The sequence below is a fragment of the Phyllobates terribilis genome, unplaced genomic scaffold (genome assembly GCF_046119375.1).
Source record: "Phyllobates terribilis strain yellow unplaced genomic scaffold, ASM4611937v1 Scaffold_7__3_contigs__length_470593459, whole genome shotgun sequence".
Taxonomy (NCBI): Eukaryota; Metazoa; Chordata; class Amphibia; order Anura; family Dendrobatidae; genus Phyllobates; species Phyllobates terribilis.
The window spans coordinates 443857600-444001778 of NW_027362767.1; positions in this window are offsets into that span (position 1 = coordinate 443857600).

A 144179-nucleotide genomic window follows, 5' to 3' on the forward strand; every position below is an offset into this window, starting at 1 on the left:
CCATTCCACCCCTTCAATTACCATCCTCTGTACTTACTCGTATGGTGATTGACAGCGCTCTCTTAGGAACACTGCCTGATCTAAATCCACAGCCTTTTACAGACTGACACTGCAATGGCCGAGAGCACACACACTGTCAGTCTGTACAGATGCGTTCCTATCCTTCTCCTGCATAGCAGAAACTCACTGCACACTGATTGATACACAGCTACACTGCTGAGTGCTACTGTATAATGGCTTTCATGTTGTTATTGCTTTCTAATAAGCATCTTGTCAGTGCTGGATTCACAGCTACACTCTTCAGTACTGCTATATAATGTCCTCCTTGCTGCTACATCTGTTGAATAGGAATACTTATAAATGCACTTTTCCTGATATATAAGCAATGGTTCATTAATGGTAAAATGATCTTGGATGACCCTTTGCTGACATTGAGACAAAAGAGCAGGGATTGCTCAAGTCTGTATGTGCTGTGTATGGGAGACATCATAATAGAGAGTCTCTACCCACTAGCTCAGAGACAACTGAAAAGCAGAGATGCAGCCCGCAAAGTGAAAAACTCAAGAAAAATGCAGGATGCAAGTAATACAATGGTCAGAAATAGTGATACTCCTTATGTACACACACATGACATCCTATTCTAAACAGTCACCTGAAACTCCAGGCATTTTAATATTTGTCCAAAATATACAAGTTTGCAGCATGCATCAAACGTACTTATCGTCTTGTGAGTCTCTACACTGACCTTGCAAACCAATCACAGAAAATAAGATCAGATACTTCATGTTTCTCAATACAGATGTGCTAAAAATAAATGTGTCACCTAATACAATTCCTATGTAACAAATCATGATATCCCCATGAATAACGCACACTCAGCTCTGCTACATCTATACATGACTCCATAAATCTTTTTGCACTTTGTGTCCTTGAAATAAAACATGGATCATGGATTTATTGCAAAATGAATACCCAGTGAAAGGCAATCTGAAAGTCATTAGTCATTCATAATCAATAATTGAATGTATCAATGCTGGACAATAAGTGTCAGTCCACACAGATGGATACAATATGGCTGACCTTCAATACAATCACCACCAGCAAATGTACAGAGCTAAAGGGGAAATTCACTGTAACTTGTATGGGCGCCAAGTGATCACATTTGCTCTAGTGATGAGCGAGCACTAAAATGCTCAGGTGCTCGAAGCTCGGGTCGAGCACATTGGAATACTCGGGTGCTTGACCCGAGCAATGAGCCCAATGTAAGTCTATGGGAAACTCGACCATTTTTCTGGCGGTCCCCCCCAGGCGGTCTGCAGAAGGTCAAAAATTGCTCAAATCGATGGGAACAGTGCTCAATTAAATGTCAGGCAGGCAGAATATATAGGCAGACAGGCAGGCAGGGTATATAGGAGGGTGCATGAAAAACATAGCAGGGCACTTGGAACACACTAGTGCCCTCCGATTTTCATGCACCCTTCTCTTTAAAAAAGCCGGCAATTCAGCAGCGGCATACACCGGTACCCGACAATTTAGAACAGAAAGAATAGAGCATCACACATAGATTAGATAGATAGAAACATGTCAGTCACATATATAATAAGTACAGTGATAGTGTTGGTTACAGTACTTGTCATTTAGTGTTAAAATAAAGGATTTATTAAAAAAAAAAATAGTGTTTTCATGCACCGTCTCTTTAAAAGAGCCGGCCGGCAATTCATCATCGGTCCCCGACAATTTAGAACAGAAAGAATAGAGCATCACACATAGATTAGATAGATAGAAACATGTCAGTCACATATATGATAAGTACAGTGACAGTGTTGGTTACTGTACTTGTCATTTATTATTAAAATAAAGGATTTATTAAAAAAAAAATTGGCGTGGGGTTCCCCGTAATTTTAGTTTCTAGCGGAGGTTAAGCAGACGGCTGGGGCATATGTTTGAAGCCTGGGAAGGGGGTAATACGCACGGAGCTTCCCAGGCTACTAATATCAGCCCCCAGCTGAATACCTAGCCTTTACTAGTTATTAAAATGGGGGACTGAAAAAAAATGACGTGGGGTCCCCCCTATTTTAATAGCTAGCAAAGGCTAGGCAGACAGCTGGGGGCTGATATTAATAGCACAGGAAGGGTGCCATGAATATTGGCCCCCTCCCAGGCTAGAAACACCAGCCGTCAACCGCCCCAGAAATGGCGCATCCATAGGATGCGCCAATTCTGGCACATAGCCTCGCTCTTCCCACTGCCCTGTAGCGGTGGCAGTGGGGTAATAGGGTTGGGGTTGATGTCAGCTTATAATGCCAGCTGACATCAAGCCCAGATTAGTAATGGAGAGGCGTCTATAAGACACCCCCATTATTATACCCATAGTCAAAGTTAAAAAATACACAAACACCCAGAATAAAGTCCTTTAATTGAAATAAAGAGACATTCCTTTAATGTTCTAAATTAAACCATACTTACAATCACGCCCATTCCAGCTGAAGCCAGCGATCTCCTGCAATAAAAATAAAATAATAAACCAACCTCATCCTTACCTTTCCATGGTTCTCAGGATGGCTCCAGCTCTGCTACATTGACATGACAAGCTGGATCGCAGCAGAACGCTGCCATCCAGCTTGCCATGCCGCAGACACTGAGAAGCTCCTCAGTGAATCTCCTCAGTGTCTGGCTGTGACGGCATCCAGATGAGCGAGTTCATGTCCAATGAACTCAGCTCACCTCATGCACATCACTGACAGCGTGGGAGAATTCTCCTGCGCTCACCGCTTGAGCAGGAGAATTCTCCCATGCTGGGATGGCATTGAGATGACAGGCTGGATCGCAGCAGAGTGCTGCCATCCAGCTTGTCATCCTTCAGAGACACTGCAGAGTGCAGGCATTCTTGCGCTCTGCAGTGTCTCTGAAGCGCTACCTGCAGTGTCTCTGAAGCGTTGGATCGCAGCAGAGCGCTGCCATCCAGCTTGTCATCCTTCAGAGACACTGCAGAGCGCAAGCATGCCAGCACTCTGCAGTGTATCTGAAAGATGACAAGCTGGATGGCAGCGCTCTGCTGCGATCCAGCCTGTCATCTCAATGCCATCCCAGCATGGGAGAATTCTCCTGCTCAAGCGGTGAGCGCAGGAGAATTCTCCCATGCTGTCAGTGACGTGCATGAGGTGAGCTGAGTTCATTGGACATGAACTCGCTCATCTGGATGCCGTCACAGCCAGACACTGAGGAGATTCACTGAGGAGCTTCTCAGTGTCTGCGGCATGGCAAGCTGGATGTCAGCGTTCTTCTGCGCTCCAGCCTGTCATGTCAATGTAGCAGAACTGAAGCCATCCTGGGAACCATGGAAAGGTAAGGATGAGGTTGGTTTATTATTTTATTTTTATTGCAGGAGATCGTTGGCTTCAGCTGAAATGGGCGTGATGGTAAGTATGGTTTAATTTAGAACATTAAAGGAATGTGTCCTTATTTCAATTAAAGGACTTTATTCTGGGTGTTTGTGTTTTTTTTTAACTTTGACGCCTCTCCATTACTAACCTGGGCTTGATGTCAGCTGGCATTATAAGCTGACATCAACCCCAACCCTATTACCCCCTGCCACCGCACCAGGGCAGCGTGGAAGAGCGAGGCTAAGTGCCAGAATTGGCGCATCCTATGAATGCGCCATTTCTGGGGCGGCTGACGGCTGGTGTTTCTAGCCTGGGAGAGGGCCAATATTCATGGCTCCCTTCCTGGGCTATTAATATCAGCCCCCAGCTGTCTGCCTAGCCTTTGCTAGCTATTAAAATAAGGGGGACCCCACGTCATTTTTTTGGGGGTCCCTCATTTTAATAGCTAGTAAAGGCTAGGTATTCAGCTGGGGGCTCATATTAGTAGCCTGGGAAGCTCTGTGGGTATTAGCCCCTTCCCAGGCTTCAAACATCTGCCCCAGCCGTCTGCTTAACCTCCTCTAGAGACTAAAATTACGGGGAACCCCACGCCAATTTTTTTTTTAATAAATCCTTTATTTTAACACTAAATGACAAGTACAGTAATCAACACTATCACTGTACTTATTATATATGTGACTGACATGTTTCTATCGATCTAATCTATGTGTGATGCTCTATTCTTTCTGTTCTAAATTGTCGGGTACCGATGATGAATTGCCGGCCGGCATTTTTAAAGAGACGGTGCATGAAAACACTAATATTATTTTTAAATAAATCCTTTATTTTAACACTAAATGACAAGTACAGTAACCAACACTGTCACTGTACTTATTATATATGTGACTGACATGTTTCTGTCTATCTAATCTATGTGTGATGCTCCATTCTTTCTGTTCTAAGTTGTCGGGTACCGGTGTATGCCGCTGATTAATTGCCGGCTTTTCATGCTTCACTGTTGGCACTGTTCCCATCGATTTGGGCAACCACTGTAATGCCACAACCACCATGGCTGCGGCATTACAGTGAGTGGCAGACAATCCCTGCATGATTGGTGCTCTAAATAGCGCCAGACATGCAGGACGGGGACCCGAGCTCCCGCCCGAGCATCTCAAAAGTACTCGGCGAGCTCCGAGCATCTCGAGTACTGAGATGCTCGGGCGAGTACAGAGCAGTGGCGAGCATGCTCGCTCATCACTAATTTGCACCAATATTTTTCCAGTACGTGTACTTTTATAACATCAGCTTATATTTCTTCATGAATGAAAGAATTCAGCAATTATGTAATTTTTTTTTTATCAATTATTTGATATATTTGATTTTTACAAGCTCTTAGAACAACTGTGTTTCCATGGTCACAGACTACAAACTGTCTGTGTAGTCAGATCCTGCAGTCATATCTGATTCTGCTCCCTATAATAACCTGCAGACATCAAACGTGAGGGAAAATGCAAGTGAATATTTACAGTTCCTCTACAGACCTATGTGTCACCATTACTTATTGCAGATTCGTGTAGTCGATGGAAATACTCATTGTAAAAGTCTGCACACCCTTTGTCTACACTCCACCGCACATTGCATATCATGCTTACTTAGATTTCTATCAATGCTGGCAAAACCAAAAAATAAGCATTGATTTTTTTTGCACTTCTCGTGCTGAATTTTCTCTGTAATGTGATTTATTTTCCAGTCTCCAGACCCTGAACTTATTCCAGGCTTTACCGCCACTACGACAGCTCCGGTTAATAAGAACCATTTCGTTAGCATGCAGTTTTATTTTTTTCTTTCCATCCAATGAAGGGAAAAGACATAGCAAAAAAAATAAAATAAAATGAAAAAATGAAGGTTGATCGGGAAGACGTGAGCTTATAAGTGCAGGTTATCCCCATTTTCTTCTTTGACAGCAAATGACAACTGGGGGGAAAAGATCAAAGGCTTTAGGAAGTTTTACAAGAAGTGCAGTGAGTCTGCAATCACCGAACCTTTCTGATATTTAATTGAAAAAAAAAAGAACAAAGTATTTTCCATTTCATAAGTTGATGTGACCTTAACTGTCTTAAATGTGCCTGCAGCACGCCGGAAGGAAACATCACTAACAAGCTCGAGAGCAGCTCAACCTCTCGCTCATCCCCAGTCCTCGTCTAGCGCTACTTTTAAGACAGCACTTAAAGCGGCAGCTGATGCGTCTCCGCACATTCTTTCTTCTCCTAGTGAGTCTGAGGAGGTGAAGATTTCTTATATAAGGCAAGAGCAGGAGCAGATCCTACACATTGCTGATTTATTTATTATTTGTGAGCAAAATATTCTTTATTTGTTTATGGACAAATGTAGCACAAATCATAAAATAAATTACAGCTTGCACTTATAAAGGAGCGACGTCCAGTAGGTTCCTTATGGTACTCATATAGGACTCCGCTAATGGCAAGATAATTTGTCAAAACTCAAAACTGACAGATTGGCTTGAATTCGGATGGGAAATTCGATTCACACAAATTGAGTTTGGTTCAAATTGATTCACATCTATATATATAATTGTCTTATCCCGTCTGTCTGTCTGTCTGTCTGTGTGTCTGTCTGTCCAGGAAATCCCGCGTCGCTCATTGGTCCGGCAGCGGCCAATCAGCGCCGCGGGATTTCAGAAAAAAGATGGCGGACGTTAGCGGCTCATCTGCGGGACGGAGCTCAGCGGCGTTGCAGCCAGGAGATGAGCGCCGCGAGGCGCTCATCTCCCGGCCAGTACCAGCAGAAGGACCCCGACCGCCGGACCCATCTGCGGGACGGAGATGCAACCGGGAGAAGAGCGGCGCGAGGCGCTCATGTCCCGGTCGGTAGCAGCGGAAGGACCGCCGGCGCCGCTGACCTTCATGCGGAAGGGAGGACCGGGGAGCGGCGCTGCGGGTCGGGATACTTCTGCTGCGAGCGCCCGCTCATGTCCCGGGTTCTCGCAGCGGAAGTAGCCGCACAGGCAGCGCCGCTCCCCGGTCCTCACCAAGACGATTCGATGATTGGTCGCGGTCTTCGGACCCGACCAATCACTGATCTTAGAGCAAAAGTTAAATACCGCTGTGTTGATTGGTTGCGGACGCTGCCCGCGACCAATCACCGATTTGGGCGCCAAATTTAAATATCGGCCGCGACCAATCAGCACAGTAGTGGTTAACTTTAGCCGCAAGATCAGTGATTGGTCGCCAATCAACGATTTGTGCGGCACATTTAAATATCGGCTGCGACCAATTGGATGTCAGCGCCGCTCCCCGGTCCTCCCTTCACACCCTAGCCGCATGGATGTCAGCGGCGCTGCCTGTGCGGATACTTCCGCTGCGAGAACCCGGGACAGGAGCGGGCGCTCGCAGCAGAAGTATCCCGACCCGCAGCGCCGCTCCCCGGTCCTCCCTTCACACCCTAGCCACTGATGTCCCCACAGTATCCGCATGGTGTTACAAAGATCCGGACATTTGTGTTAAAAATCGCTGATTGGTCGCTGGCGATGCCCGCAACCAATCACCGATTTGGGCGCCAAATTTAAATATCGGCCGCGACCAATCACCGATCTTGGCTCTACATTTAAACACCGCTGTGCTGATTTGTCGCGGCCGTTATTTAAATGTTGCGCCCAAATCGGTGATTGGTCGCGGGCAGCGGCCACGACCAATCAGCAGAGCGGTGTTTAACTTTAGCGCCAAGATCACTGATTGGTCGCGTGCGGAGAGTGCGACCAATCAGCGAATCGTATTGGTGAGGACCGGGGAGCGCAATCGTATTGTTGAGGACCGGGAAGCGCCGCTGCCTGTGCGGATACTTCCACTGCGAGAAGCCTGGAGATGAGCGACTGCTCGCAGCAGAAGTATCCCGACCCGCAGCGCCGCTCCCCGGTCCTCCCTTGACACGCTAGCCGCTGATCTCCCCACAGTATCCGCATGGTGTTACAAAGGTCCGGACATTTGTGTTAAAAATCGCTGATTGGTCGCTGGCTCTGCCCTCGACCAATCACCGATTTGGGCGCCAAATTTAAATATCGGCCGCGACCAATCAGCACAGCGGTGTTTAAATCTGGAGCCAAGATCGGTGATTGGTGGCGTCCGATATTTAAATTTGGCGCCCAAATTGGTGATTGGTCGCGGGCAGCGCCAGCGACCAATCAGCGATTTTTAACACAAATGTCCGGACCTTTGTAACACCATGCGGGTAGTGTGGGGACATCAGCGGCTAGGGTGTGAAGGGAAGAACGGAGAGCGGTGCTGCGGGTCGGGATACTTCTGCTGCGAGCGCCCGCTCATGTCCTGGGTTCTCGCAGCGGAAGTATCCGCACAGGCAGCGGCGCTCCCCGGTCCTCACTAATACGATTCCGCTCCCCGCTCCTCACCAATACGATTCGCTGATTGGTCGCGCTCTCAGCACGCGACCAATCAGTGATCTTGGCGCTAAAGTTAAACACCGCTCTGCTGATTGGTCGCGGCCGCTGCCCGCGACCAATCACCAATTTGGGCGCCACATTTAAATAGCGGCCGCGACCAATCACCGATCTTGCCGCCACATTTAAACACTGCTGTGCTAATTGGTCGCGGACGCCAGCCGCGACCAATCAGCGAGCTTGGCGCCAAATTTAAACAACGCTCTGCTGATTGGTCGCGGACGCCAGACGCGTCCAATCAGCGAGATTGGCGCCAAATTTAAACAACGCTCTGCTGATTGATCGCGGTCGCTGGCCGAGATCAATCAGCAGTATTGGCGCAACATTTAAACAACGCTCTGCTGATTGGTCACGGCCGGCGACCAATCAGCGATTTTGGCGCCAAATTTAAACCCCGCTCTGTATCGCTCTGCTGATTGGTCGCGGTCGGCGGCCGCAACCAATCAGCAGTATTGGTGCCAAATTTAAACACGCTCTCCAGTCCTCACTAACACGGTACGCAGATTGGTCGCGGCCGCCGCCCGCGACCAATCACCAATATTGCCGCCAAATTTAAACACCGCTTTGCTGATTGGTCGCGGTTGCCTAACGTGACCAATCAGTGATTTGGGCGCCAAATTTAAACGCCGCTCTGCTAATTGCGCCCCGTCGGCCGCATACCTATTCTAGAATACCCGATGAGTTAGAATCGGGCCACCATCTAGTAATCAAATACTTGACTGTATATTTTTATAATTCCCACTTAGGGATAGTCTTGTATTCTCGTAGTGCTTTCTTCATCCAGAGAGCTGAAAACAAACTCAGAAGTAACGCTCTTCACCACAAAGCCGACTAGCACTCGTTACTTACTGAAAGTATCCACTAGAGATGAGAGAATCTTTTGAAATTTGAATTTTCAAGTGTTGTTACTGTTTTTCCCCAAAACATTATTCACCACAAAATGTAAGTACTGCAAACGTCCCGGAGAAGACTCTGGGGTCACCAAGGATTGCATCCAATACTTTCCAAGCTTTTTAACGCAAACATAGCCTTAGAAATGTCAGAGTAATTGCACCATATATGGCTCAACTGCAATTATTGGGGCTTTTCCTCCCTATCTCTGTTGATGAGTTGTGACGTCCTCTCATTATCCAGATTCACCACAAAATGTTTGCTGCATTCCCTGCCTCGGCTTTTATACAGTTTCTGATAGTCCATCTTAATCGGCTTTACTATACTGTGTCTGAGGTCATGTGATCTTTCACTTGCTCATGCAGTTTTCAGCTTTGTGTAAAAAGGTGGCATATTTTTGATGACTTACACAAATCTAATCTAATTGTTCAAATTCATTGGTCCAGCGAATTTCCTAAAACTTGCCATGAATTGAATTAGCATCGTATCAAGTCATTCATCTGTAGTATTTACACAGCTGATAGCAGCTGTTGAAACAAGTAATGGCACAAACTAGTGCATCCAAAATCTGTCACTGGGCATCTATAGCAATAAAAAAGTATGGAAATATATATTCAGGACAGAGAAGAAAAAGAAAGAAAGGAAGGAGGGAGGGAAGGAAGACAGGAAAGAAAGAAAAGGGGGGAAGGAAGGAAAGGAAGAAAAGAAAGGAAAGAATGAAGAAAATAAAGAAAGGGAGGGAAGGAAGGGAAGGAAGGAAGACAAGAAATAAAGAAATGGAGGGAAGGAAGGAAAGGAAGAAAAGAAAGGAAGGAATGCAGAAAAGAAAGAAAAGGAACCAAAAAAAACATTGATGGAAATAGAACTGGTAAATTTATAAAAATCAAGACAAAAACAATTCTATCAGATTGTTTTAAAAATATCAAAGATAGTGAAAAATCTGATAAAAACAATACAATAAAAATATTTAATTTATCTAGACATACTCTCACTACAATGGAACAAAAAATCCTATCCAAGGGTTTAAATTATTGCCCCATACAAAAAGTTAAGGAGTTCGATTTGTTTCTGGATCTAAATGAATTTGTACGAAAACTCACCCTAAAACGCCATTTCGAAATTCAGGAGCGAACAGCAGAAATAAAACAACCTCCAGATAAAGAATTCACAGTTCCAAACAATAATTGCATTCATAAAGAAGTCCAACCGAAATCCAATTTTAACCCTGTACACCACAGGGGGAGCAATTTGAACACATTCTACACATTAGTAGCTGATGAATTTCGCAATTTAAATTCATTGAAAAATTTAAAAAAAAACAGAGATTCTAAACAAAAATCTAAAGCCAACAAAGAGGAAAAAAACGTTCTAAATAAATACAAAAATACTGAAAAAATATCATTCAATACCAAAGACAATATTTCAAAATCAGAGAAGTTAGCTCTCAAACAATTGAAAAATAATAAAAAAATAGTCATCAGACTAGCTGATAAAGGAGGTGGAGTGGTCATTCAAGACAGGGAAACATATCTGCAGGAAGCTCACAATATCCTAGCAGATAAAAAATACTATAAAAAATTAGATACAGATCCTGCAAAAACATTTAAATCAGAATACCACATGTTCATAGATGTAGCATATTCACAAAATATTATCAATAAAAAAGAAAAACGTTTCCTGACAAACAAAAACCCAAACACAGCAATTTTTTATCATTTACCAAAGGTCCACAAAAACCCTGTAGTACCACCAGGTAGACCGATTATTTCCGGTATTGGATCTCTAACTAGTCAGTTATCTCACTATATAGACTTACATCTTCAGGACCTTGTAAAAAAGCTACCGTCTTTCCTCCATGATTCTAAGCAACTTATAAAGGAATGTAGTTCTTTAAACTGGGAAAATGATTATCTTTTCATTACACTGGACGTGAATGCTCTGTACTCCAATATAGAACATAATATGGGAGTTGAAGCAGTATCACACTATTTATCTGAGATTCCAAATATGCCGTCGGCCCAGAGAGATTTCCTTCTAACAGGCTTAAAGTTTATATTGGAGCATAATGTTTTTGAATTCCAGGGTGAATTGTTCCTGCAGCAGTTTGGCACCGCGATGGGGACTCGGGTCGAGCCAAGTTTCGCTAATCTTTTTATGGGGCGATTCGAGTCCTCATCGCCCATCAGCCAAACACCATATAAGGAACACATATTACTATACAGGCGCTATATAGATGATTTAATCATCTTCTGGAAGGGCACAGAAAAACAAGCTATTTCTCTTATAGAGGAACTTAACAAAAATAGTTGGGGTATTTCATTCACATATAACATGGATAAAGAAAAAATCCATTATCTGGACCTGGAAATCAGTCACTCTAATAATAAAATTATAAGTAAAACCTTTTTTAAAAAAAACGGATTCTAATGGATTTTTGGACTTTCGGAGCGCACATTATCCTAAATGGAAGCAGAACATACCGTTCAGCCAATATCTGCGCATCCGAAAGAACAATACGAAAGACCAAGATTATGTGGAACAATCCAAAATTCTGACTAAAAAATTCTTGGATAAAAAATACCCCAAAAAATTGATAGCAGAAGCCTATGAAACCAACCTGAAAAAAACTCAAAATGAATGTCTGTATGAAAAACTCACAGAAAAACAACAGTGCTCTGTTATAGACAATGAACAAACAAATACATACAAAAAGAGAGATAAAGAAAATAATACAAGATGGCAATATAATTTTATTACTGCTTTTAATCAGGGAAGTGTGAAAGTAAGACAGATTTTAAAAAAGTATTGGTACATTCTAAGAAGGGATTCCTTTCTCAAAAAGTGGCTACCGGAGAATCCTGGTATCACATTCCGGAGGGGGGTTACTATTGGGAACATTATTGCGCCTAGTGTCTTAGGGAAACCCCTCTCTCCTTCAAGACCAAAAAAGACTCCTATACAAAATCCCCTTGGAGTTTTTAGATGTGGATCAAAAAAATGTCATTGCTGCAATATCATTAGTCACAAACAAAAATGTATCACATCAAGAAGCACAGGAGAGACAATAAATATAAACCAGCACCTTACTTGTGAGAGTGATCACGTTATCTACGTGATCAATTGTGCCTGTGGTCTTCAATACGTGGGCCGCACTACACAGACACTGCGGTCGCGTATGAATGGCCACAGACACAACACCAAAAAAGGTTTTTTAAAACACAGTTTGTCCAGACACCTTTTAGTTAAACACCACAAACAATTTGACATAATGGTAACTCCTGTTGAACAAATACCACAGAATGACATAAATAGGATCCAGAAACTAAACAGAAAAGAGTCTTATTGGATCTTTAGATTGAAAACCCTATATCCAGATGGTCTTAATGATATAGTGGAAAATGTGTGAGGGGGAAAAAGAAGAGGGAAAAAAAAAAAAAAGTGTATATTTAATAATGCACAGCCCTATTTACCAATACTGAAAAAAAAAAAAAAAAAATAAATATTTGTTTTATTGTAAGATCTCATTTCTGTAAAAATAACTTATATTTTATGAATTTTTTTATATACTAGACTAACAATTATGTATTTTTATGATCAGTACTATGTAATTTATTTATTTATTTATTTATTTTATATATATATATATATATATATATATATATATATATATATATATATATATATATATATATATATAGCCATCACCAGGTATATTTTAATCACAACTATGTATTCTAAAATTACTATTATATATCACTTCCTCTTTCTATATATATAAGGAGGGGAAAGTGAAGGAAACGATAAGAGAAAGGAATTTTATTATATATATGTTCATTCTAATATCAAAAAATATACCATTCTAGTACACAGAATGGTGATAGAATGTAATGCTGAACAACTACCTACTCTCCTAACTTAATTGGGGTGTGGTGTCAATCCTAATCAATTCAACCAAGTCAAGGAAAGGAGAAAAAAAAAAAAAAAAACGCTACATCTTAAGAGTAACCAGTCTATAAAGATTGTCTTCCCTTAAAGTCCTACAAGTGCATATTATACCTGATGAAGGCCGTTGCTGGCAGAAACGCGTTGTTTGTTCTTAATATAGTGTCCGAATAAATCTGATTTTGAGAAAAAGAATTCATCTGTAACGATCCTTATCCTCTGGAAGCGCCGAAAAAGGGAAATATTCTCTCTACTACAAGAAAAGAAAGAAAGGGAGGGAAGGAAGGAAGGGAAGGAAGGAAGAAAGACAACAGAAAGAAAGGAAGGAAGAAAGAAAAGAATTGCTACTCGCAAGCTACAATCTATAAGGAAATATGGGGGACACAATAGGTAGAACGTGCTGTTATATACGGTCCAGGCATCATTATAATAACTAAGGGTTTTCCTATAAAGCTACATGATCCGGTCATCTGCCAGTATATGTCTAACTACAGCTACCAAGTGGTATTGGGTGCATGGAGGATGTGGAGACAGATGAAGAGAGTTGCAGTACATTAGACAAGAATTATTATTATTTATTATTATAGCGCCATTTATTCTATTGAGCTTTACATGTGAAAAAGGGATATACATAGCGAACAACAAGTACAATAATTTGAACAAAAACGAGTCACCAACTGGTACAGGCGGAGAGAGGACCCTGCCTGCGAGGGCTCACAATCTACAAGGGATAGGTGAGGATACAGTAGGTGAGGGTAGAACTGGTCAGGGAGCGGTATGGTGGAGCAAGAGTTACTGCAGGTTGTAGGCTTGTTGAAAGAGGTTGGTCTTCAGGTTACTTTTGAAGGTTTCCACGGTAGGTAAGAGTCTAATATGTTGGGGTAGAGAGTTCCAGAGTAGGGGGGATGCACAGGAGAAATATTGTACGTGAATGTGGGACGAGGAGATAAGAGGGGAGTAGAGAAGGAGATCTTGTGAGGATCGGTGGTTGCGTGTAGGTAAGTACCGGTAGACTAGGTCACAGATGTATGGAGGAGACAGGTTGTGGATGGCTTTGTATGCCATGGTTAGGGTCTTGAACTTGAGTTTCTGGGCAATGGGGAGCCAGTACAGGGATTGACAGAGCGGAGAGGCCGGGGAATAATGGGGTGACAGGTGGATTAGTCAGGCAGCAGAGTTTAGGATAGATTGGAAGGGTGCGAGAGTGTTAGAAAGGAGGCCACAGAGCAAGCGGTTGCAGTAGTTGAGGCGAGAGATGGTGAGGGCATGCACTAGTGTTTTTGCAGATTCGTGGATGAGGAATGTGTGGATGCGGGAAATATTTTTGAGTTGGAGTCGGCAGGAAGTGGAAAGGGTTTGGATATGTGGTTTGAAGGAGAGATCGGAGTCAAGGGTTACCCCGAGGCAGCGAGCTTGCGGGACTGGGGAGAGTGGGCAGCCATTCACTTTGAAGGTTAGGTCAGTTGGGGGGGTTGAATGAGATGGTCCAAAGATGATGAATTCTGTTCTACCCATGTTAAGTTTTAGAAATCTAGCATAGAAGAATAATGAAATAGCGGACAGACATTGTGGAATTCTGGTTAGTAAGGAGGTGATATCAGGTTCATAGACGTAGATATGTGTGTCATCAGCATAGAGTCTCTATGAGCAAGGGGCCTAGAACTGAGTAATGGGGGACACCGACAGATAGGGGGCGAGATGCGGAAGTGGTGTGTGAGTGGGAGATGCTGAAAGTCCGGTCTGTTAGGTATGAGGAGATCCAAGATAGGGCTAAGTCTGTGATGCCAAGAGATGAGAGAGTCTGCAGTAAGAAGGAATGGTCCACTGTGTCGTAGGCAGATGGCAGGTTCAAGAGAGGAGGAGGACAGAGTAGTTTCGCTTGGATTTGATGGTTAGTAGGTCGTTGGTGACTTTAGTCAGTGCAGTTTCAGTGGAATTGTGCGGTCGGAAGCCAGATTGTAAGCGGTCAAAGAGGGAGCAGGAGGAGAGGTGGGAGGACAGTTTAAAATGGATGTGTCATTCCAGTAGTTTTGAGGCATAGGGGAGAAGTGATATGGGGCAAAAGCTAGACAGAGAGGATGGGTCAAGGGAGGGCTTTTTGAGGATAGGTGTGATCGAAGTATGTTTGAAAGATGACGGAAAGACACCAGTTTTTATTGACAGGTTGAAGAGGTGGGTTAGGGTTGGGATGAAGACTGCGGTAAAGTTTGGGATGACGGTGGGATGGGATTGGGTCAAGTTCACAGGTGGTGAGATGTGACTTGGAAAGTAAGAGGAAAGTTGATCTTCTGTGATGGCGGAGATGCTGGTTTTGAAGGAGGAGAGTTGAGTAGCTATGAGAAGTGGCTGTGGGGACTTTAGGCAAAAGCTTTGCCTCATGCTGTCAATTTTCTGCTTGAAGAATGAAGCAAAGTCTTCAGCTGAGATGAGAGGAGAGGGAGGGGGAGCTGGGGGATGGAGGAGAGAACTGAAAGTACTGAATAGCTGTTTAAGGTTTTGAGACAGGGGGGATATGAGGGATAAGAAGTAGGTTTGTTTTGCTGCAGTGAGTGTGGACTTGAAAGTAGTGAGGGACTGTTTGAACGCGATGAAGTGTTCATTGGAGTGGGATCTTTTCCATCTCCATTTAGGAACTCTGGAAGCCAGTCTCAGTTCTTTAGTCAGGCTGGTGTGCCAGAGTTGCCTGTTGATTGTGCAAGCTTTGGTATGTGTAATGGGGTGACCGATTCAAGAGCTGCAGCTGTTGTGGTGTTATATAAAGTGGCACCAGCATCTGCATCGTGTAAGGAATTTATGTCTGTAAGAGGGAGAAGGGATTCAGAGTGTGAGTGTAGATCGAGGTGTTTGAGATTTCTGCGAGGGTGTGCAAGTTTGTGGAAAAGGGATTGTAGACCTGGAGAGGAGAGGGAAGAGGATGTAAGTTGTGGTCAGAAAGAGGGAGAGGTTACTTAGAGAGGTTGGATGGGGAAGAGAGGCGGGTGAAGATGAGGTCCAGTGTGTGTCTGTCTTTGTGAGTGGCTGCGGAAGACCATTGAGCGAGGCTGAAGGAGGAAGTGAGGGATAGAAGTTTAGAGACAGATGAGAGGTAAGTGCCAATGGGGATGTTGAAATTGCCCATGATGGTAGTGGGGATGTCAGTGGAAAGGAATCCAGGTGGTGAAATGGTCTAAGAAGGTGGTGGCTGGCCCTGGGGGAATAAATGACAGCCAGTTGGAGGTTTGGGGGGGGGTTGCGCACACAGTGCACCTTTAAAGAGGGAAGAGTAATGGAGGGTGGCAGTGGAATAAGGGAGAAGGAGCAGTTATCTGAGAGGAGAAAACCAACTCCCCTGCCATGATTGCCACTGGGGTGTGAGGGGGGGGTGGGAAAGGTTGAATCCACCATACGAAAGTGTAGCTGGAGAGGCTGTATCAGAAGGGGTGAGCCAGGTTTCGGTGATGGCGAGGAAGGAAAGTTTGTAAGGAATGAAAAGATCATGGATGTAGGAAAGTTTGTTGCAGACAGAGTGGGACTAGGAAAGTGGGGGCTGGGTAGATGGGTATAATGTTAGAAAGGTTGCGAAAATTTGTGATAGATCGAGGATGCGAGGTAGAAGTGACTCTGGGGATGTGATGAGGAGGGCCGGGATATTGAGAGATTGAGAGATATCGCCGGAAGTGAGGAAGAGCAAAGAATGTTAATAGGTGGGAACAGGAGAGGGCATGAGGTGGCTGTCTGTGTTTGGAGACAAAGGACTGAATGTTGAGGAACAGTTCTGAGGAAGAGCTGAGGTGGATGGGGAGGATGGAGGGAGAGACAACCAGTTCCTTGCTAGGTGTAGGGATTGGGGGGTTAGTAGGAAGTGAAGAACTATAGGGGTGAGAGTGAAAACAAACAGAAACATTGTTTACCGTGACTAAGTATCCAGTTACCTTCAGTTCCCTTCTGGTTCAATTCTGGTATAATTCATAGCTGTATACTTCTTCAGAGCTGTACACGTCTATGTTACACTTCTATGATACACTGGGCAGGCTGATGTCTTGCAGATGTAGAGCTCACTCTATATTTGCAACAAAATTCATGCAGCTGTGAAACAGAGGGGAGTGGCCTCTGTTTATCCATATTAGATAATTAAGACTGAGCCAGATGCAGGATATTCAAGCCAGAGTAAACAAGGAGGTCATGAATAAGGATGGGGGTAGAGCAGTGATTAAGTGAAAGACATACCAAGAAAATACAGCCAGAATACAGCCAGCAGAGGTAGGGGATATCACAACATAAGGAAAGCCGAAGAATGACATGAGACAGGTGACATGAGCGAGTGATCGGATATTTGTGTCAAATATGACCCCAAGACAGCAGGCGTGCCTCTTGGGTGCTATAGTTAAACCACTCAATGCAATTGCAGTGTCGGCTATAAGTAAGTTAGTAGAGGGAGTAAACACGAGAAGTTAAGTTTTGGAGAGATTCAGTTTCAGATAGAGGGATAACATGATGTTAGAGACAATGGACAGACAATCCCTAGTATTTTGTATTAAGGTGGGGGTGATGTCAGAAGATGTTCATAATTGGTGTCATCAGCAGAGAGATGGTATTGGAAACTGAATCTGCAGATTGTTTGTCCAATAGGGGCGGTGTTTAGAGAGAAAAGGACGGGGCCTAGGACTGAGCCCTGAGGAACCCCAATAGCAAGAGGAAGAGGAGAGTAGTAGAACTTGCAAAAAATACAGTGAAGGAGCGGCCAGAAAGGTAGGAGAAGGACCTTGATGCGGATAGAGCAGAGAATAGTGATTAGGAGCTGGTGATCCACAGTGTCCAATGCTGCAGAGATTCAGGAGAATCAGCAGGGAGCAGGGACCATTAGATTTAGCTGTTAATAGGTCATTAGAAACTTTAATAAGGGCAGTGTCAGTTGAGTGTAAAGAGGGGAGACCAGATTTTAAAGGGGCAAGAAAAGAGTGATCTGAGAGATGGCGAATTAGATGAGAGTGGACCAAGCGCTCCGGGAATTTAGGGATTGAGGGAAGATTAGAGACTTGTCTGTAGTTAGCAGCGCAGTTCTGGTCGAGGGTTGTTTCATTTCAGTACAGGGGTTTTAACGGCATGTTTGAATGAAGAGGGAAAGATACTGGAAGATAGAAAGAGGTTAAATAAAGAGGGACTGTAGGAGATGTGAGGGAATAGGGTCACTGGTGCAGGTTAAAGGGCGAGAAGAAGCGAGGAGTCTGGTCACGTCTTCTGTGACAGGCTCGAAGATGGAAAGTGAACTTGATTTGCGGGACGGATGGGGATCCAGGCTCTGAGTGGCAGATTATCAATGCTGAGGTTGGTCACTAGGACCTGTATTTTAGGGCTCAGTAGGGAATGAAAGGTTTTAAAGAGTCACTATGCATTGCTGGCTAGTGATGTGATGAGGGTGGTAAAGTAGACTTATTTGGCCAGATGCAAAGCATCATGCCTTATTCTCCCTCCCCTTTCCCCTCCTCTTTCTTCCCTTCATTTGTCCAATTGTCCCTGCTCTAGAATGGGATATGTCAATTGGGTTCAATTTCCCTTTGACCATATTATATTTTGTAACTATCCCCTTTATTTGTTGCAATTATTACTTTGTGTGCTTATTACATTGAGTGTTTGGCGATTTTTAATGTATATTAAATAAAATATTGTTTTTTAAAATGGTACTTTTCTGTTAAATTAACTACATTTTTGACCCTTTCTATCTACTTAAACTGTTAGCCATGTACTTAGTTCACCATTATATTTTTTTATTGAAATATCTAAGAATTGGATACTTATGGTTGAGCAGACCAGAGTAAATTTTATTGTTGGATCAATGTGGTTAGAAAAAGAATCGAAATCCTTCAATTCATTCAATCTACCAGTCCACAGGAGGAAAACATCATCTATGTACAACCAACACCTCAAAACATGCTGGAATTGGTGGGTCATATAGGCAAAGTCCTCCTCCAATGCACTTAATATGATGTCGGTGTATGCGGGCGCCAAATTGGCCCCCATAGCGGTTCCCCGACATTGTGAAAAAAGTCATCAGCTAATAGAAAGTAATATTTTCTATACAATGTCTAATAAATCAATGATCAACTGTTTGCCCTTTTGTGAAAGTTCTGTCAGAAGTTTTTGTTTAATGGGCGAAATGCCTCTTTCATGATTTATAAATGTGTATAATGAGGTTACATCGACTGAGCCCAAAATTACCTCTTGTAACTTTGTTAAGAAATCTGTAGTGTCTGCTAATTTTACTAAATACTTAATCTACCCCAGATACAATAGATTATGCGGGTGGGTTATTGAGTGAATTATGTGTCTTTGGAAAGATATATAGTACCAGTGTGGTTGGTTATTTTACAAGTAATCATATAAATCCTGATTCCTGATCTATAATTCCACCGCCCATGGCCTTACTTTAAAATGGATTTGATGTTTTTTATAATATCAAATTTTGGGTCACAACTTAATTTTTAGTACACATCCGTATCATTTAGTTGTCATCTGATCTCTTGAATATATGTATCTTTGACCATGACAACGATAGCACCCCCGTTATCAGCAATTTTGATAATAATATCGTCATCGTGGGCAAGTTCAGATAGTGCTCTATTTTCACTTTTAGTCAGATTAGGATGTTTAAATTGTATATTAGAATCACTTTTCAACTTTTCCAAATCTATATTCACGGCTTGTAATAAAGGCATCTATTACTGATACATTTGTTGCTGGAACAAAACTGCTTCTGTTCCATAAACAAACTTGCTACAAGTTAAACTCACCAGTGCGGATTTTAGAAACAGATATCTTACAACCAGTCTTTCAATTTAATGGATCTGAAAAACCTCTGTAGGTGGAACCAGTTAGTGTCAGAACCTAGTCCCAATGTTAAACCCTTATTTAGAACTTAATACCTTTTTCGAAATATTCAGCACTAATTCTATTCCCTCTTTCTCATTGTCATTTGCCTCTGAATTTGTGATTTGTTTTTCTCTCATCTCCGTCTTTTGTCGTTGATGATGGCGTCTGAGCCCTCTCCTTTTCCATTGTCATATTCCTGTAATGGTGTATCCATATCTAGATAGATAAATATATAATAGTTCGATTGTTAAATAGACAGACAGACAGACAGACAGACTGGTGAGTTTTTTTTTTTCTTGCTTCTAGCCCTGCTGTCTATCTCAGGATCTCAGTTTGCGCTGTGGGTTCGCTCGCTGTTGGCAGCCAATGTCCATCTGTGCAGAAACATATTTAACCACTGACCACATTAATCATGTAACTTTGCTTTTTATTTATATTTAACTTCCAGGCAATTTGCTCATCAGATCACTAAGCACAATCAAAAGTCTTTAAGCATTCATGAGCAGGAGGCAATGTCTTCTTATAAGATGTATGTCCGGAATCTTGCTCACATAATGCTACATTATTCTTCCTCTAGATATTCTGAGGATAAGAGGCAACAGATCCACAATTAATGATAAATCAGTTGGTTTTTCCTGAAGTTTTGTGTCCTTTTTTAAATCTACAATTTAGCAAAATGGATTAAAAAAACCCGTCTAATAAATTGAGAAATAAAAGATAAAAACAGTAAAAAGAATATTAACCCCGTTACCGTCGAAGGTGGTTTGCACGTTAACGACCAGGCCAATTTTTACAATTCTGACCACTGTCTCTTTATGAGGTAATAACTCTGGAGCTTCAAAGGATCCCACTGATTCTGAGAATGTTTTTTCGTGACATATTGTACTTCATGATAGTGGTAAAATGTATTCGGTTTGACATGCTCTTAAATCAGGGAGATGTCACACAAAATAGTTAATAAATAACATTTCCCACATGACTACTTTACATCAGCACAATTTTGGAACTAATTTTTTTTTTTTGTTAGGAAGTTATTAGGGTTAAAAGTTTCCCAGCGATTTCTCATTTTTCCAACAACATTTACAAAACCGTTTTTTTTTTAGGGACAACATCACATTTGAATTGACTTTGAGGGGTCTAAATGACAGAAAATACCCAAAAGTGACCCCATTCTAAAAACTGCACCCCTCAAGGTGCTGAAAACCACATTCAAGAAGTTTATTAACCCTTCAGGTGCTTCACATGAATTTTTGGAACGTGGAAGAAAAAAATGAACATTTAACTTTTTTTCACAAAAATGTTACTTTAGACCCAATTTTTTTTTATTTTCGCAAGGGTTTCAGGAAAAAATGTACTCCAAAATTTGTTGTGCAATTTCTCTTAAGCACACCAATACCGCATAGAAAATACCCCTGCCGTGTGCCCATAGAAAACCACTGTTTGGGTGCACGGCAGGGCTCGGAAGGGAAGTAGCGCCATTTGACTTTTTGAATGTAAAATTTGCTTGATTAATTAACAGATGCCAAGTCACCCTTGGGGAGCCCCTGATGTGCCTAAACAGTGGAAATTCTAGGTGTGTTGTGAGCACCTTGAACCCCCAGGTGCTTCACAGAAGTTTATAACATTGAGCCATAAAAATAAAATTTTCACATTTTTCCCACAAAAATGTTTTTCAGCCCCAATTTTGCATTTTCATAAGGGTAACAGGAGAAATTGCACGTTGCAATTTGTTGTGCATTTTTTCCTGAATAAGCCGATACCCCATATGTGGGTTTGGAAGGGAAGGAGCACCATTTGACTTTTTGAATGTAAAATTTGCTTGACAGTGTAAACCGCCCACAACTGACCCCATTTTGGAAACTAGACCCCTCAAGGAACTTATATAGATGTGTGGAGAGCACCCTGAATCCCAAGGTGCTTCACAGAAGTTTAGAACGTAGAGCCGTGAAAATAAAAAAATCAAACTTTTTCCACAAAAATGATCTTTTAGCACCAAATTATTTTATTTTCACAAAGGTAAAAGGAGAAAATGGACCCCAAAAATTGTTGCACAATTTCTCCTGAGTACGTAGAAACCCCATATGTTGGGAAAAAACACTGTTTGGGCACACGTCAGTGTTCAGAAGGGAAGGAGCACTGTGTGACTTTTTGAACGCAAAATTGGCTGGAATCAAGAGCAGATGCTATGTCGTATTTGGAGAGCCCCTGATGCGCCTAAACAGTGGAAACCCCCCACAGGTGACCCCATTTTGGAAACTAGACACCTCAAGGATTTTATCAAGGGGTATAGTGAACATTTTGAACCCAGAGATACAACACAGAATTTGATAACATTAGGTCATCATATTGAATAAGTTGTCATTAGTCTTGAGTGCAAGTGCTCGCTACTTGAGTTTGCATCAAGTACTTGGATATGCACCAAGTATCACGGGTGCTCAAGTGACATGCTCGAATCCCCGCCCCACATGTTTAACAGTTGTTATACACCCCAAAAAAACATGCTGGGATTGCCCGTGCATGGTGGCAATTCCCGCATGTTTTTTTTTGGCTGTATAACAGCCGTAAAACATATGGGGCGGAGACTCAAGCATGTCACTCGAGAACCCGCGATACTCAATGCATACCCGAGCACCCGATGCAAACTCAAGTAGCGAGCATTAACACTCAACACTAGTCACCATATCGTCATCATTTTTTTTTATTTACATTCGAAAAAATTCCAACCCCAACACAACCCTAACCCCAACCCTAATACAACCCTAACCCTAACACAACCCTAACACTAGCCCTAACACTAAACCAAACCGTAACACTAATCCTAACCCTAACTGTAACCCTAATCCTAACCCTAACACAACTCTAACCCTAACACAACCCCAACACCAAACACTAATCCCATCTGTAACACTAACCCTAACGATAACCCTCATCCTAACCCTAACACAACCCTAACCAAAACACAAACCTAACCCAACCCTAACACAACCCTAATAAAACTCTAACCTAACCCTAACCCTAACACAACCCTAACACAAACGTAACCCAACCCGAACCCTAGCACAACCCTAACCCTAACCCAACCCTAACCCTAACACAACCCTAACACAAACCTAACCCAACCCGAACCCTAGCACAACCCTAACCCTAACCCAACCCTAACCCTAACACAACCCTAACCCTAGCACAACCCTAACCCTAGAGTTTATTTTTTACACCGTTCTCATATGGTATGAGTGGTAAGTGATTAGATGGCTTCATTCTTTGGGTTGGTGCGATTACAGTGATACCAGATTCATATCAGGTTTTTATGTTTGGCAGCTGTCACACACTAAAAGACGCATTTTTTTGCAAAGACTAGTTTTTGCAATCATTTTTCCATATTTTGGGTGAAAGAGTCATATAAGGGCTTGTTTTTTGCGGGACAAGTTGACGTTTTTATGGGTACAATTTTCGGGCAAATTACATTTTTTGATCGCTTTCTATTCTGATTTTTGGGAGGCAGAATAAACAAAAAACAACAATTCAGAATTTTTTTTATGCCGTTCCGCGTGTGGTAAAATTGATAAGGCAGCTTTATTCTTTGGGTCAGTACGTTTACAGCGGTACCACATTTATATTGTTTTGTTTATGTTTTGACGCTTTTACACAATAAAATCTATTTTATACAAAAAATAATTTTTCTTGTATCCCTTTATTCTGAGAGCTATAACTTTTTATTTTTCAGCTGATCGAGATGTATGGCAGCTTGTTTTTTTCAGGACAAGATGACATTTTCAGCTGTACCATTTTTATTTACATTTGTCTTTTTGATCGCATTTTATTCCCTTTTTTGTTTGGCACTATGATAATAAAGCATCGTTTTCTGCTTATTTTTTTTTTTTACTGTGTTCACTAAAGGGGTTAACTAGTGGGACAGTTTTATAGGTCAGGTTGTTCCGGATGCGGCGATACCAAATATGTGTACTTTTATTGTTTGTTTTTTTTCATAATAATATTTATTTATGGGTACAGTATACTGTATTTATATTTTTTTTGGATTCTTTTTTCATTTTTTTTTAATATTTTTACAATTTGTTTTCACTTTATGACACTTTCTTTCACTTTTACACTTTGTCCCATTATGGGACTTTCATTTTTTGCAGGCTAATTGCTTGCATAGCGTTAGGATGCAGCAGCATCCCTGTGCTATTCACTCTGTTTCAGCTCTGCACTGGAACAAATTAGATAGATCGTGCACTGTGCATGATCTATCTAACTTCCTGATGCCTGGTGACCTGGATGTCATCATGACGACATTGGGTCACCATGGCAACGAACGGGACCCGATGCTGACAGCGCAGGGTCTCCGATCCAAGGTAAGAGGAGTACTCTTACCTCTGCTTCCCCCAGAAATGTGACTTCGATCGCAGCATTTAGGGGGTTAATGTGGCGGGAGCGGTGCGGGACTGCTCCTGGCACAGAGTACTGGGTGTCAGCTGACACCAGGAGGCCATCGCGCCCGCATAGCTTCTGTGCGGGCGCGAGTTGTGAGGCGTAATAATACATACCTGGTCATTAAGGCCCAGGTCACAGAGACGAATTATTACGCCTCACGTCAAAAAGGGTTTAATGATGACAAAACTGATAAACAATTATGCAAAGTGTTGCACTTTTACTTTTATGAATCCCATTGAAATGAACAAAAGGTGGCAATATTTATCATGACCCAATTTTAAGAAAAAAAATGAATGATTATTCTCAAGATATTTTATTATTCCCTATCTAGCAGTTAGACTCCAACTGATCCCAAGAATGGGGCTCTGGAATAATAGAACCAAACTTTGCCGCCACGTTCTAAAGTAGCTGCGGGTGGAAGACTAACAGCCCTTAATAAGGCTTCCACAGATTACTCCACTTGTCAGGTCCCAGGGGAACTCTGACCTTCACATCTTAACCCCTATATAGGTTGTGATGACACAGAATTTGTTTTTGATTAGGCCAGACGTGTTTCTTCGGTGGGTCAACAGACATAGGCCATTGTTATATGAGCCTTAACGCTGACTCTTGAATTGACATTTGTTGCAGTATATTGTGTTGCTATCCTTGGATGACAGGGACACAGGGTCATTGAACAATTGATGTTTGGTAATATGTTGATTATCATTGTATAAGTCCATGCAACTTGTTGACCTGCAAGCAGGGAAGGACAAACTATGCAGTTTGATTAAATACTCGAACAATGAGAGTTGACCTCATCTCACCTTCCTCCTGATCTATGGATGATGGCCTGATGGATAGTTGTGCACTATAAAAGGGGGATCTGCTTCTGCTCCCCAGACAGAGACTCTACAGGATGCCAGCCTTAAGGACAACGGCCCTAGCTGGAAGAATACAGATCTGCTCCATTGACTATCATTAAACCCTCAAAAACGTTTTGAAGAATCCAGGTTGGGACAATCAGGTGACCAGGCCACATACCTCACTGCTCTCGGTTAGCTCCCTAAGCTTATCGTTACCTCCTCTCTGTGGATGTCCACCAAAAGTGGGGTGCCACTTGTAGGGGTGGTTGGCCCTGGAAGCCCCAAAGTGGCAGCTGCTCTAATTCTGGCTAGTCAGTGGAAGGGTGAGACTCTGTCTTTAGCAACATCTTGTGTATTTTCTGGGACTGTTTTATATGTTATTGTCTGTAGGTTCAATAAATTATTGCCACACTGTTTCACCCTCACCCTCTGCTGTCTGAATAGTATTCTGCCCATGGGAAAGGAGTACAGGCGTTCAGTGGAATGAGCCCTGGTCCATGCGGTCTTTCTAAAAACAGTCAGGCCAGCGGATGTGAGAGCACCCACTGACCCTCATGTCTTCACACAGGTATTGTAAAGGAAATATTGATATTCATGCTATAACTACTCCATCTTTGCAGCTTGCTCTTAAAATCATGTTATTATTACTATATACATTCTTTCATTCTGTTATCCTGCTTCACACGCAATTTTCTCACAAGAACTTTTTCTCTCAAGAACATTCTATGAGACCCCCTGCTCCTGTTATCTAAGTAGTCTGAGCCGGGATGTGTAACCTTGTAACTTTCCATCATGCACCAAACTAACGATAATATAATAATAATAATAATAATAATAATAATAATAGTTTATTTTTATAGCGCCAACATATTCCGCAGCACTTTACAAATTTTAGGGGGGACATATACAGACAATACAGAATAAGCATATCTCATATCGAAAGGAGTGAGGGCCCTGCTCGCAGGCTTACAGTCTATGAGGAAGTGGGGGAGACACAAAAGGTAAAGTGTACATATATTGTATAATGCAGCCTTGATATACTGAATAGGATAAATAATAATACATGGACTGGTCGCCAGCCAGTATGTGTGCAGTCCTGACAGAGGCTATTATGTGCATGGCTGGTTTGAACCCGAAGTTGAAGAAGATTTTAATATGGGGGAAAGCTGGGATGGACAGAGTGTGTTTAGGTGATACGCCAGTCTAAAGAAATGTGTTTTTAGGGTTCGCTTGAAACTGTGGGTATTGGGAATTAATTGAACTGTCCTGGGTAGTGCATTCCAGAGAATTGGCGCAGCACGCGAGAAATCTTGGAGACGGGAGTGGGAAGTTCGGATTATGGAGGATTTTAGTTTCAAGTCATTTGCAGAACGGAGGGCACGTGTAGGGTGGTAGACTGAGACAAGGGAGGAGATGTAGTTGGGTACTGAAGCATGGAGCGCTTTGTGGGTAAGCGTGATAAGTTTAAAATGAACTCTATATTGGATGGGCAACCAGTGCAATGACTGGCACAGGGAAGAGGCATCGGAGTAGCGGTTGGCGAGGAATATGATCCTGGCTGCTGCATTCAGGACGGATTGGAGAGGGGAGAGTTTAGTAAGAGGGAGCCCGATAAGTAGAGAGTTGCAATAGTCCAGACGAGAATGAATAAGAGCGACAGTAAGAGTTTTTGCTGAGTCAAAGGTGAGAAAAGTCCTGATTCTTGAGATGTTTTTGAGGTGTAGATGACATGAACGAGCGAGTGATTTGATGTGAGGAGTGAAAGAAAGATCTGAATCAAAAATGACCCCAAGACAGCGGGCTTGTTGCTGGGGAGTAATGGTTGAGCCACAAACGGAAATGGCAATATCGGGCACAGGTAGGTTAGTGGAGGGAGGAAAGACGAGGAGTTCAGTTTTTGACAGAGTCAGTTTTAGGTAGAGGGAGGACATAATGTTAGACACAGCAGAAAGACAATCACTGGTCTTTTGTAGTAATGCAGGGGTGATGTCCGGAGCAGAGGTGTATAATTGGGTGCCATCAGCATAGAGATGGTACTGAAAACCGAATCTACTGATTGTTTGTCCAATAGGAGCGGTGTATAAGGAGAAAAGAAGGGGGCCTAGGACTGATCCTTGAGGAACCCCGACAGTGAGGGGAAGGAGAGTGGAGGAGGAGCCGGCGAAAGACACAGAGAAGGAGCGGTCAGAGAGATAGGAGGAGAACCAGGAGAGAACAGTGTCCTTGAGGCCTATAGAGCGGAGGATAGTGAGGAGGAGCTGGTGATCCACAGTGTCAAATGCTGCAGAGAGATCCAGGAGAATCAGCAGGGAGCAGGGACCATTAGATTTAGCTGTTAGTAGATCATTAGAGACTTTATGGAGGGCAGTTTCAGTAGAATGTAAAGAGCGGAAACCAGATTGTAAAGGGTCAAGAAGAGAGTTGTCTGAGAGATAGCGAATTAGACGGGAATGGACCAGGCGTTCCAGGAGTTTAGAGATAAAGGGAAGATTGGAAACAGGTCTGTAGTTGGCCGTGCAGTTCTGGTCGAGGGATGTTTTTTTAAGTAATGGTTGTATGCTGGCGTGTTTAAAAGAAGAGGGAAAGATACCAGATGAGAGGGAAAGGTTGAAAATTTTAGTTAGGTGAGTGGTGACAGCTGGATGACCATATGTGTGTTTCCATAATAATTGTACTAACATTGGTTCAAGTCTGTAGTATGGCTGTAGGTGGTTGGCTATTGGCATACTCAAAACAATATATAATGCTAAGTAGAAATAAACGGGGTTAGAGATTCTCAAATCCTCCCATACAGAGCTTTGCCTCCATCTGGTTTTCTGTTGGATCAGCCTTGTAACATAATAATTTGACACTCACTTGGTCAACCATGAAGGGTCATTGCTGCTCTCCCTCAGCAGTATCTGTAGGTTTTGAAAGTCTTCCTAGATAACATCCATGAAGTGGCTGATGGCTGGTGGAGTGAGCTGGCAGAGGAGGATTGTCTAGTCGTGTTATAATCATAGAGGGCAAAAACAAAAAGACAAAATGAGAATGCATGAACAAGGTAAGGATTTAGCAAAATGTGCATTTTAGTGGACAGGAGGACAGAGTTACTGTCAGAAAAGTAAGGCAATCAGAGGGTCATACGATCAAAGTTCAGTAGATTGTAGCAGCAGCAAACTCAAGGGTATTACAAGAAGAAATACAATAAAATACACTAAAACTATAACTGCCATCTCGCATCAGGCACTGGGGGCTTAAATAGTGTGTGGCTTTTTCCTTGGCTCCCGGCAGAGAGCTCAATATATCGGATATACTCTCTGCAGCAAAACACGGGTTCACTGTCTGGAGGTACCACAAGTTTCAGCTGTACTCAAGTTTAATGTTTGCATTGAACAGTCACCTCCACAGTGTAAGAGTGACACCACCTAGCAACAGAGCTATAGGAAATAGGGGCACGTTCAGAAGTAAGACCCGTTTTGAATGGAAAGAAAGTATGCATGCCTCACCTCTGTTGTATTCAATATTTATGGGACTGCTGGAGGAAGCAGAGTACTGTGCCCCCGCTATTTCTAGCAGTACCATTGACAATGAATGCATTGGAGGTTGAGCGTGAGCCCAAAAATTAGCCAACTATACATTATCAGACACGCTAATCAGCACCAGAATTGTGGCACCCCGTGTTTCTTTTTTGAGGCACGCACTCTCAGTAAGCCAGACATCTTTTAGATTTTTAGCAGCATCAATTTCAAAAATGAGTTGAAACTTTTTTTGAGGCCCTTGGTCTCCTCTATGATGACTGTGGAGACACGGGGGTCAGTGGGTGCTCACATCTGTTCACCTGGTGTCTATAGAAAGACCATATGGACCAAGGCTCATCCCACTGAACACCCACACTCCTTTCCCGTGGATATAATACCACTCCGGCAATACAGGATGAGAGTAAAACAGCGTGGCAATACTTTATTGACCACCAACAGACAACAAACATATAGAACAGTCCCAGAAGATACACAAGATGGTGCAAAAGACAGAGTCTCACCTTTCCGCTGACTCACAGGGATTAAAGAAGCTGCGACTTCGGGGCCTCCATGGCCAACTACCCCCACGAGTGACACCCCGCTTTTGAGAGGAGGTAACAACAAGCTTAGTAAACTGATAATACATTGAGAAACATGATCAAGTGACCGGATGTTCCCAACCTGGCTTCTCCGAACGTATCCATGGGGCCAGGTGACCCGAGTGTCCCAACCTGGCTTCCCCAAACATCTCCATGGGTTCAATAATGGTCAATAGAGCAGATTAGTATTCTTCTAGCTAGGGCTCTGGTCCCTTATGCTGGCATCCTATAGAAAGTCAAATCTGTGTCCCTCTTGATGGAGCCATGATATCCTGGCTGCTGTTTTGAGTCTCCAGAAGGATAGAGATCCCTTTTTATACCAACATCTGTGGTTCAGGCCATCATCCACAGGTCAGAGGGGAGGTGGGATAAGGTTAACTTTTATTGTTTGAGTATTTAATCAATCTGTATAGTTTGTTCTTCACTGTTTGCAAGTCAACAAGCTACATTGACTTATATAATGGGTAATCAAGATATTAGCAAACATCGATTGTTCAATGACCCTGCGTCCATGTCCTCCAAAAATAGCAGTACAATAAACTGTAGGAGCTCATATAAGAGGTAAACAGCAGCCATTCAGCAATTTCCAAACATCAATTCAAGAGTCAACATTTAGACTCATATGAACAATAGTCTATGTCTCCTGATCTACTGAAAAATATATGTCTGGCATAATTAAGATTAAATGCTGTGTCGTCACAATGACCCTGATTGGGTAGCTGCCACAAAATTGTGCTTTGGCCATACATGAAACACGGCAAGCACTGCTCTGTGCTTACAAATTAGACTATGTGCCTCGGCTCATGCAGATGTCTGTGCAACACGGTCCAACCATGCACCTCACTGCACGGACTGGCCAGGGGACTCCCGACCTGAGCATGACAGCTTCATATAATCCTATTAGGCTGTCAGTGGGTAAGGCAGCCAGTCTGTGCATTGCAGTCCGTGCTTGGAAAGTGTTGGACAGCTGTCTGCATGAACCCTAAGTGTCAACCTCTTTAGGAAATGCAGGGACTTTGGGGAGTTTTTGGAGGAGGCCTTTTGAAGGTTTGCACTCAGTTTCTGCTCTAAAAACTCCTACAAAATCTCTGCGTGAAGTTGAACATATTCTTAAGGTAAAGCCACACATGGCTGATGTGCTACCGAGATTGAATGAAGCTGTTTCCTCTGTCTGTGCATGGATTCCTGCAAAACTCTTTTAGATGAACAAAATATCTGGTGCATGTGACTATAGTCTAAAGCTCAGAAAAAAAGTAAAAATAAATACACGACTTGTTTGCATGTATTACTGGCATCCACCATGGTGAAACTACATAACTGGTTGAGGTCATTGGCTGATACAAAGTTTGTCATCAGTTTTCGAATTGTTTTCTGAAAGCAGATCCTGTACTGACGTGAGCATGATTGGCCTAGAAGGTCCTCTTCTCCGATACCTCTATAAGGTACGTGCTTAGGGTAGAGGACGCTGGTGATGTGGTGATACACCTACCTGGTGGGGACTATGTTGCGATTTAGGAAAACTGATGTTAGAATATTTCTAACTAGATGGTGGCCCGATTCTAACACATCGGGTATTCTAGAATAGGTATGCGGCCGACCGGGCGCAATCAGCAGAGTGGTGTTTACATTTGGCGCCAAAATCGCTGATTGGTCAAGGCCGGCAACCGTATTGGTGAGGACCAGGGAGCGGAATCGTATTGGTGAGGACCGGGGAGCACCGCTGCCTGTGTGGAAACTTCCGCTGCGAGTAGCCGGGACATGAGCGACTGCTCGCAGCAGAAGTATCCCAACCCGCAGCGCCGCTCCCCGGTCCTCCCTTCACACCCTAGCCGCTGATGTCCCCACAGTATCTGCATGGTGTTACAAAGGTCTGGACATTTGTGTTCAAAATCGCTGATTGGTCGCTGGCGCTGCCCGCGACCAATCACCGATTTGGGCGCCAATTTAAATATCGGCCGCGACCAATCACCGATCTTGGCTCCACATTTAAACACCGCTGTACTGATTGGTCGCGGACGCTATTTAAATGTGGCGCCAAAATCGGTGATTGGTCGCGCCCGGCGTCGGCGACCAATCAGCACAGCGGTGTTTAAATGTGGAGCCAAGATCGGTGATTGGTCGCTGCCGATATTTAAATGTGGCGCCTAAATCGGTGATTGGTCGCGGGCAGCGTCCGCGACCAATCAGCACAGCGGTGTTTAACTCTTGCGGTAAGATCAGTGATTGGTCAGGTCCTAAGACCCCGACCAATCATCGAATCGTCTTGGTGAGGACCGGGGAGCGGTGCGGGTACTTCCGCTGCAAGAACCCGGGACATGAGCGGGCGCTCACAGCAGAAGTATCCCGACCCGCAGCGCCGCTCCCCGGTCCTCCCTTCCGCATGGAGGTCAGCGACGCCGGCGGTCCTTCCACTGCTACCGGCCGGGAGATGAGCGCCTCGCGCCGCTCATCTCCCGGCTGCATCTCCGTCCCGCAGATGGGTCCAGCGGTCGAGGTCCTTCTGCTGGTACCGGCCGGGAGATGAGCGCCTCGCGCCGTTCATCTCCCGGCTGCATCGCCGCTGAGCTCCGTCCCGCAGATGAGCCACAAACGGCCGCCATCTTTTTTCAGAAATCCCGCGGCGCTGATTGGCCGCTGCCGGACCAATGAGCGACGCGGGATTTCCAGGACAGACAGACAGACAGAAAGACAGACAGACAGACAGACGGGATAAGACGATTATATATATAGATAACTTAGATACTTTTTCTAAAAAGTTTATTTTATCTAATATTATCACTCCCGTGTAATAAATATTGCCATTCTTTACCTACCGATAGATCATCAGGAAAAATAATGCAATAAATTAATAATTTGCAGACTCACTCCAAGGAGCTGAGATAAATCCACTTGTTAAAATCACATTGCAGTTAGGAACCGGTCAGAATTGAAACTTTGTGAGTCAGCAGCGAGATGTAATGTATTATCATAATGTATTTATGATGGTCCTGATATATTATTCTGCTCCGCCGCAGACTGAGGCTTCCCACCACTCTCAAGACAGATGATGGGAGGACAAAGGAATAACATACTGTATATCGGAGGTTTTATAGGGTCACAATTCCCAATGAGGGGCACAGAGAGTTTACTGTAACAAGGACCATGACATTGTTCACTATTCAGCCCCTTCCATATAAATGGAAATTTGGACTTGCATAAATAGCTCACATTATTTGTCCACCATGTAATCAGTAGTGTTGAGCCACCCCCGTAGTGTTCGAGTTCGGTTCGGTTCGTCGAACACCCGTGTGTTCGCCGAACTGTTCGTCGAACTGTTCGTCGAACACCTTCGAACACCGTTAAAACCAATGGCAGGCAAACAAAAACACATAGAAACACATAGAAAACACCTTCAAAGGTGTCCAAAAGCTGACAAACTGCTCAGAAGACACAACTAACACATGGAAAAGTGACAAGTACATATAGTCATGCGAAAAGAAAAGAGGTGGAGGAGTAAAAGGAGGGGGAGACACAGATATAGGCATGTCATGCCCTTCTAAAATCCAAAAAGTGAGAAGCCGAGACGGCCAGTCCACTCCTGCCCGTGCCACCTCCGTGTCGCCGGGTTTGTGCCAGAGCCGCGGTGAACCCTGACGGCCAGCCCCCCTCTCCCAATACTGGTGCCTGTCCGCTGGTGGGTCGAGAGAGCCCCCCTGTGGTGGAGGCAGCTCTAAGCTTTTTAATTTAAATTGTCCCTCTAATTTGAATGAATACACTTTAAATCCATTTACAAGGATCTATTGGAGGGCAAGTCTCATGCCAGCAGCCGCGTAATTCCAGCTCCAGTAGCGTCCACTAAAGCTGCTGCAGTTAAAAAGCTTTTATAAGGATCGAGCTCGGCTGTCCACCGCAAGGCATCCTAGTGCCAGTCCCAGCCCCTATGCCTTGGGGTGCCTCCTGATGCTCTTCACTGAGTATCCCGTGGTCCCGAAGCATTTCCTTTGAAAAAATTAAGTGTCCAAGCTACAGGTGGTGTAGCTTGCTTAACAGCCGGGATAATCCGCTGACTAGCAGACACTGCTACTAGGCACAAAGTATTTCCTGGGCTAGATGCAGTTAAAAATTTGTAAGTAGATACTCTCGTTGGATGCTGAGAAAGCATTCCATAGAGTCTCCTGGCACGCCATATATGATTCTCTTAAAAAGCTTGGGGTAGGGGTCTAGGGGACCCTTTTATAGCCAAAATCACGGCCCTGTATCACAATACGTCACCTAGGCTGAAGATAAATGGAACTGTAGCACCGAGGGCTCGGTTGCTACAGACGTATTGCACCTCACCCAGAGGTGTGATATCTCACTCTCAGATAAGGATGGAGTGTGGATCAGGACCCGACACCTGCATGCATTACACCACATTGCCGTGGGGCAGGGCGACCAATATGCCCCTGAGATGGGCACGACAGTCCCTGTCCCTGGCTGGAGTGGGGGGAGGGAACACTGAGGAAGGGGAACCCTGCAGTGCAGGAGCAGGGAGGAAGCAGTTCCTGGGTGCATTGAGAAGGGAGTATAAAAGGTGGGCACCATCTTAGTTCAGTGCAGAGAAGTCTGAGCAGAAGTGGCAGGGAGCAGGGGCTCTGCATGAGCTCTGCTCCGGAGGCGGGCCTAGTAACAGAGGCCCAGGCCTGCAAGAGGGAGAAGGAAGGAAGAGGAGCGGAGAAGGCTCCAGGAACGAGGAATGAAGGGATCCCAGGGGTGCGGACGGGCGAGTCGCCACCGCACGCCCGAATCCACCTGCGTGGAGGGGTCAGGCCAAAGGGGGAGACCGGTCCCCGAACTAGTGGAGGCAGGAAACGACCCTCAGCTAGAAACCGGAGGTTCTGACATTTTATGTGGCGCAGCCCCTTGCTCCACCCGCTAGGAAGGCACCACATAGGGTCAGGGAAACTGGCGCCAAGTTTACCAAGAGGAGGCCCGAGGCAGCCGGACAGAAGTGTTGGTAAGAAAGGCCAGACAAAGGACACACAAAGGGGGTCCTGTGAAGCGCTCCAAAGTTATCTGGGAGTTGTCTGAGCCCCTCACCTGGTGAGCACAGTACGACGTGGGCAGCCGTTACCTGCAGACGTGGTCTGGATAATAAGAACTGTGAGTAAAGGCCCTGAACTGCATCACTGACTCCGTGTCGTTACTGCTGCTGCCCTGCACCATCACCCCCATCCTCCGCATACACTGCCCTGAGGCTCTACTCCTCCCGTGGGGAGTTATGCTACGCTCTGCTGCACCCACAACACCAGCCTTAGCGGTCTGCCCTGTAGCGGCGGTTCACTCTGACCGCAATCCACGGGTGGCGTAGTCGGACATTTAAACATCAAAACCACATAAATAGTTCCGCCACTGGTTTGACCGCCCTGAGCCACGGAACCGGATCGCCGCCACGAAGACTACAACCAGCAGCATCCACCAAAAAGGGTCCAGCTCCGGGTGTCCCAAGGCCCAGGGGGTGCGTCAGAACATTTTCATCACCTTTCACAATCACCAATGGGACAAGGCAGGGATGTCCTCTGTCCCCTCTCTTATACATCCTAGTGACGGAGCACCTGCTCTCATCAATTCGCCATAACCCCAATATTAGGTGGATTGAGGTGGGAGGCACCGAGTACAAGTGCTCTCTATTTGCTGATGATGTCCTAGTATATATCACTCAATCACATATATCCATCCATGCTGTTATGGCTGAAATAGATCACTTTGTTACATGGTAAAATTTTAAAATCAATGCAGCGAAGTCTGAGGCCCTCGATGTCTCCCTCCCTAAATCCATATAGGATTCCATCCAGTCCAACTTTCCCTTTGCCTGGCCCTCACAGGGTATCAAATACTTAGGAATTCCTATTCATAGAGACCTCTCCCATCTATGTTATCTTAATTTTGGGCCCTTTATTGAACAATTCCATACAGACCACGGTTGGCAAGTTAGAACTGTAAGATTCACTACGTGAACCACTGGTGTTTTGTGGAAAAGCACATGTACACCGCGTTCCAAATTATTATGCAAAAAGTGTTTAGGAGTGATAAGGGAAGAATTTGTTTGTCAGTTAAACTCATTGATGGTGATGTGTGTCAGGGCTCTTTATATCACTGTAAGCAATTGCAGACACCTGTGCTAATTAGTTTGGCAGGTGTGTCCAATGAAAGGCAAGACTACTTAAGAAGGCTCTCTCACATTATTCAGCAGCCTACATTTTCTGCCAAAATGGGAAAGAAAAAGGATGTGTCGGCTGCTGAGAAGCAACAAATTGTGGAGTGTTTAGGTCAAGGCATGACTACAATCAACATTGTGCGATGATCAGGATGAAGTGTCTTGGCAATCAAGAAGTATGTAGCTGATTCACAGTACACACGTGTGCGTGCTGATAAGGGCAAATTGAGGACTCTTTCCTACAGGCAATTACGTCAGGTTGAAAGAGCAGCGGCAAAAAAGCCTTGTCATAGCAGCAGACAAGTTTTTGAAGCTGCTTGTGCCTCCAACGTCCCCCGAACAACAAGATGCAGGGTCCTTCAGAGGTTTGCAGCTGTGCATACGCCATCCTGTCGACCTCCTCTATCCACTTCACACAAGCAGAAACGGCTCCAGTGGGCCAAACATTACATGAAGACTGATTTCAAAACTGTTTTGTTCACGGATGAGTGCCGTGCAGCGCTCGATGGTCCAGATGGATGGAGTGGAGGATGGCTGGTTGATGGACACCCCACGCAAACACGGCTACAGCGCCAACAAGGAGGAGGTGGAGTAATGTTTTGGGCTGGAATCATGGGGAGAGAGATTGTCGGCCCCTTTAGGATCCCTGAAGGCGCTAAAGATGAACTCCATAATGTATGTGGATTTTCTCAAACAGCACTTCCTGCCATGGTTCAAGAAGAAGAACCGTGTATTTCACAGCAAGATCATTTTTCTGCATGATAATGCACCATCTCATGCTGCACATAAAACATCTGCATCTCTGGCTGATATGGGCATAAAAGGGGACAAACTTATGGTGTGACCCCCATGCTCCCCTGACCTGTACCCCATTCAGAACCTTTGGAGCATCATTAAAAGGAGTGTCTATGATGGCGGGAGGCAGTTCACATCTAAGCAACAGCTCTGGGAGGGTATTCTGTCCTCATGCAAAACAATTGAAGCAGAAACCATCCAAAACCTGACAAATTCAATGGACGAGAGAGTTCAGAAGCTCCTTTCAAACAAGGGGTCCTATGTGAAAATGTAACATCACCTAGAATAAAGTTTTGAGTTGAAAACTGTTTGATTTCAGTTTCTAACAACCTGCTAATGCTTATAATTTCAAAAATGACCATTTTTTTGGTCTTTATTAAAATGAAAAGGTTGATCGAAAAGTTTGGGGGATCTAAGAGTGTGGCAACCCAGTAGTCATGATTACTTCGAATTCTGACAATATGAGGGTCATGCTGCAGGTAGTGCAGCAAGAAGGCACTTATGTGTCTTGCGCATCTCGGAGCCCCAAAATTATTTTCCGGGCTAGATGCAGCTAAAAATTATTTTTAATTTTAAATCTGGTGAAGCTTATTATAGATGGCCTAATAGGATCAGTGCTGCACACTGCTACAAAGCCCAAATAATTTTCCAGTCAAGATACAGATAAACATGATTAGTAATTTGAAAGCTTAAAACGGTTGGTAGGGTGATTTTAACCAATCATCAAGCTTTTACTCTCCCCAGGATGACACAGGGGTAGAAAAGTCGTTTCGGATCCATGATTTGTTCATCTTTATGAACGTGAGTCTGTCTACATTATCAGTGGAGAGCCGCGTGCGCTTATCTGTCAGCACACCACCAGCAGCGCTGAACACACGTTCAGACAGAACGCTGGCTGCGGGGCATGACAAGATCTCCAAGGCGTAAGTGGCTAGCTCCGGCCATTTATCCAGATTGGAAGCCCAAAAAGAGCAAGGGTCCAGTGACACAGTCGTGGCTTCAATGTTTACTTGGAGATACTCCTGTACCATCGTCTCTAGGCGTTGACTATGTGTCAGACTTCTTGTCTCCTGTGGCCTTGCAAAGGATGGGCTAAAAAAGTGGTGAAATGATTCCGCAAAATTGATGTTACCAGCAGATACTGTGGTTCTGTTACGGTTTGAGTGCTGAACACTTGACGGTCCCACGGTTGGCAAGTTGGAACTGTGAGATTCACTACGTGCACCACTGGTATTTTGTGGAAAAGCACATGTAAGATTCTGCAACAGTCTCTGCTGATACTCCTGCATGCGTGCATCCCTTTCTATGGCAGGAATAATTTCTGCAAATTTACTTTTGTACCGGGGATCTAACAGTGTGGCAACCCAGTAGTCAGGATTATTTCTAATTCTCACAATTCGAGGGTCATGTTGCAGGTAGTGCAGCAAGAAGGCACTCATGTGTGTTGCGCATCCAGGAGCACAAAGTCCCTGTTGTGTTGGTGGCGAGGTAACAATCATGCTTCCTTCCTCTGTCCTCTCCCCCCAACCTCGCACAACAGAAATGTGATCAAGGTCTCCCTCATCTGATGAGTCTTCCATCAGTTCATCCTCCACTTCTTCCTGGGCTCCTGCACCTTCCTCACTAGTTTGGCTGCTACCATGCGCCCTGGTAAAATCATCTCCCCCACCCTCACATGCCTGCCGCCTTGGTGCTGCCGACCGTCTGGACCTTGCAGATGTTAGCCCTTCCGCATACAACTCCTCCTCCTCTACTTCCTCCACCTCCTCTTGTGCCACCACCTGACTCCGAATTCTGTTTAACATGTGCTCCAGCATGTAAATCACCGGAATAGTCATGCTGATAATGGCATCATCAGCACTAAACATCTTCGTCGCCATTTCAAAACTGTGCAGAAGGGTGCATAGGTCCCTGATCTGAGACCACTCCTCCAGCGTGATTTGCCCCACCTCTGAATCTCGTTGGCCCAGGCTATACGTCAGAACGTATTGCACCAGGGCTTGTCGGTGCTGCCACAGTCGCTGCAAGATGTGCAGAGTTGAATTCCACCGGGTAGGCACATCGCATTTTAGCCGGTGAAGTGGCAGGCCCAACGACTTCTGTAGAGATGTAAGTCGCTGAGCTGCGGGATGTGAACGGCGGAAGTGAGCACACAGCGACCGTGCCCTCTGCAGAAGGCCATCTAGTCTGGGATAGTGGGCTAAAAATTGCTGGACAACCAGGTTCAACACGTGAGCCATACAAGGCACGTGTGTGACATTGCCCCGGCGAAGGGCCGCACCCAGGTTTGCAGCATTGTCGCACACGGCCTTCCCTGGTTTCAGGTCCAGTGGAGACAACCATTCATGAAATTGGTTCTCCAGAGCTGACCACAACTCCTCAGGTGTGTGACTCACATTTCCCAGACATTTCAATGTAAAAACCGCCTGATGACGTTGAGCCCTACTGCCAGCATAGTAAGGAGGTGTGCAGGATCCCTTCTGCGCAGTTAGAAAGCTTGTGGCATGACCAGACAGGCTTTGGGTGCAGGTGGAAGACCGAGAGGAGGTTGAGGAGGCAGAAGCAGTGGAGGAACTTTGACATAAAGAGGATTGACGCACAACTCGTGGGGACGGCAAGACTTGGACAGCAGCCCCTTGTCCTGCTGTCACCATAGTTACCCAGTGCCCAGTCAGCGACATGTAACGCCCCTGTCCATGCCTACTCGTCCAAGTGTCTGTGGTGAAATGCACCCTGTCACACACAGAGTTTCTCAAAGAAGCGGTGATGTTGTGTGCGACATGCTGGTGGAGCGCAGGCACACCTTTCTTTGAGAAGTAGTGCCGACTGGGCATCTGGTACTGGGGCACTGCGACGGACATAAGGTCTCGAAAATCCTCTGTGTCCACCAGGCGGAAAGGCAGCATTTCCATAGCCAAGAGCTTGCAGATGGTGAAATTCAACCTCTTAGCTTTCTCATGGCTAGGAGCAAATGGTCTTTTACTTGTCCACATCTGAGGGACCGAGGGCTGGCTATTGTGCTTAGACGGGGTTGATAAGGGTGTCCCCGGCAAACTGCCGGTCTGTGAGGAAGATGCAGGCGGACATGTTAGGTTGCCTTGATCCAAAGGTGGTGCTATCGATGTCGGACAGCGCTCAAGACCAGCTGGTGTTACCACCTCCAAAGAAAATGATGACCTGCCAATCACGCTGGCTGTTGCGGGTAAAGAGGTGGCAGGTCTGCGCCCCAAAACAGGTGTGACTGCTGTCCCCCCAGTCACAGAGGATGAAGAGGCCACGGATGCACAAGATATGGCAGACGGTGGTTGGCCCGGCCGGCTAGGCCGCATTGTAGCACACTGAGCTTCCCACTGCAACTTATGCTTCATGTCCATGTGCCGGTTCATGCATGAAGTACTCAAACTATTTTTTTTTTTGGCCTCTACTTAGCTTTTGCTGACAAATGTTACAGATAACACGAGTTGGGTCATCTTTATCGATCTGAAAAAATGCCCAGGCTATGCAAGGCTTAGCACCCATGCGACCTGAAGAGCCACCACGACTTGTGGTGAGAGGCAGAGTTGTGTTTGAGGATGCAGTTGTTGACGTGCTTCCAGTACTACGTCTCTGTCCAGGAAGACGCAACCTGACCTTGTCGTCACTAGCATCTTCCTCCACCTCCTCTGCTGACCTCATCTCTTGGCTGACTGTGGGTTGACAGTAAGTGGGATCTCCGACCTCATCATCATCACCCTGTGCGTTATCACACCCGTCGTCTTCAGAGCCAACCTGTTCCTGCCCTGACAAAAAACTAAAGTTGTCGCTCCAATCAGGTATTTGAGTCTTATCATCGTCTTCCTCATTGTCTCCACCAACAGGAGTTACAGTTTGGGAATGAGGGTCTACATTATGGTCAGAACCTTCTGCGTCTGGTCCTGGATCCGACTCATAAAGATTCTGGGCATCAGTGCAGATCATTTCCTCGTCTGGATTCACAGAAGCGCTGGAGTCGACCTCTGATTCCCAGGCTATAGTATGAGTAAACAGCTCTGCAGACTCAACCATCTGTTCTACCTCATACTCAGACGGGCAGCTGGAGATTTGGGAGCTGTGAGGAAGCAAGTGCGATTTGGGTGACACCTTTGAGGACTGGAGTATTTGTGATGTTGAAGTTGATGTGGAGGAGAGCCCACTTAAAGGAGCACTTGATATCCGTTGAAGCACCTGCTGTTTTTGTGCCTCATCTGGAATTTGTAGTGATTGGCGTGGCCGTAAGAAAGGGATCTTATCACATTGTCCGCTAAAAGAAGTACACATTTTAGTTTGGCTGGAAGATGGTCTTTCTTCTGCACCTACCCCACGGACACAACCTTTTTTCCCCTTCCCAACACGCCTATTCCCCTTTCCACCAGCAGCAGGCCTTTTTCCACTCATTTTGGTGGTTAACTAATTCACAACTCTGGAGTTGTTTGCACAAAAAAACAATGGATGGTAACCGAGCAGAGCTGAGTGGCCAAACTGTGGTATTAGGCCAAAACTATTGGCTGGGTTAGATGCAGAAAAAAATTATTTTTAATTTGCAACCTGATGGAGGTCAGTATAGATGGACTAATAGACCAAGTCCCACACACTGCTAGAAGCCCAAATATTTTTTCAGAGCTAGATGCAGAAATTTTTTTTATTCAATTTGCAACCTGATGGAGGTCAGTATAGATGGACTAATAGACCAAGTCCCACACACTGCTAGAAGCCCAAATATTTTTTCAGAGCTAGATGCAGAAAAAAATTCTTTTTAATTTGCAACCTGATGGAGGTCAGTATAGATGGACTAATAGACCAAGTCCCACACACCGCTAGAAGCCCAAATATTTTTTCAGAGCTAGATGCAGAAAAAAATTATATTCAATTTGCAACCTGCTGGAGGTCAGTATAGATGGACTAATAGAACAAGTCCCACACACTGCTAGAAGCCCAAATATTTTTTCAGAGCTAAATGAAGAAAAAAATTATTTTTAATTTGCAACCTGATGGAGGTCAGTATAGATGGACTAATAGACCAAGTCTCACACACTGCTAGAAGCCCAAATATTTTTTCAGAGCTAGATGCAGAAAAAAATTATTTTTAATTTGCAACCTGATGGAGGTCAGTATAGATGGACTAATAGAACAAGTCCCGCACACTGCTAGAAGCCCAAATATTTTTTCAGAGCTAGATGCAGAAAAAAATTATTTTTAATTTGCAACCTGATGGAGGTCAGTATAGATGGACTAATAGAACAAGTCCCACACGCTGCTAGAAGCCCAAATATTTTTTCAGAGCTAGATGCAGAAAAAAATTATTTTTAATTTGCAACCTGATGGAGGTCAGTATAGATGGACTAATAGACCAAGTCCCACACACTGCTAGAAGCCCAAATATTTTTTCAGAGCTAGATGCAGAAAAAAAATATTTTTAATTTGCAACCTGATGGAGGTCAGTATAGATGGACTAATAGACCAAGTCCCACACACCGCTAGAAGCCCAAATATTTTTTCAGAGCTAGATGCAGAAAAAAATTATATTCAATTTGCAACCTGCTGGAGGTCAGTATAGAAGGACTAATAGAACAAGTCCCACACACTGCTAGAAGCCCAAATATTTTTTCAGAGCTAAATGAAGAAAAAAAATATTTTTAATTTGCAACCTGATGGAGGTCAGTATAGATGGACTAATAGACCAAGTCCCACACACTGCTAGAAGCCCAAATATTTTTTCAGAGCTAGATGCAGAAAAAAATTATTTTTAATTTGCAACCTGATGGAGGTCAGTATAGATGGACTAATAGACCAAGTCCCACACACTGCTAGAAGCCCAAATATTTTTTCAGAGCTAGATGCAGAAAAAAAATATTTTTAATTTGCAACCTGATGGAGGTCAGTATAGATGGAATAATAGACCAAGTCCCACACACCGCTAGAAGCCCAAATATTTTTTCAGAGCTAGATGCAGAAAAAAATTATATTCAATTTGCAACCTGCTGGAGGTCAGTATAGAAGGACTAATAGAACAAGTCCCACACACTGCTAGAAGCCCAAATATTTTTTCAGAGCTAAATGAAGAAAAAAATTATTTTTAATTTGCAACCTGCTGGAGGTCAGTATAGATGGACTAATAGACCAAGTCCCACACACTGCTAGAAGCCCAAATATTTTTTCAGAGCTAGATGCAGAAAAAAATTATTTTTAATTTGCAACCTGATGGAGGTCAGTATAGATGGACTAATAGACCAAGTCCCACACATCGCTAGAAGCCCAAATATTTTTTCAGAGCTAGATGCAGAAAATTTTTTTATTCAATTTGCAACCTGATGGAGGTCAGTATAGATGGACTAATAGACCAAGTCCCACACACTGCTAGAAGCCCAAATATTTTTTCAGAGCTAGATGCAGAAAAAAAATATTTTTAATTTGCAACCTGATGGAGGTCAGTATAGATGGACTAATAGAACAAGTCCCACACGCTGCTAGAAGCCCAAATATTTTTTCAGAGATAAATGAAGAAAAAAATTATTTTTAATTTGCAACCTGATAGAGGTCAGTATAGATGGACTAATAGACCAAGTCCCACACACTGCTAGAAGCCCAAATATTTTTTCAGAGCTAGATGCAGAAAAAAATTATATTCAGTTTGCAACCTGATGGAGGTCAGTATAGATGGACTAATAGAACAAGTCCCACACACAGCTAGAAGCCCAAATATTTTTTCAGAGGTAGATGCAGATAAAAATTAGTTTTAATTTGCAACCTGATGGAGGTCAGTATAGATGGACTAATAGAATGATGCTATGCCCAAAAGATTTTACTTCACTAGGTGCAGTAAAAAAATTGGTATTCTGTACACAGGTGGTATATCTTGCAACACAGATAGGCTACTCCACTGACTAACACACTCTGCAATAGGCCAAAAAGGATTAGCTTTGCTAGATTCAGCCAAATGCTGTGAAAAAACTTGCACAGCACTGGCACAGACCTGCCTGGCAAAAACTGATAGGAACTGATGTAACCTAGTCCTGAAAAGGACTCCAATTACAATTAGTCTTTACTCCCACAATCTATCTATTTAAGAGCACAGACCTCCCTGATAAAAGTCGTAGGAAATGCTGTAACCTAGTCCTTAAAAGGACTGCAATCACAACTATTCCCTACTCCCAAGCTATCTGTATATTTTTGCGAAAATTGGCTTGAAATTAACAAGGTATAGCGCACACAGCAACAGCGGTGCCGTCTAACACGCAGCTGCAGCAGTGAGAAAATGGTGGCGACGGGGAAAATGGCTTGGTCTTATAGGGCAAGGACATGTGACATACACTGCCAATCACACATGCCCTTGCTTGTGTGAAAAAAAGCACTTCGCTCCGTGTGTGCGCTGCTGATAGGCTGACAGATTGCACCTCCCCACTGCAAATGCGGGAAAGAGAAAAAAAAATGGAGATCTTCATTGTTCCTGCAGAGATCCATCCCCTGCCCCTCCCCCCGCCCCGCTGTACACTCAAACTGCGTATTAACATTAATTTTCATCATTACTGAGAAAAAATCCAGTTATAATTTTGGTGCACGAACAGTTATCGAACATAACCTCGAACAGCCGAATTTTTCTCAAATTGTTCGTGTTCGCCGACCGGCTCGAACACCACCCAAAACAGCTCGAATTTGAGATTGGCGAACAGTTCGAGTAGAACAACGCTCATCTCTAGTAATCAGACGATTAATGGACGCCATCTTTTGGGAATGGGTCGGTCCCATGCAATTAAATAGTTTACAGCTCGTTCGGTGAACAGGAGGATGACGAGCAGCATCCTGCCCTCAGCTGCCATCTCCAAATGTCAATAAGCTGTAAGTGGAACATGCGAAGCCTGAAGTGTCAGTCATCCTTAGATGCCCGTCTACTGTTCAGAGACATGCTGCTGCTGTCTCGCTGGTGTCTCTGCTCTCCCTCGACCACCACCTCTCCCAACAGACGACATAAGCCGTGATCCCGCACTCTCCTAATTGAAAGACTGAAAGCTCTTAATGTGTAATCAGGAGCATGAATGTGACAAGTAATTACAAGACTACAGTAACAACATAACACTGTTTACTTTGTATAACCCAATATACAGGCATTCTCTTTCCTATAGTGAGTTGAGCATTTAGAAATTTTTGTGGCAAAATAGCCTATATTGTATATACTGTAAGTACCAATGGTGTCTTCTCCACATCAAATAGTTTGTCAACTGTCCTTACAATTGAATGAGGCTGGTATGAGACCCTCATACTTAAAGAGGACTTGTCGTTTGCTCAAAAAATTGAGTTCAATACCTTGTAATAAATAAATCCCTGAGTTCCTCTGATTCTTCCGCTTCATTCCATTTTGCACCGTGGCGCTCTATCGCAGAGATATTCACATTTGTTGCATTTGGAGCACAATATATAAAATCTCTGCTTGCCGTCCTCCAGGGCATCTCTTCAGAGTCTTTCCTGGGGGTGTTGGCTTTCACTCCTACCTCCCAGACATTGCCAATCATAGGTGACAAGTCTATAAGTCTCAGAAGCTGCTGAGCTGTGATTTGCAACATCTGAGAGGGAGGGATGAAAGCCGCCACCCTCGGGGAAGACTCTGAAGAGACGCCCAATAGGACGACAAGCAGAGATTTCATATATTGTGCTCCAAAAGCAATGGATTAACTCAGCGCAGGAGACAGTTCATCTTTAGGTGTTACCCATTAGATTTACCTACAAGTTTTCATCTTACTACTTTTTTTTATGAACTCTCCCTTTTTTCCTTCCTTTCTTTTTTCCTCCAGAGATTTTTAAACTCTACTTTCCTTCCTTTCTCCATCTCCAGTTCATTAATTTGTCCATTACTTCCTCATTCTTTTCTTCCCTTCCTAACTTCTGTCCATATTTTCAGCCATCTTCTCAGCCCAACATTCCTTCTCTAATTCCTTCCTTTCTTCTTCCCTACCTCCTTTTCTTCCTTCATTCCTTCCTTCCTTCCTTTCTTCTTTCCTTCATCTCTCCTATCTTCCTTCCTTCTTATCTTGCTTCCTTTCATCTAATTCCTTCCTTCTCTCCTTCCTTCTTTTATCCCTTCATCCTTTTTTTCTTTTATTCCTTCCTTCCTTTTTTCCTTTCTTCTTCCCTTCATCTCTCCTATCTTCCTTCCTTCTTATCTTGCTTCCTTTCATCTAATTCCTTCCTTCTCTCCTTCCTTCTTTTATCCCTTCATCCTTTTTTTCTTTTATACCTTCCTTCCTTTTTTCCTTTCTTCTTTCCTTCATCTCTCCTATCTTCCTTCCTTCTTATCTTGCTTCCTTTCATCTAATTCCTTCCTTCTCTCCTTCCTTCTTTTATCCCTTCATCCTTTTTTTCTTTTATTCCTTCCTTCCTTTTTTCCTTTCTTCTTTCCTTCATCTCTCCTATCTTCCTTCCTTCTTATCTTGCTTCCTTTCATCTACTTCTTTCCTTCTCTCCTTCCTTACTTTATTCATTCCTCCCTTCTTCCTTTTATTCCTACCTTTATTCCTTCCTTCCTCCTTTCCTTCTTTTATTCCTTCCTTTCATTTTCTTTGATTTTTTTTTTCTTGCTTCTATACCAAGGATCATGCTGGACGTCCATTTCCCCATTACAATCCTTAGTGACAGGATTTGTTTTTTGTTCTCCTTCCACATCTGTGCTGTGACCATTTGGCCATTTCTCCACTCAAAAGTTATGGTTTTCTGCATCACGTTAGTTAACATGTTCAGGACAAGGACAGCGCAGTCTATACATGTTATAACCTACTGGTAATATTCTAATCGACTGGTTATGTGATAATTGTTAGATCACTTTGTTTCCCACCCGAGTAACCCCCAGCATTTGTCAGAATGGTGCTGTTGTGTCCCCTATTCTCCACTTATTGGGATTTTGCAACAGGAATACCCATTTAAAAAAGCAAGTTAACATTTGCTACATTTGTCTATATTCCATTAGATTGACCTAGACCTCAGGTTCTTTTCTTGTTCATCAGTGCTACACTTGGAACCCATGAGACGGATGTCCCCAGCTCAGATCATCCCTTCCCTAGAAATGTTATGAACCTACAAGACGTTCTTTCTTTATCCACCATATTTCAGGTGAAATAATTGGCCAACTAGTGATGCTGCCACAAAATGGAAAGGAGGAGGCACAATTCGTTTTTTCCCAACCATCCTGCCTTTTTCTCAGTGCATGGGCTGGTTTGCTGACATCCATATTACGGGCGATTCTTCATGTTACCAGCATTTTCTTCTTATTACTGACACCCGTCCTGCCAGCTCCGCTCAGTCTGAACACATTTCCCCGAGATTTCAGCATCACGAATGTGTAAATGTTTATCCTGTACGCCAGGCGCCCACATTTCCTTCTGCCTTCTGCCTCGAAATGTCTCCGCTACAGAGTTAATGGTTTCTGTTCAGTTTATGGCATGATAAAATTTTATATGGCTGCTGCAAGATACATGCGATGTTCTAACAGTAAATACAGTCAGATGGAGAAGTGTCAGCTCCCAGAGAGAAGTTATGGGATTTTTAATACACAAGTAAAATCAGACATACAGAAGACTGGAGAAAAGCGAGAAAATGAGGCAGAAAATGTCTTTATGAAGACGTGAGGCTGTGTCGTTCCGGGGTTAAGTTGTTGTATTTTACTATTGCTAATAATACCATAAAATGATAAGATGATGAAAGATAAGTCTATAATATTTACTGTACGTACATAAAACAATGGAGCAGCGCCGGCGGGCTCGTATATAGCAGGTAATAGGAATATATTCAACGCGACTCCCGACTATGTCGTCAAATTTGAATAATAGCTCAGAGACGGGCGAAAAAAAAAGGAATTTATTATCCCATTGAATTGCCGGTTTTGTAATAAGATATCGTAGGGTTTATTGCAGCATTATGATGGTCACATTGATATGACTTTACTAAGATGTCTGTAGGGATTCTTCTTCAAGGAGTAATCAGAAATGACATATTTGGAAGTAGTGGCCGTAAGTGGTCATCTCAAAAAAATTGTTCCCTTGAGTTGTACATAAGTCTGGGTTTCGGGTCTGATGTGTGCACACTCGATAATTGGGGCTTGGTTGTCAGGCTGAGGTCCAAGATGGCTGACGGGATTGGGCCCAAATTCATGTACCAATATGGGACTAATCGAGATGACTACCTTGGACAGCAAACCCCATATAAACATGGATTCAATGAGTAAGACAAGTCCCTTCTTTGTGGATGTCATGGTGCCTCAAGTGTTTACAACCTCAAGGCCACTTCCCATGTTCAGGATTTCCATGACAAAATGTCCACAGTTCACAATGGGGATTTGGCCTCCTACACTCCTTGACGATGTTTTGTACCTGGAGGAGGAGGATACTTACAGACGCTTATCCTGTATCAGTCCATCTCGGGTATGGTCATATTCTCCCTGTAATAGCCTCTGACCAAGCCTTGGTCATCTTGTCCTATTACAAAGCTTCTTAGTGCTTATATGTTGCTCTTGACAATACACAGCTTATTGCACCCTACAAACATCCTCTCAGATGCTCCAATTTCTGCATTTCTTTCTGGGTAATCCCGCTGAGGTCTTCTCACTCTAGGACCTGTCTCTTTTTGTAGCTTTCGCTGACTCACCCAGCAGCCGGATGAATTCAATAGATGATATTTACTCCTCCTTAGGCTCCAGTTAGTCCTCTTCCTCACTCTGAAAGCCAATCAGTAGTGTTGAGCCACCCCCATAGTGTTCGAGTTCGGTTCGGTTCGTCGAACACCCGTGTGTTCGCCGAACTGTTCGTCGAACTGTTCGTCGAACACCTTCGAACACCGTTAAAACCAATGGCAGGCAAACAAAAACACATAGAAACACATAGAAAACACCTTCAAAGGTGTCCAAAAGCTGACAAACTGCTCAGAAGACATAACTAACACATGGAAAAGTGACAAGTACATATAGTCATGCGAAAATAAAAGAGGTGGAGGAGTAAAAGGAGGGGGAGACACAGACATAGGCATGTCATGCCCTTCTAAAATCCAAAAAGTGAGAAGCCGACACGGCCAGTCCGCTCCTGCCCGTGCCACCTCCGTGTCGCTGGGTTTGTGCCAGAGCCGCGGTGAACCCTGATGGCCAGCCCCCCTCTCCCAATACTGGTGCCTGTCCGCTGGTGGGTCGAGCGAGCCCCCCTGTGGTGGAGGCAGCTCTAAGCTTTTTAATTTAAATTGTCTCTCTAATTTGAATGAATACACTTTAAATCCATTTACAAGGATCTATTGGAGGGCAAGTCTCATGCCAGCAGCCGCGTAATTCCAGCTCCAGTAGCGTCCACTAAAGCTGCTGCAGTTAAAAAGCTTTTATAAGGATCGAGCTCGGCTGTCCACCGCAAGGCATCGTACTGCCAGTCCCAGCCCCTATGCCTTGGGGTGCCTCCTGATGCTCTTCACTGAGTATCCCGTGGTCCCGAAGCATTTCCTTTGAAAAAATGAAGTGTCCAAACTACAGGTGGTGTAGCTTGCTTAACAGCCGGGATAATCCGCTGACTAGCAGACCCTGCTACTAGGCACAAAGTATTTCCTGGGCTAGATGCAGTTAAAAATTTGTAATTAGATACTCTCGTTGGATGCTGAGAAAGCATTCCATAGAGTCTCCTGGCACGCCATATATGATTCTCTTAAAAAGCTTGGGGTAGGGGTCTAGGGGACCCTTTTATAGCCAAAATCACGGCCCTGTATCGCAATACGTCACCTAGGCTGAAGATAAATGGAACTGTAGCACCCTGAGGGCTCGGTTGCTACAGAGGTATTGCACCTCACCCAGAGGTGTGATATCTCACTCTCAGGTAAGGATGTAGTGTGGATCAGGACCCGACACCTGCATGCATTACACCACATTGCCGTGGGGCAGGGTGACCAATATGCCCCTGAGATGGGCACGACAGTCCCTGTCCCTGGCTGGAGTGGGGGGAGGGAACACTGAGGAAGGGGAACCCTGTAGTGCAGGAGCAGGGAGGAAGCAGTTCCTGGGTGCATTGAGAAGGGAGTATAAAAGGTGGGCACCATCTTAGTTCAGTGCAGAGAAGTCTGAGCAGAAGTGGCAGGGAGCAGGGGCTCTGCATGAGCTCTGCTCCGGAGGCGGGCCTAGTAACAGAGGCCCAGGCCTGGAAGAGGGAGAAGGAAGGAAGAGGAGCGGAGAAGGCTCCAGGAACGAGGAACGAAGGGATCTCAGGGGTGCGGACGGGCGAGTCGCCACCGCACGCCTGCGTGGAGGGGTCAGGCCAAAGGGGGAGACCGGTCCCCGAAACTAGTGGAGGCAGGAAACGACCCTCAGCTAGAAACAGGAGGCTGTGACATTTTATGTGGCGCAGCCCCTCGCTACACCCGCTAGGAAGGCACCACATAGGGTCAGGGAAACTGGCGCCAAGTTTACCAAGAGGAGGCCCGAGGCAGCCGGACAGAAGGGTTGGTAAGAAAGGCCAGACAAAGGACACACAAAGGGGGTCCTGTGAAGTGCTCCAAAGTTATCTGGGAGTTGTCTGAGCCCCTCACCTGGTGAGCACAGTACGACGTGGGCAGCCGTTACCTGCAGACGTGGTCTGGATAATAAGAACTGTGAGTAAAGGCCCTGGACTGCATCACTGACTCCGTGTCATTACTGCTGCTGCCCTGCACCATCACCCCCATCCTCCGCATACACTGCCCTGAGGCTATACTCCTCCCGTGGGGAGTTATGCTACGCTCTGCTGCACCCACAACACCAGCCTCAGCGGTCTGCATTGGAGCGGCGGTTCACTCTGACCGCAATGCATGGATGGCGTAGTCGGACATTTAAACATCAAAACCACATAAATAGTTCCGCCACTGGTTTGACCGCCCTGAGCCACGGAACCGGGTTGCCGCCACGGAGACTACAACCACCAGCATCCACCAAAAAGGGTCCGGCTCCGGGTGTCCCAAGTCCCAGGGGGCGCGTCAGAACATTTTCATCACCTTTCACAATCACCAATGGGACAAGGCAGGGATGTCCTCTGTCCCCTCTCTTATACATCCTAGTGACGGAGCACCTGCTCTCATCAATTCGCCATAACCCCAATATTAGGTGGATTGAGGTGGGAGGCACCGAGTACAAGTGCTCTCTATTTGCTGATGATGTCCTAGTATATATCACTCAATCACATATATCCATCCCTGCTGTTATGGCTGAAATAGATCACTTTGTTACATGGTCAAATTTTAAAATCAATGCAGCGAAGTCTGAGGCCTTCGATGTCTCCCTCCCCAAATCCATATAGGATTCCATCCAGTCCAACTTTCCCTTTGCCTGGCCCTCACAGGGTATCAAATACTTAGGAATTCCTATTCATAGAAACCTCTCCCATCTATGTTATCTTAATTTTGGGCCCTTTATTGAACAACTCCATACAGACCACGGTTGGCAAGTTAGAACTGTAAGATTCACTACGTGAACCACTGGTGTTTTGTGGAAAAGCACATGTACACCGCGTTCCAAATTATTATGCAAAAAGTGTTTAGGAGTGATAAGGGAAGAATTTGTTTGTTTGTCAGTTAAACTCATTGATGGTGATGTGTGTCAGGGCTCTTTATATCACTGTAAGCAATTGCAGACACCAGTGCTAATTAGTTTGGCAGGTGTGTCCAATGAAAGGCAAGACTACTTAAGAAGGCTCTCTCACATTATTCAGCAGCCTACATTTTCTGCCAAAATGGGAAAGAAAAAGGATGTGTCGGCTGCTGAGAAGCAACAAATTGTGGAGTGTTTAGGTCAATGCATGACTACAATCAACATTGTGCGATGATCAGGATGAAGTGTCTTGGCAATCAAGAAGTATGTAGCTGATTCACAGTACACACGTGTGCGTGCTGATAAGGGCAAATTGAGGACTCTTTCCTACAGGCAATTACGTCAGGTTGAAAGAGCAGCAGCAAAAAAGCCTTGTCATAGCAGCAGACAAGTTTTTGAAGCTGCTTGTGCCTCCAACGTCCCCCGAACAACAAGATGCAGGGTCCTTCAGAGGTTTGCAGCTGTGCATACGCCATCCTGTCGACCTCCTCTATCCACTTCACACAAGCAGAAACGGCTCCAGTGGGCCAAACATTACATGAAGACTGATTTCAAAACTGTTTTGTTCATGGATGAGTGCCGTGCAGCGCTCGATGGTCCAGATGGATGGAGTGGAGGATGGCTGGTTGATGGACACCCCACGCAAACACGGCTACAGCGCCAACAAGGAGGAGGTGGAGTAATGTTTTGGGCTGGAATCATGGGGAGAGAGATTGTCGGCCCCTTTAGGATCCCTGAAGGCGCTAAAGATGAACTCCATAATGTATGTGGATTTTCTCAAACAGCACTTCCTGCCATGGTTCAAGAAGAAGAACCGTGTATTTCACAGCAAGATCATTTTTCTGCATGATAATGCACCATCTCATGCTGCACATAAAACATCTGCATCTCTGGCTGATATGGGCATTAAAGGGGACAAACTTATGGTGTGACCCCCATGCTCCCCTGACCTGTACCCCATTCAGAACCTTTGGAGCATCATTAAAAGGAGTGTCTATGATGGCGGGAGGCAGTTCACATCTAAGCAACAGCTCTGGGAGGGTATTCTGTCCTCATGCAAAACAATTGAAGCAGAAACCATCCAAAACCTGACAAATTCAATGGACGAGAGAGTTCAGAAGCTCCTTTCGAACAAGGGGTCCTATGTGAAAATGTAACATCACCTAGAATAAAGTTTTGAGTTGAAAACTGTTTGATTTCAGTTTCTAACAACCTGCTAATGCTTATAATTTCAAAAATGACCATTTTTTTGGTCTTTATTAAAATGAAAAGGTTGATCGAAAAGTTTGGGGGATCTAAGAGTGTGGCAACCCAGTAGTCATGATTACTTCGAATTCTGACAATATGAGGGTCATGCTGCAGGTAGTGCAGCAAGAAGGCACTTATGTGTCTTGCGCATCTCGGAGCCCCAAAATTATTTTCCGGGCTAGATGCAGCTAAAAATTATTTTTAATTTTAAATCTGGTGGAGCTTATTATAGATGGCCTAATAGGATCAGTGCTGCACACTGCTACAAAGCCCAAATTATTTTCCAGTCAAGATACAGATAAACATGATTAGTAATTTGAAAGCTTAAAACGGTTGGTAGGGTGATTTTAAACAATCATCAAGCTTTTACTCTCCCCAGGATGACACAGGGGTAGAAAAGTCGTTTCGGATCCATGATTTGTTCATCTTTATGAACGTGAGTCTGTCTACATTATCAGTGGAGAGCCGCGTGCGCTTATCTGTCAGCACACCACCAGCAGCGCTGAACACACGTTCAGACAGAACGCTGGCTGCGGGGCATGACAAGATCTCCAAGGCGTAAGTGGCTAGCTCCGGCCATTTATCCAGATTGGAAGCCCAAAAAGAGCAAGGGTCCAGTGACACAGTCGTGGCTTCAATGTTTACTTGGAGATACTCCTGTACCATCGTCTCTAGGCGTTGACTATGTGTCAGAATTCTTGTCTCCTGTGGCCTTGCAAAGGATGGGCTAAAAAAGTGGTGAAATGATTCCGCAAAATTGATGTTACCACCAGATACTGTGGTTCTGTTACGGTTTGAGTGCTGAACACTTGACGGTCCCACGGTTGGCAAGTTGGAACTGTGAGATTCACTACGTGCACCACTGGTATTTTGTGGAAAAGCACATGTAAGATTCTGCAACAGTCTCTGCTGATACTCCTGCATGCAAAAAAGAAGCAAGACAAAAATATATCTCATACCCTACCATAATTATATATAAATGTAAAGCAAAATTGCATAATAAATATAGGGTACTTAGTGAACTATTTTTGATCAAAAAAAGTATACAAGCCGTCCCACCAGCGGCAAGGTGACCCTAAATTGGGACGGTACCTATACTGCCTATATTATAAACCTTACTGTATATCAAAGTTGAAGTAATGCATATAAAAGGGTAGACAAATAGGACCGGGTCCCAACTCCAGACCACCTAGGCCCGTGGTAAGCTACATATATACCAATCAGCTCAACAAAGGGCATGCCACACCCTTAAATTGCACAGAATGCAAACAAGTCAAAAAACCAGACAATGTGAACTGAGGTCTAAGATGGCAGACATACAAGAAACAGAGGCATGTTCATGTGACACCCCAGGGGTCTGGTTGCCACAGTGATAGAGATGTTATGTCTGAGAGCAGGTGGGAGGTCCTTTGGTCAGGGATCCTGTGCATGCCACACCTCCTGCCCAGTCTTGGGAGGGGAAGAACTTCCCCTATATAAACCCGGGGCTGAAGCAGGGTTAGGAGTCAAGGAGAGTAGAGACAGAGAAGCAGCATAGGAAGAAACAGCAGAAGCTCAGTGGGAGCAATACTACTACAAGTCAGGGGCTGGCAGCTGCAGAGCTCGCCCTGACTGAGAAGATTTCTTACCGGACCCGGCGTCCGAGGCTGTGGGGACTAACTCTTACCCAGCAGCAGAAGCCGACCGGCAGGGGATTTCAGGTCCTCAGGCCCAGAAACCCGAAGGCACGGTCACACGCGTGGGACCAGCACCGCCATCGTGGAGCGGAAGCCATTAGAAGGCCCCGAGTCACCGGCCATACGGGTGAGCACCACACGGTACACTCAGGGACGTGGGCTACTTATATCCGCTTCTAGCAAGGTAGCCAGAAGAGTACAGTCAGTTTGGGAGGCCTACAACTCCGCCTGGCCAGGGGAGATCCCATCTGCTCAAGGACTGACCAGGCCCCGTTCACTAGCAAGTACTCCGGGAGGGTCTATCGTTGTTACCAGTAAAGACCCTGAATTACACCGCACCGTCTCTGAGTGGTTCCTGCTACCCCCATCATCCACATCTGCTGCCCTGAGGCCATACCCCTCCCGTTGGGGGTTATACCATCTACGCTGCACCATCCATCCACCGGCCTCAGCGGACTGTCCTGCAGCGGCAGCTCCATAGCTGCATTCAACGGGTGGCGTAGTCGTCCTGCATCTACCGCTGTTACATCGCCGCTCAGTTTGACTCCCTGGGCACGGACCGGGTCACCGCCACGAGACTACAACCCTCAAGAGATCCGGCTCCGGGTAAGCTCCCGCGTGCGCAACGCAGCGCGACACAGGCCCAGGGGCGCGTCAACTTTGGCGTAGTCGGCAGGATTTCGTGCCCGCAACCACCGGGTACTGCGTGCCTGAAAAAGAGACTTTTCAAACTTACCTGTGGTGAAGATTCCCGCCATCCGGCGCCATCTTCAGCCTTCTTCCTGCCATCGGTGAAGTTTCCCGCCATCCGGCGCCATCTTCTGCCTTCTTCCCGCCATCCGTGGAGTTTTCCCGCCATTGGACGCCATCTTGAGGACGCCGCGCGGGAAGAAGAGGGGCGTGGACTCCGAAAGCGCGCGAGAACTGAAGCCCCGCCTCACGTCCGGACGTTGCGTAAGGTCCTGGAAGGAGCCCAGCAGACGCCGACGTCACAGGAACGTGACGGAAGGTCCTCAACCCTGACGATCCACTGCGGAGCCGCGGCCTACGGAAGAGGATCATCGCAAGGTAGGCCACGGTCCACTAGGGGGGAGGAAGATGTCGGATACGGAGGAGAGCTTCACTGCCTCAACCCCCGCCAGCGCCACCGCTGCTGCGGTCATGCCTTTCACCATGCCCTATATCCCGGGAGCAGCTTGGCTACCCCAGTACTCAGGGGAGTCACATACCCTGCATGACTTTAGAGAAAAGCTGGATAGCCTCTTCCAGGTGTACCCCCTCACAGAAGAGCAAAAAGTGAGCATCCTGGTGGCCCAACTAACCGGGGCAGCCAAAAGGGAAGTAAAATCCTGGCCACCTGGGAGGAAGACTGTCGCAGGGATACTAACCCGGCTGAAGGACACCTTTGATACCCGCACCTCAGCCGAGATTAAGCTTAGATTCTACGGGTGCAAGCAGCGAGCGCATGAGAGTATAAGGGACTATGCACTAAACCTGCAAGAGGCCCTGAGGGCCATTAAGCAGACCGACCCTGATGGAGTGGGAAACGAGGACAGGCTGTTGACCGAACAGTTTATAGAGGGACTGTATTGTAATACCCACCGAACCCAGTTGCGGGCAATGGCCTTACAGGATCCCCATCTGGGCTTTGCACAGTTCAAGGACAGAGCCATCCGGGTGCTCCGAGAACTGGCACCGGGTGGCGTTGTGACCCACAGGCGCCCTGCTATCACTTACCACCAGGAGGCGGCGCCCTTGTCGGCAGGGCCTGTGGGAGCTGATGCGCAGGCTTTGGACAATGACCCGGCTCCAGACCTACACCATCAGGTCCAAGAGCTAGCTAAGAGCGTTGCTGCGCTAACCCGAACTGTGCAGTCTTTACAGGCTTCCACCCCAGGGAAGATCCAGCTGGCATCCGGACCGGAGGACATCCCATGGCGTCGACCAAGGAGGACCCCACCGGCCAGAGGAAGACCCAGTGACCGATACAGCGAGGACGGACGACCCATCTGCCGCCGCTGCAATCAACCCGGACATATGGCAAGGTACTGTTCTTTAAACGGGCACAACCTGGGGTAGAGGGCCAACCCCCAGGAAAAAGATCACCAGGCCCATCGAACTGGCGCGACAGATATGTGGGAGGACGTCCAGTCTTGCCTGTGGTACTGGATGGCATTCCCATGAGTGCCCTACTTGACACCGGGTCACAGGTCACCACCATCCCGTACGTGCTCTTCAAGCAGTACTGGAATGACTCGGATATTACCCGCTACCCTGACGACGACTTGAGTATCATCGCCAGCAATGGCCAGCCCGTGCCACAGATCGGATTTAAAGAGGTGACCATCAAAATCGGTAGAGTCGAACTGGCAGCACAGGGACTGATCATTGTAGATATTGACAAACATGAGAGTCACCCAAAAATAACTCTAGGAACTAATGTAATTGAAAATTGTCTTGCAGAGGTGATTTTCCTTTTACAGCAGGTTGCCAAGAACGCCAGCTCCGGCGAGCAGCGGGTGCTCCAGAAAGAGATCCGGGCACTGATGCGACGGCAACAGGTGGAACTCTCCGGCGGTGAGATTGGTAGCGTAAGAATGTGTGACCCTTTTCCTATTGCCATGCCCCCAAAAAGTGAAATGATGATTTGGTGCCGGGCAGCTATTGGTCTGAGAGGTAGGGATTACCAGGCAATGGTAGAACCAGTTTACTCGGACAGTAGGCCCACCATTTTGACAGCACGGGGGGTGGTTGATGTACGCCATGGGAGGGTGCCCGTTCGCATAATAAATATCGGGGAGAGGGAAGTGTACCTGCCCCGGTATGCCACGCTAGCTAAATTATATACCATTAACCAAAATTCTATACAATCTGTGGAACCCTTGCCTCCATCTCACCCGGAGGAAGGTAACGGCTCTAAGAAAAACATGGAGGACTGGTGTCAGCAACTACATCTGGGTACTGACTCCACTCCCGCACACCAGAAACAAGGAGTCTATCGGGTGGTTCAGGAGTACGAGAGAGTGTTCAGTAAACACCCGTTAGACTTCGGGCGAGTCAAGGGGGTAGAACACCACATCCCCACGGGAGACCATCCTCCTATAAAAGAGAGGTATCGACCCGTACCCCCTGCCCACTACCAACACGCCAAGGGGATGCTTAGAGACATGAAGGAGGCTGGGGTAATCAGGGATAGCTGTAGCCCCTGGGCAGCTCCACTAGTCTTAGTCAGAAAAAAAGACAACACCATGAGGATGTGTGTAGATTACCGGAAAATCAACCGTATCACACACAAGGATGCGTACCCCTTGCCAAGGATAGAGGAGTCATTGGCTGCTTTAAGATCTGCTAACTTCTTCTCTACCTTGGATCTCACTAGCGGGTACTGGCAGGTTCCTGTAGCAGAGGCGGACCGGGAGAAGACCGCATTCACCACCCCGATGGGACTTAGCGAGTTCAACTGCATGCCGTTCGGACTCTGCAACGCACCAGGAACCTTCCAACGACTAATGGAGTGTTGTCTAGGCCACAGAAACTTCGAGACGGTCCTGTTGTACCTGGACGATGTCATCGTATATTCCAAGACGTATGAGGACCACCTGAAACACCTGGCGGAAGTGTTCGAGGCTCTGGCGAGTTACGGCCTAAAGGTGAAACCCTCCAAGTGTCACCTCCTGAAACCAAAGGTGCAGTACCTGGGACACGTGGTGAGCGCTGACGGAGTGGCTCCCGACCCTGATAAGATCACCGCAATTAAGGAATGGCCAAGCCCCTCCAGCGTAAAAGAAGTGCGGCAGTTCCTCGGGTTGGTAGGCTACTACCGAAGGTTTATTCCCGGTTTCACCAAAAAGGCAGCACCTATGCAGCACCTCCTGATAGGCCAGTCCCGGAAGGCCAAGAACCAGAAGCCGCCCTTCAAATGGGAGGAGCTGGAAGAAGAGTCCTTCCGCCAGCTGAAGATGGCCCTCACGGGGGACGAAATCCTGGCGTACGCGGATTATAGCCAGCCCTTTATCCTCTACACCGACGCCAGTAACATCGGGCTAGGAGCCGTACTGTCCCAGATCCAGCAGGGGAAGGAACGAGTAATCGCCTACGCCAGCCGAAAACTGCGACCCACCGAAAGGAACCCCGAGAATTACAGCTCATTTAAGCTAGAGTTCCTGGCCGTAGTATGGGCAGTCACCGAGCGCTTTAAGCATTACCTCGCTTCTTCCCGGTTCACCGTGTACACGGATAACAACCCGTTGACACACCTGGACACGGCAAGACTCGGTGCCCTGGAGCAGAGGTGGATGGCCCGTCTGTCCAACTACGAGTTCACAATGAAATACCGGGCCGGACGCTCCAATACCAACGCGGATGCCCTGTCCAGGATGCCCAACCTGCCGGACGAAGGAGAAGATCCGGAGGGACTGGAAGAAGTTGAACTCCCTGCGTTCCACCGTCATGGGACTATCCAGTATTCCCACCGGGTAAGGAGTAAGCAGGCTGCTACGTTGAACCCCTTACCTCACTACAACTGGGCGGAAACGCAAGACAGCGACCCTGCCGTCCGACTGGTGAAGGAGATGCTGACTCGCCCGGAGGCTTGCCTTGAACCAGACGCTCCGGAGGAAGCCAAACAACTATGGGCAGAGAAGAGTCGACTGTTCCTTTACAAGGGGAAGTTGTGCCGCAGAATGGTTAACTCCCGGACGCATGAACTACTCTGGCAAGTAGTGGTGCCACGAAGAGACGCAGCCATGGTGATGGAGGCATACCACGACGGAGCTGGACACTTCGGGTGGAAGAAGCTGGAGTTCCTGCTGCGCGAGCGATTCCACTGGGTAGGCATGAGGGGAACCATTGAGAAGTGGTGCAGAGACTGTGGCCCGTGCAACCTGAGAAGGAAGGACCGTGCCAGCCAGAAGACTCCCCTGCAGTCCATCGTCACCCGGCAACCGTTGGAACTGGTAGCCTTGGATCATGTAAAACTGACCCCAAGCAGAAGTGGCTACGTCTACGCGTTAACCATCGTGGATCATTACTCCCGGTTTCTGGTTGTCGTCCCCGTCAAGGACTTAACGGCTCAAACAGCAGCTAGAGCCTTCCAGCAGCACTTTTGTGGTCCACACGGGTACCCGGACCAAGTGCTGACGGACCAGGGACCTGCCTTTGAAGCGGAGGTCTTCCAGGAATTCTGCAATCTGTATGGCTGCCGGAAGATAAGGACGACACCCTACCATCCGCAAACTAATGGACTTTGTGAGAAAATGAACCAGGTGGTAATGGATCTTCTAAAAACGTTGCCCCTGGAAGAACGCAATCTGTGGCCTGAGAAGTTGCCCGATCTGGTGGACCTATACAACCACATCCCGGTAGGTTCCACCAACTGTACCCCGGCTTACCTAATGAGGGCAAGACCTGGTAAGTTACCTGTTGACCTGGAAATGGGAGTCCTGACACCCGAGGACACTTCACCAGAAACAGACACAGAGAGGCAGCAGCAGTACCGGAGAGTACAGGAGAGCGTGGAGCGAAGTCTCTGTCAGGCTAGGGAAAGACAAGAGAAAACTTACAACCAGTATGCTCCCGCTGTTCCCCTGGTACCCGGAGAGCAGGTCTTGAAGAGGAAGAGACGGCTCCACAAGTTGGACGACCAGTGGGAGAAGGACCCGTACACCGTACTGCCCTCAAGCCACGAGAACCCGAAGGTTTGTACCATCAGTAAAGACGGAGGGGAAACCACAGCCATTGTATCCCGGGACCACCTGAAGAAGTGTCCCGAACAACTGAGGAACCCTGAAGAGGAACAAGAAGACCATCGACCCGTAGAGGAAAGGGAAGATATGGTTAGTACTGTGCTCGGGGACTTCCCTCGGTCTTGGACTCAAGTCAATGGTGCAGTTGTGGTACCCGTACTCACCTTCCTCCAACCAGCATCCCAAGCACCTACGGAGCAACAGGTAGAGCTGGAAGAACAGCCGGTCCAGGAGGCAGAAGACTCCACACAAGCAGAACAGGAGGATCAACCCTCTGCTTATAGTGAGCCTGCCGTACCCCTAGTGGGACAAAGAGCCGGTAGACAGCTGCCCAGTTTACCCTTGACAGCTCCTACACCCTGTAGTTCAGGGCCAGACAGTCAGCTCCGTAGGTCCACTAGGGCCACTAGAGGCCAGTTACCCGCACGCTGGAGGATTTGAAGTGTATAAATTGTTTTATTTATGTTTACCTGTGTATTGTTGCTTGTGTATAATTTTGTGTTTCCAGTTACTTTTAGGAATCCTTGGTGGATTACCGGGAATGCTTGTACATAGTTGGAGCGTAACCCAGGATGGACTAGAGACTGTTAAGGACTCGGGGTAGGACAGACCCCTACCTGGTTACGTCTCCCTGTTTTGGTGAAATGGACACCTTGCTTTTCTTCAAAGACTGCACCCGGTTACGGACATGCCGTAACCATCTTTATATGTTTTTCTTATTGTATTATTATTGTTTTTATCTTGTTATGTTTTTCTAAAATATGTTTAGTCCCGGAGTACTAAATTTCACTAGGGGGGAATGTGACACCCCAGGGGTCTGGTTGCCACAGTGATAGAGATGTTATGTCTGAGAGCAGGTGGGAGGTCCTTTGGTCAGGGATCCTGTGCATGCCACACCTCCTGCCCAGTCTTGGGAGGGGAAGAACTTCCCCTATATAAACCCGGGGCTGAAGCAGGGTTAGGAGTCAAGGAGAGTAGAGACAGAGAAGCAGCATAGGAAGAAACAGCAGAAGCTCAGTGGGAGCAATACTACTACAAGTCAGGGGCTGGCAGCTGCAGAGCTCGCCCTGACTGAGAAGATTTCTTACCGGACCCGGCGTCCGAGGCTGTGGGGACTAACTCTTACCCAGCAGCAGAAGCCAACCGGCAGGGGATTTCAGGTCCTCAGGCCCAGAAACCCGAAGGCACGGTCACACGCGTGGGACCAGCACCGCCATCGTGGAGCGGAAGCCATTAGAAGGCCCCGAGTCACCGGCCATACGGGTGAGCACCACACGGTACACTCAGGGACGTGGGCTACTTATATCCGCTTCTAGCAAGGTAGCCAGAAGAGTACAGTCAGTTTGGGAGGCCTACAACTCCGCCTGGCCAGGGGAGATCCCATCTGCTCAAGGACTGACCAGGCCCCGTTCACTAGCAAGTACTCCGGGAGGGTCTATCGTTGTTACCAGTAAAGACCCTGAATTACACCGCACCGTCTCTGAGTGGTTCCTGCTACCCCCATCATCCACATCTGCTGCCCTGAGGCCATACCCCTCCCGTTGGGGGTTATACCATCTACGCTGCACCATCCATCCACCGGCCTCAGCGGACTGTCCTGCAGCGGCAGCTCCATAGCTGCATTCAACGGGTGGCGTAGTCGTCCTGCATCTACCGCTGTTACATCGCCGCTCAGTTTGACTCCCTGGGCACGGACCGGGTCACCGCCACGAGACTACAACCCTCAAGAGATCCGGCTCCGGGTAAGCTCCCGCGTGCGCAACGCAGCGCGACACAGGCCCAGGGGCGCGTCATTCACACTAGCAAAAAAGAAGCAAGACAAAAATATATCTCATACCCTACCATAATTATATATAAATGTAAAGCAAAATTGCATAATAAATATAGGGTACTTAGTGAACTATTTTTGATCAAAAAAAGAGTATACAAGCCGTCCCACCAGCGGCAAGGTGACCCTAAATTGGGACGGTACCTATACTGCCTATATTAAAAACCTTACTGTATATCAAAGTTGAAGTAATGCATATAAAAGGGTAGACAAATAGGACCGGGTCCCAACTCCAGACCACCTAGGCCCGTGGTAAGCTACATATATACCAATCAGCTCAACAAAGGGCAAGCCACACCCTTAAATTGCACAGAATGCAAACAAGTCAAAAAACCAGACAATGTGAACTGAGGTCTAAGATGGCAGACATACAAGAAACAGAGGCATGTTCACACTAGCAAAAAAGAAGCAAGACAAAAATATATCTCATACCCTACCATAATTATATATAAATGTAAAGCAAAATTGCATAATAAATATAGGGTACTTAGTGAACTATTTTTGATCAAAAAAAGTATACAAGCCGTCCAACCAGCGGCAAGGTGACCCTAAATTGGGACGGTACCTATACTGCCTATATTAAAAACCTTACTGTATATCAAAGTTGAAGTAATGCATATAAAAGGGTAGACAAATAGGACCGGGTCCCAACTCCAGACCACCTAGGCCCGTGGTAAGCTACATATATACCAATCAGCTCAACAAAGGGCATGCCACACCCTTAAATTGCACAGAATGCAAACAAGTCAAAAAACCAGACAATGTGAACTGAGGTCTAAGATGGCAGACATACAAGAAACAGAGGCATGTTCACACTAGCAGAAAAGAAGCAAGACAAAAATATATCTCATACCCTACCATAATTATATATAAATGTAAAGCAAAATTGCATAATAAATATAGGGTACTTAGTGAACTATTTTTGATCAAAAAAAGTATACAAGCCGTCCCACCAGCGGCAAGGTGACCCTAAATTGGGACGGTACCTATACTGCCTATATTAAAAACCTTACTGGAGAGCCGCGTGCGCTTATCTGTCAGCACACCACCAGCAGCGCTGAACACACGTTCAGACAGAACGCTGGCTGCGGGGCATGACAAGATCTCCAAGGCGTAAGTGGCTAGCTCCGGCCATTTATCCAGATTGGAAGCCCAAAAAGAGCAAGGGTCCAGTGACACAGTCGTGGCTTCAATGTTTACTTGGAGATACTCCTGTACCATCGTCTCTAGGCGTTGACTATGTGTCAGAATTCTTGTCTCCTGTGGCCTTGCAAAGGATGGGCTAAAAAAGTGGTGAAATGATTCCGCAAAATTGATGTTACCACCAGATACTGTGGTTCTGTTACGGTTTGAGTGCTGAACACTTGACGGTCCCACGGTTGGCAAGTTGGAACTGTGAGATTCACTACGTGCACCACTGGTATTTTGTGGAAAAGCACATGTAAGATTCTGCAACAGTCTCTGCTGATACTCCTGCATGCGTGCATCCCTTTCTATGGCAGGAATAATTTCTGCAAATTTACTTTTGTACCGGGGATCTAACAGTGTGGCAACCCAGTAGTCAGGATTATTTCTAATTCTCACAATTCGAGGGTCATGTTGCAGGTAGTGCAGCAAGAAGGCACTCATGTGTGTTGCGCATCCAGGAGCACCAAGTCCCTGTTGTGTTGGTGGCGAGGTAACAATCATGCTTCCTTCCTCTGTCCTCTCCCCCCAACCTCGCACAACAGAAATGTGATCAAGGTCTCCCTCATCTGATGAGTCTTCCATCAGTTCGTCCTCCACTTCTTCCTGGGCTCCTGCACCTTCCTCACTAGTTTGGCTGCTACCATGCGCCCTGGTAAAACCATCTCCCCCACCCTCACATGCCTGCCGCCTTGGTGCTGCCGACCGTCTGGACCTTGCAGATGTTAGCCCTTCCGCATACAACTCCTCCTCCTCTACTTCCTCCACCTCCTCTTGTGCCACCACCTGACTCCGAATTCTGTTTAACATGTGCTCCAGCATGTAAATCACCGGAATAGTCATGCTGATAATGGCATCGTCAGCACTAAACATCTTCGTCGCCATTTCAAAACTGTGCAGAAGGGTGCATAGGTCCCTGATCTGAGACCACTCCTCCAGCGTGATTTGCCCCACCTCTGAATCTCGTTAGCCCAGGCTATACGTCAGAACGTATTGCACCAGGGCTTGTCGGTGCTGCCACAGTCGCTGCAACATGTGCAGAGTTGAATTCCACCGGGTAGGCACATCGCATTTTAGCCGGTGAAGTGGCAGGCCCAACGACTTCTGTAGAGATGTAAGTCGCTGAGCTGCGGGATGCGAACGGCGGAAGTGAGCACACAGCGACCGTGCCCTCTGCAGAAGGCCATCTAGTCTGGGATAGTGGGCTAAAAATTGCTGGACAACCAGGTTCAACACGTGAGCCATACAAGGCACGTGTGTGACATTGCCCCGGCGAAGGGCCGCACCCAGGTTTGCAGCATTGTCGCACACGGCCTTCCCTGGTTTCAGGTCCAGTGGAGACAACCATTCATGAAATTGGTTCTCCAGAGCTGACCACAACTCCTCAGCTGTGTGACTCACATTTCCCAGACATTTCAATGTAACAACCGCCTGATGACGTTGAGCCCTACTGCCAGCATAGTAAGGAGGTGTGCAGGATCCCTTCTGCGCAGTTAGAAAGCTTGTGGCATGACCAGACAGGCTTTGGGTGCAGGTGGAAGACCGAGAGGAGGTTGAGGAGGCAGAAGCAGTGGAGGAACTTTGACATAAAGAGGATTGACGCACAACTCGTGGGGACGGCAAGACTTGGACAGCAGCCCCTTGTCCTGCTGTCACCATAGTTACCCAGTGCCCAGTCAGCGACATGTAACGCCCCTGTCCATGCCTACTTGTCCAAGTGTCTGTGGTGAAATGCACCCTGTCACACACAGAGTTTCTCAAAGAAGCGGTGATGTTGTGTGCGACATGCTGGTGGAGCGCAGGCACACCTTTCTTTGAGAAGTAGTGCCGACTGGGCATCTGGTACTGGGGCACTGCGACGGACATAAGGTCTCGAAAATCCTCTGTGTCCACCAGGCGGAAAGGCAGCATTTCTGTAGCCAAGAGCTTGCAGATGGTGAAATTCAACCTCTTAGCTTTCTCATGGCTAGGAGGAAATGGTCTTTTACTTGTCCACATCTGAGGGACCGAGGGCTGGCTATTGTGCTTAGACGGGGTTGATAAGGGTGTCCCCGGCAAACTGCCGGTCTGTGAGGAAGATGCAGGCGGACATGTTAGGTTGCCTTGATCCAAAGGTGGTGCTATCGATGTCGGACAGCGCTCAACACCAGCTGCTGTTACCACCTCCAAAGAAAATGATGACCTGCCAATCACGCTGGCTGTTGCGGGTAAAGAGGTGGCAGGTCTGCGCCCCAAAACAGGTGTGACTGCTGTCCCCCCAGTCACAGAGGATGAAGAGGCCGCGGATGCACAAGATATGGCAGACGGTGGTTGGCCCGGCCGGCTAGGCCGCATTGTAGCACACTGAGCTTCCCACTGCAACTTATGCTTCATGTCCATGTGCCGGTTCATGCATGAAGTACTCAAACTATGTATTTTTTGGCCTCTACTTAGCTTTTGCTGACAAATGTTACAGATAACACGAGTTGGGTCATCTTTATCGATCTGAAAAAATGCCCAGGCTATGCAAGGCTTAGCACCCATGCGACCTGAAGAGCCACCACGACTTGTGGTGAGAGGCAGAGTTGTGTTTGAGGATGCAGTTGTTGACGTGCTTCCAGTACTACGTCTCTGTCTAGGAAGGCGCAACCTGACCTCGTCGTCACTAGCATCTTCCTCCACCTCCTCTGCTGACCTCATCTCTTGGCTGACTGTGGGTTGACAGTAAGTGGGATCTCCAACCTCATCATCATCACCCTGTGCGTTATCACACCCGTCGTCCTCAGAGCCAACCTGTTCCTGCCCTGACAAAAAACTAAAGTTGTTGCTCCAATCAGGTATTTGAGTCTTATCATCGTCTTCCTCATTGTCTCCACCAACAGGAGTTACAGTTTGGGAATGAGGGTCTACATTATGGTCAGAACCTTCTGCATCTGGTCCTGGATCCGACTCATAAAGATTCTGGGCATCAGTGCAGATCATTTCCTCGTCTGGATTCACAGAAGCGCTGGAGTCGACCTCTGATTCCCAGGCTATAGTATGAGTAAACAGCTCTGCAGACTCAACCATCTGTTCTACCTCATACTCAGACGGGCAGCTGGAGATTTGGGAGCTGTGAGGAAGCAAGTGCGATTTGGGTGACACCTTTGAGGACTGCAGTATTTGTGATGTTGAAGTTGATGTGGAGGAGAGCCCACTTAAAGGAGCACTTGATATCCGTTGAAGCACCTGCTGTTTTTGTGCCTCATCTGGAATTTGTAGCGATTGGCGTGGCCGTAAGAAAGGGATCTTATCACATTGTCCGCTAAAAGAAGTAGACATTTTAGTTTGGCTGGAAGATGGTCTTTCTTCTGCAGATGTTACTGTTGCTTTAACACCTACCCCACGGACACAACCTTTTTTCCCCTTCCCAACACGCCTATTCCCCTTTCCACCAGCAGCAGGCCTTTTTCCACTCATTTTGGTGGTTAACTAATTCACAACTCTGGAGTTGTTTGCACAAAAAAACAATGGATGGTAACCGAGCAGAGCTGAGTGGCCAAACTGTGGTATTAGGCCAAAACTATTGGCTGGGTTAGATGCAGAAAAAAATATATTCAGTTTGCAACCTGATGGAGGTCAGTATAGATGGACTAATAGAGAAAGTCCGACACACTGCTACAAGGCCAAATATTTTTTCAGAGGTACTGTAGATGCAGATAAAAATTATTTTTAATTTGCAACCTGATGGAGGTCAGTATAGATGGACTAATACAACAAGTCCCACACACAGCTAGAAGCCCAAATATTTTTTCAGAGGTACTGTAGATGCAGATACAAATTATTTTTAATTTGCAACCTGATGGAGGTCAGTATAGATGGACTAATAGAGAAAGTCCGACACACTGCTAGAAGGCCAAATATTTTTTCAGAGCTAGATGCAGAAAAAAATTATATTCAGTTTGCAACCTGATGGAGGTCAGTATAGATGGATTAATAGAACAAGACCCACACACAGTTAGAAGCCCAAATATTTTTTCAGAGGTAGAAGCAGAAAAAAATATATTCAGTTTGCAACCTGATGGAGGTCAGTATAGATGGACTAATACAACAAGTCCCACACACAGCTAGAAGCCCAAATATTTTTTCAGAGGTACTGTAGATGCAGATAAAAATTATTTTTAATTTGCAACCTGATGGAGGTCAGTATAGATGGACTAATAGAGAAAGTCCGACACACTGCTAGAAGGCCAAATATTTTTTCAGAGCTAGATGCAGAAAAAAATTATATTCAGTTTGCAACCTGATGGAGGTCAGTATAGATGGACTAATACAACAAGTCCCACACACAGCTAGAAGCCCAAATATTTTTTCAGAGGTACTGTAGATGCAGATACAAATTATTTTTAATTTGCAACCTGATGGAGGTCAGTATAGATGGACTAATACAACAAGTCCCACACACAGCTAGAAGCCCAAATATTTTTTCAGAGGTAGATGCAGAAAAAAATATATTCAGTTTGCAACCTGATGGAGGTCAGTATAGATGGACTAATACAACAAGCCCCACACACAGCTAGAAGCCCAAATATTTTTTCAGAGGTACTGTAGATGCAGATACAAATTATTTTTAATTTGCAACCTGATGGAGGTCAGTATAGATGGACTAATAGAGAAAGTCCGACACACTGCTAGAAGGCCAAATATTTTTTCAGAGCTAGATGCAGAAAAAAATTATATTCAGTTTGCAACCTGATGGAGGTCAGTATAGATGGATTAATAGAACAAGACCCACACACAGCTAGAAGCCCAATATTTTTTCAGAGGTAGATGCAGAAAAAAATATATTCAGTTTGCAACCTGATGGAGGTCAGTATAGATGGACTAATACAACAAGTCCCACACACTGCTAGAAGCCCAAATATTTTTTCAGAGGTAGATGCAGAAAAAAATATATTCAGTTTGCAACCTGATGGAGGTCAGTATAGATGGACTAATACAACAAGTCCCACACACAGCTAGAAGCCCAAATATTTTTTCAGAGGTACTGTAGATGCAGATAAAAATTAGTTTTAATTTGCAACCTGATGGAGGTCAGTATAGATGGACTAATAGAATGATGCTATGCCCAAAAGATTTTACTTCACTAGGTGCAGTAAAAAAATTGGTATTCTATACACAGGTGGTATATCTTGCAACACAGATAGGCTACTCCACTGACTAACACACTCTGCAATAGGCCAAAAAGGATTAACTTTGCTAGATTCAGCCAAATGCTGTGAAAAAAACTTGCACAGCACTGGCACAGACCTGCCTGGCAAAAACTGATAGGAACTGATGTAACCTAGTCCTGAAAAGGACTGCAATTACAATTAGTCTTTACTCCCACAACCTATCTATTTAAGAGCACAGACCTCCCTGATAAAAGTCGTAGGAAATGCTGTAACCTAGTCCTTAAAAGGACTGCAATCACAACTATTCCCTACTCCCAAGCTATCTGTATATTTGTGCGAAAATTGGCTTGAAATTAACAAGGTATAGCGCACACAGCAACAGCGGTGCCGTCTAACACGCAGCTGCAGCAGTGAGAAAATGGTGGCGACGGGGAAAATGGCTTGGTCTTATAGGGCAAGGATATGTGACATACACTGCCAATGACACATGCCCTTGCTTGTGTGAAAAAAAGCACTTCGCTCCGTGTGTGCGCTGCTGATAGGCTGACAGATTGCACCTCCCCACTGTAAATGCGGGAAAGAGAAAAAAAAATGGAGATCTTCATTGTTCCTGCAGAGATCCATCCCCTGCCCCTCCCCCCACCCCGCTGTACACTCAAACTGCGTATTAACATTAATTTTCATCATTACTGAGAAAAAATCCAGTTATGATTTTGGTGCACGAACAGTTATCGAACATAACCTCGAACAGCCGAATTTTTATCAAATTGTTCGTGTTCGCCGAACGGCTCGAACACCGCCCAAAACAGCTCGAATTTTAGATTGGCGAACAGTTCGAGTAGAACAACGCTCATCTCTACCAATCAGCATGCTCCTTGGTGGCTGACTTTGGCAAGACCTCTCACCAGTCTCACACAAGGTCTTAGACTCTTTCCTGCTTTGAGCAGGGGGTTGGACCAGATGACCCAGGAGGTCTCCTCCAACTCTACCATTCTATGATTCTATGCACTCCCTGTATATGCTCCTTACAGATACTGTAACTTCCATCATCAAGTCAGGGGTCAGTAATGATCCCTTCACTCTGACATCTCTTTTTATTGACTGATATCCAGGATCACTCCTCCTGGTGTCATCAACCAACACAAAATTTGATTCCACCACTGAGACAATGATTTCAAATTTCCAAGTCTAAACCCCAGTGTGGTACAATAGGTGTAGAGCAGGTCTCTTCCACACCATTGATATCTCCTTACTTACTCTCAGGCTCTGATTTGCGTATTTGCAATTACATACAGTACATGGCATTAAATCACTCACTACAGGGGTCCTCCAAAGAAATGTGACTCCTACCTAGAAATAAACAAAGTTCATGCAGACTCACTTTTTTACAGCCGGCTGCTATCTTGCATCATGTTCTCCATCAACTCCAATGTGTCTCACAAGAATTCAGCTACTACACATCTTACAATAAGCTTTCCTTACACCTCCCTTTTTGGAAATGTACAATAATTGGCTCTTAGTTCCCGCTTCTTTTCAGCGTTGCGGTCTTCTCTCTTTCATGTGGTCTCAGCCACAGATGGACTCACTTCCTGCTTACAACCCTATTAATAGTCCATGGAGAGAGGCATCTAGTGGCAACCATGAACATAGCAGTCATACTCACAATACACAGGATTCCTTACAAAGAGAGAACATGTTGACATTTGCTTCATGCAGATCATCCATATAAGATACATGTTGGGTGACATCTTTCTTCCCCAATAACGTATATGTTCTATTTGATCATGAACTACCTACAAGAAGTTGGCTGCCAGGATGCTTTGGCTCTACATACAGTTACTTTAGGGAAACATGAGATTGTGTAGGTTAAAAATCCAACCTGACCTTCGTTTCTCCCAATGGACCCTGCTGTGGGATCGTCAGTCTGTCTCCATAGATAATAATGGTGGAAGAAGCCTAATTGGAAACAACTAAAAATAACTAACGTGTATATCCAGCTTTGTGATGTCTTGATGATATCATTCTCTTCTAGGCAGAGACATGTAGGTAAGTGGCTGCTTGTGATAGAGCATTACTAATCCGAGCTCATCCTGAGACTGCTCTTAATGGCTTGTACTTGAATTCCCATTAGTTTCACTTCATCTTGGCATGTTTTGCATTAGAAGTTCCTGACTCAACATTTCTCCTCCTACGTAAAGAACAAACTAGAGAAAATGCAAAAAAATATAGTAAGGGACCGGCTGACAAAATCATTCCCCCCCTCCCCTCCCCCCAGAAAAAAACTCCCGAAATCCAATGGACGTCTTGTCTAATAATGATGATTTTTTTTGCTTAGTTTCAGATTCAACTTTGATGATTTTGGTAAAATCCTCCATGATTGGATTTTCCAGCTGTGTTCTATGGACGGGTAAATCAGGTGAATCAGGTAAAATACTTAACTTCGTCTTAGTGTTCATATTTTCCAATTTCCTACACCATTAAGCTGTGGTCAGTCACACGATAGTATTTTGTCTCGCCAGAAAAAAAATGGGTCTGATTATGCTTCTGATCAAAGTGTAATCCGATTTTCTTGGATGTCAAGATGGAGAAAAAAAATTGTCTATCTTCTCTATTAAGTCTGTCCTTGAAATTCGGACCGCACTCAGAGTTTTTTGATGGACCCGTTGACTTGGTCGAGTGCAGTCCGATTTATGGATGCAAATTTTTCCTCTGACCAAGGAAAAAATTGGATGTGTGCATTGCCCCATAGAATAGCATTTGTCTGAGTGCAAACCCATGTTTTGTCAGATTGCACTCGGACGGAAAATACGGTCGTCTGCACAAGCCCTAAGCATGAGAAAAATCTCATTGTCTAACAACTAAAGACCAGATCTCATGTAGCTGACGTTTTCCAGCTAAATGAAAAAAAAACCTTATTATAGAAGAAGTTCACATAAAACATACGAGAAAAAGTAGAATTACCAAAATGGAGTGATGGAAAGAAATATAAATAATGGACGTTTTGTATCAATGGGGCCACCGGAATGCTGCGTCCATGTATTTTATGCTGCAGAACAAGATCTTGAAAGTTTTAAAAACATTGAAAGAAGATGATGACAAAGTGATCGTACAATACGCCCCAAATTTATCACAAGCCATGTTTAGTGCTGTATATGGATACCAGCCATGTGGTGGAGTAGGGTTAGCCATAAAAATTAGATGGCTATGAGCCCAATGATTCTCCAGCCAAACGTGCTGCCGACAGCCAGAACAGTAAAGCCCCCGTCTTACATAGCGAGATCGCTAGCGAGATCGCTGCTGTGTCAGGGTTTTGGTGACGCAACAGCGACCTCACCAGCGATGTCGCTATGTGTGACACTTTGCAGCGATCAGGCCCCTGCTGTGAGGTCACTGATCGCTGCAAAGTGTCCTAGACCATTTTTTGGTCGTTGCTCTCCTGCTGGTCTGCACACATCGCTGTGTGTGACCAGCGGGAGCAGCGATCAGGCCGGTAACTATGGTAAACATTGGGTTACTAGGGGCACACGCGCACTTAGTAACCCGCTGTTTATCATGGTTACGAACCTGCTAAAGTGAGCGGTAACCTCCCGCTCACTGTAGCAGAGTGGTAACCATGATAAACAACGGGTTACTAAGTGCGCGTGTGCCCCTAGTAACCCGATGTTTACCATAGTTACCAGCCTGCTCCTGCTTCAGCAGGCTCGTAACCAGGAGCAGGCCATCGTGGAAAGATTCTTTCCACGATGTCGCTGCTCCCGTGATCGCTGGTGAGCCTGCCTGTTTGACAGCTCACCAGCGACCACATAGCGACGCTGCAACGATCCCTGACAGGTCGTATCATTGTCGGGATCATTGCAGCGTCGCTAAGTGTGACGGGGCCTTAAGCCAGAACAATAAGATCAGTAGCCTGAAATTGGACATGTCCAAAAGAAATCTCCCCTGACGATGAGTCAGTCGATGCCCTCTTACACAATAGATTATACTCCGAACCCTCCGAGCATTAGACTAGTGTATAGAGACCTCAAGGATGACCACCTGTGAAGGAAAAGGAAGTTTCTCTCCAAATACATTCTATCACTCATAATAAACTTTTACTCAATTCAGTATTCATGAAAAAGCTCCAAATTAAATTTATTTGGGGTCCTCATGCAACCTCTGCCCCCAATTGACACCTATCATAGCGACACATGCTAGAGATGGCCGCACATGCGCCTGGATATCGTCACTGAAATCTATGAGAGTTTTGAAGATCGTTTAGCTTAAAGTGGTTGTTCCATCTGGGACATTAATTTCTTATCGATAAAATATATACCATAAATGTCCGATGGGTGTGCTCTTAGCAACTTTTAGGACTGCCGTGGAAGTGAATGGAGAGAGCTCTGTTTGCCGACTCTCCTTTCTTTTGAGAGTGTGCCCCATTTTCGAGATGTTTTCCAGTTTCCTTCTGCTTTCGCTTTTCTATGGCGATGACAAATCTACTGAAATTCATATTTGTCAGATTTGCTGAAATTCGATCGCAAGTTGAATGTGCCTTTTAAAAAAAAAATATTCTCATCTCGCCTGAGCCCTCTCCTCTCTCATCATGCAGCACCACCCTGGTCCGGTCTTCAGTCCGACCTTTATTCTGGCACCTCCAGTGCTGACTAGTGTTTGTAACATCGTGGCATCAAGGGGTGACGTACGTGATGACATCCGGAGAGGCCAAGATAGCACTGGATGTGCCGAAAATATTGGAAATCAGAGTCAGACTAAAGATCGGACCTGAGCGGCAGGACAGTGCATGAAAATTAAGATCTGGGCCAAGAATATGTTTTTTATTTTGTGAACCCCATCATATCCCATTAGACTCCAGCAAGCGTGAAGTGCCAAAAGTTCAGATTCCAGCAATCCTGAAAATTTAGCGAGTTAAGTTTGACTCAAAGTGATTTGCACTTTTTAACTAGATGGGCTCCGGGGTCCCCTGTTTTCCTGGTAGTTGAGGGATCATGATGTAGTCAGTAAATATACTTTAGTATATAATACGTTTTGATGTCTTCACGATGATGGAGCACCATGTATACTAACTAGAGTTGAGCCAAAACGATTCTCCGGACTCTGGTCCAGTGGCCATGTCAGTAGTACATGGCCAACAGACCAAAGCCCTGCGAACCTCCTTCTACCTGCCGGTATCCTGACTCCTCTTCTGATTAGTAGCCTTGGCGCGACATCATGAGTGTGTACCGCCAAAACAATGAGCTACTAATCAGAAGTGGTGCCGGCCGGTAGAGGGGAGGTTTGCAGAGCTCTGGTCCGGTGGCCAAGGACTACCAACATCGCCACTCAACTGGGTCCTGCAAACCTTTTTGCTCAACCAACTGTAGCACACACGCTGTAAACCATCCTAGCCGCCGATATCTATTGAAATGTAAACAGTACATACTGTATTTTCCAAATAACATGCATTTTGTAGCACCGAAATCCAGCGCCAAGCACATTGTTAACTCACTTAATGCTTCTAACATTTCCGCCTTCTCTATTAGTTGAGCCTCTTTCATCTCACACAGGCGACATTTTTTTGGAGCTCGCAGTGGCGCTATTCATGGCTGCTTTACAACGCTCGGCTCATGAAGAGACTAATGACCTTCACAATGACATTCTTAATATGCACATTACAAATGAACACATATATCCAAGAAAGGACTGCATTAGCATAAACACATTTTTCTTCTTCAGTGAATATCTTAAAATAAATATACCAATCCTTCCTGGAGATTTTCTTTTAAAAGGATATTTTGGAAATTTAAATAAACTAAAATGAAATAATTTCTCCTAAAATGTTGACTAATGATTCAATATATCATAATATAGGAAACGTTCAGTCGTTACACATAGATCCATATGGTTACATATGAACACAATGTATCCTAGAAGAGAACATCACTGAAGACATTAACTGTAAAGAGCGGCCACAACCTTGTAAAGCTCCCATCCTAATTGCCTCGGCTCAGGCTACCTGCGGCATAGCAAATCAGGGGAATATCCCTGGAGATGTCCAAGTGGGAGTAATAGACATTCCTCATCCTTTCATCTTAATATTCATGTTTGTTACCTCAGTAGAAAATACCCCCGGGTCATCTATAAAAGATTCTTATACAAATTGATGTCTTTGGAGAACATGGACCAATGGGAGCTTCCATTAGTGATACTCCTGGCAAAAGCGAAGACTTGTGTACATGAGAGGGGATAATAATAATAATAATTTTTATTTATATAGCGCCAACATATTCCGCTGTGCTAAGCAATTAAGCGGGGGACGTGTACATACAGTGGGTACGGAAAGTATTCAGACCTCTATACATTTTTCACTCTTTCTTTCATTGCAGCCATTTGGTAAATTCTAAAAAGTTCATTTTTTTCTCATTAAAGTCCACTCTGCACCCCATCTTGACTGATAGAAAAAAACGGAAATGTAGAAATTTTTGCAAATTTATTAAAAAAGAAAAAAACGAAATCTCACATGGTCATAAGTGTTCAGACCCTTTGCTCAGACACTCATATTTAAGTCACATGCTGTCCATTTCCTTGTGATCCTCCTTGAGATGGTTCTACTCCTTCATTGGAGTCTAGCTGTGTTTAATTAAACTGATAGGAGGTTGTCCCTTTTCTCGCAGTCACCGGGTTGTATTGCCTCTTCCGTCCACTCCCTATATACCTGCCGTGTTATGATGTCTTATGTCTGCTTTCTGCTGAATGGATCTCTCTTGACACTAGTCTATATTGTATTTTAACCAGCACTCAGCCATATGTCTTCTCGTCATAACTCCTGGTCTTCGTAGGGTTTCTGCGGTAGTGTTACCATATTGAGGTTTAATCCTTTTTGCTTCGAGGTTGTATACAGCACTATCTATAGACTTTGTTTCCTCATATACAAATTGCACGCTACACTTTATAGCCTCTATTGATAGTTGATTCTCTTGACAGTTTTAATACAGTTGAGCTTATTTGCGTGACTCTATACCTTGGGTCCTCACTATCACTAATTACTGTATTATTATTATTTTTCTATTGCATGTGACACTTTACCGTTTTTTTCTGATTGTTTGGATAGGCCTTCCATGCCTCTATATTATCCTTATATGTGCTGATACCTGTCTCGTACCCTCGGTCATACTCCCAACCTACTGACTGTGAGATCCTTCTATTTACTTATCCTTTTTTTAGTCCTGTGTTTTTATTGATGTTTTAATGAACTGAAATAAATATTGTTTTTTATTGGCATCTATACTTCATTTATCTTGATTGGATTGCTTTAAGACGGAAGTATTGCATCTAATAGGATTCTTTACATCTTTGGAATATATTGGACCCTGTAGCGAATGGGTAACCAGTGTAATGACTGGCACAAGGTGGAGGCATCGGTGAAGCGGCTGGACAGAAATACGACCCTGGCTGCCGCATTCAGGACGGATTGGAGAGGAGAAAGTTTGGTAAGAGGGAGACCGATCAGAAGAGAGTTGCAGTAGTCCAGACGAGAGTGAATAAGGGTGACAGTAAGAGTTTTAGCAGTTTCAAAGGTGAGAAATTGTCGGATTCTGGAGATGTTTTTAAGATGCAGGTGACAAGAGCGAGTGAGTGATCGGATATGGGGAGTAAAGGAAAGGTTAGTGTCGAATATGACCCCAAGGCAGCGGGCGTGCTGCTGGGAGCTAGGGTAATTTCGATGCTAGGTAGAGTTGGGTTAGTAGAGGGGAGAAACACAATAAGTTCAGTTTTGTAGAGATTCAGTTAAAGATAGAGGGAGGACATGATGTTAGAGACAGTGGACAGACAATCCTTGGTATTTTGTATTAGGGTAGGGGTGATGTCAGGGGAAGAGGTGTATAGTTGTGTGTCGTCAGCATAGAGATGATACTGGAACCCAAATCTGCTGATTGTTTGTCCAATAGGGGCGGTGTTTAGAGAGAAGAGGAGGGGACCTAGGACTTATCCTTGTGGAACCCCGATAGTAAGAGGAAGATTAGAGGAAGAGGAGCCGGCAAAAGATACCATGAAGGAGCGGTCAGAGAGGTAGGAGGAGAACCAGGAGAGAACGGTGTCCTTAAGGCCGATAGAGCGGAGCATAGTGAGGAGGAGCTGGTGATCCACAGTGTTGAATGCTGCAGAGAGATCCAGGAGAATCAGCAGAGAGATCCAGGAGAATCAGCAGGGAGCAGTGACCTTTGGATTTAGCTGTTAGTAGATCATTAGAGACTTTAGTGAGGGCAGTTTCAGTGGAGTGTAAGGAGCGGAAACCAGATTGTAGAGGGTCAAGAAGAGAGTTATCTGAGAGATAGCGGATTAGACTGGAGTGGACCAAGCGTTCCAGGAGTTTAGAGATGAAAGGAAGATTAGAGACCGGTCTGTAGTTAGCAGCGCAGTTCTGGTCCAGGGATGGCTTTTTAAGTAAAGGGGTTATGATGGCGTGTTTAAATGAGGAGGGAAAGATACCTGAAGATAGAGAGAGGTTAAATATTTTAGTCAGGTGAGTGGTGAGCACCGGTGAGAGGGACTGCAGGAGATGTGAAGGAATGGGGTCACTGTTGCAGGTTGTAGGCTGAGAAGAAATGAGGAGCTGGGTAACTTCTTCTTCTGTAACAGGCTCAAAGATGGCGGCAGGGAAGGGGATCCAGGCACTGGGGAGATTGGGCAGAGATGTCCTGAAGGAGGTGGTGGATTTTTTTCTAGGAAATAAGTGGCCGCTGAGGTTGGTGATGGGGGTCTGTGCTTTAGGGTTCAGGATGGAGTGGAAGGTTTCAAAAAGTCGTTTTGGATTGTTGGAGAGTGAAGTGATGAGGGTGGTGAAGTAGGATTGTTTGGCCAGATGAAGGGCAGGGTTATAGGGTTTGAGCATGAATTTATAGTGGATGAAGTCTTCTGCTAAAAGAGATTTTCTCCACTGACGCTCAGCACCTTGAGCAATGCTGAAGACAAGGTGTTTGCATCGTGTGCCAGGGCTGCCGTTGTCTGTGTCGGGTCTTTCTGCGAGTAGAAGGAGCTGCTTCATCTAGGGCGAGCTTCACTGTATTATTGCAGTGTGACAATGGGGAGAGAAGACGCAGTCTGAATACAGCTATCAAGAGGAAAGTAAAGAACAACACAAAAAAATGTAAAATATGATGTCACCGCTGATCACTGGTGATGAATAGACGGCATTCTCAGTGATGTCACCTCTGATCTCTGGTGATGGATAGGCGGCATTCTCAGTGATGTCACCGCTGATCACTGGTGATGAATAGACGGCATTCTCAGTGATGTCACCGCTGATCTCTGGTGATGAATAGATGGCATTCTCAGTGATGTCACCGCTGATCACTGGTGATGAATAGACGGCATTCTCAGTGATGTCACCGCTGATCTCTAGTGATGGATGGGCGGCATTCTCAGTGATGTCACCGCTGATCTCTGGTGATGGATAGGCGGCATTCTTAGTGATGTCACCGCTGATCTCTAGTGATGGATAGGCGTCATTCTCAGTGATGTCACCTCTGATCTCTGGTGATGGATAGGCGGCATTCTCAGTGATGTCACCACTGATCTCTGGTGATGGATAGGCGGCATTCTCAGTGATGTCACCGCTGATCTCTGGTGATGGATAGGCGGCATTCTCAGTGATGTCACCACTGATCTCTGGTGATGGATAGGCGGCATTCTCAGTGATGTCACCACTGATCTCTGGTGATGGATAGGTGGCATTCTCAGTGATGTCACCGCTGATCTCTGGTGATGGATAGGCGGCATTCTCAGTGATGTCACCACTGATCTCTGGTGATGGATAGGCGGCATTCTCAGTGATGTCACGGCTGATCTCTGGTGATGGATAGGCGGCATTCTCAGTGATGTCACCGCTGATCTCTGGTGATGGATAGGCGGCATTCTCAGTGATGTCACCACTGATCTCTGGTGATGGATAGGCGGCATTCTCAGTGATGTCACCGCTGATCTCTGGTGATGGATAGGCGGCATTCTTAGTGATGTCACCGCTGATCTCTAGTGATGGATAGGCGGCATTCTCAGTGATGTCACCTCTGATCTCTGGTGATGGATAGGCGGCATTCTCAGTGATGTCACCACTGATCTCTGGTGATGGATAGGTGGCATTCTCAGTGATGTCACCGCTGATCTCTGGTGATGGATAGGTGGCATTCTCAGTGATGTCACCACTGATCTCTGGTGATGGATAGGCGGCATTCTCAGTGATATCACGGCTGATCTCTAGTGATGGATATGCGGCATTCTCAGTGATGTCACCGCTGATCTCTAGTGATGGATAGGCGGCATTCTCAGTGATGTCACTGCTGATCTCTGGTGATGGATAGGCGGCATTCTCAGTGATGTCACCACTGATCTCTGGTGATGGATAGGCGGCATTCTCAGTGATATCACGGCTGATCTCTAGTGATGGATATGCGGCATTCTCAGTGATGTCACCGCTGATCTCTAGTGATGGATATGCGGCATTCTCAGTGATGTCACCGCTGATCTCTGGTGATGGATAGGCGGCATTCTCAGTGATGTCACTGCTGATCTCTGGTGATGGATAGGCGGCATTCTCAGTGATGTCACCGCTGATCTCTGGTGATGGATAGGCGGCATTCTCAGTGATGTCACCGCTGATCTCTGGTGATGGATAGGCGGCATTCTCAGTGATGTCACCGCTGATCTCTAATGATGGATAGGCGGCATTCTCAGTGATGTCACCGCTGATCTCTGGTGATGGATAGGCGGCATTCTCAGTGATGTCACCACTGATCTCTGGTGATGGATAGGCGGCATTCTCAGTGATGTCACCGCTGATCTCTAGTGATGGATAGGCGGCATTCTCAGTGATGTCACCACTGATCTCTGGTGATGGATAGGCGGCATTCTCAGTGATGTCACCGCTGATCTCTGGTGATGGATAGGCGGCATTCTCAGTGATGTCACCGCTGATCTCTGGTGATGGATAGGCGGCATTCTCAGTGATGTCACCGCTGATCTCTGGTGATGGATAGGCGGCATTCTCAGTGATGTCACCACTGATCTCTGGTGATGGATAGGCGGCATTCTCAGTGATGTCACTGCTGATCTCTAGTGATGGATAGACGGCATTCTCAGTGATGTCACCACTGATCTCTGGTGATGGATAGGCGGCATTCTCAGTGATGTCACTGCTGATCTCTGGTGATGGATAGGCGGCATTCTCAGTGATGTCACCGCTGATCTCTGGTGATGGATAGGCGGCATTCTCACTGATGTCACCGCCGATCTCTAGTGATGGATAGACGGCATTCTCAGTGATGTCACCGCTGATCTCTGGTGACGGATAGGCAGCATTCTCAGTGATGTCACCGCCGATCTCTAGTGATGGATAGGAGGCATTCTCAGTGATGTCACCGCTGATCTCTGGTGATGGATAGGTGGCATTCTCAGTGATGTCACCGCTGATCTCTAGTGATGGATAGGTGGCATTCTCAGTCATGTCACCGCTGATCTCTGGTGATAGATAGGCAGCATTCTCAGTGATGTCACCGCTGATCTCTAGTGATGGATAGGCGGCATTCTCAGTGATGTCACCGCCGATTTCTAGTGATGGATAGGTGGCATTCTCAGTTATGTCACCGCTGATCTCTGGTGATGGATAGGCGGCATTCTCAGTTATGTCACCGCTGATCTCTAGTGATGGATAGGAGGCATTCTCAGTGATGTCACCGCTGATCTCTGGTGATGGATAGGCGGCATTCTCAGTGATGTCACCGCTGATCTCTGGTGATGGATAGGCGGCATTCTCAGTGAAGTCACCGCTGATCTCTGGTGATGGATAGGCGGCATTCTCAGTGATGTCACCGCTGATCTCTGGTGATGGATAGGCGGCATTCTCAGTGATGTCACCGCTGATCTCTGGTGATGGATAGGCGCCATTCTCAGTGATGTCACCGCTGATCTCTGGTGACGGATAGGCAGCATTCTCAGTGATGTCACCGCCGATCTCTAGTGATGGATAGATGGCATTCTCAGTGATGTCACCTCTGATCTCTGGTGATGGATAGGTGGCATTCTCAGTCATGTCACCGCTGATCTCTGGTGATAGATAGGCAGCATTCTCAGTGATGTCACCGCTGATCTCTAGTGATGGATAGGCGGCATTCTCAGTGATGTCACCGCCGATTTCTAGTGATGGATAGGTGGCATTCTCAGTTATGTCACCGCTGATCTCTGGTGATGGATAGGCGGCATTCTCAGTTATGTCACCGCTGATCTCTAGTGATGGATAGGCGGCATTCTCAGTGATGTCACCGCTGATCTCTAGTGATGGATAGGCGGCATTCTCAGTGATGTCACCGCTGATCTCTAGTGATGGATAGGTGGCATTCTCAGTCATGTCACCGCTGATCTCTGGTGATAGATAGGCAGCATTCTCAGTGATGTCACCGCTGATCTCTAGTGATGGATAGGCGGCATTCTCAGTGATGTCACCGCCGATTTCTAGTGATGGATAGGTGGCATTCTCAGTTATGTCACCGCTGATCTCTGGTGATGGATAGGCGGCATTCTCAGTTATGTCACTGCTGATCTCTAGTGATGGATAGGCGGCATTCTCAGTGATGTCACCGCTGATCTCTGGTGATGGATAGGGGGCATTCTCAGTGATGTCACTGCTGATCTCTGGTGATGGATAGGCGGCATTCTCAGTGATGTTACCGCTGATCTCTGGTGATGGATAGGCGGCATTCTCAGTGATGTCACCGCTGATCTCTAGTGATGGATAGGCGGCATTCTCAGTGATGTCACCTCTGATCTCTAGTGATGGATAGGCGGCATTCTTAGTGATGTCACTGCTGATCTCTAGTGATGGATAGGCGGCATTCTCAGTGATGTCACCGCTGATCTCTGGTGATGGATAGGCGTCATTCTCAGTGATGTCACCGCTGATCTCTGGTGATGGATAGGCGGCATTCTCAGTGATGTCACCGCTGATCTCTGGTGATGGATAGGCAGCATTCTCAGTGATGTCACCGCTGATGTCTGGTGATGGATAGGCGGCATTCTCAGTGATGTCACCGCTGATGTCTGGTGATGGATAGGCGGCATTCTCAGTGATGTCACCGCTGATGTCTGGTGATGGATAGGCGGCATTCTCAGTGATGTCACCGCTGATCTCTGGTGATGAATAGGCGGCATTCTCAGTGATGTTACCTCTGATCTCTAGTGATGGATAGGCGGCATTCTCAGTGATGTCACCGCTGATCTCTGGTGATGGATAGGCGGCATTCTCAGTGATGTCACTGCTGATCTCTGGTGATGGATAGGTGGCATTCTCAGTGATGTCACAGCTGATCTCTGGTGATGGATAGGCGGCATTCTCAGTGATGTCACCGCTGATCTTTGGTGATGGATAGGCGGCATTCTCAGTGATGTCACCGCTGATCTCTAATGATGGATAGGCGGCATTCTCAGTGATGTCACCGCTGATCTCTGGTGATGGATAGGCGGCATTCTCAGTGATGTCACCACTGATCTCTGGTGATGGATAGGCGGCATTCTCAGTGATGTCACCGCTGATCTCTAGTGATGGATAGGCGGCATTCTCAGTGATGTCACCACTGATCTCTGGTGATGGATAGGCGGCATTCTCAGTGATGTCACCGCTGATCTCTGGTGATGGATAGGCGGCATTCTCAGTGATGTCACCGCTGATCTCTGGTGATGGATATGCGGCATTCTCAGTGATGTCACCGCTGATCTCTGGTGATGGATAGATGGCATTCTCAGTGATGTCACCTCTGATCTCTGGTGATGGATAGGTGGCATTCTCAGTCATGTCACCGCTGATCTCTGGTGATAGATAGGCAGCATTCTCAGTGATGTCACCGCTGATCTCTAGTGATGGATAGGCGGCATTCTCAGTGATGTCACCGCCGATTTCTAGTGATGGATAGGTGGCATTCTCAGTTATGTCACCGCTGATCTCTGGTGATGGATAGGCGGCATTCTCAGTTATGTCACCGCTGATCTCTAGTGATGGATAGGCGGCATTCTCAGTGATGTCACCGCTGATCTCTAGTGATGGATAGGCGGCATTCTCAGTGATGTCACCGCTGATCTCTAGTGATGGATAGGTGGCATTCTCAGTCATGTCACCGCTGATCTCTGGTGATAGATAGGCAGCATTCTCAGTGATGTCACCGCTGATCTCTAGTGATGGATAGGCGGCATTCTCAGTGATGTCACCGCCGATTTCTAGTGATGGATAGGTGGCATTCTCAGTTATGTCACCGCTGATCTCTGGTGATGGATAGGCGGCATTCTCAGTTATGTCACTGCTGATCTCTAGTGATGGATAGGCGGCATTCTCAGTGATGTCACCGCTGATCTCTGGTGATGGATAGGGGGCATTCTCAGTGATGTCACTGCTGATCTCTGGTGATGGATAGGCGGCATTCTCAGTGATGTTACCGCTGATCTCTGGTGATGGATAGGCGGCATTCTCAGTTATGTCACCGCTGATCTCTGGTGATAGATAGGCAGCATTCTCAGTGATGTCACCGCTGATCTCTAGTGATGGATAGGCGGCATTCTCAGTGATGTCACCGCCGATTTCTAGTGATGGATAGGTGGCATTCTCAGTTATGTCACCGCTGATCTCTGGTGATGGATAGGCGGCATTCTCAGTTATGTCACCGCTGATCTCTAGTGATGGATAGGCGGCATTCTCAGTGATGTCACCGCTGATCTCTAGTGATGGATAGGTGGCATTCTCAGTGATGTCACCGCTGATCTCTAGTGATGGATAGGCGGCATTCTCAGTGATGTCACCGCCGATTTCTAGTGATGGATAGGTGGCATTCTCAGTTATGTCACCGCTGATCTCTGGTGATGGATAGGCGGCATTCTCTGTTATGTCACTGCTGATCTCTAGTGATGGATAGGCGGCATTCTCAGTGATGTCACCGCTGATCTCTGGTGATGGATAGGGGGCATTCTCAGTGATGTCACTGCTGATCTCTGGTGATGGATAGGCGGCATTCTCAGTGATGTTACCGCTGATCTCTGGTGATGGATAGGCGGCATTCTCAGTTATGTCACCGCTGATCTCTGGTGATGGATAGGCGGCATTCTCAGTGATGTCACCGCTGATCTCTAGTGATGGATAGGCGGCATTCTCAGTGATGTCACCGCTGATCTCTAGTGATGGATAGGCGGCATTCTCAGTGATGTCACCGCTGATCTCTAGTGATGGATAGGCGGCATTCTCAGTGAAGTCACCGCTGATCTCTGGTGATGGATAGGCGGCATTCTCAGTGATGTCACCGCTGATGTCTAGTGATGGATAGGCAGCATTCTCAGTGATGTCACCACTGATCTCTGGTGATGAATAGGCGGCATTCTCAGTGATGTCACCGCTGATCTCTGGTGATGGATAGGTGGCATTCTCAGTGATGTCACCGCTGATCTCTGGTGATGGATAGGTGGCATTCTCAGTGATGTCACCGCTGATCTCTAGTGATGGATAGGCGGCATTCTCAGTGATGTCACCTCTGATCTCTAGTGATGGATAGGCGGCATTCTTAGTGATGTCACTGCTGATCTCTAGTGATGGATAGGCGGCATTCTCAGTGATGTCACCGCTGATCTCTGGTGATGGATAGGTGGCATTCTCAGTGATGTCACCGCTGATCTCTGGTGATGGATAGGCGTCATTCTCAGTGATGTCACCACTGATCTCTGGTGATGGATAGGCGGCATTCTCAGTGATGTCACCGCTGATCTCTGGTGATGGATAGGCAGCATTCTCAGTGATGTCACCGCTGATGTCTGGTGATGGATAGGCGGCATTCTCAGTGATGTCACCGCTGATGTCTGGTGATGGATAGGCGGCATTCTCAGTGATGTCACCGCTGATGTCTGGTGATGGATAGGCGGCATTCTCAGTGATGTCACCGCTGATCTCTGGTGATGAATAGGCGGCATTCTCAGTGATGTTACCTCTGATCTCTAGTGATGGATAGGCGGCATTCTCAGTGATGTCACCGCTGATCTCTGGTGATGGATAGGCGGCATTCTCAGTGATGTCACTGCTGATCTCTGGTGATGGATAGGTGGCATTCTCAGTGATGTCACAGCTGATCTCTGGTGATGGATAGGCGGCATTCTCAGTGATGTCACCGCTGATCTTTGGTGATGGATAGGCGGCATTCTCAGTGATGTCACCGCTGATCTCTAATGATGGATAGGCGGCATTCTCAGTGATGTCACCGCTGATCTCCGGTGATGGATAGGCGGCATTCTCAGTGATGTCACCACTGATCTCTAGTGATGGATAGGCGGCATTCTCAGTGATGTCACCGCTGATCTCTAGTGATGGATAGGCGGCATTCTCAGTGATGTCACCACTGATCTCTGGTGATGGATAGGCGGCATTCTCAGTGATGTCACCGCTGATCTCTGGTGATGGATAGGCGGCATTCTCAGTGATGTCACCGCTGATCTCTGGTGATGGATAGGCGGCATTCTCAGTGATGTCACCACTGATCTCTGGTGATGGATAGGCGGCATTCTCAGTGATGTCACTGCTGATCTCTATTGATGGATAGACGGCATTCTCAGTGATGTCACCACTGATCTCTGGTGATGGATAGGCGTCATTCTCAGTGATGTCACCGCTGATCTCTGGTGATGGATAGGCGGCATTCTCAGTGATGTCACCGCTGATCTCTGGTGATGGATAGGCGGCATTCTCACTGATGTCACCGCCGATCTCTAGTGATGGATAGACGGCATTCTCAGTGATGTCACCGCTGATCTCTGGTGACGGATAGGCAGCATTCTCAGTGATGTCACCGCCGATCTCTAGTGATGGATAGGAGGCATTCTCAGTGATGTCACCGCTGATCTCTAGTGATGGATAGGTGGCATTCTCAGTCATGTCACCGCTGATCTCTGGTGATAGATAGGCAGCATTCTCAGTGATGTCACCGCTGATCTCTAGTGATGGATAGGCGGCATTCTCATTGATGTCACCGCCGATTTCTAGTGATGGATAGGTGGCATTCTCAGTTATGTCACCGCTGATCTCTGGTGATGGATAGGCGGCATTCTCAGTTATGTCACCGCTGATCTCTAGTGATGGATAGGAGGCATTCTCAGTGATGTCACCGCTGATCTCTGGTGATGGATAGGCGGCATTCTCAGTGATGTCACCGCTGATCTCTGGTGATGGATAGGCGGCATTCTCAGTGAAGTCACCGCTGATCTCTGGTGATGGATAGGCGGCATTCTCAGTGATGTCACCGCTGATCTCTGGTGATGGATAGGCGGCATTCTCAGTGATGTCACCGCTGATCTCTGGTGATGGATAGGCGCCATTCTCAGTGATGTCACCGCTGATCTCTGGTGACGGATAGGCAGCATTCTCAGTGATGTCACCGCCGATCTCTAGTGATGGATAGATGGCATTCTCAGTGATGTCACCTCTGATCTCTGGTGATGGATAGGTGGCATTCTCAGTCATGTCACCGCTGATCTCTGGTGATAGATAGGCAGCATTCTCAGTGATGTCACCGCTGATCTCTAGTGATGGATAGGCGGCATTCTCAGTGATGTCACCGCCGATTTCTAGTGATGGATAGGTGGCATTCTCAGTTATGTCACCGCTGATCTCTGGTGATGGATAGGCGGCATTCTCAGTTATGTCACCGCTGATCTCTAGTGATGGATAGGCGGCATTCTCAGTGATGTCACCGCTGATCTCTAGTGATGGATAGGTGGCATTCTCAGTCATGTCACCGCTGATCTCTGGTGATAGATAGGCAGCATTCTCAGTGATGTCACCGCTGATCTCTAGTGATGGATAGGCGGCATTCTCAGTGATGTCACCGCCGATTTCTAGTGATGGATAGGTGGCATTCTCAGTTATGTCACCGCTGATCTCTGGTGATGGATAGGCGGCATTCTCAGTTATGTCACCGCTGATCTCTAGTGATGGATAGGCGGCATTCTCAGTGATGTCACCGCTGATCTCTGGTGATGGATAGGGGGCATTCTCAGTGATGTCACTGCTGATCTCTGGTGATGGATAGGCGGCATTCTCAGTGATGTCACCTCTGATCTCTGGTGATGGATAGGCGGCATTCTCAGTGATGTTACCGCTGATCTCTGGTGATGGATAGGCGGCATTCTCAGTTATGTCACCGCTGATCTCTGGTGATGGATAGGCGGCATTCTCAGTGATGTCACCGCTGATCTCTAGTGATGGATAGGCGGCATTCTCAGTGATGTCACCGCTGATCTCTAGTGATGGATAGGCGGCATTCTCAGTGATGTCACCGCTGATCTCTAGTGATGGATAGGCGGCATTCTCAGTGAAGTCACCGCTGATCTCTGGTGATGGATAGGCGGCATTCTCAGTGATGTCACCGCTGATGTCTAGTGATGGATAGGCAGCATTCTCAGTGATGTCACCACTGATCTCTCGTGATGAATAGGCGGCATTCTCAGTGATGTCACCGCTGATCTCTGGTGATGGATAGGTGGCATTCTCAGTGATGTCACCGCTGATCTCTGGTGATGGATAGGTGGCATTCTCAGTGATGTCACCGCTGATCTCTAGTGATGGATAGGCGGCATTCTCAGTGATGTCACCTCTGATCTCTAGTGATGGATAGGCGGCATTCTTAGTGATGTCACTGCTGATCTCTAGTGATGGATAGGCGGCATTCTCAGTGATGTCACCGCTGATCTCTGGTGATGGATAGGCGTCATTCTCATTGATGTCACCGCTGATCTCTGGTGATGGATAGGCGGCATTCTCAGTGATGTCACCGCTGATCTCTGGTGATGGATAGGCAGCATTCTCAGTGATGTCACCGCTGATGTCTGGTGATGGATAGGCGGCATTCTCAGTGATGTCACCGCTGATGTCTGGTGATGGATAGGAGGCATTCTCAGTGATGTCACCGCTGATGTCTGGTGATGGATAGGTGGCATTCTCAGTGATGTCACCGCTGATCTCTGGTGATGGATAGGCGGCATTCTCAGTGATGTCACCGCTGATCTCTGATGATGGATAGGCGGCATTCTCAGTGATGTCACCGCTGATCTCTGGTGATGAATAGGCGGCATTCTCAGTGATGTCACCTCTGATCTCTAGTGATGGATAGGCGGCATTCTCAGTGATGTCACCGCTGATCTCTGGTGATGGATAGGCGGCATTCTCAGTGATGTCACTGCTGATCTCTGGTGATGGATAGGTGGCATTCTCAGTGATGTCACAGCTGATCTCTGGTGATGGATAGGAGGCATTCTCAGTGATGTCACCGCTGATCTCTGGTGATGGATAGGCGGCATTCTCAGTGATGTCACCGCTGATCTCTGGTGATGGATAGGCGGCATTCTCAGTGATGTCACTGCTGATCTCTAGTGATGGATAGGCGGCATTCTCAGTGATGTCACCGCTGATCTCTGGTGATGGATAGGCGTCATTCTCAGTGATGTCACCACTGATCTCTGGTGATGAATAGGCGTCATTCTCAGTGATGTCACCGCTGATCTCTGGTGATGAATAGGCGGCATTCTCAGTGATGTCACTGCTGATCTCTGGTGATGGATAGGTGGCATTCTCAGTGATGTCACTGCTGATCTCTGGTGATGGATAGGTGGCATTCTCAGTGATGTCACAGCTGATCTCTGGTGATGGATAGGCGGCATTCTCAGTGATGTCACCGCTGATCTCTGGTGATGGATAGGCGGCATTCTCAGTGATGTCACCGCTGATCTCTGGTGATGGATAGGCGGCATTCTCAGTGATGTCACCGCTGATCTCTGGTGATGGATAGGCGGCATTCTCAGTGATGTCACCTCTGATCTCTGGTGATGGATAGGCGGCATTCTCAGTGATGTCACCGCTGATCTCTGGTGATGAATAGGCGGCATTCTCAGTGATGTCACCGCTGATCTCTGGTGATGGATAGGCGGCATTCTCAGTGATGTCACTGCTGATCTCTGGTGATGGATAGGTGGCATTCTCAGTGATGTCACAGCTGATCTCTGGTGATGGATAGGCGGCATTCTCAGTGATGTCACCGCTGATCTCTGGTGATGGATAGGCGGCATTCTCAGTGATGTCACCGCTGATCTCTGGTGATGGATAGGCGGCATTCTCAGTGATGTCACTGCTGATCTCTAGTGATGGATAGGCGGCATTCTCAGTGATGTCACCGCTGATCTCTGGTGATGGATAGGCGTCATTCTCAGTGATGTCACCACTGATCTCTGGTGATGAATAGGCGTCATTCTCAGTGATGTCACCTCTGATCTCTGGTGATGGATAGGCGTCATTCTCAGTGATGTCACTGCTGATCTCTAGTGATGGATAGGCGGCATTCTCAGTGATGTCACCGCTGATCTCTGATGATGGATAGGCGGCATTCTCAGTGATGTCACCGCTGATCTCCGGTGAATTTTAATAGTACAATACTTTCTGTTCTCGGTCTTCTTGCTTCTCTGTTTCTTTATTCCGCTCACGTCGTGTTCATTTTGTCCCCCTGACACTATATGAATAAGCAGTGATAATAAAACGCTTTCTCCGTATAATATTCACCAACAAATCCGTTGGCCTTTGATACGCGGTGCATTTCTTCTTATTACCTGCCGTCTTAATTTTAATAGCTTTTCAAATTACCATGGTTGTATTTTTTCAATAATATTTCCCAGTCTCTAACTCCAGGTAATATTAATGTAATGGTAATGCAATTGAAGCCTAGTTATATTAGAGACGCAGAAGGTAAAACAACAGGAGAGGATGTCTCTGACAAACACGTTGTCACATTAACACCCTGACTTTTCATTTACAGCATTTTCTATAGTGGCGATGTGCCAAAGGACACGTCAGGTGAATGGGAATATAATGCCGTCTCCGAGCGCCCCCCATTACTGCAATGTGTAATATTATTCTGCACAGCAGCCTCTATTAGCCGGAATTATTCTGCACCTGCAACAATGTAACAATGTATATATGTTACTGTACAGTATTTACATACAGATACTTCACAGAGAAGAGCAGCACATCAATAAGCTAAGGATCAAAGGGGATTTACAGCCAACACAAATAGCAATAAGCCATTTAACTCCTTAGTGGCCGAGCTTAATTTGCCCCTATTTGTCCCTTGCCTCATTGTTCCAATCTGACCAGTGACACGTTACGTGATAACACAGGAAAGCTTGGAGATACACCAGGAATTGTGAAGTTGTTTATTTTTTTTTTGTGACACATTGTACTTTATGTTTTCAGGAAAGTTAGGTTAAGGCTATGTGCCCACGATGCAGAATTGAAGCAGAAAATTTCTGCATGTCCTTGGCAGTAAAAAACGCGTTTTTGCCGCGTTCTTTACATGCAGATTTGACTTTTTGCGTTTTTTAAATGCATTGAGTAGTCAAACGCACAAATAATGGACAGCATGCGGATTTTTCGACACTGAAAATCCGCTGGGGAAAATTCCGCAGCATGTGCACAGAACATGCGGATTTTCATTAGGGACCACGGGGCACGGATTACCAAGCGTTTTTTAAAGCGTTTCCACTGCGGAAATTCCGCATCAAAAACGCTTGATGGGCAGGCAGCCTTAGATTCAATGCGATTTGCATTTATTACAAAAAAAAAAAGATCTGAAATTTCAAGAAAATTTTGAAAAATAAGCAATTTTCAAACTTGTTTATATTCGGACCAAGTCGACTTTACATCAGAATAATTTTTCAAACATTCTTTTTTATTGTTAGGACGGATCTAGGTCTTCATTCAACCTACGTTACTATGTTACTAACGTAAGAAGGGCTAAAACTTTGCAGCAATTGTTCATTTTTTTTTCTAAGGAAATTTACAAATCCTTTATTTTGCATGTACCTATAAAGATTTAAAAGGACTTTGAGGGGCTGATATACTGGAAACCCCCCCCCAGAAGTGATAGAATTTTTTAAAACTGCTGTTTGGAAATGTGTTAACCCTTCAGATGCTTCACAGGTAATAAGACAAAGTGAAGCGGAAAAAAAAAAATGGAAAATTACAATTCTTTTGACACAAGAAAATGTTTATTTTTCTTAAGAGGTTATAAGAAAAAAATGGACCCCGCACTCTATTAGACAATTTCTTCTGAAAGTGGCAATATCCCATATACAGTAAAGAAATCCTGTTTGGGCACAAGGCCGGGCTCAGAAGGAAAGAAGCAATGGTTGATGTTTGGAGAGAAAATTTTGCTGGGGTATATTGTGGATGTCATGTCACTTTTAGGTTTTTCACAGAACTTTGTAACATTTAGCCGTAAAAGCGAAAAATACAATTTTTTGCAATTTGTAATTTTCATAAGGTTTAACAGGAGACTTTGTTATGAAATTCTTCAAGAAAGTGCTGATTGCTCTTGTGTTCCCAAAAAGTATTATTTAGGCAAATGGTAGGGCTCAGGCAGGAAAGTACGCAGTTTGATTTTGCAGTGCAAATTTGAATACCAGATTGCATTTGCAGATCTCTTGAGGTGACATAAAAGCAAAACAGCCACACGCGACCCTGATTGGGAAATTTAGGGTAAAGGGGTCGGATGTTATACACTTGGGGCCACATATTATACACTACAGGGAAATGGGGCCAGATAATATACACTATGGAGCAATGGGGCCAGATGTTATACACCAGGGATCAATGGGGTCAGATGTTATACACCAGGGATCAATGGGGTCAGATGTTATACACTAGGGGTCAATGGGGCCAGATGTCATACACCAGGGATCAATGGGGCCAGATGTTATACACCAGGGATCAATGGGGCCAGATGTTATACACCAGGGATCAATGGGGCCAGATGTTGTACACCAGGATCAATGGGGCCAGATGTTATACACTAGGATCAATGGGGCCAGATGTTATACACTAGGGACAATAGAGCCAGATGTTGTACACCAGGGATCAATGGGGCCAGATGTTATACACCAGGATCAATGGGGCCAGATGTTATACACCAGGGATCAATGGGGCCAGATGTTGTACACCAGGGATCAATGGGGTCAGATGTTATACACTAGGGACAATAGAGCCAGATGTTGTACACCAGGGATCAATGGGGTCAGATGTTATACACCAGGATCAATGGGGCCAGATGTTATACACCAGGATCAATGGGGCCAGATGTTATACACTAGGGACAATAGAGCCAGATGTTGTACACCAGGGATCAATGGGGCCAGATGTTATACACCAGGGATCAATGGGGCCAGATGTTATACACCAGGATCAATGGGGCCAGATGTTATACACCAGGATCAATGGGGCCAGATGTTATACACCAGGATCAATGGGGCCAGATGTTATACACCAGGATCAATGGGGCCAGATGTTATACACCAGGATCAATGGGGCCAGATGTTATACACTAGGGACAATAGAGCCAGATGTTGTACACCAGGGATCAATGGGGCCAGATGTTATACCCCGGGGCCAATGGGGATGAATGTTATATGCTGGTAACAATATACTGTATGTTTGACCTTCATATTAATTTCCTCATTATCACTTATATTTTCACTTAGTGATGAGATATACCCAAGGAATAAGGAATGAAACTCCAACAAAGAATTGTGGAGACCTCCTGCTGGAGCCAGTTGTGTTACAGAAAGACAAAGGCTGCTGATTATTATTATATTAGTTATTTTGTGGATTGGTGGAATTTTTTTAGCCAAATAAAAGATAAAATTGGGGTAAAAGTTGGGAATGAGATTTACGGCGGGATTTGTATTGGGGTATCTTTGTTCTTTATTGTGTGATTGTTAGAGAATATCTCCGGCAGGAGAAATAGAACAGATCTGCTACATTTCCAAAAGAATTGCAAGGGATGTTGTCAAGAAAGCGTCTGGCAGTAACTAAACAGTATTTAAGGCTCCGGCTCAGAACAAACTCAGGTTGATGCTTGTGAAATTTGATCAGTCGCTAACAGTATGGTTTATATTGTCACAGATCCGGGGAAACTAATTCCCCCAAGTGTCTCAGCGCAGGCATTCAACTATGCGAAGAGTTACAGAGATGTGGAGAATATGTGAAAACTCTTCTGAATTACCCGTGGGGCTGAGAGGAAAAGAAAACACAGAGGACGGTATAAAGAGTCTAAAATTACATTTTCTATTCAGTTGCAGGCGTCGTCTCCGTGTTTGCAGCAGCTCCGAAAGTTTTACCGATGATGCACTCCGAGAACATTGGAGGTTTTTTTTCATTTTTTTATTTTTTTTTTTTTTCAATTTGCTCTGTTTTCTGTATAACTCATGACACGAGGGTTAACAGACAGCAATGTGTCAGCTTCAATAAGGAGGATTTGGAGACTTTTGTGATTTGGGACGTTGTAAATTTTGAACTATGCCTGAGAGCAAGCCCATGTTTGTCATATATGTAGACCGAGAACTTGCCGCGGGCAAAAAGAATTGAAGGAGCGGCAAGCATGGGTGTAAATGAATAATATTCACTCTTCTTTATGTGATTTCTTTTTTCTATTCTGTATTTTCATGCTGCATACTTTCTGCAGTAATATCATGGAACGATGGTGTTGTGTCATTTGTAAATCTGGCTCTGTGATTGCCTGAAGGCTTTTTATTTCCAGCATTCGCTCTTCCTGAGATACTAGTTAGTGTCTTGTTGCTCCACTGATCCTAGGACTTTTCTAACTGAGAAAAACTCATATAGCTTATTAGAAAACTCTGAATTATCAGACTTGGGTCCCTTGTTCATCTCTTAGAGCAGCTAAAAAGTGCAATGTATTAAATGTCTGCGCTCAGTTCCTCTCTAGTGAACGGATTGATTGCATTCTCAATGATGTTACTCTCGCCGCCCACTTGTCAGTTTGGTTGTTATTATTATTTATTTTTAGCTAGTTTACTCACTTATCGGCACTGTCCCCATTGGGGCTCACAATCTAAATTCCCTATCAGTATGTTTTTGGAGTGTGGGAGGAAACCAGAGACCCCAGAGGAAACCCCCGCAAACGCGGGGAGAACATACAAACTCCTTGCAGATGTTTGTCCTTGGTGGGATTCAAACCCAGGACCCCAGCGCTGCAAGGCTGCAGTGCTAACCACTGAGCCACCATGCTATGAAAGGTATGTTGCCCTTATGATTTTGCATTTCTTTTTTGCACCACATGTTACTGTCACAAACACCGCTCATTCGTCGCACAAACGACTCAAATGTGGCTGTCACACTTTACACGTCCGCTTGGGCTAAGCGCCCCATCCACGCACTCACACCACACTTGTTGTTGCCACCTCTTGCCCTGGGTAAAACACTAGTACTCCGCACATCCAGTTTGCCTAAGCATCATACAGGTCCTCTTCTTGCACTTTGACATACAGTGGCATGCAAAAGTGTTCGCCCCCTTCCCGATTTCTTATTCTTTTGCACGTTTGTCACTTAATTGTTTCAGATCACAAAACAAATGTAAATAATAGACAAAGATAACACAAGTAACCACGAAATGCAGTTTTTAAATGAAGGTCTTTATTATTATGGGAAAAAGAAATCCAAACCTACAGGGCCCTGTGTGAAAAAGTAATTGCTCCTCACCCCCCTATCCTAAAACATAAATTAGCTGCGGTTTATTACATCTTTGGGAAGCAGAGTTCAATTTCCCTCGCCACGCACAGGCCTGATTACTGCCGCACCTGTTCTCAAATCAAGAAATCACTTAAATAGGACCTGACTGACAAAGTGAAGTAGACCAAAAGATCCTCAAAAGCTAGACATCATGCTGCGATCCAAAGAAATTCAGGAACAAATGAGAAATATAGTAATTGAGATCTATCAGTCGGGTAAAGGTTATAAAGCCATTTCTAAAGTTTTGAGACTCCACTGTGAGAGCAATTATGCACAAATGGAGAAAACATGGAACAGTGGTGAACCTTCTCTGGCCGGCCGACCAAAATTAACCCAAGAGCACAGTGACGACTCCTACAAGTGGTCACAAAAGACCCCAAATCAACATCCAAAGAACCGCAGGCCTCACTTGCCTCAGTAAAGGTCACTTTTCTCAGTAAAGGTCACTTTCTTATGATTCCACCATAAGAAAGAGACTAGGCAAAAATGGCATGCATGGCAGAGTTCCAAGATGAAAACTACTGCTGAGCAAAAAGAACATAAAGGTTTGCCTCAGTTTTGCCAGAAAACATCTTGATGATCACCAATACTTTTGGGAGAATACTCTGTGGACTGATGAGACAAAAGTTGAACTTTTTGGAAGGTGTATGTCCCATTACATCTGGCGTAGAAGTAACACAGCATTTTAGAAAAGGAACATCATACCAACAGTAAAATATGGTGGTGATAGTGTGATGATGTGGGACTGTTTTGATGCTTCAGGACCTAGAAGACTTGCTGTGGTAAATGGAACCATGAATTCTGCTGTCCACCAAAAAATCCTGAAGGAGAATGTCCCGCCATCTGTTCGTGATCTCAAGCTGAAGAACACTTGGGTTATGCAGAAGGACAATGATCCAAAAAACACCAGCAAGTCCACCTCTGAATGGCTTAAGAAAAACAAAATTAAGACTTTGGAGTGACCTAGTCAAAGTCCTGACCTTAATCCGATTGAGATGTTGTGGCCGGACCTTAAAATGGCGGTTCATGCTCGTAAACCCTCCAATGTGGCTGAATTGCAACAATTCTGCAAAGATGAGCGGCCAAAATTCCTCCAGAGCGTTGTAAAGACTCATCGCCAGTTATCGCAAATGTTTGCTTGCAGTTGTTGCTTCTAAGGGCTCAACCAGTTATTAGGTTTAGGCGGCAATCACTTTTTCACACAGGGCCTTGTAGGTTTGGATTTCTTTTTCCCTTAATAATAAAGACCTTAATTTAAAAACTGCATTTTGTGTTTACTTGTGTTATCTTGGCCAAACATTTACATTTTTAGTGTGTCAAACATGCAAAAGAATAAGAAATCAAGAAAGGAACAAATGCTTTTTCATACCACTGTACATATTTTAACACAATCGGGCTATACTTCCCTCTTCAGGGTTGTGCTAGATCAACATGGAACAAGCATATTACATTCTAGATTCAGGCTATGTGCGCATGATGCGGATTTGAAGCAGAAATTTCCTGAGCGTTTTTCTCTCCCTGGCAGAACAAAACGCATGCAGATTTACATGTATTTTTACATGCGTTTTTTTAAGCCTTTTTGAACATCAGTTAATGCTTTTTGGAGCTAAATAAAGTTATTTGGTGGGGCATTGCTTAAACCCTTGTATTACCATAGAACTGGGGTGAGTATGTTGGTTCATTTAAATGATTAAATAATGGGTCTGTTGTATTTCAAATATAATGTTTACACTGTGTCTGTGTGTTTATTAAGCTCTTTTTAATTTAAGTAAGTTTGGTCATAAAAACATCTGATTGACACCTTGTCATCACCAAACAAAAGAGCTGGGTGTCAGCAAGTCCCTTTCACCCAATCTTCATTAGCATTTCTATTCATGTAATTTATGCGGCTGCTGTGAGCTGTTATTTTCAGCCTGGGAAGGTGCCATTAGGCAAACATTTTCCCTGGCTATAATTAACATCTCACAGCTGTTTCATTAGCCGCTACATCCCCCCAATCAGCACTCAGCAGCACTTTGGACACAATGTATTTTTATTGCATCCAAAATGCGGTGTTCTAATACCGCACTTTTGTTGTTGGTACATGTGAATCCACCGCATATAATGACACTTCAATCGGTCAAAATCTGCAGCGAAGACTAGCGTGTCTGCTACAGAAATTGACATGCTACGAGGGAGTTTGGGTACTTGGCCACGGTCAGGAGCTGCTGCAGGTTTGACTCTGCGTGTTTACACAGCGTCAAACCTGCAGCATCCAGATCTCTAGAAATCCCATGTTCACTATGCATGCATCAGAGGCTGCGAATCACCCGTGGACACTGACATGCAGCACGTCTTTCAGGACCGCAGCATGTCAAATTCTCTTGCAGAGTCGCTAGTCTCCTCAACAGAAATTTGACCAGTATTGAATGTGATAAATCCACATGGCTCAGTGAACACATGTGGATTTACCTGCGATTAACCTGCCATCAATAGAATGCAACGTTTTGGATGCAGCAAAAAATATGCGGGGGGTCCCCCTATAAAATCTAACCAGCAAAGGCTAAACTAGACAGCTGCAGGCTGATATTAACAGCCAGGGAAGGGGCCATGTATACTAGCCCCCTCCGCGGCTACTAATATCACCGCTCAGCAGTCCCAGAAATGGCGCATCCATAAGATGCCCCAAATCTGGCACTTAGCTTCCGCTCTTCCCACTGCCCTGTAGCCTGCCCTGTAGTAGTGGTGACTGGGGTAATGTGGTTGGGGTTCACGTCAGCCTTGTATTGGCGGCTGATGTGAAGCCCAGGTTAGTAATGGAGGGTGTCTATAAGACGTCCCCATTACTAGCTGCTTAGTAAAATAGTCGCCGCCTTTTCAATAAATACACGGCCAGAATAAAGTATTTTAATGAAATAAAAAACACACGTTTTTTTTTATTTTAAATTATTGCACACCACCGTGAAGCCCTTGATCTCCTGAAAAAAAACGTAAAATAACAAACAACCATATCCCTCACCTGTCCGCCGTCAACGACGCAGTCCTTGTACCGCTAACGAGTGTCCCACAACAATCTGGGCTCTTCTACAGCAGTGACATCAGCAATCACTGACGTCACAGCTGTAGAATACAGCACTGTATACTGACAGGGGTGTAAAATAACCCCTGTCAGTATACATGCTGCAGAAGGTCACTGTGGTTGATCAGCTGAAGATCAGCTGATGAGCTCCGGAGAACTTACCACTCTGGGAACATTCTTGCGAATATTCCCAGGGTCAAGTGACCATCAGCTGATCGGTCACGAGACCGATCAGCTGATTGCCGGCGTCTGCGATCAGCTGATGGTCACGTGACCATCATCTGATCGATGACATCAGCGCGGGTCCTGGAAGCACAGTATGCTGTGCTTCCAGGAACATCTCCCTCAGTATACCACTGGCCGCCGAGCTTAAGACACCAGGAGGACACCAGGTACAAGTGAGTATAGAGGTTTTTTTTTGTTACTTTTTTTTTACTACCATGGGCACGTGGGCTGGGAAGAGCAGACTACTGCTCCTCCCAACCACGCTGCTCTCGCTGTTATCAGCCAGAGCGGCGGTCGGATGAAAGGAGTAATAGCCTCCTCTCCCGACCCCGGTACCACCCGGAACGCTATTCCGCCGCAAATTCGCGCCTATTGACTGTCATTGAAGAGCAGCAAATCCGCATGTATAGATATTATACATGCAGGTTTCCTGCAATTCAATGCAAGTCAATGGGTGCAAATTTGCTGCGGAATAGCGCAATAAATGGTCCTGATGCAGTTTTTGCCGCAATTGTAATCCAGAGCGGGAAAAAAGCATTGCTATACATGGCAGACCTATTAACAAGCGGTTTTAATGCGTTTCCGTGGCTGAAAAACGATGGCGGAAATGCATTAAAACCGCATCATGTGCACATAGCCTCATTATATGTAAAGGAGTACAGCATTTAAAAAGTTACAAAAAGAAATGCACAAAAGGCAAAAACAGTATGAAACAAGGAAAGGGATACACGAGGAAGGCTCTTACGATAAGAATGGCAAGAAATTATTTGTAGAACAGTCACTTCAGAAATTAGGACAGATCTACAATTCACCTTGTATCACCTGAGTCTGACAATAAGTTTCTCTGGAGGAGATTTTACAAAGGGTCTCATCCACACCCCTCACTCCTCTTTGCCAGAAAAAAATGATGATGACCAGTGAGTTCTGTGTGTTTTCAGCCCTCACATGGAATTATGTTCAGTGCACTTGTCTATGTATTTCACTTTTCATTTCCAGCAATGCGTTCTCTGTGCAACATGTGTCTAAGAAGAGGAGTTGTGTTAATGCTGTAGGAGGATTAGTAAAGTCTTTTTTCTTGGAGACTGAGAGAGGCTAAGGGCACAAGTGACAGACAAAGTTTGTTTAGGGGCTGCTTTACCTTCTTCCTATGTTAGTTGCAGATGGCCTCTTTAGTGGCAAAGGTCTGTAAGGATATGGACATGCTGTCCACGGTTCCCCCTTGAAGACAATTTTTAATGTTGTAATGTCATGTGAATTGTGTCCTGCGTCTTTGTGAATAAGGTGAAGTAATGTGCCATGTGAAATGTAATATGTTCCTGTGTAATGTATAGGTTGTGATATAAGTATTGTAAGTATAATATGCATAGTATGTAATAGTGTTATAGGTAATGCAGAACTGCGGAGAGCTTTGTGGGTGAGAGCGATGAGTTTATATGAGACCCTGTAGCGAATGGGCAACCAGTGTAAAGACTGGCACTAGATGGACCTAAGCAGGACTGAGTAAGAGTTCCAGGGTGCCAGTAGTAGAGACAATAAGACGAGGAGCCGAAGAGCAAATGAGGAGACTGGCTGATCAGGACTGTAGCGTTAAAGCTGGGTTGTGGGTGAGTAGAGAGAAACAGTAGCCGGAGAGTAAACGTCAGAGGAAGGATACTGAGAGTGGAAAATTCTTTATACCGTAACGCAAATGTCCATAAGACTTTGTACCCGCTATCCCTTGTATATACACTTTACTAAGTTATCATTCAGTAAAGAGTTTTTGAATGGAAGTCTCTCTCTTTGAAATGTGAAACACATGGTCCCGGCTAGCCCACACGACTGGCAACATGCGGCTGGCCTCAAGTCCACACACTTAGCCATGACCCACACTTTCATGTAGCATGCCGGAGCATAAAATGTGACGAGTGCCTCACCCGCAGTTATCACACCGCGCCGTGTTACAGAGCCATGCCACTGAATAGTGGCTAGCAGATCGAAATATTTTAAGCCGTGTGCTGCACCAGGTTGCAGAGGGGATAATAACGGTGTAACTGTCTCAGGCATAAATTAGAAGAGGAAGAAACTAACTTAAGAGATGAGAGCCAGTGAAGCAAGGCGAATGACTGAAGTAACTAGAGACGAAGCCAAGGAGAAGAGAGCTGGGAGTTTTGCCCATAGTGGAGAACAACACAGAGAAGCATCCGATACACCCACAAGACACAGTGATGTACTCCCCAAATAGTTGTACAGAACACCACAGTGGCAACTAAAAGGCAGGTAGTGGTGGTGGTGGTAGGCTCGAGGAGGACAGAAAGGCTAGTGAGATACTGAGACCAAGTAACAGGGGGGCAAGAGTCCAAGGTGTCTGAACATGTGAGTGCAGTCAGCGGACCTGCGTAGAGTGATAAGTGAGTGTGGATCTCACTGAGTCCCGGAATGTAAGAGTGCGGCAATGACAGACGGTGCAGAGAAGAGGTGGTGCAGCCCAGGCACATAAAAGGCACAAAGAGTCAAAGGCGACATAACTTCTTTTCATGTGTTGAAGATTGATATAAATAAAGTATCATGTCTCCATATTGTGAGACAGTACATGTAGTCACTGTGAACTGGTTCCATTGTTTGGTTTCTTGTTGGTGAATCAGTATATGCTCAATGCATCCTAGAGACGGCTCAGTAACATCCCATCTTCCTATTACATTCTGAGTGATGTCACCGCTGATCTCTAGTGATGGATGGGCGGCATTCTCAGTGATGTCACCTCTGATCTCTGGTGATGGATAGGTGGCATTCTCAGTGAAGTCACCGCTGATCTCTAGTGATGGATAGGCGGCATTCTCAGTGATGTCACCGCTGATCTCTAGTGATGGATAGGCGGCATTCTCAGTGATGTCACCTCTGATCTCTGGTGATGGATAGGCGGCATTCTTAGTGATGTCACCGCTGATCTCTGGTGATGGATAGGCGGCATTCTCAGTGAAGTCACCGCTGATCTCTAGTGATGGATGGGCGGCATTCTCAGTGATGTCACCGCTGATCTCTGGTGATGGATAGGCGGCATTCTCAGTGATGTCACTGCTGATCTCTGGTGATGGATAGGCGGCATTCTCAGTGATGTCACCGCTGATCTCTGGTGATGGATAGGCAGCATTCTCAGTGATGTCACCGCTGATCTCTGGTGATGGATAGGCGGCATTCTCAGTGATGTCACCGCTGATCTCTAGTGATGGATAGGTGGCATTCTCAGTGATGTCACCGCTGATCTCTGGTGATGGATAGGCGACATTCTCAGCGATGTCCCCGCTGATCTCTGGTGATGGATAGGCGGCATTCTCAGTGATGTCACTGCTGATCTCTACTGATGAATAGGCGGTATTCTCAGTGATGTCACCGCTGATCTCTGGTGATGGACAGGCGTCATTCTCAGTGATGTCACCGCTGATCTCTGGTGATGGCTAGGCGTCATTCTCAGTGATGTCACCTCTGATCTCTGGTGATGGATAGGCGTCATTCTCAGTGATGTCACCGCTGATCTCTGGTGATGGATAGGCGTCATTCTCAGTGATGAGATAGGTAATTGTAATTCTATCCACAGAAGTAATATATTTTCCAAAATAAATTAATTACGATTACACTTTAAACCCAACATCTTACGATGTGAAAACATCTCCAGTTTACAGTAGCATCTTGCACATCAACATTAGGAGCCGATGCCAAGTATGTGTCTGGTATATACAATATGGATGAGTTTTGGACTTGGGCCTGCGAGATGATTATGCAAATGTAAATAGATTTCCTAAGTAGCGTGCAGTTAGGAAACACAGGGGTCTCGTTAACTTTTGTTGAATCGAATATTAATTATAGTCGAGCTTGTGTAATCGCTGAGGCTCCACATGATGTAAAGATATCCAAACTAAGAGACGGACACGAGAAACAGTAGAAGCCAAATAAAAACATGAAAATATAGATAAATAGACATATCGATATAGATAGATAATAGATTGATAGATAAATAGATAGATAGATAATAGATAGATAATAGATTGATAGATAAATAGATAGATAATAGATAGATAATAGATTGATAGATAAATAGATAGATTTGCATTGTGGTTTTCTAAGCATTTTGTTACTTTTGCTTCATCATAATAATGTTACCCACCTGTCCAGGCTCCAGTGCCGGGTTTTGCTTTCTCTTCCCTGGTGTCCAGCTCCTTCTGTAGTAATGCGCGTCAGTTACCAGAGTAATCCAGCATGCTCATCAGATGTCATTCTTCCTGGCATACCACTTTAGTACTCAGGTATTTGTAATACACTGCTACCACACACAGTCATCTACCTGAGCTACTTGACTAACCCAGTTCTGCTAACGCTGCGCTCTGCTGCTGTCTTCATAAAGTCTGCTGCCTCAAGGTGCTGTCCGCACACTCAGCTTTGCCTACACAAGGTGCCTGTCTGCCAACCTAGCTTTGCTGTTTCAGCTCTGCTACATCACAGTGCATATTTGCCTTTCCAGCTTTGCTATATCAAGGTGTTATCTGCACTCTCATCTCTGCTACATCACAGTGCATGTTTGCCTTTCCAGCTTTGCTATTTCAATGTGCTGTCTGCACTCTCATCTCTACTACATCTCAGTGCATGTTTGCCTTTCCAGCTTTGCTATTTCAATGTGCTGTCTGCACTCTCATCTCTACTACATCACAGTGCATGTTTGCCTTTCCAGCTTTGCTATTTCAAGGTGCTGTCTGCACTCTCAGCTCTGCTAAATCACAGTGCATGTTTGCCTTTCCAGCTTTGCTATTTCAAGGTGCTGTCTGCACTCTCAGCTCTGCTACATCACAGTGCATGTTTGCCTTTCCAGCTTTGCTATTTCAAGGTTCTGTCTGCACTCTCAGCTCTGCTAAATCACTGTGCATGTTTGCCTTTCCAGCTTTGCTATTTCAAGGTTCTGTCTGCACTCTCATCTCTGCTACATCACAGTGCATATTTGCCTTTGCAGCTTTGCTATTTCAAAGTGCTGTCTGCACTCTCATCTCTGCTACATCACAGTGCATGTTTGCCTTTGCAGCTTTGCTATTTCAAGGTGCTGTCTGCACTCTCATCTCTGCTAAATCATAGTGCATGTTTGCCTTTCCAGCTTTGCTATTTCAAGGTTCTGTCTGCACTCACATCTCTGCTACATCACAGTGCATATTTGCCTTTGCAGCTTTGCTTTTTCAAAGTGCGGTCTACGCTCTCATCTCTGCTACATCACAGTGCATGTTTGCCTTTCCAGCTTTGCTATTTCAAGGTGCTGTCTGCGCTCTCAGCTCTGCTACATCACAGTGCATATTTGCCTTTCCAGCTTTTCTATTTCAAGGTGCTGTCTGCACTCTCATCTCTGCTACATCACAGTGCATGTTTGCCTTTCCAGCTTTGCTATTTCAAGGTGCTGTCTGCACTCTCAGCTCTGCTAAATCACAGTGCATGTTTGCCTTTCCAGCTTTTCTATTTCAAGGTTCTGTCTGCACTCTCATCTCTGCTACATCACAGTGCATGTTTGCCTTTCCAGCTTTGCTATTTCAAGGTGCTGTCTGCGCTCTCATCTCTGCTACATCACAGTGCATGTTTGCCTTTCCAGCTTTGCTATTTCAAGGTGCTGTCTGCACTCTCAGCTCTGCTAAATCACAGTGCATGTTTGCCTTTCCAGCTTTTCTATTTCAAGGCTCTGTCTGCACTCTCATCTCTGCTAAATCATAGTGCATGTTTGCCTTTCCAGCTTTGCTATTTCAAGGTTCTGTCTGCACTCACATCTCTGCTACATCACAGTGCATATTTGCCTTTGCAGCTTTGCTTTTTCAAAGTGCGGTCTACGCTCTCATCTCTGCTACATCACAGTGCATGTTTGCCTTTCCAGCTTTGCTATTTCAAGGTGCTGTCTGCGCTCTCAGCTCTGCTACATCACAGTGCATATTTGCCTTTCCAGCTTTTCTATTTCAAGGTGCTGTCTGCACTCTCATCTCTGCTACATCACAGTGCATGTTTGCCTTTCCAGCTTTGCTATTTCAAGGTGCTGTCTGCACTCTCAGCTCTGCTAAATCACAGTGCATGTTTGCCTTTCCAGCTTTTCTATTTCAAGGTTCTGTCTGCACTCTCATCTCTGCTACATCACAGTGCATGTTTGCCTTTCCAGCTTTGCTATTTCAAGGTGCTGTCTGCGCTCTCATCTCTGCTACATCACAGTGCATGTTTGCCTTTCCAGCTTTGCTATTTCAAGGTGCTGTCTGCACTCTCAGCTCTGCTAAATCACAGTGCATGTTTGCCTTTCCAGCTTTTCTATTTCAAGGCTCTGTCTGCACTCTCATCTCTGCTACATCACAGTGCATATTTGCCTTTCCAGCTTTGCTATTTCATGGTGTTGTCTGCACTCTCATCTCTGCTACATCACAGTGCATGCTTGCCTTTGCAGCTTTGCTATTTCAAGGTGCTGTCTGCACTCTCAGCTCTGCTAAATCACAGTGCATGTTTGCCTTTCCAGCTTTGCTATTTCAAGGTGCTGTCTGCACTCTCAGCTCTGCTAAATCACAGTGCATATTTGCCTTTCCAGCTTTGCTATTTCAAGGTGCTGTCCGCATTCTCAGCTCACCTACAATAAGGTGCCTGTCTGCTAACAAAGTCCAACTTTTTCAAGGTGTCAGTGTGCACATCCTCCTCCCCTGGGCCACATGACATCTGGTATATCTAATTTCACTGCATCATCACTTCCAGTCTGTGCTACTGACCCTGACCTATACATCACTAGCTAACCCATCTGTACATAGCGACTGGCTGAACTTCATCCTCTTATGTTTTTTATCAATCTTAGTTTTCATGTATTCAGGTAACAGAATATTCTTAGAACTTATAATTTGCTTATAGAGAAATGGGCTAACTTACTATTCTGGCAATAACCCTTTAAGAATATGGATTTACCCTTTGAGAATATCACTTTAAAAGTTTATTCCCATCTTCATAGATGAATATTTAAAAAAACATGAAAGTGTTTGTAAAAGTAATCACTTTTACAGTTTATTAAAATTTGTAGCCATAACTGATATATTGACACTTTTCTTATGTTGACAGCTTATTCCCTAGGAGACCAACCATTGCTTCAAAATTGTGCTTACAAGCTCATTAGAAAAGAGATTATAAGTGCTGCACATTTTCTGCTGTCTAGCAGCGGTGGTCGGTATCAAAGGCAACAATTTGTAAGCAAAAAAAAAGTGGCAATATCTTATGAAGGACTGAAAATTGTAACAAGCAGTAAATTACAAAATTGCTTGTATTTACGAGAGTGATCCAACAATATACAGCTAAGGAGATGGTGATAGCGCTTTAGGTTAGGATGTGAACTTTCAATGAATGGGAGCCTTTTATTAATTGCAAAGTGCTCCAGTTTGATTCCTTATTTTTGCCACTGCTTGAGTTTAAGCTTGTTTTCAGATTTTAGGGATTTTTATTTATTTTTTTTTCCCTCATTTTTCATTTTTGAATTTATTTTATCAACAAAGTTTATAAAGTTTTTGCAGAGAATTTATATCTCCTCTTTATAAAATGTAGCTTTTTTGAATTATGCAATTTTGGATCTTTATATTTTGTAAACTAATACATTTTATTTAACCAGGACTTGATGGGTTACATATGACGGCCATCCTGAGTAAGAGAGAAAAGCAACAACTTTCTATTTTTTAAGATTAGGCCACATGATTACTCTAATGAAGTCCCCACAGCCATATATTACAGATCTGCAGCCCATTCATGTGCCACCATATGGTACCTTCTTAAGATACTGTATTTTACTTTTTATCAAACTTTCTGTTCTTTTGGAGATAGAGTTTAGTGCCCCAGGATTTGTATATATATACAGGTGCTTCTCTTAAAATTAGAATATCATCTAAAAGTTAATTTATTTCAGTTCTTCAATACAAAAAGTGAAACTCCTATATTATATAGAGTCATTACACACAGAGGGATCTATTATATAGAGTTATTACACGCAGAGTGATCTATTATATAGAGTCATTACACGCAGAGGGATCTATTATATAGAGTCATTACACGCAGAGGGATGTATTATATAGAGTCATTACACGCAGAGGGATCTATTATATAGAGTCATTACACGCAGAGGGATCTATTATATAGAGTCATTACACACAGAGTGATCTATTATATAGAGTCATTACACACAGAGGGATCTATTATATAGAGTCATTACACACAGAGGGATCTATTATATAGAGTCATTACACACAGAGTGATCTATTATACAGAGTCATTACACGCAGAGGGATCTATTATATAGAGTCATTACACACAGAGTGATCTATTATATAGAGTCATTACACACAGAGGGATCTATTATATAGAGTCATTACACGCAGAGGGATCTATTATATAGAGTCATTACACACAGAGGAATCTATTATATAGAATCATTACACACAGAGGGATATATTATATAGAGTCATTACACAGAGGGATCTATTATATAGAGTCATTACACGCAGAGTGATCTATTATACAGAGTCATTACACACAGAGGGATCTATTATATAGAGTCATTACACGCAGAGGGATCTATTATATAGAGTCATTACACGCAGAGGGATCTATTATATAGAGTCATTACACACAGAGGGATGTATTATATAGAGTCATTACACGCAGAGGGATCTATTATATAGAGTCATTACACGCAGAGGGATCTATTATATAGAGTCATTATACACAGAGGGATCTATTATATAGTCATTACACGCAGAGGGATCTATTATATAGAGTCATTACACACAGAGTGATCTATTATATAGAGTCATTACACACAGAGGGATCTATTATATAGAGTCATTACACGCAGAGGGATCAATTATATAGAGTCATTACACACAGAGGAATCTATTATATAGACTCATTACACACAGAGGGATCTATTATATAGAGTCATTACACACAGAGGGATCTATTATATAGAGTCATTACACGCAGAGGGATCTATTATATAGAGTCATTACACGCAGAGGGATCTATTATATAGAGTCATTACACACAGAGGGATGTATTATATAGAGTCATTACACGCAGAGGGATCTATTATATAGAGTCATTACACACAGAGGGATCTATTATATAGAGTCATTATACACAGAGGGATATATTATATAGTCATTACACGCAGAGGGTTCTATTATATAGAGTCATTACACACAGAGGGATGTATTATATAGAGTCATTACACGCAGAGGGATCTATTATATAGAGTCATTACACACAGAGGGATCTATTATATAGAGTCATTATACACAGAGGGATATATTATATAGTCATTACACGCAGAGGGTTCTATTATATAGAGTCATTACACACAGAGGGATCTATTATATAGAGTCATTACACGCAGAGGGATGTATTATATAGAGTCATTACACGCAGAGGGATCTATTATATAGAGTCATTACACACAGAGGGATCTATTATATAGAGTCATTATACACAGAGGGATATATTATATAGTCATTACACGCAGAGGGTTCTATTATATAGAGTCATTACACACAGAGGGATCTATTATATAGAGTCATTACACGCAGAGGGATCTATTATATAGAGTCATTACACACAGAGGAATCTATTATATAGACTCATTACACACAGAGGGATCTATTATATAGAGTCATTACACACAGAGGGATCTATTATATAGAGTCATTACACGCGGAGGGATCTACTATATAGAGTCATTACACACAGAGGGATCTATTATATAGAGTCATCACACACAGAGTGATCTATTATATAGAGTCATTACACACAGAGGGATCTATTATATAGAGTCATTACACACAGAGTGATCTATTATATAGAGTCATTACATAAAGAGGGATCTATTATATAGAGTCATTACACACAGAGCGATCTATTATATAGAGTCATTACACACAGAGGGATGTATTGTATGGAGTCATTACTCACAGAGGGATCTATTATATAGAGTCATTACACACAGAGGGATCTATTATATAGAGTCATTACACGCAGATGGATCTATTATATAGAGTCATTACACACAGAGGGATCTATTATATAGAGTCATTATACACAGAGGGATCTATTATATAGAGTCATTACACACAGAGTGATCTATTATATAGAGTCATTACACACAGAGGGATCTATTATATAGAGTCATTACACACAGAGGGATCTATTATATAGAGTCATTACACGCAGAGTGATCTATTATATAGAGTCATTACACACAGATGGATCTATTATATAGAGTCATTTCACACAGAGGGATCTATTATATAGAGTCATTACACACAGAGTGATCTATTATATAGAGTCATTACACACAGATGGATCTATTATATAGAGTCATTTCACACAGAGGGATCTATTATATAGCGTCATTACACACAGAGTGATCTAATATATAGAGTCATTACACACGGAGTGATCTATTATATAGAGTCATTACACACAGAGTGATCTATTACATAGAGTCATTACACACAGAGTGATCTATTATATAGAGTCATTACAGACAGAGTGATCTGTTATATAGAGTCATTACACAAAGAGTGATCTGTTATATAGAGTCATTACACACAGAGTGATCTATTATATAGAGTCATTACACACAGAATGATCTATTATATAGAGTCATTACACGCAGAGGGATCTACTATATAGAGTCATTACACACAGAGTGATCTATTATATAGAGTCATTACACACAGAGGGATCTATTATATAGAGACATTACACACAGAGTGATCTATTATATAGAGTCATTACATAAAGAGGGATCTATTATATAGAGTCATTACATAAAGAGTGATCTATTATATAGAGTCATTACACACAGAGGGATCTATTATATAGAGTCATTACACACAGAGTGATCTATTATACAGAGTCATTACACGCAGAGGGATCTATTATATAGAGTCATTACACACAGAGTGATCTATTATATAGAGTCATTACACACAGAGGGATCTATTATATAGAGTCATTACACGCAGAGGGATCTATTATATAGAGTCATTACACACAGAGGAATCTATTATATAGAATCATTACACACAGAGGGATATATTATATAGAGTCATTACACAGAGGGATCTATTATATAGAGTCATTACACGCAGAGTGATCTATTATACAGAGTCATTACACACAGAGGGATCTATTATATAGAGTCATTACACGCAGAGGGATCTATTATATAGAGTCATTACACGCAGAGGGATCTATTATATAGAGTCATTACACACAGAGGGATGTATTATATAGAGTCATTACACGCAGAGGGATCTATTATATAGAGTCATTACACGCAGAGGGATCTATTATATAGAGTCATTATACACAGAGGGATCTATTATATAGTCATTACACGCAGAGGGATCTATTATATAGAGTCATTACACACAGAGTGATCTATTATATAGAGTCATTACACACAGAGGGATCTATTATATAGAGTCATTACACGCAGAGGGATCAATTATATAGAGTCATTACACACAGAGGAATCTATTATATAGACTCATTACACACAGAGGGATCTATTATATAGAGTCATTACACACAGAGGGATCTATTATATAGAGTCATTACACGCAGAGGGATCTATTATATAGAGTCATTACACGCAGAGGGATCTATTATATAGAGTCATTACACACAGAGGGATGTATTATATAGAGTCATTACACGCAGAGGGATCTATTATATAGAGTCATTACACACAGAGGGATCTATTATATAGAGTCATTATACACAGAGGGATATATTATATAGTCATTACACGCAGAGGGTTCTATTATATAGAGTCATTACACACAGAGGGATCTATTATATAGAGTCATTACACGCAGAGGGATGTATTATATAGAGTCATTACACGCAGAGGGATCTATTATATAGAGTCATTACACACAGAGGGATCTATTATATAGAGTCATTATACACAGAGGGATATATTATATAGTCATTACACGCAGAGGGTTCTATTATATAGAGTCATTACACACAGAGGGATCTATTATATAGAGTCATTACACGCAGAGGGATCTATTATATAGAGTCATTACACACAGAGGAATCTATTATATAGACTCATTACACACAGAGGGATCTATTATATAGAGTCATTACACACAGAGGGATCTATTATATAGAGTCATTACACGCGGAGGGATCTACTATATAGAGTCATTACACACAGAGGGATCTATTATATAGAGTCATCACACACAGAGTGATCTATTATATAGAGTCATTACACACAGAGGGATCTATTATATAGAGTCATTACACACAGAGTGATCTATTATATAGAGTCATTACATAAAGAGGGATCTATTATATAGAGTCATTACACACAGAGCGATCTATTATATAGAGTCATTACACACAGAGGGATGTATTGTATGGAGTCATTACTCACAGAGGGATCTATTATATAGAGTCATTACACACAGAGGGATCTATTATATAGAGTCATTACACGCAGATGGATCTATTATATAGAGTCATTACACACAGAGGGATCTATTATATAGAGTCATTATACACAGAGGGATCTATTATATAGAGTCATTACACACAGAGTGATCTATTATATAGAGTCATTACACACAGAGGGATCTATTATATAGAGTCATTACACACAGAGGGATCTATTATATAGAGTCATTACACGCAGAGTGATCTATTATATAGAGTCATTACACACAGATGGATCTATTATATAGAGTCATTTCACACAGAGGGATCTATTATATAGAGTCATTACACACAGAGTGATCTATTATATAGAGTCATTACACACAGATGGATCTATTATATAGAGTCATTTCACACAGAGGGATCTATTATATAGCGTCATTACACACAGAGTGATCTAATATATAGAGTCATTACACACGGAGTGATCTATTATATAGAGTCATTACACACAGAGTGATCTATTACATAGAGTCATTACACACAGAGTGATCTATTATATAGAGTCATTACAGACAGAGTGATCTGTTATATAGAGTCATTACACAAAGAGTGATCTGTTATATAGAGTCATTACACACAGAGTGATCTATTATATAGAGTCATTACACACAGAATAATCTATTATATAGAGTCATTACACGCAGAGGGATCTACTATATAGAGTCATTACACACAGAGTGATCTATTATATAGAGTCATTACACACAGAGGGATCTATTATATAGAGACATTACACACAGAGTGATCTATTATATAGAGTCATTACATAAAGAGGGATCTATTATATAGAGTCATTACATAAAGAGTGATCTATTATATAGAGTCATTACACACAGAGGGATCTATTATATAGAGTCATTACACACAGAGGGATCTATTATTAAGAGTCATTACACACAGAGGGATCTATTATATAGAGTCATTACACACAGAGGGATCTATTATTTAGAGTCATTACACACATAGGGATCTATTATATAGAGTCATTACACACAGAGGGATCTATTATTTAGAGTCATTACACACAGAGGGATCTATTATATAGAGTCATTACACACAGAGGAATCTATCATATAGAGTCATTACACGCAGAGGGATCTATTATATAGAGTCATTATACACAGAGGGATCTATTATATAGTCATTACACGCAGAGGGTTCTATTAAATAGAGTCATTACACACAGAGGAATCTATTATATAGACTCATTACACACAGAGGGATCTATTATATAGAGTCATTACAGACAGAGGGATCTATTATATAGAGTCATTACACACAGAGGGGTCTATTATATAGAGTCATTACACAGAGAGAGATCTATTATATAGAGTCATTACACACAGAGGGATCTATTATATAGAGTCATTACACACTGAGGGGTCTATTATATAGAGTCATTACACGCAGAGGGATCTATTATATAGAGTCATTACACACAGAGGGATCTATTATATAGAGTCATTACACGCAGAGGGATCTATTATATAGAGTCAATACACGTAGAGGGATCTATTATATAGAGTCATTACACGCAGAGTGATCTATTATTTAGAGTCATTACACGCAGAGGGATCTATTATATAGAGTCATTACAGGCAGAGGGATCTATTATATAGAGTCATTACACACAGTGGGATCTATTATATAGCATCATTACACACAGAGGGATCTATTATATAGAGTCATTACACGCAGAGGGATCTATTATATAGAGTCATTACACGCAGAGTGATCTATTATTTAGAGTCATTACACGCAGAGGGATCTATTATATAGAGTCATTACACGCAGAGTGATCTATTATTTAGAGTCATTACACACAGTGGGATCTATTATATAGCATCATTACACACAGAGGGATCTATTATATAGAGTCATTACACGCAGAGGGATCTATTATATAGAGTCATTACACACAGAGTGATCTATTATATAGAGTCATTACACGCAGAGTGATCTATTATATGGAGTCATTACACACGGAGTGATCTATTATATAGAGTCATTAAACACAGAGGAATCTATTATATAGAGTCATTACAAACGGAGTGATCTATTATATAGCGTCATTACACACAGAGTGATCTATTATATAGAGTCATTACACACGGAGTGATCTATTATATAGAGTCATTACACACAGAGTGATCTATTATATAGAGTCATTACACACAGAGTGATCTATTATATAGAGTCATTACAGACAGAGTGATCTGTTATATAGAGTCATTACACACAGAGTGATCTATTATATAGAGTCATTACACACAGAATGATCTATTATATAGAGTCATTACACACAGAGGGATCTATTATATAGAGTCATTACACACAGAGGGATCTATTATATAGAGTCATTACACGCAGAAGGATCTATTATATAGAGTCATTACACACAGAGGGATCTATTATATAGAGTCATTACATGCAGAGGGACCTATTATATAGAGTTATTACACACAGAGGGATCTATTATATAGAGTCATTACACGCAGAGGGATCTATTATATAGAGTCATTACACGCAGAGGGATCTATTATATAGAGTCATTACACGCAGAGGGATCTATTATATAGAGTTATTACACACAGAGGGATCTATTATATAGAGTCATTACACGCAGAGGGATCTATTATATAGAGTCATTACACACAGAGGGATCTATTATATAGAGTCATTACACGCAGAGGGATCTATTATATAGAGTCATTACACACAGTGGGATCTATTATATAGCATCATTACACACAGAGGGATCTATTATATAGAGTCATTACACGCAGAGGGATCTATTATATAGAGTCATTACACACAGAGTGATCTATTATATAGAGTCATTACACGCAGAGTGATCTATTATATGGAGTCATTACACACGGAGTGATCTATTATATAGAGTCATTAAACACAGAGGAATCTATTATATAGAGTCATTACACACGGAGTGATCTATTATATAGCGTCATTACACACAGAGTGATCTATTATATAGAGTCATTACACACGGAGTGATCTATTATATAGAGTCATTACACACAGAGTGATCTATTATATAGAGTCATTACACACAGAGTGATCTATTATATAGAGTCATTACAGACAGAGTGATCTGTTATATAGAGTCATTACACACAGAGTGATCTATTATATAGAGTCATTACACACAGAATGATCTATTATATAGAGTCATTACACGCAGAGGGATCTATTATATAGAGTCATTACACACAGAGGGATCTATTATATAGAGTCATTACACGCAGAGGGATCTATTATATAGAGTCATTACACACAGAGGGATCTATTATATAGAGTTCTTACACGCAGAGGGACCTATTATATAGAGTTATTACACACAGAGGGATCTATTATATAGAGTCATTACACGCAGAGGGATCTATTATATAGAGTCATTACACACAGTGGGATCTATTATATAGAGTCATTACACGCAGAGGGATCTATTATATAGAGTCATTACACACAGTGGGATCTATTATATAGCATCATTACACACAGAGGGATCTATTATATAGAGTCATTACACGCAGAGGGATCTATTATATAGAGTCATTACACACAGAGTGATCTATTATATAGAGTCATTACACGCAGAGTGGTCTATTATATGGAGTCATTACACACGGAGTGATCTATTATATAGAGTCATTAAACACAGAGGAATCTATTATATATAGTTATTACACACGGAGTGATCTATTATATAGCGTCATTACACACAGATTGATCTATTATATAGAGTCATTACACACGGAGTGATCTATTATATAGAGTCATTACACACAGAGTGATCTATTATATAAAGTCATTACACACAGAGTGATCTATTATATAGAGTCATTACAGACAGAGTGATCTGTTATATAGAGTCATTACACACAGAGTGATCTATTATATAGAGTCATTACACACAGATGGATCTATTATATAGAGTCATTACACAAAGAGTGATCTATTATATAGAGTCATTGCACACAGAGGGATCTATTATATAGAGTCATTACACACAGAGGGATCTATTCTTTAGAGTCATTACACACAGAGGGATCTATTATATAGAGTCATTACACGCAGAGGGATCTATCAAATAGAGTCATTACACGCAGAGGGATCTATTATATAGAGTCATTACACGCAGAGGGATCTATCATATAGCGTCATTACACGCAGAGTGATCTATTATATAGAGTCATTACACATAGAGGGATCAATTATATAGAGTCATTACACGCAGAGGGATCTATCATATAGAGTCATTACACACAGAGGGATCTATTATATAGAGTCATTACACGCAGAGGGATCTATTATATAGAGTCATTACACGCAGAGGGCTCGATTATATAGAGTCATTACACGCAGAGGGATCTATTATATAGAGTCATTACACGCAGAGGGATCTATTATATAGCGTCATTACACACAGAGGGATCTATTATATAGAGTCATTACACGCAGAGGGATCTATTATATAGAGTCATTACACACAGAGTGATCTATTATATAGAGTCATTACACGCAGAGTGATCTATTATATGGAGTCATTACACACGGAGTGATCTATTATATAGAGTCATTAAACACAGAGTGATCTATTATATAGAGCCATTACACACGGAGTGATCTATTATATAGCGTCATTACACACAGAGTGATCTATTATATAGAGTCATTACACACGGAGTGATCTATTATATAGAGTCATTACACACAGAGGGATCTATTATATAGAGTCATTACACACAGAAGGATCTATTATATAGAGTCATTACACACAGATGGATCTATGATTTAGAGTCATTACACACAGAGGGATCTATTATATAGAGTCATTACACACAGAGTGATCTGTTATATAGAGTCATTACACACAGAGTGATCTATTATATAGAGTCATTACACACAGAGGGATCTATTATATAGAGTCATTACACACAGAGGGATCTATTATATAGAGTCATTACACACAGAGGGATCTATTATATAGATTCATTACACGCAGAGTGATCTATCATATAGAGTCATTACCCGCAGAGGGATCTATTATATAGATTCATTACACGCAGAGTGATCTATCATATAGAGTCATTACACGCAGAGGGATCTATTATATAGAGTCATTACATGCAGAGGGATCTATTATATAGAGTCATTACACGCAGAGGGATCTATTATATAGAGTCATTACACGCAGAGGGATCTATTATATAGAGTCATTACACGCAGAGGGATCTATTATATAGAGTCATTACACGCAGAGGGATCTATTATATAGAGTCATTACACACAGAAGGATCTATTATATAGAGTCATTACAGACAGAGTGATCTATTATATAGAGTCATTAAACACAGTGTGATCTATTATACAGAGTGATTACACACAGAGTGATCTATTATATAGAGTCATTACACACAGAGGGATCTATTATATAGAGTCATTACACACAGAGGGATCTATTATATAGAGTCATTACACGCAGAGGGATCTATTATATAGAGTCATTACACGCAGAGGGATCTATTATATAGAGTCATTACACGCAGAGGGATCTATTATATAGAGTCATTACACGCAGAGGGATCTATTATATAGAGTCATTACATGCAGAGGGAAGTATTATATAGAGTCATTACACACAGAGCGATCTATTATATAGAGCCATTACACACAGAGGGATCTATTATATAGAGTTATTACACACAGAGGGATCTATTATATAGAGTCATTACAGACAGAGTGATCTATTATATAGAGTCATTAAACACAGAGTGATCTATTATACAGAGTCATTACACACAGAGGGATCTATTATATAGAGTCATTACACACAGAGGGATCTATTATATAGAGTCATTACACACAGAGGGATCTATTATATAGAGTCATTACACACAGAGGGATCTATTATTTAGAGTCATTACACACAGAGGAATCTATTATATAGAGTCATTACACACAGAGCGATCTATTATATAGAGCCATTACACACAGAGGGATCTATTATATAGAGTCATTACACACAGAGGGATCTATTATATAGAGTCATTACACACAGAGGGATCTATTATATAGAGCCATTACACACAGAGGGATCTATTATATAGAGTCATTACACGCAGAGTGATCTATTATATTGAGTCATTACATGCAGAGGGATCTATTATATAGAGCCATTACATGCAGAGGGATCTATTATATAGAGTCATTACACACAGAGGGATCTATTATATAGAGTCATTACACACAGAGTGATCTATTACATAGAGACATTACACACAGAGCGATCTATTATATAGAGTCATTTCACACAAAGGATCTATTATATAGAGTCATTACACGCAGAGGGATCTATTATATAGAGTCATTACACACAGAGGTATCTATTATATAGAGTCATTACACGCAGAGGGATCTATTATATAGAGTCATTACACACAGAGGGATCTATTATATAGAGTCATTACACACAGAGTGATCTATATCAAGTGTTTATTTCTGTTAATGTTGATGATTATGGCTTACAGCCAATGAAAACACAAAAGTCATTATCTCAGTAAATTAGAATACTTTATAACAACAGCTTGAAAAATGTTTTTAAAATCCGAAATGTTGTCCAACTGAAATGTCTGTTCAGTAAATGCCTCAATACTTGGTCGGGCTCCTTGTGCATCAATTACTGCATCAATGCGGCAATGTGACCCGGAGGGATCAGCCTGTGGCTCTGCTGAGGGGTTATGGAAGCCCAGGTTGCTTTGATAGCAGCCTTCAGCTCGTCTGCATTGTTGGGTCTGGGGTCTGTCATCTTCCTCTTGACAATACCCCATAGATTCTCTATAATAGATTCTCTATGGGGTTAAGGTCAGGCGAGTTTGCTGCCAATCAAGCACAGTGATACTGTTGTGTGTAAACCAGGTATTGGTACTTTTAGCCGTGTGGACAGGGGCCAAGTCCTGCTGGAGAATGACATTTCCATCTCCATTAAGCTTGTCGGCAGAGGGAAGCATGAAGTGCTGTAAAATATCCTGGTAGACGGCTGCGCTGACTTTGGTCTTGATAAAACACAGTGGACCTCCACCAGCAGATGACATGGCCCCCAAACCATCACTGATTGTGGAGACTTCACACTAGACCTCCAGCAGCTTGGATTGTGGCCTCTCCACTCTTCCTCCAGACTCTGGGACCTTGATTTCCAAATGAAATGCAGAATCTACTTTCATCTGAAAACACCTTGGAGCACTGAGAACAGTCCAGGTCTTCTTCTCCTTGGCCCAGATAAGACGCTTCTGGCGTTGTCTATTGGTCATGAGTGGCCTGACACAAGGAATGAGACACTTGTAGCCCATGTCCTGGATACGTCTGTGTGCGGTGGCTCTTGAAGCAATGACTCCAGCAGCAGTCCACTCCTTGTGAATCTCCCCCAAATGTTTGAATGGCCTTTTCTTAACAATCCTTTCCATGCTGTGGTTATCCCGTTTGCTTCTGCTCCTTTTTCTACCACATTTTTTCCTTCCACTCAACTTTCCAATAATATGCTCGGATTCAGCACTCTGTGAACAGCCAGCTTCTTTAGCAAAGAGCTTTTGTGGCGTACCCTCCTTGTGGAGTGTGTCAATGACTGCCTTCTGGACATCTGTCAAGTCAGCAATCTTCCCCATGATTGTGGAGCCTACTGAAACAGACTAAGGGACCTTTTTAAACGCATAGGAAGCCTTTGCAGGTGTTTTTTGTTAATTATTCTAATTTACTGAGATAATGACATTTGTGTTTTCAATGGCTGTAAGCCATAATCATCAACATTAACAGAAATAAACATGTGAAATAGATCATTCTGTGTGTAATGACTCTATATAATATAGGAGTTTCACTTTTTATATTGAAGAGCTGAAATAAATTAACTTTTTGATTATATTCTAATTTTTGTGAGAAGCACCTGTAGCTTTGGACTGGGGTTCTCTGGGCCCACCAGAGGAAAAAGTTCTGAGGGTCTACCTTCCATCTATGCAGACCGGTCATGTACTTTGGATATAAATAATCTACACACCCTTGGTAAAATGCCATGTTTTTGTCATGTAAAAAAACCCTACCAAGAAGAATGATTTCAGAACATTTTCCACCTTAATGTCGCCCATAATCTGTGCAATTTAGTTAAAAAAGCAAACAGAAATATTTTTGGGTGGAAAAGAAAATTAAAGAATCAAAATAATGTGGCTGCATAAATCTGCACACTCTCAAATTAATACTTTGTTAAAGTCCCCTTTGAATTTCTGACAGCTTTGAGTATTTTAGGGTTGAGGTCTATCAGCGTGGCTTATCTAGAATTGGCGATCTTTGTTCGCTCCTCCTTTCAGGAACTCCATATCTGTCAGCTTCTGGGGGCATTTCCGGTGTTCAGCGCCCTCTTCAGGTCACCACAGATTTTACCTTGGGTTCGGGTCTGGGCTTGGGCTCGGCCCTTCCAGAATTTGTTTTTATTGGGTCATTGTTGTTTATATTTATGTACTAATAAAGGTTTGATATTACTACAGTGTTTATCATTTTTTGGTGGGATCCCCATTTATGCATATCTCTTCTTCTTTTGTTCTTGGCTATTTATATGCTTTGGGTTGATCCCCTCTAAATATTAGAGTGGTGCCCACCACATTTGAATATAAGCCATTCCAGAATTTCCATCTTCTTTTGGTGAAGCCATTCTTTTGGTGATTCAGAGGTCTCTTAGTGTTGTTGTCATGCTGAAAGGTGAAAGTCCTCTTCATCTTCAGCTTTTTAAAAGAGACCTGAAGATTTTGAAGCAAAAACCTAGACTAAAGCCCTAGCTTAAGCTGCCAAAAAAACAGCCCCAAAGCATAAATCTACTTCCATGATGCCTCACTGTCGGTATGGTGATCTTCTAGTGAAGGAGAGTGTTGACTTTGTGCCTTAAAATCATTTTGAAATTATGGCCAAAAAGTTCCACCTTGGACTCCTCAAACCATAACATGTTTTCCCACAGGCTTTTGCCAGATCTGATGGAGATTTTAACAAAACACAGCCGGGCTTGGATGTTTCGCAAGAGAAAAACTTCAATCTTACCGTCCTACCTCAGCTGGACACATGAAGAAGATGAGAGATTGTTGTCACATGCAGAATACAACAGCACTGGCCAGAAATTCCTGCAGCTCCTTTGATGTTGCAGTCGGCCTCTTGGCAGCCTTCCTGACCAATTTTCTTCTTGCCTTTTCATCGGTTTCTGAGGGATGTTCAGTTCTAAATTATGTTACTGTTGTGCCAGATTTAAGACCCTTCTTGATGATGTCTTCACAGTTTCCATGGTAGATCTGATGCCTTGGAAAAGATTTTGTTCGCATCTCCTGCCCTATAACTTTTCACAGTGAGATTTTTTGCTGTGTTGTCAGCTGTTTATGGGCTGGAAAATGTCATGAAAATACTTCTAGAACACCAAAACCTTGTATGGGATTTATCAGAATTGCTGTAAATGACGTCGCCCCATGCACGGACTACTATTTAACATGAGGGTAAATGTGATTGGCTGATTCTGAACACAACCACATGCCCTATTATAAGAGGGTGCTAATACTTTTACAACCACTTTATTGTAGTTTTGTTATTTTCTTTCCCCCCCTCAAAATGATTTCAGTTTGTTTCTCAATGGATTTGTACAGATTATCAGCAACATTATAGTGGGAAAAAGTTCTGAAATTAATCTTCTTGGTAGGATTTTTTTTACATGACAAATGCCTGGCATTTTACCAAGGGTGTGTAGACTTTTTATATCCACTGTATGTTACTATTTGGTTTGTTAATGCAGTTTTTGTTTATATTCCCTACACCAAGCTTATTACATTGGATTCGGAGCCTCTTCATTGTGATGGGAAGAGAGTTGCAGTAGAGGAGTAATTTTTTTTAAATTATTTTTGGATGCATAAAGGGGGGCACTATTATTGTGTAGGAGACACAAAGAGGAAACACAAAGGGAGAAAAATGTGTGGGAAAACTTACTGTGGAGCACAAAGAGGGTATTGTTACTTAGGGGGAGCACAGAAGGTTTGCCTTTCTGTTGTGGGGGACACTATTACATTGTTTCGGCACAGAGATGGGAACACACAAAGAGTATTTTTAGAGGCACAAAGGGGAATGATTTATATTGGAGGTAACTAGGGGGCAATTATTACTTTGTGAGGACACAAAGGGGATATTATTGTAACATACCTGGTGGCGGGCTTGCATAGTGCACCATCTCTCACTATGCAAGATCGCAAACTTGATCTTCAGTCCAGTCTGCTAGCCTGGCTTCTATTCATGCTGTCTGTTTGTCTCTGTTCTGACTGCTTAGGGCGGCAGCCCGGTTACTTCCTGATTCTTGTAGCTGCTGTGGGCACACCCCTAATGCGTTCTCAGCCTATTGCTGTCTGTCACTGGATATTTAAACCAGCTTCACCTGGAAGCTGATGCCTGAGCAACACTTTCATTCAGTGTGCTCCTTGACTCTGAATGTGCCAGGTCCTGTTCAGTTCTTGTCTGTTTCTGCCACTCTGGGGACTGTATTCCCAGACTGGGTCCTGTATCTCTTTCAGTAGCAGCTCCTGTCTGAACTGTACCCTTGCCTGTTCGTCCCGCCTTCTAGGGGCCGCATACCTAGATCTGTTATCTGTATTTTCTTGTCTGTCTGTCCACCTTCCTGGAGGCTGTATTTCCAGGCCTGTCTGAACACGCTCCTAGCCTGTTCGTTTCTGCCTCTGGGGGCCGTATACCCAGGCTCGTTCCTGTATTTCGCTGCAGTAACAGTTCCTGTCTGAACTGTCTCCTAACCTGTTACTTGTTTTGTCCCTATGTCCATTTCCTCCCTTTTGCTGCAGTGTCTGAACCAGCTCTTGGCTATACCTAAGCTCGTTCCTGTATTTCGTTGCAGTACAGTTCCTGTCTGAACTGTCTCCTAGTCTGTTACCTGTTTTGTCCCTATGTCCGTTTCCTCCCTTTTTGATGCAGTGTCTGAACCAGCACTTGGCTATACCTAGGCACGTTCCTGTATTTCGTTGCAGTACAGTTCCTGTCTGAACTGTCTCTTAACCTGTTACCTGTTTTGTCCCTTTGTCCGTTTCTTCTCTTTTTCTGCAGAGTCTGAACCTGCACCTAACTCCTACTCGTTGTCGCTGTACTTCTGTTTGTGAGTTTGGAGTCCACTCGTTACTTCTTTGCAAGTACCTTGTGTATATCTGGTTCTGCCTTTCCCTTCCAGTCTGTTCCGTGTGAACAGAGCCCTGTCCCCTATGCTCTGTCTTTGCGCACCGCTTTGGTGGTTTATCTCTGCTCTGCCTTACTTAACGCTCTGGCGGTTTCTGCCCGCTCTGCTCTGCTTTGTCCACCGCACTTGCGGTTTTGCTCTGCTCAGCCTTGTCCACCGCACCTGCGGTTTCTCTCTGCTCAGCTTTGTCCACCGCACCTGCGGTTTCGCTCTGCTCAGCCTTGTCCACCGCACCTGCGGTTTCGCTCTGCTCAGCCTTGTCCACCGCATCTGCGGTTTCGCTCTGCTCAGCCTTGTCCACCGCATCTGCGGTTTCGCTCTGCTCTGCTTTGTCCACCGCATCTGGGGTTTCGCTCTGCTCTGCCTTGTCCACCGCATCTGCGGTTTCGCTCTGCTCAGCCCTGTCCACCGCATCTGCGGTTTCGCTCTTCTCAGCCCTGTCCACCGCACCTGCGGTTTCGCTCTGCTCAGACCTGTCCACCGCACTTGCGGTTTCGCTCTGCTCAGCCTTGTCCACTGCACCTGCGGTTTCGGTCTGCTCAGCCTTGTCCACCGCATCTGCGGTTTCGCTCTGCTCTGCTTTGTCCACCGCGTCTGGGGTTTCGCTCTGCTCTGCCTTGTCCACCGCATCTGCGGTTTCGCTCTGCTCAGCCCTGTCCACCGCATCTGCGGTTTCGCTCTTCTCAGCCCTGTCCACCGCACTTGCGGTTTCGCTCTGCTCAACCTTGTCCACCGCACCTGCGGTTTTGCTCTGCTCAGCCTTGTCCACCGCACCTGCGGTTTCGCTCTGCTCAGCCTTGTCCACCGCACCTGCGGTTTCGCTTTACTCTGCTTGATTACCGCATCTGCGGCTCTGAACCTGTCTCCTAGTCTGTACTGGACCCTACCCAGCCTGTGCTCTAACCTGCCTGTTCCTGTATTCCCCGGTGTGGGTTAACAGCCGTGTCCGGGGTCTGACCTGGAGTCGCACCTTGTCCCTCTGCTCGGTTCCTCCCTGGTGCACTCACTGGCGTTGTTAGCCGTCATGCGACCTTGGTCGGATCGGGTAGATACTTAGTTACGCCCTTCCAGGCACTCTCCGGTTCATGGTCCAGTGGGATCACTAAACACGCACACGCCAGTCAGTCCGGGTATGTGCATAACAATTATTATTAGTGGGCCTTTAGGGCACTATTACTTTGTGGGGAAGAGAAAGGCGCAATCAATGCTTTCAGAGGAACAAAGAGAAGTTAATTATATTGGAGGCCTTTAGGGGAAAACTATTATATTATGGGACGCAAATCATTACTGACTGGGGACATGTTTACTTTGTAGTCACAAAAAACTTTAGTATTACTATGTGGAGACATTGAGAAGTGCATTGACAGTAATAACAAAAGGGTGGTGGGTTGTCCGCAGAATCATGGTTAGAAGAAGTCTTCATAGCGGTCTGGGCAGGATAGAGAGCAAAATGGAAAAGTACCAGCTGCAGTCACCTGTGAGTTATTGGATGTAATTGTACTGGTGTCACTTCTCACAGGGCTGAACTGTTATCTGTCTATTGTTGCGACTACATAGGAGTATGCTGTTCCATATAGATGTGAGCTGCTGAATCTAACACTGCAGTCTATAAAAAGGAGTCTAATTGATATATTGACATCCATAGTTCCTTTATTGGAGAGGGTGGGGCGGGGAATGGACATATTATATGCTTTTGGGCTTGTACTCCGGATATTTTAAGACCCTAGCAGCACCTTTACACTATTCTTTCCAAAGCTGGGGGTGGATACATTCTTTGTATTCTTTGTATCTGTGTGAAATAATCAGCGCCACTCTCAGCACAGCGCCACACAGTGAGTTTTTACAGAGTTACATTCGCCACATAACTACTCTGTGAGGAAACATATTCTCTTAGAAAACAATGTTATCTGATACACGTATTATAAAACGGACTCATGTGGGAATATTATAGTGCACATTTTTATCATCTTTTTTATAGAAATGTGATAAATTAGATGCGCCGGGACTTGTGCAGAAGAATTATTATTCTCTTTTATTTGACATTTTTTGCCTACAGTCTTTATCTTTTTATTACCAACCTAAATGCAATGATGGATTTAGCAGCCAGAATACTTCTTCATTGCATGAGATTCTATGGGATCATAATTTTTAGGGAATTCAGTAAAGTTAAAGGTGTTTACCATTACTTTTAACCTAGCAATTTTCCTACGATGGAAATAAGTGCTGTACAATTATTTGGAAAACTGTTCTAAGCATGAAATGGTTCCTATCGTCACAAGAATAGAGAATTGCTCCATTCTGTGTAATCTATCGGGTTGGTATTTCACAGAATGGAAGTTAATGCAGCCGCGTTCTGTAGCTGCCGCTGAGCTGGGAATGAAGTAGCGCTCTTCTGTAAAAAAAAAACGAAACAAACAAAAAAAAAAAAACAGCAGACGCAAAATAATGACTTTTATATTCATAAAAATAATAGTAATAATAATAGAATATAAATATATATTTTCTGATATGTGGATTATAAATATTTACTCAATAGGTTCTCTCCACTTCCTTTCGTCCATCAACTTTCCAGATGGCGCTACGCTCCTGAATATTTAGACCAGCACAATAGTCTCATCCCTGGTGCGAACTGAGCGCTCTCCCATGCTACCAGCGAGGCAGCTTTACCTCTGGAGCATGGGAGAAGAGCAGGGGGCACTGACTACGGCGGTCCGGCCAGCTTCAAAGCGGCACTTGTAGACTCTAAAACATGGAGCCTACTCATGCCGCTCACTCCTTACCCAGAAACCGGCCACTCTGAAGCTGTAATCTAGACAACGATCGCTATACTATAGAATTAAAAATCCCTCCGTGCATGAGATTTTGTAACAAGCAAGGAGGGATTGTTACATTGTTTACTTTTTCAAGCACTTTGTAATTTTACCCATAAATGAAAACGAGATAACGCATTTAAATTTGATGGAATAATCTACAAATCCTTGCGAATTTGTGTGTATTATACAGTACAGACCAAAAGTTTGGACACACCTTCTCATTTAAAGATTTTTCTGTATTTTCATGACTATGAAAATTGTACATTCACACTGAAGGCATCAAAACTATGAATTAACACATGTAGAATTATATACTTAACAAAAAAGTGTGACACAACTGAAAATGTGTCTTATATTCTAGGTTCTTCAAAGTAGCCACCTTTTGCTTTGATGACTGCTTTGCACACTCTTGGCATTCTCTTGACGAGATTCAAGAGGTAGTCATCGGAAATGGTCTTCCAACAATCTTGAAGCAGTTCCCAGAGATGCTTAGCACTTGTTGGCCCTTTTGCCTTCACTCTGCGGTCCAGCTCACCCCAAACCATCTCGATTGGGTTCAGGTCTGGTGACTGTGGAGGCCAGGTCATCTGGCGTAGCCCCCCATCACTCTCCTTCTTGGTCAAATAGCCCTTACACAGCCTGGAGGTGTGCTTGGAGTCATTGTCCTGTTGAAAAATAAATGATGGTCCAATTAAATGCAAACCGGATGGAATAGCATGCCGCTGCAAGATGCTGTGGTAGCCATGCTGGTTCAGTATGCCTTCAATTTTGAATAAATCCCCAACAGTGTCACCAGCAAAGCACCCCCACACCATCACATCTCCTCCTCCATGCTTCACGGTGGGAACCAGGCATGTAGAGTCCATCCGTTCACCTTTTCTGCGTCGCACAAAGACACGGTGGTTGGAACCAAAGATCTCAAATTTGGACTCATCAGACCAAAGCACAGATTTCCACTGGTCTAATGTCCATTCCTTGTGTTCTTTAGCCCAAACAAGTCTCTTCTGCTTGTTGCCTGTCCTTAGCAGTGGTTTCCTAGCAGCTATTTTACCATGAAGGCCTGCTGCACAAAGTCTCCTCTTAACAGTTGTTGTAGAGATGTGTCTGCTGCTAGAACTCTGTGTGGCATTGACCTGGTCTCTAATCTGAGCTGCTGTTAACCTGCGATTTCTGAGGCTGGTGACTCAGATAAACTTATCCTCAGAAGCAGAGGTGACTCTTGGTCTTCCTTTCCTGGGGCGGTCCTCATGTGAGCCAGTTTCTTTGTAGCGCTTGATGGTTTTTGCAACTGCACTTGGGGACACTTTCAAAGTTTTCCCAATTTTTCGGACTGACTGACCTTCATTTCTTAAAGTAATGATGGCCACTCGTTTTTCTTTACTTAGCTGCTTTTTTCTTGCCATAATACAAATTCTAACAGTCTATTCAGTAGGACTATCAACTGTATATCCACCAGACTTCTGCACAACACAACTGATGGTCCCAACCCCATTTATAAGGGAAGAAATCCCACTTATTAAACCTGACAGGGCACACCTGTGAAGTGAAAACCATTTCCGGTGACTAGCTCTTGAAGCTCATCAAGAGAATGCCAAGAGTGTGCAAAGCAGTCATCAAAGCAAAAGGTGGCTACTTTGTAGAACCTAGAATATAAGACATATTTTCAGTTGTTTCACACTTTTTTGTTAACTATATAATTCCACTTGTGTCATTTCATAGTTTTGATGCCTTCAGTGTGAATGTACAATTTTCATAGTCATGAAAATACATCAAAATCTTTAAATGAGAAGGTGTGTCCAAACTTTTGGTCTGTACTGTATATTATGGGGGACTACTGACCCCTCAAATTTTATTGCTCAATCTTTTTGTTTTCAGGGAAGATAGGCTGCCCCTGATGTGCCTGGCAGCAATTTTCATCCTCTATTCAGAACACATGAACCGTCAGCGGAGAATTAATATGTATGGGGGAGTCGGGAGAGACAGCTGTCGGCCACATGATCCACCGTATTTGTATGGCCACTTTGACAAAAAGGAAGAGGCGGACTGAGAGTTTGGAGGGTTCCCAGGATAAGACTTGATGATTTCATTGTGTCTGATGTATCCTAAATAAGCAAGTTGCCACCTTGTGATGCCTCTGCTTGTTAAATTCACCAATCCCAGGGCTGGACTTAAATAGAGCTAGTGATAAAAATCATGCAAAATTTGTTCTGGAAGAAATGGTAACATTTCAGTCATTGTATCCACGTGAGGTATATCGAGCAAACATGATACTTAGTATCTTAATTGTATGTGTAATGTAGACACAACATGAAGACCCTTTAAGAAATTTGTAAACACATCAGAATGATGAGCTACACTGAATGGAATCTGATTAACTCACCGAACGGCAAGAACAATGAATATCTCTCCCGTTACTTATCTCAGATACGTTCATTTCAGAAACAAAATCTCTTTTTATAATCCTCTGTTTTATTTAAAATAACTAAATAAAAGTAAAATACAGGTGCATCTCACTAAATTAGAATATCATCAAAAAGTTAATTTATTTCAGTTCTTCAATGCAAAAAGTGAAACTCACATATTATATAGAGTCATTACACACAGAGGGATCTATTATATAGAGTCATTACACACAGAGGGATCTATTATATAGAGTCACTACACACAGAGGGATCTATTATATAGAGTCATTACACACAGAGGGATCTATTATATAGAGTCATTACACACAGAGGGATCTATTATATAGAGTCATTACACACAGAGGGATCTATTATATAGAGTCATTACACACAGAGGGATCTATTATATAGTCATTACACACAGAGGGATCTATTATATAGAGTCATTACACACAGAGGGATCTATTATATAGAGTCATTACACACAGAGGGATCTATTATATAGAGTCATTACACACAGAGGGATCTATTATATAGAGTCATTACACACAGAGGGATCTATTATATAGAGTCATTACACACAGAGGGATCTATTATATAGAGTCATTACACACAGAGGGATCTATTATATAGAGTCATTACACACAGAGGGATCTATTATATAGACTCATTACACACAGAGGGATCTATTATATAGAGTCACTACACACAGAGGGATCTATTATATAGAGTCATTACACACAGAGTGATCTATTATATAGAGTCATTACACACAGAGGGATCTATTATATAGAGTCATTACACACAGAGGGATCTATTATATAGTGTCATTACACACAGAGGGATCTATTATATAGAGTCATTACACACAGAGGGATCTATTATATAGAGTCATTACACACAGAGGGATCTATTATATAGAGTCATTACACACAGAGGGATCTATTATATAGAGTCATTACACACAGAGGGATCTATTATATAGAGTCATTACACACAGAGGGATCTATTATATAGAGTCATTACACACAGAGGGATCTATTATATAGAGTCATTACACACAGAGGGATCTATTATATAGTGTCATTACACACAGAGCGATCTATTATATAGAGTCATTACACACAGAGCGATCTATTATATAGAGTCATTACACACAGAGGGATCTATTATATAGAGTCATTACACACAGAGGGATCTATTATATAAAGTCATTACACACAGAGGGATCTATTATATAGAGTCATTACATGCAGAGTACTCTATTATATAGAGTCATTAAACACAGAGGGATCTATTATATAGAGTCATTACACACAGAGGGATCTATTATATAGAGTCATTACACACAGAGGGATCTATTATATAGAGTCATTACACATAGAGGGATCTATTATATAGTCATTACACATAGAGGGATCTATTATATAAAGTCATTACACACAGAGGGATCTATTATATAGAGTCATTACACGCAGAGTACTCTATTATATAGAGTCATTACACGCAGAGGGATCTAATATATAGAGTCATTACACACAGAGGGATCTATTATATAGAGTCATTACACGCAGAGGGATCTATTATATAGAGTCATTACACACAGAGGGATCTATTATATAGTCATTACACACAGAGGGATCTATTATATAGCGTCATTACACACAGAGGGATCTATTATAAAGAGTTATTACACACAGAGGGATCTATTATATAGAGTCATTACACACAGAGGGATCTATTATATAGAGTCATTACACACAGAGGGATCTATTATATAGAGTCATTACACACAGAGGGATCTATTATATAGAGTCATTACACACAGAGGGATCTATTATATAGAGTCATTACACACAGAGGGATCTATTATATAGAGTCATTACACACAGAGGGATCTGTTATATAGTGTCATTACACACAGAGGGATCTATTATATAGAGTCATTACACACAGAGCGATCTATTATATAGAGTCATTACACACAGAGGGATCTATTATATAGAGTCATTACACACAGAGGGATCTATTATATAGAGTCATTACACACAGAGGGATCTATTATATAGAGTCATTACACACAGAGGGATCTATTATATAGAGTCATTACTAGTGTTGAGCCACCCCCGTAGTGTTCGGGTTCGGTTCGGTTCGTCGAACACCGGGATGTTCGAGGAACTGTTCGTCGAACTGTTCGTCGAACACCTTAGAACACCATTAAAACCAATGGCAGGCAAACAAAAACACATAGGAACACATAGAAAACACCTTCAAAGGTGTCCAAAAGCTCACAAACTGCTCAGAAGACACTCTCTTTAAAAAAGCCGGCCGGCAATTCAGCAGCGGCATACACCGGTACCCGACAATTTAGACATGAAGGAATAGAGCATCACACATAGATTAGATAGATAGAAACAGGTCAGTCACATATATATGAAGTACAGTGACAGTGTTGCTTACTGTACTTGTCATTTAGTGTAAAGGATTTATTAAAAAATATAATAGTGTTTTCGTGCACCATCTCTTTAAAAAAGCCGGCCGGCAATTCAGCGTCTGTACCCGACAATTTATAACAGACAGAATAGAGCTTCACACATAGATTAGATAGATAGAAACATGTCAGTCACATATATATGAAGTACAGTGATAGTGTTGGTTACTGTACTTGTCATTTAGTATTAAAATAAAGGATTTATTATTAAAAAAAAATTGGCGTGGGGTTCCCCTTAATTTTAGGCTCTAGCGGAGGTTAAGCAGACAGCTGGGGCAGATGTTTGAAGCCTGGGAAGGGGGTAATACCCACGGAGCTTCCCAGGCTACTAATATCAGCCCCCAGCTGAATACCTAGCCTTTACTAGCTATTAAAATGGAGGACCCCCCCCAAAAAAATGACGTGGGGTCCCCCCTAATTTAATAGATAGCAAAGGCTAGGCAGACAGCTGGGGGCTGATATTAATAGCCCAGGAAGGGAGCCATGAATATTGGCCCCCTCCCAGGCTAGAAACACCAGCCGTCAGCCGCCCCAGAAATGGCGCATCCATAGGATGCCGTCACAGTCAGACACTGAGGAGCGCAAGCATGCCTGCGCTTCTCAGTGTCTGCGGGATGACAGGCTGGATGGCAGCGTTCTGCTGCGGTCCAGCCTGTCATCTCGATGTAGCAGAGCTGGAGCTGTCCTGGGAACCATGGAAAGGTAAGGATGAGGTTGCTTTATTATTTTTCTTTTATTGCAGGAAATCGTTGGCTTCACCTGGAATGGGCGTGGCGGTAAGTATGGTTTAATTTAGAACAATAAAGAATTGTGTGTTTATTTCAATTAAAGGACTTTTTTCTGGGTGTTTGTGTTTTTTTTAAATACTTTACTAGAAATTCATGGTGGTCATGTCTAATATTGGCGTGACCCCATGAATTTCGGGCTTAGGGCCAGCTGATAATGCCAAGCTGGCCTTAACCCCTTTATTACCCAGTGAGCCACCGCACCAGGGCCCTGGATGAGCTGGGTACAGCGCCAGAAGATGGCGCTTCTATGAACGCGCCATTTTCCGGGGCGGCTGCAGACTGCAATTTGCAGCGGGTGGGGCCCAGAAAGCTTGGACCTCCCTGCGCTGCAGATTCCAGCCCCCAGCTGCCTAGTTGTACCTGGCTGGACACAAAAATAGGGCGAAGCTACACGTATTTTTTTTTTAAATTCATGAAATTCATGGAATAATTAAGAAAAAAAGGGCTTCCCTATATTGTTGTGTCCGGCTAGGTACAAATAGGCAGCTGGTGGTTGGGAGCAGCCCGTTCCTGCCTGCTGTACCTGACTGGACACAAATATAGGGCGAAGCCCCACATCAATTTTTTTTTCATTATTTCATGAATTTCCTGAAATAATTTAAAAAAAATTGACGTGGGGCTTCGCCCTATATTTGTGTCCAGTCAGGTACAGCAGGCAGGAACGGGCTGCCCCCAACCACCAGCTGCCTATTTGTACCTGGTTGGACACAACAATATATTGAAGCCCTTTTTTTCTTAATTATTCCATGAATTTCATGAAATAATTTAAAAAAAAAATGCGTGGGGCTTCGCCCTATTTTTGTGCCCAGCCAGGTACAACTAGGCAGCTGGGAGCTGGAATCTGCAGCGCAGGGAGGCCCAAGCTTTCTGGGCCCCACCCGCTGCAATTTGCAAATTCCGTGTGTTCGCCGAACTGTTCGTCGAACACCTTCGAACACCGTTAAAACCAATGGCAGGCAAACAAAAACACATAGAAACACATAGAAAACACCTTCAAAGGTGTCCAAAAGCTGACAAACTGCTCAGAAGACACAACTAACACATGGAAAAGTGACAAGTACATATAGTCATGAGAAAAGAAAAGAGGTGGAGGAGTAAAAGGAGGGGGAGACACAGATATAGGCATGTCATGCCCTTCTAAAATCCAAAAAGTGAGAAGCCGACACGGCCAGTCCGCTCCTGCCCGTGCCACCTCCGTGTCGCCGGGTTTGTGCCAGAGCCGCGGTGAACCCTGACGGCCAGCCCCCCTCTCCCAATACTGGTGCCTGTCCGCTGGTGGGTCGAGCGAGCCCCCCTGTGGTGGAGGCAGCTCTAAGCTTTTTAATTTAAATTGTCTCTCTAATTTGAATGAATACACTTTAAATCCATTTACAAGGATCTATTGGAGGGCAAGTCTCATGCCAGCAGCCGCGTAATTCCAGCTCCAGTAGCGTCCACTAAAGCTGCTGCAGTTAAAAAGCTTTTATAAGGATCGAGCTCGGCTGTCCACCGCAAGGCATCCTACTGCCAGTCCCAGCCCCTATGCCTTGGGGTGCCTCCTGATGCTTTTCACTGAGTATCCCATGGTCCCGAAGCATTTCCTTTGAAAAAATTAAGTGTCTAAACTACAGGTGGTGTAGCTTGCTTAACAGCCGGGATAATCCGCTGACTAGCAGACACTGCTACTAGGCACAAAGTATTTCCTGGGCTAGATGCAGTTAAAAATTTGTAATTAGATACTCTCGTTGGATGCTGAGAAAGCATTCCATAGAGTCTCCTGGCACGCCATATATGATTCTCTTAAAAAGCTTGGGGTAGGGGTCTAGGGGACCCTTTTATAGCCAAAATCACGGCCCTGTATCGCAATACTTCACCTAGGCTGAAGATAAATGGAACTGTAGCACCCTGAGGGCTCGGTTGCTACAGACGTATTGCACCTCACCCAGAGGTGTGATATCTCACTCTCAGGTAAGGATGGAGTGTGGATCAGGACCCGACACCTGCATGCATTACACCACATTGCCGTGGGGCAGGGCGACCAATATGCCCCTGAGATGGGCACGACAGTCCCTGTCCCTGGCTGGAGTGGGGGGAGGGAACACTGAGGAAGGGGAACCCTGTAGTGCAGGAACAGGGAGGAAGCAGTTCCTGGGTGCATTGAGAAGGGAGAATAAAAGGTGGGCACCATCTTAGTTCAGTGCAGAGAAGTCTGAGCAGAAGTGGCAGGGAGCAGGGGCTCTGCATGAGCTCTGCTCCGGAGGCGGGCCTAGTAACAGAGGCCCAGGCCTGAAAGAGGGAGAAGGAAGGAAGAGGAGCGGAGAAGGCTCCAGGAACGAGGAAAGAAGGGATCCCAGGGGTGCGGACGGGCGAGTCGCCACCGCACGCCCGAGTCCACCTGCGTGGAGGGGTCAGGCCAAAGGGGGAGACCGGTCCCCGAACTAGTGGAGGCAGGAAACGACCCTTAGCTAGAAACCGGAGGCTCTGACATTTTATGTGGCGCAGCCCCTCGCTACACCCGCTAGGAAGGCACCACATAGGGTCAGGGAAACTGGCGCCAAGTTTACCAAGAGGAGGCCCGAGGCAGCCGGACAGAAGTGTTGGTAAGAAAGGCCAGACAAAGGACACACAAAGGGGGTCCTGTGAAGTGCTCCAAAGTTATCTGGGAGTTGTCTGAGCCCCTCACCTGGTGAGCACAGTACGACGTGGGCAGCCGTTACCTACAGACGTGGTCTGGATAATAAGAACTGTGAGTAAAGGCCCTTGACTGCATCACTGACTCCTTGTCGTTACTGCTGCTGCCCTGCACCATCACCCCCATCCTCCGCATACACTGCCCTGAGGCTATACTCCTCCCGTGGGGAGTTATGCTACGCTCTGCTGCACCCACAACACCAGCCTCAGCGGTCTGCCCTGTAGCGGCGGTTCACTCTGACCGCAATCCACGGGTGGCGTAGTCGGACATTTAAACATCAAAACCACATAAATAGTTCCGCCACTGGTTTGACCGCCCTGAGCCACGGAACCGGGTCGCCGCCACGAAGACTACAACCACCAGCATCCACCAAAAAGGGTCCGGCTCCGGGTGTCCCAAGGCCCAGGGGGTGCGTCAGAACATTTTCATCACCTTTCACAATCACCAATGGGACAAGGCAGGGATGTCCTCTGTCCCCTCTCTTATACATCCTAGTGACGGAGCACCTGCTCTCATCAATTCGCCATAACCCCAATATTAGGTGGATTGAGGTGGGAGGCACCGAGTACAAGTGCTCTCTATTTGCTGATGATGTCCTAGTATATATCACTCAATCACATATATCCATCCATGCTGTTATGGCTGAAATAGATCACTTTGTTACATGGTAAAATTTTAAAATCAATGCAGCGAAGTCTGAGGCCCTCGATGTCTCCCTCCCCAAATCCATATAGGATTCCATCCAGTCCAACTTTCCCTTTGCCTGGCCCTCACAGGGTATCAAATACTTAGGAATTCCTATTCATAGAGACCTCTCCCATCTATGTTATCTTAATTTTGGGCCCTTTATTGAACAATTCCATACAGACCACGGTTGGCAAGTTAGAACTGTAAGATTCACTACGTGAACCGCTGGTGTTTTGTGGAAAAGCACATGTACACCGCGTTCCAAATTATTATGCAAACAGTGTTTAGAAGTGATAAGGGAAGAATTTGTTTGTTTGTCAGTTAAACTCATTGATGGTGATGTGTGTCAGGGCTCTTTATATCACTGTAAGCAATTGCAGACAACTGTGCTAATTAGTTTGGCAGGTGTGTCCAATGAAAGGCAAGACTACTTAAGAAGGCTCTCTCACATTATTAAGCAGCCTACATTTTCTGCCAAAATGGGAAAGAAAAAGGATGTGTCGGCTGCTGAGAAGCAACAAATTGTGGAGTGTTTAGGTCAAGGCATGACTACAATCAACATTGTGCGATGATCAGGATGAAGTGTCTTGGCAATCAAGAAGTATGTAGCTGATTCACAGTACACACGTGTGCGTGCTGATAAGGGCAAATTGAGGACTCTTTCCTACAGGCAATTACGTCAGGTTGAAAGAGCAGCGGCAAAAAAGCCTTGTCATAGCAGCAGACAAGTTTTTGAAGCTGCTTGTGCCTCCAACGTCCCCCGAACAACAAGATGCAGGGTCCTTCAGAGGTTTGCAGCTGTGCATACGCCATCCTGTCGACCTCTTCTATCCACTTCACACAAGCAGAAACGGCTCCAGTGGGCCAAACATTACATGAAGACTGATTTCAAAACTGTTTTGTTCACGGATGAGTGCCGTGCAGCGCTCGATGGTCCAGATGAATGGAGTGGAGGATGGCTGGTTGATGGACACCCCACGCAAACACGGCTACAGCGCCAACAAGGAGGAGGTGGAGTAATGTTTTGGGCTGGAATCATGGGGAGAGAGATTGTCGGCCCCTTTAGGATCCCTGAAGGCGCTAAAGATGAACTCCATAATGTATGTGGATTTTCTCAAACAGCACTTCCTGCCATGGTTCAAGAAGAAGAACCGTGTATTTCACAGCAAGATCATTTTTCTGCATGATAATGCACCATCTCATGCTGCACATAAAACATCTGCATCTCTGGCTGATATGGGCATAAAAGGGGACAAACTTATGGTGTGACCCCCATGCTCCCCTGACCTCTACCCCAATCAGAACCTTTGGAGCATCATTAAAAGGAGTGTCTATGATGGCGGGAGGCAGTTCACATCTAAGCAACAGCTCTGGGAGGGTATTCTGTCCTCATGCAAAACAATTGAAGCAGAAACCATCCAAAACCTGACAAATTCAATGGACGAGAGAGTTCAGAAGCTCCTTTCGAACAAGGGGTCCTATGTGAAAATGTAACATCACCTAGAATAAAGTTTTGAGTTGAAAACTGTTTGATTTCAGTTTCTACCAACCTGCTAATGCTTATAATTTCAAAAATGACCATTTTTTTGGTCTTTATTAAAATGAAAAGGTTGATCGAAAAGTTTGGGGGATCTAAGAGTGTGGCAACCCAGTAGTCATGATTACTTCGAATTCTGACAATATGAGGGTCATGCTGCAGGTAGTGCAGCAAGAAGGCACTTATGTGTCTTGCGCATCTCGGAGCCCCAAAATTATTTTCCGGGCTAGATGCAGCTAAAAATTATTTTTAATTTTAAATCTGGTGAAGCTTTAGTATAGATGGCCTAATAGGATCAGTGCTGCACACTGCTACAAAGCCCAAATTATTTTCCAGTCAAGATACAGATAAACATGATTAGTAATTTGAAAGCTTAAAACGGTTGGTAGGGTGATTTTAACCAATCATCAAGCTTTTACTCTCCCCAGGATGACACAGGGGTAGAAAAGTCGTTTCGGATCCATGATTTGTTCATCTTTATGAACGTGAGTCTGTCTACATTATCAGTGGAGAGCCGCGTGCGCTTATCTGTCAGCACACCACCAGCAGCGCTGAACACACGTTCAGACAGAACGCTGGCTGCGGGGCATGACAAGATCTCCAAGGCGTAAGTGGCTAGCTCCGGCCATTTATCCAGATTGGAAGCCCAAAAAGAGCAAGGGTCCAGTGACACAGTCGAGGCTTCAATGTTTACTTGGAGATACTCCTGTACCATCGTCTCTAGGCGTTGACTATGTGTCAGACTTCTTGTCTCCTGTGGCCTTGCAAAGGATGGGCTAAAAAAGTGGTGAAATGATTCCGCAAAATTGATGTTACCAGCAGATACTGTGGTTCTGTTACGGTTTGAGTGCTGAACACTTGACGGTCCCACGGTTGGCAAGTTGGAACTGTGAGATTCACTACGTGCACCACTGGTATTTTGTGGAAAAGCACATGTAAGATTCTGCAACAGTCTCTGCTGATACTCCTGCATGCGTGCATCCCTTTCTATGGCAGGAATAATTTCTGCAAATTTACTTTTGTACCGGGGATCTAACAGTGTGGCAACCCAGTAGTCAGGATTATTTCTAATTCTCACAATTCGAGGGTCATGTTGCAGGTAGTGCAGCAAGAAGGCACTCATGTGTGTTGCGCATCCAGGAGCACCAAGTCCCTGTTGTGTTGGTGGCGAGGTAACAATCATGCTTCCTTCCTCTCTCCTCTCCCCCCAACCTCGCACAACAGAAATGTGATCAAGGTCTCCCTCATCTGATGAGTCTTCCATCAGTTCGTCCTCCACTTCTTCCTGGGCTCCTGCACCTTCCTCACTAGTTTGGCTGCTACCATGCGCCCTGGTAAAATCATCTCCCCCACCCTCACATGCCTGCCGCCCTGGTGCTGCCGACCGTCTGGACCTTGCAGATGTTAGCCCTTCCGCATACAACTCCTCCTCCTCTACTTCCTCCACCTCCTCTTGTGCCACCACCTGACTCCGAATTCTGTTTAACATGTGCTCCAGCATGTAAATCACCGGAATAGTCATGCTGATAATGGCATCGTCAGCACTAAACATCTTCGTCGCCATTTCAAAACTGTGCAGAAGGGTGCATAGGTCCCTGATCTGAGACCACTCCTCCAGCGTGATTTGCCCCACCTCTGAATCTCGTTGGCCCAGGCTATACGTCAGAACGTATTGCACCAGGGCTTGTCGGTGCTGCCACAGTCGCTGCAACATGTGCAGAGTTGAATTCCACCGGGTAGGCACATCGCATTTTAGCCGGTGAAGTGGCAGGCCCAACGACTTCTGTAGAGATGTAAGTCGCTGAGCTGCGGGATGCGAACGGCGGAAGTGAGCACACAGCGACCGTGCCCTCTGCAGAAGGCCATCTAGTCTGGGATAGTGGGCTAAAAATTGCTGGACAACCAGGTTCAACACGTGAGCCATACAAGGCACGTGTGTGACATTGCCCCGGCGAAGGGCCGCACCCAGGTTTGCAGCATTGTCGCACACGGCCTTCCCTGGTTTCAGGTCCAGTGGAGACAACCATTCATGAAATTGGTTCTCCAGAGCTGACCACAACTCCTCAGCTGTGTGACTCACATTTCCCAGACATTTCAATGTAAAAACCGCCTGATGACGTTGAGCCCTACTGCCAGCATAGTAAGGAGGTGTGCAGGATCCCTTCTGCGCAGTTAGAAAGCTTGTGGCATGACCAGACAGGCTTTGGGTGCAGGTGGAAGACCGAGAAGAGGTTGAGGAGGCAGAAGCAGTGGAGGAAAAATGACATAAAGAGGATTGACGCACAACTCGTGGGGACGGCAAGACTTGGACAGCAGCCCCTTGTCCTGCTGTCACCATAGTTACCCAGTGCCCAGTCAGCGACATGTAACGCCCCTGTCCATGCCTACTCGTCCAAGTGTCTGTGGTGAAATGCACCCTGTCACACACAGAGTTTCTCAAAGAAGCGGTGATGTTGTGTGCGACATGCTGGTGGAGCGCAGGCACACCTTTCTTTGAGAAGTAGTGCCGACTGGGCATCTGGTACTGGGGCACTGCGACGGACATAAGGTCTCGAAAATCCTCTGTGTCCACCAGGCGGAAAGGCAGCATTTCTGTAGCCAAGAGCTTGCAGATGGTGAAATTCAACCTCTTAGCTTTCTCATGGCTAGGAGGAAATGGTCTTTTACTTGTCCACATCTGAGGGACCGAGGGCTGGCTATTGTGCTTAGACGGGGTTGATAAGGGTGTCCCCGGCAAACTGCCGGTCTGTGAGGAAGATGCAGGCGGACATGTTAGGTTGCCTTCATCCAAAGGTGGTGCTATCGATGTCGGACAGCGCTCAACACCAGCTGGTGTTACCACCTCCAAAGAAAATGATGACCTGCCAATCACGCTGGCTGTTGCGGGTAAAGAGGTGGCAGGTCTGCGCCCCAAAACAGGTGTGACTGCTGTCCCCCCAGTCACAGAGGATGAAGAGGCCGCGGATGCACAAGATATGGCAGACGGTGGTTGGCCCGGCCGGCTAGACCGCATTGTAGCACACTGAGCTTCCCACTGCAACTTATGCTTCATGTCCATGTGCCGGTTCATGCATGAAGTACTCAAACTATGTATTTTTTGGCCTCTACTTAGCTTTTGCTGACAAATGTTACAGATAACACGAGTTGGGTCATCTTTATCGATCTGAAAAAATGCCCAGGCTATGCAAGGCTTAGCACCCATGCGACCTGAAGAGCCACCACGACTTGTGGTGAGAGGCAGAGTTGTGTTTGAGGATGCAGTTGTTGACGTGCTTCCAGTACTACGTCTCTGTCCAGGAAGGCGCAACCTGACCTCGTCGTCACTAGCATCTTCCTCCACCTCCTCTGCTGACCTCATCTCTTGGCTGACTGTGGGTTGACAGTAAGTGGGATCTCCGACCTCATCATCATCACCCTGTGCGTTATCACACCCGTCGTCCTCAGAGCCAACCTGTTCCTGCCCTGACAAAAAACTAAAGTTGTCGCTCCAATCAGGTATTTGAGTCTTATCATCGTCTTCCTCATTGTCTCCACCAACAGGAGTTACAGTTTGGGAATGAGGGTCTACATTATGGTCAGAACCTTCTGCGTCTGGTCCTGGATCCGACTCATAAAGATTCTGGGCATCAGTGCAGATCATTTCCTCGTCTGGATTCACAGAAGCGCTGGAGTCGACCTCTGATTCCCAGGCTATAGTATGAGTAAACAGCTCTGCAGACTCAACCATCTGTTCTACCTCATACTCAGACGGGCAGCTGGAGATTTGGGAGCTGTGAGGAAGCAAGTGCGATTTGGGTGACACCTTTGAGGACTGGAGTATTTGTGATGTTGAAGTTGATGTGGAGGAGAGCCCACTTAAAGGAGCACTTGATATCCGTTGAAGCACCTGCTGTTTTTGTGCCTCATCTGGAATTTGTAGCGATTGGCGTGGCCGTAAGAAAGGGATCTTATCACATTGTCCGCTAAAAGAAGTAGACATTTTAGTTTGGCTGGAAGATGGTCTTTCTTCTGCACCTACCCCACGGACACAACCTTTTTTCCCCTTCCCAACACGCCTATTCCCCTTTCCACCAGCAGCAGGCCTTTTTCCACTCATTTTGGTGGTTAACTAATTCACAACTCTGGAGTTGTTTGCACAAATAAACAATGGATGGTAACCGAGCAGAGCTGAGTGGCCAAACTGTGGTATTAGGCCAAAACTATTGGCTGGGTTAGATGCAGAAAAAAATTATTTTTAATTTGCAACCTGATGGAGGTCAGTATAGATGGACTAATAGACCAAGTCCCACACACCGCTAGAAGCCCAAATATTTTTTCAGAGCTAGATGCAGAAAATTTTTTTATTCAATTTGCAACCTGATGGAGGTCAGTATAGATGGACTAATAGACCAAGTCCCACACACTGCTAGAAGCCCAAATATTTTTTCACAGCTAGATGCAGAAAAAAATTATTTTTAATTTGCAACCTGATGGAGGTCAGTATAGATGGACTAATAGACCAAGTCCCACACACCGCTAGAAGCCCAAATATTTTTTCAGAGCTAGATGCAGAAAAAAATTATTTTTAATTTGCAACCTGATGGAGGTCAGTATAGATGGACTAATAGACCAAGTCCCACACACCGCTAGAAGCCCAAATATTTTTTCAGAGCTAGATGCAGAAAAAAATTATATTCAATTTGCAACCTGCTGGAGGTCAGTATAGAAGGACTAATAGAACAAGTCCCACACACTGCTAGAAGCCCAAATATTTTTTCAGAGCTAAATGAAGAAAAAAATTATTTTTAATTTGCAACCTGATGGAGGTCAGTATAGGTGGACTAATAGAACAAGTCCCACACACTGCTAGAAGGCCAAATATTTTTTCAGAGCTAGATGCAGAAAAAAATTATATTCAGTTTGCAACCTGATGGAGGTCAGTATAGATGGACTAATAGAATGATGCTATGCCCAAAAGATTTTACTTCACTAGGTGCAGTAAAAAAATTGGTATTCTATACACAGGTGGTATATCTTGCAACACAGATAGGCTACTCCACTGACTAACACACTCTGCAATAGGCCAAAAAGGATTAGCTTTGCTAGATTCAGCCAAATGCTGTGAAAAAATCTTGCACAGCACTGGCACAGACCTGCCTGGCAAAAACTGATAGGAACTGATGTAACCTAGTCCTGAAAAGGACTCCAATTACAATTAGTCTTTACTCCCACAATCTATCTATTTAAGAGCACAGACCTGCCTGATAAAAGTCGTAGGAAATGCTGTAACCTAGTCCTTAAAAGGACTGCAATCACAACTATTCCCTACTCCCAAGCTATCTGTATATTTGTGCGAAAATTGGCTTGAAATTAACAAGGTATAGCGCACACAGCAACAGCGGTGCCGTCTAACACGCAGCTGCAGCAGTGAGAAAATGGTGGCGACGGGGAAAATGGCTTGGTCTTATAGGGCAAGGACATGTGACATACACTGCCAATCACACATGCCCTTGCTTGTGTGAAAAAAAGCACTTCGCTCCGTGTGTGCGCTGCTGATAGGCTGACAGATTGCACCTCCCCACTGCAAATGCGGGAAAGAGAAAAAAAAATGGAGATCTTCATTGTTCCTGCAGAGATCCATCCCCTGCCCCTCCCTCCACGCCGCTGTACACTCAAACTGCGTATTAACATTAATTTTCATCATTACTGAGAAAAAATCCAGTTATGATTTTGGTGCACGAACAGTTATCGAACATAACCTCGAACAGCCGAATTTTTCTCAAATTGTTCGTGTTCGCCGACCGGCTCGAACACCGCCCAAAACAGCTCGAATTTGAGATTGGCGAACAGTTCGAGTAGAACAACGCTCATCTCTAGTCATGATTACTTCGAATTCTGACAATATGAGGGTCATGCTGCAGGTAGTGCAGCAAGAAGGCACTTATGTGTCTTGCGCATCTCGGAGCCCCAAAATTATTTTCCGGGCTAGATGCAGCTAAAAATTATTTTTAATTTTAAATCTGGTGGAGCTTATTATAGATGGCCTAATAGGAACAGTGCTGCACACTGCTACAAAGCCCAAATTATTTTCCAGTCAAGATACAGATAAACATGATTAGTAATTTGAAAGCTTAAAACGTTTGGTAGGGTGATTTTAACCAATCATCAAGCTTTTACTCTCCCCAGGATGACACAGGGGTAGAAAAGTCGTTTCGGATCCATGATTTGTTCATCTTTATGAACGTGAGTCTGTCTACATTATCAGTGGAGAGCCGCGTGCGCTTATCTGTCAGCACACCACCAGCAGCGCTGAACACACGTTCAGCCAGAACGCTGGCTGCGGGGCATGACAAGATCTCCAAGGCGTAAGTGGCTAGCTCCGGCCATTTATCCAGATTGGAAGCCCAAAAAGAGCAAGGGTCCAGTGACACAGTCGTGGCTTCAATGTTTACTTGGAGATACTCCTGTACCATCGTCTCTAGGCGTTGACTATGTGTCAGACTTCTTGTCTCCTGTGGCCTTGCAAAGGATGGGCTAAAAAAGTGGTGAAATGATTCCGCAAAATTGATGTTACCAGCAGATACTGTGGTTCTGTTACGGTTTGAGTGCTGAACACTTGACGGTCCCACGGTTGGCAAGTTGGAACTGTGAGATTCACTACGTGCACCACTGGTATTTTGTGGAAAAGCACATGTAAGATTCTGCAACAGTCTCTGCTGATACTCCTGCATGCGTGCATCCCTTTCTATGGCAGGAATAATTTCTGCAAATTTACTTTTGTACCGGGGATCTAACAGTGTGGCAACCCAGTAGTCAGGATTAATTCTAATTCTCACAATTCGAGGGTCATGTTGCAGGTAGTGCAGCAAGAAGGCACTCATGTGTGTTGCGCATCCAGGAGCACCAAGTCCCTGTTGTGTTGGTGGCGAGGTAACAATCATGCTTCCTTCCTCTGTCCTCTCCCCCCAACCTCGCACAACAGAAATGTGATCAAGGTCTCCCTCATCTGATGAGTCTTCCATCAGTTCGTCCTCCACTTCTTCCTGGGCTCCTGCACCTTCCTCACTAGTTTGGCTGCTACCATGCGCTCTGGTAAAACCATCTCCCCCACCCTCACATGCCTGCCGCCTTGGTGCTGCCGACCGTCTGGACCTTGCAGATGTTAGCCCTTCCGCATACAACTCCTCCTCCTCTACTTCCTCCACCTCCTCTTGTGCCACCACCTGACTCCGAATTCTGTTTAACATGTGCTCCAGCATGTAAATCACCGGAATAGTCATGCTGATAATGGCATCGTCAGCACTAAACATCTTCGTCGCCATTTCAAAACTGTGCAGAAGGGTGCATAGGTCCCTGATCTGAGACCACTCCTCCAGCGTGATTTGCCCCACCTCTGAATCTCGTTGGCCCAGGCTATACGTCAGAACGTATTGCACCAGGGCTTGTCGGTGCTGCCACAGTCGCTGCAACATGTGCAGAGTTGAATTCCACCGGGTAGGCACATCGCATTTTAGCCGGTGAAGTGGCAGGCCCAACGACTTCTGTAGAGATGTAAGTCGCTGAGCTGCGGGATGCGAACGGCGGAAGTGAGCACACAGCGACCGTGCCCTCTGCAGAAGGCCATCTAGTCTGGGATAGTGGGCTAAAAATTGCTGGACAACCAGGTTCAACACGTGAGCCATACAAGGCACGTGTGTGACATTGCCCCGGCGAAGGGCCGCACCCAGGTTTGCAGCATTGTCGCACACGGCCTTCCCTGGTTTCAGGTCCAGTGGAGACAACCATTCATGAAATTGGTTCTCCAGAGCTGACCACAACTCCTCAGCTGTGTGACTCACATTTCCCAGACATTTCAATGTAAAAACCGCCTGATGACGTTGAGCCCTACTGCCAGCATAGTAAGGAGGTGTGCAGGATCCCTTCTGCGCAGTTAGAAAGCTTGTGGCATGACCAGACAGGCTTTGGGTGCAGGTGGAAGACCGAGAAGAGGTTGAGGAGGCAGAAGCAGTGGAGGAACTTTGACATAAAGAGGATTGACGCACAACTCGTGGGGACGGCAAGACTTGGACAGCAGCCCCTTGTCCTGCTGTCACCATAGTTACCCAGTGCCCAGTCAGCGACATGTAACGCCCCTGTCCATGCCTACTCGTCCAAGTGTCTGTGGTGAAATGCACCCTGTCACACACAGAGTTTCTCAAAGAAGCGGTGATGTTGTGTGCGACATGCTGGTGGAGCGCAGGCACACCTTTCTTTGAGAAGTAGTGCCGACTGGGCATCTGGTACTGGGGCACTGCGACGGACATAAGGTCTCGAAAATCCTCTGTGTCCACCAGGCGGAAAGGCAGCATTTCTGTAGCCAAGAGCTTGCAGATGGTGAAATTCAACCTCTTAGCTTTCTCATGGCTAGGAGGAAATGGTCTTTTACTTGTCCACATCTGAGGGACCGAGGGCTGGCTATTGTGCTTAGACGGGGTTGATAAGGGTGTCCCCGGCAAACTGCCGGTCTGTGAGGAAGATGCAGGCGGACATGTTAGGTTGCCTTCATCCAAAGGTGGTGCTATCGATGTCGGACAGCGCTCAACACCAGCTGGTGTTACCACCTCCAAAGAAAATGATGACCTGCCAATCACGCTGGCTGTTGCGGGTAAAGAGGTGGCAGGTCTGCGCCCCAAAACAGGTGTGACTGCTGTCCCCCCAGTCACAGAGGATGAAGAGGCCGCGGATGCACAAGATATGGCAGACGGTGGTTGGCCCGGCCGGCTAGGCCGCATTGTAGCACACTGAGCTTCCCACTGCAACTTATGCTTCATGTCCATGTGCCGGTTCATGCATGAAGTACTCAAACTATGTATTTTTTGGCCTCTACTTAGCTTTTGCTGACAAATGTTACAGATAACACGAGTTGGGTCATCTTTATCGATCTGAAAAAATGCCCAGGCTATGCAAGGCTTAGCACCCATGCGACCTGAAGAGCCACCACGACTTGTGGTGAGAGGCAGAGTTGTGTTTGAGGATGCAGTTGTTGACGTGCTTCCAGTACTACGTCTCTGTCCAGGAAGGCGCAACCTGACCTCGTCGTCACTGGCATCTTCCTCCACCTCCTCTGCTGACCTCATCTCTTGGCTGACTGTGGGTTGACAGTAAGTGGGATCTCCGACCTCATCATCATCACCCTGTGCGTTATCACACCCGTCGTCCTCAGAGCCAACCTGTTCCTGCCCTGACAAAAAACTAAAGTTGTCGCTCCAATCAGGTATTTGAGTCTTATCAACGTCTTCCTCATTGTCTCCACCAACAGGAGTTACAGTTTGGGAATGAGGGTCTATATTATGGTCAGAACCTTCTGCGTCTGGTCCTGGATCCGACTCATAAAGATTCTGGGCATCAGTGCAGATCATTTCCTCGTCTGGATTCACAGAAGCGCTGGAGTCGACCTCTGATTCCCAGGCTATAGTATGAGTAAACAGCTCTGCAGACTCAACCATCTGTTCTACCTCATACTCAGACGGGCAGCTGGAGATTTGGGAGCTGTGAGGAAGCAAGTGCGATTTGGGTGACACCTTTGAGTACTGGAGTATTTGTGATGTTGAAGTTGATGTGGAGGAGAGCCCACTTAAAGGAGCACTTGATATCCGTTGAAGCACCTGCTGTTTTTGTGCCTCATCTGGAATTTGTAGCGATTGGCGTGGCCGTAAGAAAGGGATCTTATCACATTGTCCGCTAAAAGAAGTAGACATTTTAGTTTGGCTGGAAGATGGTCTTTCTTCTGCAGATGTTACTGTTGCTTTAACACCTACCCCACGGACACAACCTTTTTTCCCCTTCCCAACACGCCTATTCCCCTTTCCACCAGCAGCAGGCCTTTTTCCACTCATTTTGGTGGTTAACTAATTCACAACTCTGGAGTTGTTTGCACAAAAAAACAATGGATGGTAACCGAGCAGAGCTGAGTGGCCAAACTGTGGTATTAGGCCAAAACTATTGGCTGGGTTAGATGCGGAAAAAAATTATATTCAATTTGCAACCTGATGGAGGTCAGTATAGATGGACTAATAGAGAAAGTCCGACACACTACTAGAAGGCCAAATATTTTTTCAGAGGTAGATGCAGAAAAAAATATATTCAGTTTGCAACCTGATGGAGGTCAGTATAGATGGATTAATAGAACAAGACCCACACACAGCTAGAAGCCCAATATTTTTTCAGAGGTAGATGCAGAAAAAACTATATTCAGTTTGCAACCTGATGGAGGTCAGTATAGATGGACTAATAGAACAAGTCCCACACACTGCTAGAAGCCCAAATATTTTTTCAGAGGTACTGCAGATGCAGATAAAAATTAGTTTTAATTTGCAACCTGATGGAGGTCAGTATAGATGGACTAATAGAGAAAGTCCGACACACTACTAGAAGGCCAAATATTTTTTCAGAGCTAGATGCAGAAAAAAATTATATTCAGTTTGCAACCTGATGGAGGTCAGTATAGATGGACTAATAGAGAAAGTCCGACACACTACTAGAAGGCCAAATATTTTTTCAGAGGTTGATGCAGAAAAAAATATATTCAGTTTGCAACCTGATGGAGGTCAGTATAGATGGATTAATAGAACAAGACCCACACACAGCTAGAAGCCCAATATTTTTTCAGAGGTAGATGCAGAAAAAACTATATTCAGTTTGCAACCTGATGGAGGTCAGTATAGATGGACTAATAGAACAAGTCCCACACACTGCTAGAAGCCCAAATATTTTTTCAGAGGTACTGTAGATGCAGATAAAAATTAGTTTTAATTTGCAACCTGATGGAGGTCAGTATAGATGGACTAATAGAGAAAGTCCGACACACTACTAGAAGGCCAAATATTTTTTCAGAGGTAGAT